The sequence below is a fragment of the Lissotriton helveticus genome, chromosome 8, assembly GCF_964261635.1.
Source record: "Lissotriton helveticus chromosome 8, aLisHel1.1, whole genome shotgun sequence".
In the NCBI taxonomy this organism is placed as follows: Eukaryota; Metazoa; Chordata; class Amphibia; order Caudata; family Salamandridae; genus Lissotriton; species Lissotriton helveticus.
Genome location: NC_136069.1, coordinates 729,077,788 through 729,221,966, shown reverse-complemented (window position 1 = coordinate 729,221,966; position 144,179 = coordinate 729,077,788).

The following is a 144,179-nucleotide window of genomic DNA, read 5'->3' as shown; positions in this document are numbered from 1 at the left end:
CGAGCGGTGATGGCTCAACAGCCGGTCCCACAACCTTCCCCTTGACTGGGGCCTTCAGCGGCACGGAGCAGACTGCCGGGCCTCCAAAAGCTTTCGGGAATGCTCCCGCAATAACTTCTGCTTCAGGGCCCGGCAGTCGGAGCACAAATTTGGGTCGCTGTTGTGCTCCAGGCACCCGAGGTGTGGATAAGTGACCGACATCAACTTGTGACAGGAGTCACACAGGGCTTGAAACCAGGCCGATGGCTGGACATCCCTTATGCACCAGGAGTCGAAGACTCCAAAGACATCGGCAAAAAGTCAGAAAAAGTCAGTCAAAAAGCAACTAAGGGGCAAGCTCTCTCAGGATCTGGACTGGCTGGCACGGAAAAAGAAAGAACTGACGTCAGTGAGCAGGGGCGGCATCTAAGTAGAAACTAGGACGTCATCCCGGTGACCACAACGCCGCCAACAGAAGTGGATTTGACCATGCCACCTACAGAAGCACAGAGGTACTGCTAAGAAAAAAGATCTCCGGATCCAGTCTGACGTATGCCCAGACATGGGTCCCTTCCTCCTTTTGCCACTGGATTCAAGCTAGCTTGGCTGATGATGGGTGTTACCCAGAAACCGGTCCCAGGATGCTTGTTTCCGGTCCAGGGAAGACATGACTTGGCAGTTCAGGCTGGACTGTTCCCATGAGGCACAGGGTCAAGACTGATTTGCATATAGCTATGTCTGAACTGGGGTGACCAAGTGAGCTAAAGAATGATGATGGATTCATCCCAGATCTATGACTGGGGGTGAGTGTCTGAAAAGTTTCAGCGCTCCGTCCATCCTTTCCTTGTGTTTGCTTTTTGGGAGTAATTCTAAGGCAAGGAATCTATAACTAATAGTCTCTTTCAGACAGGTGAGATTTGCGTGCATTGGTAACAGCAATGTCTGAACCCTACCACCAAACACTGCCATTACATGGTAAGGTTGGTAGGCACTATAAGACAGTCTCTTGCCTATATAGAGCGAAACAGGAGTATACACTACAGCCACTGAAGACTTTGACGCCTCACTGGGAGGAGGACCTGGGGATCCCCATTAAAGAAACAGTTTGGAGTAATATTTTAGCAAGAGTACCAAAAGTCTCCAGAAATGCACGATTTAAATTGATTAGCAACATTTCCCTACACAGACAATACATGTTACAAGGCCATATCAACAAATATTTCCACACATTGGAGGTGGCCTGCCTGACATGCAGACAGTGGGAGTGGTGTTCAAACACATGATCTGAGAATGCCCAACATTGGTATCTTATTGGGAAGACCTCACAGCAGTAGTAGCGAGTACAATTTCCAGGTCGGTCCCTTTATTTTATATTATTTAATGCTATTTTATCTAGCGCAAACTTTACCCGAAGGTGTCAGAGTGCTTTATATAAGAACCAGGTTCAATACATATGGACTTAGGATTACGTGCGTTACATAAAAGATACAAGCAGAAAAAATTGCAAATGTACTAGTTGTAAAGTCACACAAGGAAGAGAGTCACTCAAGGAAGCGATACAAATGGATAAATTCTAAGCGTCACATAGGAATGGTAGAGAGTACAAAGGTCTACAGCATATACTAGTGATTAGAGTTATCTCTATATATATATATATATCAAATAGTAGAATTGGGTGGAAGTAGGGAGGGTGGGAGGGATACTGGGGTATGGAAAAAAGGCAAATCAGAAACATATGAGCATCTTCAAGGGGGAAACGAGGGAGAAGGGTAAAGGCAGAGGTAATGGACAAGATGGTGGGCCAGGGTCAGGAGAAAGGAGCGGCCGAGAGCAGCAGCAAAATGGCAGCGAGGATAAAAGAAAAAAAAGTAAAGAAGTCCATGAACAAAGGAGCAGAGAAGAGGGGGCAGCCACAGGAGCAAGGAGGGAAAGGGATTGGGGACCACCGAAACCAAGATGAGTCAGTAAGATGGGCAAGCGCTCAGGGGCCACTGGGCAGCAGAGTTGCAGAGGATGCTCAAAGGCGCAGTCTCTGGGTCACAAGGGCAGCAGTGCCTCTCAGGCTCCATACCAAATGTCTGTGGAAGTACGCGTGGGTGCCAGAGACGCAGTCCAGGAAGGCGCACAACCCCAGATTAAGACAACAATGCAAAGCCCCGGGGGCGTCACGCTGAAGTGCCGAGTTTCTCCCTGAAACTGCACCCCTGTACCTGGCAATACGGAAAGGCAACAGCAGCGGAGTGGCTGTAAGATGAAGTGTCCTCATATCGCCTCACGGTTATTTGGCATCCCTGTGCTGAGGGCAAGACGGCTGGAAGTGCAAGTAGCAGAAGGTGGACCTCAGGCGGTGTTAACATCCGGCTCTTGCGGGACCTCGGGGCCCGGGCTTCATGGAGCGAGCCCCGTGCTCCTCGGCACCCGATGCGCCTCAGCGCCAGCCACAAGGTTCTCATGGCAGCAGCCACGATCGCCGATCCCTGTCCGAGGCTGCGCCTTCATGGCCTCGTAGTGGTTGCTGCTGCGGGTGTCGCTGCTCGGTGGGTGCAGACTTGGCTTCACTGGAAGCGACGAGGCATTCCCCAGGCTCCCCGATCCCCTCACAGGCAACCGAGGATCCTCGCCACTCATGGGGTGGTGGGCGCCATCTTGGCGAGCGCCGGGGTCCGTCCGCAACCCTCCCGATTGCAGGGACACTTCAGCAGCCGCTGAAAAACTCCCAGTTTGTGCCCCGCATGTTCAGCCCTCCGATGGTGTGTTTCACGGCAGTCGAAACACGGGTCGGCCGCAGCTGGAGGCTCAGGAGCTATTATAGAATAGGGCAACCCAATCTTTCCCAAGGAAATGGGTATATGTAATTATACAAAAAATAATCCTTGAGGATTTATTCAAAACTATTTCACTGTTGTACTGTCGTCAAATTAATGATCGAATAATGCAAAAATGGAAAATGAAAATGCACCAGGTACACTGATATTTCAATACTTTAGTCAATAAAGTTTTTCTTTACAAAATCACAGTGTATATCATTCATTTGTACATATACATTGATATCCATATAATTCAACTATGGCAACCAAACTCAGGAGAGCAGTGCAAACCGGGAGCCGAGACGAGCCACGTCCATCTGGCTTGTTACTTAGCTACTCCCGGCCGCTCTGCCCATTTTTGGGGGGGCCCGGTCCCACCCGGGCCCCCGACTTTGTTGTTCTGAGGGTCCCGGTCCCACCCTGGACCCTCGCGTGTCACCAGGGTTGGAGGGCAGCCCAGGGTGCCCACCCCTGGCTGCCCCCGCCGGCACCCCGCACATCTAGCACTCTTCTGTGCTGCCTCGGGAGCCGGCCGAGCACTTCTGGCCCTTGCACAATGGGCCACTGCATAGTAAACTGTTTCCCCCACACCACCAAGGTGAAGGTAACAAGGAGATTCCAAGACTTGTTTTCATCCTAGCAAAACAAGAGATTATGAGAAATTGGAAAGCCCTGGGAGGGCCCAGAATAGCAGGGTGGCGAAAGGAGTTAGAAAAATGGGGCGATTACTTAGGGAAACCATGAGGAGCAATCGCTCCATTGAAATAGAGAGGGCTTCGGAGATACTAATGGAGTTATTGAGGGACCCAGACCGAGATATACGAGACCCCATCCCGGAGGGCTTACCAACACCAACTCCCCCTCTGTCTGGAGAGTCTTGCTTATCGCTATATTCATGATGACCCACATTGTATGTGCATCAATCTCCAACTCTGTGCGGTTCGCAGTTCGCATCAGACTAGGCGACCAGTAGTATGCTTACCCTCATTACATATCTCTTGTAAAATGGAATTGATTCATGTAGTAGGGAGTGTGGGAGAATTGGGATTATGGCAGCTGTCTATATTATAACATGTGATGAAATGTAAAGATGTCTGACTTATGAAAAGGCCTATGAGGCGACGTTGCCTCAAAATGTAGTCTGCTGTATAGTTGACAAAAGCTTCAATAAAATCTGTTTACAAAAAAAAACCAAGTGTTGCGGTCTGAACACTGGTTATGTAGCAGTCTCAGTGTAACTTAGGGGTGAACTAGCTTCTGGAGGGCTCGCGCTGGCCGCTCCATTCTCAGTAACTGCCTGATCTGTAGTGCCTTATGCTGGTGTTGACATTTACAGGGGTGGTCATATTCTAAGGAGTTTGTCTATGAAGTGGTCTTCCTCTTCACTCTCTGGTTCTGCCTTATCCTTCGGGTTTATTTTTCAAAAATGTTTTTCTTCTCAGAGTCATCGCTTTACATCAGTGAGTAAACTCCTACTGTTTCAATCACTTCCTCCATCCTCTTATGCCTCTCATCCTCTTGCATGCTTATCCACTAATAAGCCTTTTTGAGGACCTTGGATGCAAGCTTCTTCCTTTTCTTTCCGTAGGCAACCTGCTCCCAAAGGTTTAGGGCCTCAAAGTGTGAGGGTCTGGTCTGGGGGCTCACATCGTACATTCTCATTCTCATAATCTCTATTCTGCAGAAAGTTCCTGTAGAAGCTGGCTCTGTATATACTATACCAAAATGAAGTGTAGTGTGCACAAAGTCCAGTGGAACCCTAAAGGTAGGCAGAGGTAAAAGTAGATAGCACCTTAATCTCTATTTGTAGTAGGGTGGGCGAGCAGTAAGGCTTTATCAGAGGGTAGTGTTAAGCACTTGTTGTACACACTCAATGAGCAAATGATGTCACACACTCAAAGACTGAACTCAGGCCAATTTTGCTTTTATAAAAATATTATCAAGGTATTTTATTTCTAGAACCAAGCCAAGCCTGACACAGGTAAGTGAAATAAATGCTTTGCAATATAATATGCAGTGTTTACAAGTGAATGCAAGTCCAGATGAAGTTGTTTGAAATACAGGCAGGACAAGGTATTGAAATTACTGTACAGATTACTTTTTAGTTACTTTTTAGATTACTTTTTCTGCTCAGTGTGATATGCCTAGATATCACACTGGGACATTTCCTAGAGAAAAGGTAAGTAAAATCTGTTTTCCACAATTGTTATTTTCAGGTTTCCATTAAAAATCAACTCCACACTTAAAACATTTTTCAGAGAAAAACAGTCAATTGCTTCCTAAGGAGAGAAATGAAGTTAACGGTAACCAGGTAAGTAATTGGTATGTGGGGTTGAGCTTCTGGGGTTAGAACAAGGGTTCCCCCAGGGTCAAGAATGCATTCTTGTTACACCGTCAGCGGCAAAAGGGCGGCCGGGTGCAGAGTGCTAATGCCCAATATTATCCAAAGGGGGGATAGAGGGCCTCCGGTTGGTGGCTGCTTACGAGCAGGCCACTGGGTTGTGGGAGCAAAGCTCCTGGTGTCAGGCTCAGGGCAATGGGGGATCCGTTTTAGCATTACAAAGTGCACCCACAGAGGCGCAGGGGCAGCTGGGTGCAGGGTGCTGTTTTGGCGTTGGGTTCCCTGTTGTTTTAAATGGGGACATTCGGTTTTGGTCTACAGCTGCAGGCTCGTTCAGGAAGACTTCCGGGAGGAACCAACAGCTCGACAGGTAAGTTGGAGGGCTCGGGGACGTAGGTGCACCTCGGGTTCTCTTATCCAGGGCTCAGGGTGGCTGGATGCAGGGGTGCCTTTTGTTGTCGGATTTCACCTTACCAGGCCCCTCGCTGTTGTGGGGGTCTCCGTGCAGAGGCTGCAGGGGAAGTAGGGGAGTCCTAGAGGGGTCAACTCACTGTGGACGTGGGCTCTGGAGCACTGGGGGACCTCGCTGGGACCGGTGGGCCATTTGAACTTGGGCAGTAAGCGACGGATGCAGTGGTGTTTCCAGGCTCAGACTCTGTCTTGGGAGTTTTCTTTTGAACAGAGCTGCTGTTCACAGGAGATCTGGTCTTTGTTGAAGGCAGTCAGTCCTCCCAGAGTTCTGCAGTCTCCTCTGCTGGGCTTCTTCTTTTGTCCTTTTTAGGTCACGCATTTGAGACCTCTTGTATATACTTTAGTATATACTTATTATATACTTACATGTACTTTGTGAGCTCTGGAGATCAGCCCTAGAACTTGTCTGCTTCCGCTTAGGGACTTTTATTTCTGTTCAACTACCTCTATTTAACTGTCTTGATAAAAACCGACCAAGCACATGTCAGTAAAATACCAGATTTAGCAATCTCCAAATTCCAGTCCATAGAAATTGTCTTACATGAGCACACGTAGAGAATAATATTTTTTTCAATTCTTGACTTTTCAGTGATATGACCACCGAAGGCCCTGATTTTATATTAAAAACAATGCTTTGGACTATACCATTTTCCGCTGAAAGGCAATATTTCTCTCCATATGTTCCCATACCTGGCGTGTCAAACAGTTTGGTGCTTACTTTCCCTCCATGTTGAACAACAATAGATGTTTCAGCACCCAGGCTAATGTGCTGCATAGCTAAATACATATAAGGTCCCAAAGGCAAGACCCAGAGATTTAAGTGGGCCGGGTATTAATGGGTCTCTAACGGGCTCGTTTTTGTGCCCTGGCACAGGCTGTCCGTTTTTTTGCGGACTGCAGTGACAGCAGGCACAATGATGTGTGCATACTCACACTGCTCACTAGTGGAAAAGTTACGCATGACGTCATGCCAGGTGAGTGTTGTAGAGGAAGGGAAATCCTTTAAAGAGAGTCATTTTCTCTCTGGATTTACCCTCTCCTTTTGAAACTCAGGCGCAGCAACATTGTCGTGGTGTCACCAGGGCTTTAAGTGGAATCTTTTTCATTATTATATACAAGCCATAGTTGCTGCTTATTTATCTTATGCAACTAACAACCATTGACAAAGCCAATAGTCCTGACTTCTTGTAGGATTCCCCATTCTTCCCCAAAGCCTCAAGAGCTGGGGAAGAGCTACCCCAGCTCCCGAGGCCCCCCCTGGTTTCCCTGATATGACGATCAGCGCGCACGTCGAGCTGACGTCATTTCAGTGAAACCGAAACTGAAATGAGCCAAGAGGCTCATTTCAGTTTCAGTTTCTACGTGCTCAGGGGGCTATCTCAGCCCCCGGGCACGTAGAAAGAAGGGAAAGGTATCATTGGAAAGGGGAAAATCTCCCCTTTCCTATGGTACCGCTCCCCAGTGGATCCAGGCTTGGGGAGCGACCCAGGAGGTCGATCCCAAGGAGGGATCCACCCCCTAGACACCAGACCCCCCCAGGGATATTATTTAAATGCCGCATAATTTATTTGGGGGGTGCTGCCCATAAAGGGCATGTCCATGCCCCACCCACCCTCGCAAAAATGACAGCCTTTCTGCCCCCCCTGGGATGCAGATGGGGCATTAGCCCCAAATCTGCTCCCAGGGGGCAAAAAGCCCAGTGGACGTCAGGGATTTCATGGGCAAATTTTAATTAGGGTGGGAGCATTGGCATGCCAGTTTTGGGCAGCCCCCACCCCAATTAAAATTTGCCCAAAAAACTCCCTGGCGTCTAGTGGGCATTCTGCCCCCCTGGGGGGCAGATGGGGGCATCAGCCCACAATCTGCCCCACCGGGGGGGGCAAAAAGCCCACTAGATGCCAAGGATTTTTTGGGGGCAAATTTTAATTAGGGTGGGGACTCCCAAAATGGGCATGCCCATGACCCCACCCCCTCCCCCGCAAATATAACAGCCTTCCTGCCCCTCCTGGAGGGCAGATGGGGCAGTAGCCCCCAATCTGCCACCCCCTGGGGGCTAAAAGGACACTAGACGCCGTGGACTTTTTTGGCAAATATTTATTAGGGTGGAGGCTGCCCAAAACCCCCACCCATAACAATTACAGCCGTTCTGTCCCCCTGGGGAGAAGATGGGGCAGTAGCTCCCAATCTGCCCCCAGGGGGTAAAAAGCCCACTAGGCGCCAACGATTATGCTGGCTTTTTTGTGTGTAGGGGTGGGGCCTGCCAAGAATGGGCATACCAATGCCCGAACCCTCCCAAAAAACGAGCCACAGTATTTCTCCCCCGGGTGTCTAGTTTCCAGAAATGTGTGGGTTAGGTTGGTTTCCCTAGATGGCTGCCCAAGCCACGGGCCAAAATCTCATGGGACCCACCCCCTTGCACAACCAGGTTGGTTTGTCATAGGTAATTTTGATTTCGCCTCAATAGGTTTTGGGCCATTGCCTGCCGCGGGTCCTTGACCCACCCACGCAAGTGAGTTACCATTTTCATCAGGAGACCTGGGGGAACGCTGGGTGGGAGGAAATTTGTGGATCCACGCAGATTCCAGAACTTTCCACCACAGAAATGTGAGAAAAAAATGAATTTTTAGGTAAAATTTGAGGTTTGCAGGGGATTCTGGGATGGAGAATGATGGGGGACCCACGCAAGCTATACTTCGCTGGACTCCCCTGGGTGTCTAGTTTCAGGAAATGTGTGGGTTAGGTAGGTTACCCTAGATGGCCGCTGAGCCCGGCCAAAAACTCATGTGACCCCCTTGCAAAACCAGGTTGGTTTGTGACAGGTAATTTTGATGTCACCTCGATAGGTGAGGTTTTTAGCCCTTGCCTATCGCGGTTCCTTGACCCACCCATGCAAGTGAGGTACTATTTTTATCGGAAGACCTGGAGGAAGGCTGGGTGGGATCCATGCAGATTCCCTAACTTTCCACCACAGAAATGTGGGGAGAATGTGTTTTTTTTACAATTTTTTAGGCTTGCAAGGGATTCTGGGTAATAGAACCTGGTGGGAGCCAGACAAGTCACCCCAACCTGGAATTTCTCTGGGTGTCTACTTTAAAAAAATGTATGGGTTTGCTAGGTTACCTTAGGTGCTGGCAGAGCTATGGTTAAAAAACTACAGCTAGGCACTATGCAAAAAAGGGTCATTTTTCACTGCGAAATTGAGGTGTGTCCATGTTGTGTTTTGCACCGTTTCCTGTTGCGGGAACTAGGCGGACCCACAGGAGTGAGGTACCATTTTTCTCAGAAGACTTTGGGGAATGCGAGGTGGGTGGAAATTTGTGGATCCACGCAGATTCCAGAACTTTCCACCACAGAAATGTGGGGAAAATTTGTTTTTTTTTACACTTCTTTAGTTTTGCAAGGGATTCTGGGTAACAGACCTGGTGGGAGGCAGTCAAGTCACCCCATCCTGGATTCCCCTGGATGTCTAGTTTTTAGAAATGTATAGGTTTGCTAGGTTTCCCAAGGTACCAGCAGAGCTAGGGTTCAAAAACTACAGCTCGGTACTTTGCCAAAAAAGTGTCAGTTTTCATTGCGAAATTGAGGTGTGACCATGTTGCGTTTTGCGCCGTTTCTTGTCCCAGACACTAGGCTGACCCACACAAGTGATATACCATTTTTCTCGTAAGACTTTGAGGAACGCGGGGTGCATGGAAATTTGTGGATCCACGCAGATTCCAGAACTTTCCACCACAGAAATGTGGGAAAAATTAGTTTTTTTGACAATTCTTTAGGTTTGCAAGGGATTCTGGGTAACAGAACCTGGTTGGAGGTAGTCAAGTCACCCCATCCTGGATTCCCCTGGATGTCTAGTTTTAAAAAACGTATGGTTTTGATAGGTTTCCCTAGGTGCCGGCAAAGCTAGGGTTAAAAAATTACAGCTAGGCACTTTGCCAAAAAAGGGTCATTTTTCACTGCGAAATTGAGGTGTGACCACGATGCGTTTTGCACCGTTTTCTGTCGCGGGCACTAGGCCGACCCACACAAGTGAGGTACCATTTTTTCTTGGAAGACTTTGGGGAACGCGGGGTGGGTGGAAATTTGTGGATCCACGCAGATTCCAGAACTTTCCACCACAGAAATGTGGGGAAAGTGTGGTTTATTTGACAATTCTTTAGGTTTGCAGGGGATTCTGGGTAACAGAACCTGGTGGGAGGCAGTCAAGTCACCCCATCCTGGATTCCCCATGGTATATAGTTTTTAAAAATGTATAGGTTTGCTAGGTTTCCCTAGGTGCCGGCAGAGCTAGGGTTAAAAAACTACAGCTCGGCACTTTGCAAAAAAAGGGTAATTTTTCACTGTGAAATTGAGGTGTGACCACGTTGTGTTTTGCGCCGTTTCCTGTCGTGGGCACTAGGCCGACCCACACAAGTGAGGTACCATTTTTCTCAGGAGACTTTGGGGAATGCGAGGAGGGTGATAATGTGTGGATCCACGTAGATTCCAGAACTTTCCACCACAGAAATGCGGGGAAAATTTGTTTTTTTTTTACAATTTTGTAGGTTTGCAAGGGATTCTGGGTAACAGAATCTGGTGGGAGGCAGTCAAGTCACCCATCCTGGATCCCCCGGGTGTCTAGTTTTGAAAAATGTATGGGTTTGCTAGGTTTCCCTAGGTGCCGGCAGAGCTAGGGTTAAAAAACTACAGCTCTACACTTTGCAAAAAAAGGGTCATTTTTCACTGCGAAATTGAGGTGTGACCATGTGTTTTGCGCCGTTTCCTGTCGCGGGCACTAGGCCGACCCACAAAAGTGAGGTACCGTTTTTCTCAGACCACTTTGGGGAACGCCAGGTGGGTGGAAATTTGTGGATCCAAACAGATTCCAGAACTCTCCATCACAGAAATGTGGGGCAAATGTGTTTCTTTTGACAATTTTGTAGGTTTGCAAAGGATTCTGGGTAACAGAACCTGGTGGGAGGCAGTCAAGTCACCAATCCCGGATCCCCCCGGGTGTCTAGTTTTGAAAAATGTATGGGTTTGCTAGGTTTCCCTAGGTGCTGGCAGAGCTAGGGTTCAAAAACTACAGCTAGGCACTTTGCCAAAAAAGGGTCTTTTTTCACTGCGAAATTGAGGTGTGACCACGTTGTGTTTTACGCCGTTTCCTGTCGCGGGCACTAGGCCGACCCACACAAGTGAGGTACCATTTTTCTCGTAAGACTTTGGGGAACGCGGGGTGTGTGGAAAATTGTGGATCCACACAGATTCCAGAACATTCCACCACAGAAAAGTTGGGAAAATGCGTTTTTTTTTACAATATTTTAGGTTTGCAAGGGATTCTGGGTAACAGAACTTGGTAGGAGGCAGTCAAGTCACCCCATCCTGGATTTCCTTGCGTGTCTAGTTTTCAAAAATGTATAGTTTTGCTAGGTTTCCCTTGGTGCCGACAGAGCTAGGGTTAAAAAACTACAGCTAGGCACTTTGCAAAAAAAGGGTCATTTTTCACTGCGAATTCGAAGTGTGACCACTTTGCGTTTTGCGCCGTTTCCTGTCGCGGGCACTAGGCCGACCCACACAAGTGAGTTACCATTTTTCTCGAAAGACTTTGGGGAATGCGGGGAGCGTGGAAATTTGTGGATCCACGCAGATTCCAGAACTTTCCACAACAGAATTGTGGGGAAAATTAGGTTTTTCAGACAACTGTTTAGGTTTGCAAGGAATTCTGGGTAACAGAACCTGGTGGGAGGCAGTCAAGTCACCCCATCCTGGATTTCCTTGCGTGTCTAGTTTTAAAAAATGTATAGGTTTGCTAGGTTTCCCTATGTGCCGACAGAGCTAGGGTTAAAAAACTACAGCTAGGCACTTTGCAAAAAAAGGGACATTTTTCACTGCAAAATTGAGGTGTGACCACGTTGAGTTTGGCTCCGTTTCCTGTCGCAGGCATTAGGCGACCCATACAAATGATTACCATTTTTCTCGTATGACTTGGAAGAACGCGGGGTGGATGGAAATTTGTGGATCCACGCAGATTCCAGGACTTTCCACCACAGAAATGTGGGGAAAATGTGGGTTTTTTGACAATTTCTTAGGTTTGCAAAGGATTCTGCATAACAGAACCTGGTGGGAGGCAGTCAAGTCACCTCATACTGGATTTCCCTGGGTGTCTAGTTTTTAAAAATGTATAGGTTTGCTAGGTTTCCCTTGGTGCCGGCAGAGCTAGTGTTTAAAAACTACAGCTACACACTTCGCAAAAAAGGGTAAATTTTCATTGTGAAAATGTGGTGTGTTCACGTTGGGTTTTGAGCCATTTCCTGTTGTGGGGTCGCTATGCCTACCACACACAAGTGAGGTACTATTTTTATCGAGAGACTCGGGGTAATTCATATTTGTAAAGCAACTGTTATTACCTTTTGATTTTTGATGCATTTCTGCCTTCCAAATGAAAGACATTGTGAAAAAAAGAAGTCATTTTGAAAAATGACCGATAATTCTCATGCTAGTATGAGTATTCCCAATTTTGAAAATGTGCAAATATGTACTGTTGCTAAACTCTATAATTTTTTCCCATTTCAGAAATACATAGGTGTCTTTCATACCGATTTTTCCATGTATACATTTTCCCACAATAATTGCTATATACTCGGTACATAATAAAAAGCCATTGCAAATTGATGCTCAGTTTTTTACTCTGGGTTCGTCTGGTTCTGGGTGAACCTACAAGTCCTATATATCCCCACAACCAGGAAGGTCCAGCGGATGTAACGATATATTACTTTCAAAGAGCTATCATAATTACAACAAGTTACAGGTGAAAATGTTGACCCAAAAGGCTGTTTTTTCCAACTAATTTTTAATATAACAAAATATTTAACTCTTAGTTTCTATAAAGAAACCTTGAAGGATCTACACAAATGACCCCTTGCTGAATTCAAAATTGTGTCTACTTTTCTAAAATGTATAGCTTTTCAGGATCCATTACTGCTTTCATACTCAGTTTTACCATTAACTGGAAGGAGGTTGAAAGCACATAAAATAGCAAAAATAGGCTATGTCCCAGAAAAATGCCAAAACTGTGTAAAAATGTTTGTATTTCTGACAAAAGTCTGTCATTCCCTAAAAGCTGGGAAAATGTTGACTTCAGCCCCACAAACACTTTTTTGATAATATTTGCAGAGAAAAATCTAGCCGCTTTCATTTGTAGCCAGTTTTTACCATTTTTCTGAAAAAACCCAAAATGTTGCTGTATTTTGGCTAATTTCTGAGACCCCTCCAGGGGAATCCACAAAACCTGGGTACCTTCAGAATCCACATGATATTGGAAGACAAGGACGCAAATTCTGACTACCTTATGTGGTCAAAAAGTAACAGGGGCCTAAGCGCGCACTATCCCAAATAGCCAAAAAAAGGCTTAGCACAGGGGGGGGAAGGCCTAGCAGTGAAGGGGTTAAGCCACACCCTTAATTACATTGGCCACGCCCCTTTATGAGACCCTCCTAATTTTTTCATCCAACTTAAAGCCCTGGCGAGACCGATTGCATTGCAAATGCTTGTGTTATACTGTTGCTTCTTTATTTTGTCATTTTTAGGTCGAGCCTATAGCGGCAGCAAGCATGTGCTGCTCGCTTTGCGAGGCATGGAGTTTGGAGTGGAAGCTCTGCCCACTTCCACGCCCATCTTTTACATTGGCTTGTGTCTTTGTGCTTTCTAAATGCTGCCTTAAGATTGGTTTATAGGCTGTTAGTCCCTCCTCATGACGGCCATGTCCTCCTTTATATCCTTCCATGACTACTGGTCCCTTTACTTTGTGTGTTAAATGATATGTGTTATTTAGATTGTGAGAACATATTCTTTCCATGCTCTCCCCTCCTACTGCAGTCCATTCCTTCTTGCTCCCCTGCCCCCCCGCACACACTCCCGCTGGCCGTGCCTTCCCGCCCCCCTGCCTCCCCCCACTCCTGTTTGCAATGCAATAGGTCGCGGGTAAATGCGGGTCCTATTGCATTGCAAATGCTTGTTCTTCTTAGGTTGCGGGAATCTGCCTTCTTGGTTAGTGAAAAAGGGATCTTAGATCATTATAAATATTCTTCAGTTAACTTTTTTTTTAGCTGTGCAACTTTCATGTAGTCCAAGCAACCTATAGTGACACACAGGAAAGTTAATTTTGGTTAACTTCATGAACATGCCGTGGGGTGTGGCCGAACAGCCACGATGGCGGACGGCGCTTGCTAGAGATTCGGGCCCGTCCGAGAGCTAGATCCTGCAGAAGCGGAGCTGTGGGCACTGTCCGAAGCTCAAACGAACCGGCGGCTGCGGTCAGAGCTGGGCTGCTACTTTGGGCTGAGATCCGAGTGTAGTTGAGCTCCCTTTCGCCCGGGGGCGGAGGAGGCCTCCCTGACGGCGGACAGCACCGGAGCCGGGGAGTGGCGTGGTGGCGGCGCCCGGCTGGCCTGCAGCGAGGCTGGGAGAGGTGTTCGAGGACCGGCCGTGAGAGAGCCAGGGAGAGTCCGTTGGCCTCCAGCGGGGACGGAAAATATTGTCGGAGCTCCCGCCCGCCTGGGACTCGGCCCGCACCCAGGGCACAGCGGACGAGCTGCCGCGGGAGAGACGCGCTGGGCGCGGCCGCCTGGGAAGGCGAGTGAGGACCCCGGTTGGCGCCATTTCCTCTGTGTGGCGGACGGCAGCGAATCAGACCTGCCGGCGGAGGTGGTGAGTGCGGGGGCCGGCGCCTTCCCGTGGCACGAGTCTCCGATCAGGTTGTGGGGGCAAGGAGCGGAAGACCGGCAAAGGCACGCCGTGGGGCTGGAGCCCGTGCTGGAGGATGTCCAAGAATCCCCATCGGCGCCATTTTGGACGATTGGTGGACAGCCAGGGACGAGGACCCGGCAACGCTTTTGGAGGAACAAGGAGCAGGCCTGAGGTGGCGGGACATCTTTCCCACCCCTGTGTCCCCCCTCCCTCCTACTAATGGCCCTGACTGACGAGTGGAGGAAGGCCTATTGATCCGAGGTGGGGGCACGGGGACAGTGGGGTGCCTGGCGAATGTGAGGAGGATACCACGGGAGGCGGCTGGTGAAGGGGAATCACTGGCGTGGGAGAGACACTGGGCCCGGGGCGGAGCACGTCCCCCTGATTTCACTGGCCGTGAGGCGGGGTGGTGGTGCCCGGGGCCGCTGTTGACCTGAGGGCAAACCTCGACGGATCGTGGGACGAGTGGGCCTCGAAGGAGGGGGCCTCGGCACGGGGGAGACAGCAGATGGGGTGCGGGCGCTGGGCGCTGGGCTTTGGGTTCGGCCTGGTTCTGAACACTCTGGGGGATAGACACCCACGAGTTCTGGAACGTGCCACCCATCCCACGAGTGCAGATTCGGCACTGAGACCGTGCCCTAACCCAGGGCGGCCCGGTACTTGGCGGATATTGTGCGCAGAGGCCCGAAACAGGCCGAGGGTCAGGGAGATCCTGAAGGGCCCCACCTGCAGACTGGGGCGGGAGAAGGTAGAAGCTGTTCGGGGACTGGGGAGCCTGCACAACCAGGTGCACAACATGTGGACAACTTGACCTTATCCTGCAGGAAATTAGAGACTCTAGGCTGGCGATGGAACAACAATTGGGGACCCTCACCACTAACTTTTCTCTTCTAAAGGCAGACCACGCCAAACTAGCGGAGAGGGTCAAGGATCAGGGACTGCAGGTTGCAGACATTACACCAACTGTGGCAGAACACACTACCTCTATACGGGAGCTGCAGACCCAGGTTACCTCCCTACTGGATAGGGTGGAGGACGCAGAAGGGTGGAATTGCTGCAACAATATAAGGGTGATTGGCCTACTGGAAAAATGCGATGGGACGAGGGCAGCGGAATTCATGGAAAACTGGTTCCGCGACCAGATTACGACTGACGGTCTATCCCCAAACTTCTGCGTGGAACGTGCGCACAGGATCCCAACTGGTCAGCATAGACCGGGACGCCCGCCGCGCCCCCTGATAGTCTGTATCCTGATCTACCGGGATAGAGACATCCTGCTACGGAGAGCCAGAGAGAAGTCCACCATCCATTTCGAGAACCAGAGGGTGTCCCTCTACCCGGACTATACCAACATGGTGCAGAAACGGCGGGTGTCGTACCTGGAGGTTAAAAAGAAACGTAGGAAGGCACAGTTGAAATATGCCCTCCTCTTTCCCGCCCGCCTGAAAGTAATATATGGGCGGAAAACACATTTCTTTGAAAGCCCCTCAGACGCTGATGAATGGCTGGAAGTGATGGGCATCGATGGCAGCCAGGAAAGTGCTCAAATGGCTATTACTGGAAATTCAAAGGGGGACTCGGACCGTGACAGCCGAGGATCCCTGGGAGATGGGAAGGAAAGGAACCGACAGGGCCCGTCACGGGCACAGCAGCAGAGGGACCAGATCGAGGCGCTATCGATGGCCGGTAACTTCACAGAAGATGCGGCAAAAATAACTACGGACTCTGTGGACGGCACAATACAATCAGACTCGGAGAACAGTGTGGTCCTCTTTCCCACAATCACTCCCGAGCTGTGGATGAGCTGATGGATAATTGACTGGACGGCTGAGACACCCTGAGACTGTTCCCTCGCATGCACTTCACTGTATCCTTTTTCTTACACTGCACAGCGCAGACCCTGTAAGAGCTCTGGGGGACCCAATGATTGCAAGGCGGGATGTGGGCCAGGGCTCTGGCGATCGCCAGGTAGTTCCACTATGAATTAAGCTTGTGTGTGGAGGAGGTATACAGGGGATAATCCTACGAGGTGCGGAGGCGGTCCCATTGAGTACCCCGTGGCAACGTTTCAACTTACGCTTGCTAATCTTTGTACAATCAACTCTCTGGCTGGGCTACCGTAGAGCCGGTAGAGCCGGCAGCGCCAGATGACGGCAACATCATGAACGTGAGTGTGCTAGGCCGCCCCCCCAATGGCGAATGCACAAGATTTTGGATTGTTGTGTTACAATGGTTTATGTTGGGCTCAGTTGGGTTGTACAGCTGTGCCGAGTTGGTTCTGTTATTGTTAGATATTTTGGGGTGTGTCTTCTCCTGGGCGCCTTTACGTTGGGATCCTTGCAAACTAATGTTACTGATGGACCTGTTGATGAAAGATCATGGCTGAGCGGGTTGGATTGTACAAATGTATTACTTGGAATGTGCAGGGTCTGGGAGCGGTGCAGAAACGTCACAGGGTCCATTCCTTTCTCCTCAGACAGCAGACACGAATAGCTTTTCTACAAGAATCGCACCTTATGACGTCGGAAGTGCACAAGTTGAAAAAAAAGTGGAGGGGCACTATCTACTCCACGTCATACTCTGCTTTCTCTAGAGGGGCAACTATCTGGGTTCACCACGGGACACCCTTCGAAGAACTGGAGAGGAGGACGGACGATCAGGGCAGGTACATACTAGTTAAGGGCACCCTCGATGGCACACTGATAATCCTGGGCAGTATATACGCCCCGAATTATGGACAAGACAAATTCCTGCATAAGGTGGGTTTGGCACTATCAGACTGGGCTGACATTCTCTGGATACTCGGGGGGGACTGGAATGCTGTGTTGGATCTGGACTTAGACAGGTCGCACCCCTCCCTCCAGGAGTCCGGTGCCGCGAGGCTGACTGATACATTTGTTACATGGGCGGACGGTTGGGGACTGTCGGATTGCTGGCGTACACTGCACCCCCCCTATAAAAAATACTCTTTTTATTCCCCGGTGCAGGACTTACACACTCGCATAAGCCGCTTCCTGTGTTCCCGCACGCTGGTTACGTCGGTTGGCCCCTCGGAGTATCTGGCAAAAACCTTTTCGGACCATAGGCCCCTGGCGCTCATTCTCCACTGAGGCAGAGTGCCGACCCCGGTGCCAACCTGGAGCCTAAACCCACAGCTCCTGGAAGACGGACCGTTTCGGGCGACCCTGTCGGATGCCCTAACACACTACTTGGAGGACAACTGGGACACCGCTTCCTCTAACCTGGTGGTATGGGACGCGATGAAAGTGGTGGTGCAGGGGATAGCGATAGGTCAACTAGTGGGGGCCAGACAAGAAATTCACAAGAAATTGGGTGAAGTGGAGGAAAGACTAAAGGGGCATGAGCGAGAGGTGAGTGTAGATCTAGAGAGAAAGAAAGACCTACAAGAAGCATACATTGACCACGCAGAAACGTTAGAATCCCTGCGCAATGTAGATTTTAAGGCATATCTGCGGAGACAACACACTGAAGCTGACTGTTCTGGGGCCCTCCTGGCGCGTTTGGTGCGGGATAGGCCGGACCCACCAACAATTACACAAATACGTAACTCGGCGGGCACCCTAGTACAGACTCAATCCGCCATTAACCGGGCATTCCATGACCACCTGAAGGCACTCTACGCTCCTACAGGCCTAGACGATTCTACGCAGATAGCTGAGTTTATGCGCGATCTCCCCTTCCCGACCTTAGCCGCAGACATACAAAAAGCGATCGAGGGACCTGTTACGCAACATGAGATACGCGCCGCGATTAAACACTTAAATAGAAATAAGACACCGGGTATGGATGGGCTCCCGGTGGAGTTCTACTCGGCCTATGCTGAGATTCTGGTGCCGGTACTGGAAAGAATCTACAGAACGGCGTTTGAGGAGGGACACTTACTGAAGTCAACCATCCAAGCCCTGGTAATCGCCATACCTAAGCCAGACAGGGATGTCTTAGAATTGACGAACTATAGACCTCTATCGATGTTGTCTACAGAATACAAAATATTGATTAAAGCTATTGCCCTGTGGATCCAACCTCACCTGCCCGCTCTTATACACCGAGATCAGTGCGGATTCCTCCCAGGGCGCAACACCTCTCTGAATACGAGACGCCTACACGCATTGATGGCTGCCTCATCAACGGCACTGACCCGAGCGGGGTGCATCGCACTTGACCTGAAGCAGGCCTTTGACTCCCTCTCCTGGCCCTTCATGTTCGAAACTTTAAAACGTTTTGGTTTCCCTGCTTCTCTATTGCAATGGATCAAGCTGCTATACACTGACCCCACCGCCCGGGCACGAACGGGACGACATGTCTCGGCGGAATACCCAGTGCATAGGGGTACCCGGCAGGGCTGCCCCCTGGCCCCAATGCTGTTTGTTCTGGCGCTTGAGCCCCTAGCCATTGCCCTCCGCATGCGCACCGAACAGTTGGGTATTCCAGTGGCAGGGACAACCCACTTACTATCCGTTCATGCGGATGACATGTTGCTCTACCTATGGGATTTGGAAAAGGACCATGCGCAATTGTATGACACATTCCACAGGTTCGGAAGAATGTCGGGATTGGTCATAAACCCAGACAAATCGGTAGGCTTTAATTTCTGGGACGCACTTCACCCTCCTTCCATACCCTTCGGGGCTTATCAGGTTCCGGTGGCGCAATCCACCTTTAAATACCTGGGGATTCGAATATATAGGAAAATGGAGGACCAGATTGATGGTAACATCTCCAGGGCCATTACCGATCTTCGCAGCAGCATTGGGTCCTGGACCTCATTACCTTTGTCTGTCATGGGTCGCGTTGCGATAGCCAAAATGGTCATGCTCCCTCGTCTGCTGTATTTCTTTGTTAACTTGCCGGTATGTCTCCCACAACGGGTCTTTAACACGATAGACACCCTGCTGATTATTCTTATATGGGGGACGGGCAGACGGAGGATAAGTCTCCGTAAACTCCAGCTCGGTACCAGACTGGGAGGCCTGGGAGTCCCGGACTTCCGAGGTTATTATTACGCCAGTCAGCTCCAGTGGTTGTCATTCTGGCTGGCAGGTAGAAACCTCCATGAGATTGGCCTTGCGACGGACCGATTAGATCGGGGAGACTTACATAGTCTACTGTTGCCAAAAAGCAGGATCCCACAGATGTGTCACCCATTACTTCGCACGGCCCTCACTTGCTGGAAGAAGGTGCTAGCGTACACTGCGTCAGTAACACCCTATGCAGGGAACATCCCACTATTGGGTATTCCAACACCACAGGGGAGACTCACGAGGCAGACACTGCGCCACTGGGCGGAGAGTGGGGTGGAGGAGATAGGGAGTTTTTTCGGAGATGACACACTTCTGGATCACGACACCTTTGTACATGTTACGGGGACCTCTGACAGACAGTATTTATTGTATGCCACTGTGTCTCACTATATTCGAACGACATGGGCGCCACAACGAACTCAACCACCTAGACACGAACTCGTACAGCTGATGTACCACATGGGGACGGGAGGTCATTTGGTGCGTTGGTTATATACCGGGATTAGAGCACACGCAGCGATGTCCCTCACCACATTACGGGACACTTGGGCACAGGATACGGGGGAGGAAATACCTGAGAATATGTGGTGAATTGTACTCGAACACCCTAGGAGAGTTTCTCGGAATGTAAAATTTAAATTCATTCAGTCTATGGTCCTTCATAGGGCGTACCTAACCCCGGAAAGGATCCATAGGATGTTCCCGGACTCTCCCCACTGCTGCCCTAGGTGTAGAGCGGATGAGGCGGGCTTTCTCCATATGCTATGGACATGCCCATCACTGAAGAGATATTGGGGGGAGGTATGTCAGACACTGAGAGAGGTAACACACATGCAGATACTGGAGACAGCTGAGTATTGCCTAATGGGAGCCCGCCACCGCCCCAAAACACTAAAAGTCAAACTGAGATTTATAGATTAGGCGCTCCTCTTGGCCATCAGGGTAATCACCATGAGATGGAAATCCCCCTGGGTGCCCTGTGCGGAGACATGGAGGAGAGATGTTGTAAAGTGCGTCACCCTTAAGAGAGAGGAGGACACTGGGAGACGGAAAACCCCCATAGCTATGGAGTGGGAGGTCATGCTACTGGATTTAGATAGACGGGACCCTGCACTATCCCAGGGAGATAGATCACAGGCCACACATTGAGTAGAGAGGTTTGAAGACGCTCATACCAGGGCCAGATTTGGAGTTTAGGTTTCTGTAAGAACATAGTATGGATATAGTCGGTACTGTAGATCGGAGATTCACACCAATTAGAGACTCTTGTGCCCAGGAGACGGGGGGTTGGGGGAGGGAAAGTTGGGGGGGAGCGGGAGGGAAGGGGTTTTCTTCTTCAGACACATGTAAGGATAGGGGAGTTCTCCGTCAACCTTCCCGAGGATAGGTGTGCAATGTCACACGCCGAGGGGCCATTTTGCAAATGTAGAAGCTACGTGGATTTGTACCTATTGAAGGGGATTACTGCTGTGTGATCTACTGTTGGGGTGAAAATAGAAAACTGTGAATGTTAGACATGCGATATTTACAGATGCGTTGTACCATGTATGTGCATTCACGAATAAAGAATTTAAATTAAACAAAAAAAACTTCATGAACATGCCTAGATGGTCTAGCTTTAGAACTCCCCTAAAAGCTGGGTGTTTAGCCTGCCACTAAAAGAAATATCCCTGTCAAGGTAGAGATGGAACGATGGTGACTGGTACCTATTGTGGATCTACATAAAGCCCTCTCTTCCTTATCCTGTTCCATCAGCTGTATTCTTATCCATTAGCAACTGGAAACCTAACAAGGAACTCTCCATCCATGTTCCCAGTAAAAGAATATTACACAAATGAAGTAAATGCCCCTGACAAACCAAATCTGTCTGGTGTAGAAATCACAGGAAAACAACTCTCTGTTCATTCTGGGGCATGGTATACACAAAGGCATTTTTATTATCAAATATTATTTTGAAAGAGATTCTTTTTATACTTTCTGGGATTCCAATCCAAAGACAAAACTATGCTGTATGGAAGAAAGAAACATTCTAATATATTAAAACGTTCTAAGACACATTTACCTCCTCTTTGTTTCACACCCTTATGCTAAATCCTTTAGCACCTCACATGTTCACATAATTTAGCTTTCCTCCAATGGCTGATGGTGGGAAGTGCTGCTTTTTGTGCCACTGAAGACAAGCAACATCTTGGCTTCCAGAATAGAACAGTGTTTGCCTTGCTACCATCTTTCTCTCAGAATGTGATATCATTGGTTCTTGAGAGAGTGAGATGGCTTTGTGACATCAAAGTATCTTCAGGGTCGCTAAGGTGCTGGGGTGTCAACGTTTGCAGCTGTAGTAAAGACTGTGCTGCCATCTTTGTCAAAGTTGTTACATCCTACAGAATTTGTTTCTGGTTGACAGATTTTGTCAGACCTCAACCTACGTCATTATAATATTTCTTCACTGTTACATCTTTGTGACATGACAGGTAAGGGATTCCTCATTTTATGTTTTAAATGGCTCATTTATTCTCATACATACGGCTAGATTAGATTAAAGTACGGACTTGTTAGCAGAGCATTGCAGTGATAAAGTAACTTGATGTTAATGTCTCATTTTGCCCCTTCATGTTGTGTCCTTCATCATCAGTAGCAAAGACATATCAAGAACCAATAGCCAAACATCACAATCTTTGATATGTTCCTCCTCATTCAAGCCTTATCTTAGTACTTGTAGCTCTGTTAGCACTTTAGCACTGAAGACTTTCTACCTTCACTTGACATGTAAACACAACGAAGCTAGAAAGCCTAGAGAATCGCGGGAAAAATCCTCATCTCTGTCCATACTGTGTTTCCAATAATTAACACATGTTGTAAAGCTAAGGGCTACGTTTTTAGGACATCAATAGCACTAAACTCTTCATTGACATAACTGCCAGGCCAATAGAATGAGAAATGAGAGTGAGATACTAAATTGAGAACCAAAGACAGACATAAGAAATGAGGAAGATTTAGTAATTAAACACTCTCTTAATCTGATCAGCTTAGGGACATTGTAAACCACAGATCGATATAAGCCAGAGATGCCTTTCCCCTCTATAGCTACAACTGTAAACCTGGCTCTAGGGGGCTATACTACGGAAGCGCCCTGTCTGGCAGCTTTTATTTGTCTAGTGCATGTCGAAGTTGTAGATAAAAGAAAAATTGTGATTTTTGCAAATCATATTCGGCCATTAGTTGTTCGTACAGGGTCATGTGGTTAGACACCCAGACATTCTCCAGTTCAGAAATTCATGGCATGTACCACCTCTTTCTTCTACCACAATTCTCAAATATTTTCCAGCTCGCTCCCTTCCCTAATATTCTCAATGAATTCTCTCACTTGCATCTTTAATCCCTTCAACTTTACAGCTTTAACTCCTTTTCCCCATTAACATCCTGACATTCTTTCTCAACAACCTACTCTGTGTTAGAACAAATCCGCAATATTCTGACACTTTCTATTTTCTATATGCCTCGTGTACTACCCTTGCAGCTTCCTTCCTCATGTAAAGCAATTTGCTCTCATTGTTAGCCCCTAAGAAGTCCATCCCTACATTGTATTTCATGATTTCCTCAAACTCTGCTAAAATTTAGCAACAAGTAGGGGGGCGTGGCCAAGACTCCTATGGAGTAGGAAGCACCTCGCGGTGTCTCCCTCCTCCAGCGGGTGACCCGAAGAAACTAGCAGCAGTGGGGCCTTGGGGGCACAAACGGGCCCCTTCCTAAACTTCACCAACCCATCTACCCCGTATCTGCAACCCGCTTTGTCTTCCGGCCCTGAGCTGGGGGCTGGTACATCGTGGGTGAACGGGGAGAACGGCTTCGCCCACCCTCTTGGGCCAGGGCCTCGTGGAAGAGTTCAGACCAGTGGCGAACTAGGACCCCGATGTGGGGGCACTGGTCAACAAATATTGGTGACCGGGGAGTGGTGCCTAAATTCTGAGGGCGCGGACGGGCCTCCAACGCCTGCCTAGAGGAGTCCCCGCCAGCATGGATATTCAGAGAGAAAGACGCCGGCCCTCATCAGAGGCCCTGATGTCCATCGAGCTGAGTCTGGAGACTGGAGTGAATCTGCGCTATGCACAGACTGAGCTGATGCGACCGGCTGTGCATTCGGCCTGTGGGCCCGTTCCCATCCATCTGCCCTCCAGTCTTTGACCTTCAGTGGCCAGTGAAGCAGGGCTGGATTCTTTGCCTTTAATCTGTCCAGGCCTTGGGGTGACCGACCTGGTAGGGGCCACCACGCTATGGGGTTGCAATTGTTTGAACTAAGTGGGCTCCGGGACACCGGCTTTGCAGTGGGACAGCGAGCCTGACCCCTATCCTGTGCCCTACGTGTTTGGCCTCTGGTGAGACCCTGACTTGAGGGTTGGGGGCTTATTTGATTGCCCTTAGCCTAACTCAGCCATGCAGTTATCGACCGGTGCTCCGTCTCGTCACCTTTTCTGCATTCCCTGCCATCAAGCAGACCCTGCAGAGAAGAGAGGGGTTGGAATTTATCTGTAGGGGTGGCCTCCCCCCTACCTGGAGTCTTGGTAGTGGGTTGGCTGCCTCTTTAAGTGCGGGGAGAGCGCTCCCCATCAGTTTGCCCCGGGGGCCACAAACTGAATCTAACTGACTTCCGGGTGGCCTTTGGCAATAGCGGGCTCCTGTGACATTGAACTGGTGCTTCTAGAATGGGGGACCTCAGAGGTGAACCTGCTGCCCCTCCTAGATTGGCAACCTGGGATTGGGCCCCTGGAGAGGGATACATTGAAAAAGGGGAATTGCTGCAGAACCATGCCTTGCACTAAGGCGTGAAAAGACACCAACCTGGGTTCCCCTAAAGAAGCAATTGTAACATTATTGTGTTCGAAGCAACCCTCTGCTATAGTGACCCAACAGGTCCCCGCGATGGCGACATCCCCCAAGAATTCCAAGGTGAGCCCCCTCACACAGTCCTTTATGACCAACTTTCTTCAAGAGATAAAGCCGGAAATTGGCTAACTCAAAACTGAGTTTAAGACAGGTCTACAAGATATTCGTTGCAATGTGACTGAAATTAGGGCCAGAGTCGACGATTTTGAGTGAATACTCGATACGCAAACCGAGGACGAGGAGGAACACTGGTGCCACATGACAGCACTTGAAGAGCAGTACATAGAACTGCAAACCAAACAGGAGGACCTGGAAAACAGGAGTCGTAGGAACACCTCCACATCAGAGGGGTCCCTCGGCAACGAAGGGTCAGGACATAATGACTAACACCGCAGAACTCTTTCAGGCGATCAGAGATGACGATGATGCCTCCCCTCCGGCACTGGAAAGGGCACACCGAATAGCAGTCCTCCGTGGAAAAACAAACCTGGTCCCTGATACTCTGACCCGGGTGCATTTCTTCACTCAGAAGGAGGCAATCCTCCCAACAAGACCCAACCCCGGAGCGCCCACCAATACCTACTCCTCCTCTGCCGAGAGAGTCTTGCTTATCACTATATTCTTTATGATCCACATTGTATGTGCATCTCTCTTCAACCGTGTGCGATTTGTGGTTCGCATCTGACTAGGCGACCAGTAGTATGCTTACCCTCATAACATATCTCTTGTAAAATGGAACCGACTTATATAGTGGGAAGTGTGGGAGAATTGGGATTAGGGCATTTGTCTATATTGTAATATGTGATGAAATGTAAAGATGTTTGACTTATAAAAAGGCCTATGAGGTGACGTTGCCTCAAAAAGTAGTCTGCTGTATTGTTGACAACAGCCTCAATAAAATCTGTTCACAAAAAAAAACTAGTGTTGAGGTCTGAACACGGGGTAAAGTAGCAGTCTCAGTGTAACTTAGGGGTGAACTAGCTTCTGGAGGGCTCGCCTTGGCCACTCCATTCTCAGTAACTGCCTGATCTGTAGTGCCTTGTGCTGGTGCTGCCTTATACAGGAGTGTATTTACAACAAGGGGTGGTGATGGACAGAGTCTCTGAATTAAGCAGAATACTCTCACCCAGTCAAGAGATCAGGGCTAGATCCAACACCGTTTTTTAGCTCATTGCACCATCCCAGTTTCAGAACCTGGCTGTATGCAAATTAGTCTGTCCCTGGCCCAGTGCATCATGGGAACAGGGCAGACCAGACTACAAAAGCCAATTCTTACACTGGGAAGGAAACAAGCTTCCGGGGACCGGTTTCTGGCATTTCAGCCGTCTTCGGCCCGGCTTGCTTGAATCCTGATGGTGCAATGAGCAAGGGACTCACATCTGAGTATACCCTTCCACGCTTAGGGTGGACAAAAATATTTACAACAAGGGGTGGTGATGGACAGAGTCTCTGAATTAAGCAGAATACTCTCACCCAGTCAAGAGATCAGGGCTAGATCCAACACCGTTTTTTAACTCATTGCACCATGCCAGTTTCAGAACCTGGCTGTATGCAAATTAGTCTGTCCCTGGCCCAGTGCATCATGGGAACAGGGCAGACCAGACTACAAAAGCCAATTCTTACACTGGGAAGGAAACAAGCTTCCGGGGACTGGTTTCTGGCATTTCAGCCGTCTTCGGCCCGGCTTGCTTGAATCCTGATGGTGCAATGAGCAAGGGACTCACATCTGAGTATACCCTTCCACGCTTAGGGTGGACAAAAATATTTACAACAAGGGGTGGTGATGGACAGAGTCTCTGAATTAAGCAGAATACTCTCACCCAGTCAAGAGATCAGGGCTAGATCCAACACCGTTTTTTAGCTCATTGCACCATCCCTGTTTCAGAACCTGGCTGTATGCAAATTAGTCTGTCCCTGGCCCAGTGCATCATGGGAACAGGGCAGACCAGACTACAAAAGCCAATTCTTACACTGGGATGGAAACAAGCTTCCGGGGACCGGTTTCTGGCATTTCAGCCGTCTTCGACCCGGCTTGCTTGAATCCTGATGGTGCAATGAGCAAGGGACTCACATCTGAGTATACCCTTCCACGCTTAGGGTGGACAAAAATATTTACAACAAGGGGTGGTGATGGACAGAGTCTCTGAATTAAGCAGAATACTCTCCCCCAGTCAAGAGATCAGGGCTAGATCCAACACCGTTTTTTAGCTCATTGCACCATCCCAGTTTCAGAACCTGGCTGTATGCAAATTAGTCTGTCCCTGGCCCAGTGCATCATGGGAACAGGGCAGACCAGACTACAAAAGCCAATTCTTACACTGGGAAGGAAACAAGCTTCCGGGGACCGTTTTCTGGCATTTCAGCCGTCTTCGGCCCGGCTTGCTTGAATCCTGATGGTGCAATGAGCAAGGGACTCACATCTGAGTATACCCTTCCACGCTTAGGGTGGACAAAAATATTTACAACAAGGGGTGGTGATGGACAGAGTCTCTGAATTAAGCAGAATACTCTCACCCAGTCAAGAGATCAGGGCTAGATCCAACACCGTTTTTTAGCTCATTGCACCATCCCAGTTTCAGAACCTGGCTGTATGCAAATTAGTCTGTCCCTGGCCCAGTGCATCATGGGAACAGGGCAGACCAGACTACAAAATCCAATTCTTACACTGGGAAGGAAACAAGCTTCCGGGGACCGGTTTCTGGCATTTCAGCCGTCTTCGGCCCGGCTTGCTTGAATCCTGATGGTGCAATGAGCAAGGGACTCACATCTGAGTATACCCTTCCACGCTTAGGGTGGACAAAAATATTTACAACAAGGGGTGGTGATGGACAGAGTCTCTGAATTAAGCAGAATACTCTCACCCAGTCAAGAGATCAGGGCTAGATCCAACACCGTTTTTTAACTCATTGCACCATCCCAGTTTCAGAACCTGGCTGTATGCAAATTAGTTTGTCCCTGGCCCAGTGCATCATGGGAACAGGGCAGACCAGACTACAAAAGCCAATTCTTACACTGGGAAGGAAACAAGCTTCCGGGGACCGGTTTCTGGCATTTCAGCCGTCTTCGGCCCGGCTTGCTTGAATCCTGATGGTGCAATGAGCAAGGGACTCACATCTGAGTATACCCTTCCACGCTTAGGTGGACAAAAATATTTACAACAAGGGGTGGTGATGGACAGAGTCTCTGAATTAAGCAGAATACTCTCACCCAGTCAAGAGATCAGGGCTAGATCCAACACCGTTTTTAGCTCATTGCACCATCCCAGTTTCAGAACCTGGCTGTATGCAAATTAGTTTGTCCCTGGCCCAGTGCATCATGGGAACAGGGCAGACCAGACTACAAAAGCCAATTCTTACACTGGGAAGGAAACAAGCTTCCGGGGACCGGTTTCTGGCATTTCAACCATCTTCGGCCCGGCTTGCTTGAATCCTGATGGTGCAATGAGCAAGGGACTCACATCTGAGTATACCCTTCCACGCTTAGGGTGGACAAAAATATATACAACAAGGGGTGGTGATGGACAGAGTCTCTGAATTAAGCAGAATACTCTCACCCAGTCAAGAGATCAGGGCTAGATCCAACACCGTTTTTTAGCTCATTGCACCATCCCAGTTTCAGAACCTGGCTGTATGCAAATTAGTCTGTCCCTGGCCCAGTGCATCATGGGAACAGGGCAGACCAGACTACAAAAGCCAATTCTTACACTGGGAAGGAAACAAGCTTCCGGGGACCGGTTTCTGGCATTTCAGCCGTCTTCGGCCCGGCTTGCTTGAATCCTGATGGTGCAATGAGCAAGGGACTCACATCTGAGTATACCCTTCCACGCTTAGGGTGGACAAAAATATTTACAACAAGGGGTGGTGATGGACAGAGTCTCTGAATTAAGCAGAATACTCTCACCCAGTCAAGAGATCAGGGCTAGATCCAACACCGTTTTTTAGCTCATTGCACCATCCCAGTTTCAGAACCTGGCTGTATGCAAATTAGTCTGTCCCTGGCCCAGTGCATCATGGGAACAGGGCAGACCAGACTACAAAAGCCAATTCTTACACTGGGAAGGAAACAAGCTTCCGGGGACCGGTTTCTGGCATTTCAGCCGTCTTCGGCCCGGCTTGCTTGAATCCTGATGGTGCAATGAGCAAGGGACTCACATCTGAGTATACCCTTCCACGCTTAGGGTGGACAAAAATATTTACAACAAGGGGTGGTGATGGACAGAGTCTCTGAATTAAGCAGAATACTCTCACCCAGTCAAGAGATCAGGGCTAGATCCAACACCGTTTTTTAGCTCATTGCACCATCCCAGTTTCAGAACCTGGCTGTATGCAAATTAGTCTGTCCCTGGCCCAGTGCATCATGGGAACAGGGCAGACCAGACTACAAAAGCCAATTCTTACACTGGGAAGGAAACAAGCTTCCGGGGACCGGTTTCTGGCATTTCAGCCGTCTTCGGCCCGGCTTGCTTGAATCCTGATGGTGCAATGAGCAAGGGACTCACATCTGAGTATACCCTTCCACGCTTAGGGTGGACAAAAATATTTACAACAAGGGGTGGTGATGGACAGAGTCTCTGAATTAAGCAGAATACTCTCACCCAGTCAAGAGATCAGGGCTAGATCCAACACCGTTTTTTAGCTCATTGCACCATCCCAGTTTCAGAACCTGGCTGTATGCAAATTAGTCTGTCCCTGGCCCAGTGCATCATGGGAACAGGAGTGGTCATATTCTAGGAGTTTGTCTACGAAGACGTCTTCCTCTTCACGCTCTCCTTCTGCCTTATCCTTCTGTTTCTTTTAGTACAATGGTTTTTCTTCGCAGTGTCATCGCTTTATATCAGTGAGTAAGCTTCTATTGTTTCAATCACTTCCTCCCTCCTTCTCTTCTGCCTCTCATCATCTTGCATGCTTATCCACTAATAAGCCTTATTGGGGACCTTGGATGCAAGTTTCTTCCTTTTCTTTTTGCAAGCAACCTGCTCCCAAAGATTTAGGGCCTCAAAGTGTGAGGGTCCGACCTGGGGTCTAAAATCATACATTCTCATTCTCAAATTCTTTATCCTGCAGAAAGTACCTGTAGGAAGCCGGCTCTGTATATACTATACCAAAATGAAGTGTAGGGTGCACAGAGTCCAGTGGAACCCCAAAGGTAGGCAGAGGTAAAAGTAGATAGCACCTTACTCTCTATTTGTGATAGTGTGGGCGAGCTTTAAGGCTTAATCAGAGGGTAGTGTTAAGCATTTGCTGTACACACTCAATCAGCAAATTATGTCATATACACAAAGACTGACCACATAGTTTTTGGAGGAAGATGGAGGCCGGCTAAGAGGTCCGGTCGGGAGCTCCGTGCTCGCCCCACTCATCATGATCTAAAACAAAGGAAATCACCTACCTTGACAGCAATCTTTACCTTCCTGAGATTTGGAGTCTTAACTGGTGTTCTGGGTTTCGACTGCTGGCTCTGGGGACTTGGGGATGCGAGTTCAATTTCCCCGGGCTGACGCTGTGACTGGCGGCGTTCTCGCGGCGTATTCCGGGCTGTGGGCAGCGGCTTCTGGAGCAAGCAGAGGCTGCCGGAGCACGATTGGGATGATCTCTTTCCTTTTCCGGGGCATAAGCGGCAGCACAGACATCACAGCTGCACTACACACAGCGCGCTTCTGGGTGAAGAGTGGAAGCGCTGCCAAACTGAGTCGGACTGAAGCAGCCGCAGCGAGCTGTGAAGGGGATTGCAGGCTAGCGGAGTCAGAAAGGGAGAAACACGAGGTGGAAGCGCTCTCTACACAGCAAGCGAGACGACTGGATTCCATGAGAAAGGTACAGGTGGGGGAGGTGGAGAGGGTGTTATTGCATTAGATCTGCTTGCTGGATGTAGGGGAGACAAGCAAGTGAGGAGGGACAGGAGCGAAAGAGAAGGGGGGGTGGAAGAAGAAATAACAACTATTACAAATGTTACAACCGCAACAATAGAAACGGTAACCTCACAAGCAGGCCTAGAGACTAGGGGCAGAGAGCAAACCCCAGCAGGAGAAGAGGACGGAGGAGGGAATAGGACAAGATCCAGCTACTGCCTTAGGAATAGGCAATTTTCCAAGCAAAGCTTCCTCCCCCCGATCAAACAAACTGTGATACCCAGAAATACAAAAAAGAAGCAAAAAGGGTCCTCTAACCCCGACTCACTGCAGAAAAAGGGTAAAACAGCAAAGGGGAAAGATCAAACAGAACAGAAAATTAAAGTAACCCCCTCTCTTAGATCCTTTTTCAAAGTACAGCAATTGGCCCAAGCAAGGGGTAATTATCCCAATCCACAGGACAAAACTAATTCTCCAGATATAAACGGAGGTTCAAACACAGGTTTAAACACAATGTCCGCCCTAACAACAAACCCCTGCACAAGAGTGGATCTGAGCAATATAGAATCCCGGAATATGAGCAAAGATACAATTACTCCCACAGGTCCGCAAATGGAGGCATCAGGAGGCTCCAACACGACAACCCGGCTGAGTCGCTGGCAATGGACCCGGAGGGTCCTCACTCTGTGCTAGAACAAACGGGGCAGCTCATGGAAAAATTCATGGATAAAATGCGAAGGGAAATGAGAGAAAAATTCTCAGTCTCAGAGGCCAACCAAAACAAGATACAGGAGGTATGTGAGACTTTGGAAAAAAAATTGAACGCACTTGGAGATAGAGTGACTGCAGTCGAGTCAGCTGGAGAAGTTCTTAGTAAGAAAGTTGATACCAACCAGAAGGAAATAAGGAAGCTTAGAGACAACGATAAAAGCATGAAAAAAAAACTCGAATTGCTAGAGAACCAAGCGAGAAGGAACAATCTGAGGATCTTGAATGTTCCAGAGAACCTGGAAGGAACGGACATCAAAAAGTTCACCATCTCTCTTTGGGAGGCCCAGAAACCCACGCTACGCGGGGTAGATATTTCCTGGTGCGCTGCGGCCCGGAGGGAGAGACGGAAGGACTTAGTGAGGCGGGAGGCGGAAATGGAGGCATTGGAGCGCAGGGGTTTGGAGGAGGGTGGAGGCCCAGCCAGGCGACAACTGGTACTCGCACAACAGCAGTATACCATGGTGTTGATGGATGAGGCACGGCAGGCCTGGTTAGCAACACGCAGTCAAATATACCAGTGGGGCGACAAGTCCTGTAAGATGCTGCATCGCCTGTGTCAGGGCACCATGCATGCCCAGCCGCTACCTAAGCTCGTAGACCCTGAGGGTGCGCCAATTCTTGAGCCTCCGGCCATCACCGAGAGCTTTGCGGAGTACTATGAGGGGCTGTATGCTCCTCAGGAGTGTCTGGAGGCTGAAGTTATCCAGCGTTTTATAGACGATCTCCCGTCAAGGGCGGTTTTGGACAAGGTGCAGGACCTGTTAGACCGGCCCCTGTCGGACAACGAATTAGCGGCGGCACTAGGCGAGCTCAACCCGGGCAAGGCTCCGGGCCGCAACGGCTTCCCTAGTGAATTTATTTGGCGGTTCTTAGTCCAGTTGGGTCCCCATTTCCGACCGGTGGTGGAGGAGGCGTGTGAGAGCGGGTCGCTCCCCCTGGACTGGCGGCACGCGGAGGTGGTGGTATTTCTAAAACATGGGAGACCCCGGAGTGCCACGTGTCGTATCGTCCCATTTCCCTCTTAAACACGGAGGCCAAGATCCTAGCTAAGGCCTTGGCCACCAGGCTCAAGCCGTACATTATGGACCCAGTCCACCCAGACCAGGCCGGGTTCATGCCACAGAGGTCCACTCGACACAATAAAGGAGGGCCCAGGTCGTAATATCAGCCTGGAGGTGCTTGGGGGAGCAGGCAGCGCTATTCCTGGCTGAAATGGACAGGGCGTTCGACTCCCTGAGCTGGACATATTTGTTTGCCCTCTTGGGACGTCTTAATCTCGGTCCGTGCTTTCTGGCGTACATTCGGTTGCTCTACACAGACCTCACAGCCTCGGTGCGCGTGGGTGGGGCGGTCTCTCGTTCGTTTCCAGTCCGGCGGGGGACGCGACAGGGCTGCCCTCTTTCCCCGTACTTATTTGCGCTTGCTATGGAGCCTCTCGCTGCGTGGGTACGTATGGACGCCCAACTCAAAGGTGTCAGGTGGACGGCGGGTATTACAGATAAAATTTCGCTGTACGCCGATGACGTGCTGTTCTTTCTTACGGATTTGCCTCGCTCCGGCCCGCGACTCCTGCGTATTTTGCAGATCTTTGGTGAAACCTCAGGTCTGTACATGAACCCGGGCAAATCCACGTTGTGGCCGCTCGGTGGTCCGCAGAGAGTGGGGGATTGGGTGTCTGGCCTCCAGCTGACTACTGAGGGGGTGAAATACTTAGGAGTCTTCCTATCCGAGGATGCTGCTGTCTCCCATGAGCGCAACCTTACTCCGGTGTGGGACCGCACTCGGGAGGACATGAAGGGGTGGGCCAAGATGCCCTTGTCTATTCAGGGCCGGTCTGTCATTTTTAAAATGGTGGCCCACCGCGCCTGGTATACCAATTACAGAACCACCCGCACGTGATCTCACCCTGCTGGTTTCGGCGCCTTAACTCGGCCCTGAGTGGGTTCTTGTGGGAAGGGGGCATGGCGGGGGTAGCCCTGCGGACATGCTTTCTCTCAACGTACACTAGGGGACTGTAAACCAAAGCGCACAGCAGCTGACCAGGGTTTCGCACATCAACTTTGCCTGTTTCAAAGATGTTTAGTGGTGCTGCTACTCTCACCATCCGCTGCCAAGGATGTGTATCAAAGCAATAGAGAAAAAGAGTAGAGAGGCGCACTCAATGAAGTCAGTAACACAAAGAGTCCATTAAATATGTAGATCTTCTGTTGTTTTCTTAAATATATTCTTTATTTTCTTTCACATACAACGGCACAGCCAACGCGTTTCATTCCCAATTGTGCCTAGGGAATTTCATCAGGGCTCCTCCTCATGGATTTTCCATTAATCCATGAGGAGGAGCGGCGGAGAACGGGGACCATATCAGAGGTACCGTTCCGCAATAACGCGAAGACAAAGTACTATACACGCCGGTTATTTCCCGGAGCGCGCTGAACGTCCCCCGCCTTGCAGTTCCCTTAAGGGGTCCAGGATCAACATACACCTTGACTTTCCAAAGCTGCACTTTTCAACGAACTCGGGGGATACGAACTACCATTCCACTCGGACCTGAGCGGCAAGCGTTTCTCAGGAACACGCTGTGATCTACTGCGATCATTCTTCACAACAGCTCTCTAAGAGCTACCTCATCTAGGACTACCGTATCAACCTGACTGTTTAGTATATGCCCTGATGAAATTCCCTAGGCACAATTGGGAATGAAACGCGTTGGCTGTGCCGTTGTATGTGAAAGAAAATAAAGAATATATTTAAGAAAACAACAGAAGATCTACATATTTAATGGACGCTTTGTGTTACTGACTTCATTGAGTGCGCCTCTCTACTCTTTTTCTCTACACTAGGGGACTGGCCACATCGGACGTCCTCTCGTATTACCAAGCGGCGCACCTCCTAGTATTGAACGACTGGTGGTACAGTAGTAGAGGGGATCCGGCTTATGCGGTGGAACGGTACATGATGGGCTCGGCGTCCTTGCATATGCTCTTGTATTGGGCACCGCTTCGGAGGTCCCTCCCCCCGGCCACGCAGGTGGTCTTTCAGGTGTGGAGGCAGACCCTGCGTAGAATGGGCTGGTGGAATGTCCTTACGCAGGAAACCCCGCTGTGGCGCAACGGTCGTCTACCTCAGATGGATGCATTGACGGGCTTTCGGGGATGGGATGCCATTGGCATCTCTACCTTGGGCGATTTCATGTCAGGGTGTGTTCTCAAATCGTTTGAAAATTTACAGAGGGACTTCGGCATGCCCCGCACCCTGTTTTTAAAATTTCTCCAATTTCGCCACACATTAACACCCTACCTGGCGGTTCTGGAGCAGCTCCCTGAATTAAGTCCGCTGGATGCTAAAATATTTATGGGGGAACTGCCTGACAAGAAGCTGTCACGCATATACCAGACGCTCGTGCGACATTGCTCCTCTGATCTGACACGACTTAGGGCCACATGGGAACAGGACGTCGGTGATCTAGATGAGGAGGACTGGGTGGAGGCCTTAGAGAGTCCTAGGGGTGCGGCAATCTCTACCCGCCTGCGACTTATTCAATTCAGATATCTGCACCGCAAATACTTCACCAGACAGCGCCTGTGGAGGGCGGGTATGGTGGCATCTCCTGACTGTCTTTGGTGTGGGTCGGAGGCGGGCACGCTGCTACACACGGTTTGGGAGTGCTTGGCGCTACGGAGATTCTGGGATGGGGTGTTCCGATGCCTGAATGAGGTCTTGGCCTGGGAGCTCCAGAGGGATCCTAAGCTTGTCCTACTGCATGTACTAGCAGGGGTTGGGGGCAACAGGTATAAGCGTCATCGCCTGCTGCTCGGCTTAACGCTGGCGAAACAAGACATTGCAAAGGCGTGGAAGGCGCCTCAGGCCCCATGATTGGCTGCCTGTAAGAATGGGATGGACTTCTGTATGGGCCTAGAGAAACCTGTCTTACTGGCAAGGGGCTATCCCCGAAAGCACTACAAAATTTGGAAGCGGTGGGCAGACTACCGTGGGCTAGACTTGGATCCCCCGCCTGAAGAAGGTGCCCTCCTGTCTCCCTGAAGTGTTGGACTGTATGGTACCACGGTTGGTGGCTAGAGTACATGGCATGCTGTTTATATGGTCGTTAAGCTGTGTATAGAGTGAGTAGCGGTGCATGGGGGGTGGGATTGGGTGGGGGGGTGTTGTGTCTATTATTTAGTTTCCTTCCTTTCATCGAGTTGTATATCAATGCATGCGAACACTGTTGAAGCTGTACTGATAAATTGATGATGGCAGTAGGCTCTGGATGACAGAGCATTGCATAATATGTGTGTTCAGTCAATAAAATCTGTTTTAAAAAAAAAAAGTTCACCATCTCACTCCTTGAAGAGTACTTTCCATGGGCCAAAGAAGCTAACCTTACAGAGGACAAACAGAGAGTACACCGGGATCCTTTCGGAAAAAACAAAGAGAAGAAGACACCAAGAAAAATCTTTATAAATTTTAAATCCTACACACTGTGAAAGAAAGAAATTTAAGCGAAGGCTTAAAATGTGGCACCCTAAATAAGGACAACTGGTCCTTTAGGATCCGCTCAGACATGTCCAAAGCCACCCATGACAGACAGTGGGAGTTAGGGCAATTTATGCAAGAACTAAAATCCCTTGGCGCCACTGTTCAGATGAAATTCCCTGCTGCTCTGAGGATCATGTGGAGAAACAAAATGTATAAAATCAAGGGTCCCAGAGAGGTAGAAATCTTTGTAGGACAAATAAAAGATCAACTGCGGTCCGAAACAGAAAGTCAAGCAAGGTGAAAATTGTAAAACTAGGCGAAGCAAAGAGCTCAAAGTGGGCAAATAATACCGCCCAAAAAGAAGAAGGGAGGCTTCCTCAGGGTGGGAAACAATGAACCTCACAAAAAAGCACAAATACTACACAAAAAGAAAGCACGGGTGGGGAGCAAATTAGGGAAAAAAATAGAAAAAATGTCCTCAGTAATTATAGTAAAAGGAGTACACGGGACCCATAAACATGAAATAAGTATAGCTACTCCCCAACATAACGAAAGAAATGACGACAATTTCTAAACAATTCAGAGTTCTCTCTTGGAACGTCAATGGACTTAGAACAGCCAGTAGAAGGAGAAGGATTCTCGAATACCTGAAGGAGGTAGATAGCGAGATAATCATACTACAGGAGACGCACCTACTAAGTGCAGAATGGGACCAAATAATGAAAAATCTTAGGTTGGTCGATGCCTATGTTTGCACCAACCAGGACTGTAACATCAAAGGCATAGCAATAATCCTCAAAAAATCACTCAAAGCCAAAATTGAACACAAGGTAGTAGATAACAAAGGAAGATGGACTATAATCAAAGTAAGAATATATGATAACACATTCACAGTAGCAGGCTATTACGGTCCAAACTTAGATGACCCAATTCCTCTTCAAAAACTTTACACAGAACTATTATCAACAACTGCACCGATAATTTTAGGGGGCGATTATAACATTTTACTTGACCCCAATCTGGATAGATCCCCCTCAGGAAGACAAGCAAACTTACCTAAAATGAGGGAGTGGCTAGGTAATTACAAAAATGACTTGGGACTGTTGGACATGTGGAAAGAAAAAGGCAACAAAAAATACCCCTTTACCTTTCATAATAAAAAACTGGGCCACAGATCTAGAATCGACTACTTCTTGATAAATACGAACCTATGAGGTAACGTCAGGAGTATAGAACATCTACCAGCGCATTTGTCTGACCACTCGGCAGTCCAATTAACCCTACAAATAACAAAGAGCAATACACAACCGAGGTGAACGGTCGACCGTACCATACTATTAGATCCTCAGGCATTAGAAGAACTAGAGATTGCTACAGCAAATTTCTTTGAGGATAATCAAATTGGCACATCAAAACAAAACACCTGGGATACATATAAAGCTGTTATCAGGTGAAAACTACTAAGTATGAGAGCATACAGATCCAGACTTACAAAGCAAGAAGTTGGAGGCATGGAAAAAGATATAAAAACACTTGATTTACAAATTGTGGCAGAGAATGCTTCAGATATCAAAGTTACACTAGAGAAGGAAAGGCTACAACTAAAGGAGAAACTAGTTGACCTCCTTGAGAATAAAGTGAGGAAAAGGTGGGAAGCCAGTAAACTATCAAACCATGAATATGGAGAAGGATGCGGTAAAATGCTGTCATGGAAAACGAAGAAAGATCAAACCAGAAATAAAATAGCCAGTATTCAACAAAACAACCAAAATGAACCAAGCTCTGAGGATTCTGTAATAATGCAGGAGTTCATGAACTTCTTCTCCAACCTATACAAGGAGGACAGAAATCCTATAGAGGAACAGATTGGGAACTACCTAGATCTCCTACCCCTCCCTTTACTAACGGAAATGGAAAAAGAGGAGCTGAACGCTGAAATCACAATCGATGAAGTAAGAACCGTTATAAAATGTCTGAAAAAAGGGAAAGCAGCCGGCCCAGACGCAATACCCAACGAGCTCTACATAACCTTGAGAGACACCTTGGCCCCGCCAATAACAGAGCTACTAAATCTAATTTATAAAGAACAAGATAAAATTCCCGACTCCTAGAACGATGCGACCATCAGTATAATCTTAAAACCAGGAAAAAACCCAGCAATATGCGAATCGTACAGACCCATTTCACTACTGAATTGTGACTATAAAATCTTTATGCAGGTCATGGCAAAGAGACTAGCCTCGGTAATGACAAAACTAATTAACCCTGATCAAAAGGGTTTTGTAAAAAGAAGACAAATACAAGAGGTAACCCATGAGCTCTTTGCTGCAATAGACATAGCCACCTGCGAAAAAATCCCTTTGACCATAATCACCTTCGATGCTGCCAAAGCATTTGACAGGGTCAACTGCACATTCCTGAATAAAGCCATTAGCAAATTCAACTTAGGGGAGAGTTTTAGCCTCATGGTGGCAGAAATATACAAAAGACCAAGAGCGAAGATACTAGTCAACGGGGGCCTCACCAGTAATATCGTAATACAAAGAGGAACAAGGCAAGGATGCCCATTATCACCCCTACTTTTTAATCTATATATTGAGCCGCTGGCATGCTCTCTCAGAAACCACATCTCAATAATGCCCTTTAAACATCATGAGTGGTCCAAAAAGGTGGCCCTATATGCAGATGATCTCATGATTTTCACGAACAACTATCAGAGTTGCACAAAAGTGACCCCGCACCCTTCAAATGTTAATACAATATCAATGCAGTTTCAGCAATGCTATTCACAAAATTCAATTATTCTTCTAGTCGTTCTCCCAAGAATTCCAAAGTCAAGTTTCTTCAGCAAAAAAGATTCTTTATTCACAAATGATGATTAAAATCATCATTTGCATTGATATTGTATTAACTTTGTTCTGCACCAAAACACGCAGCCTGCAAAGGCAGTGTGTGAGTGTAAATGTACAGGGTCTCTAAGGATGACACAATAAGTGCTGCAGCCCTTAGAGACCTTCCCTGGTCACAGTGCCCGGGGTGCTTGGGGTAATATTTACCAGGGGCTGACCTGTGGCCAGGGTGCCAAATGGGTTTGGTACAGTTTTGGAGAAAGAACACAAGTCCTGGGAACCTGATTGGCAGGGACCCAGGGCACATCAAGTCAAAGTGCATCACTAAATCTGGCAACCAGTGGGGGGGTTACTGCAACAGAAATCCAGCTTCTCACAGTACCGCTCAGTGGGAAGCACAGACCTTTCTGGAGTCCCAACACTCTTTCCAGAAAACATATGTTCAAAAACCTCGTAGTGAAAAAGGGATCTTAGATCTTTATAAATATTCTTCCGTTAACATTTTTCTTAGCTCTGCAACTTTCATGAAGTCCAAAAAACCTATTGTGACAGACAGAAAAGTTAATTTCGGTTAACTTCCTGAAAATGCCTAGATGGTTCAGCTTTAGAACTCCCCTAAGAGCTGGGTGTTAAGCCTGCCACTAAAAGAAATATCCCTGTCAAGGTAGAGATGGAACGGTGGTGACTGATGCCTATTGTGGATCAACATAGAGCACTCTCTTCCTTACCCTGTTCCCTTAGCTGTATTCTTATCCACCAGCAACTGGAAACCTAACAAGGAACTCATCATCCATGATCCCACTGAAAGAATATTACTCAAATGCAGTAAATGCCTCTGTGGTAGTTCACAGAAAAAAAAATCTCTGTCCATTCTGCGGCATGGGATAGACAAAGGCTTCTTTATCATCAAATATTATTTTCAAAGGGGATTAGTTTTGTACTTTCTGGGATACCAATCCAAAGACAAAACTATGCTGTATGGAAGAAAGAAACATTATAATATAATAAAACGTTCTAAGCCACATTTGTCTCCTCTGTGTTTCACACCCTTATGCTAAATCATTTAGCACCTCACATGTTCACATAATTTAGCTTTCCTCCAATGGCTGATGGTGGGAAGTGCTGCGTTTTGTGCCACTGCAGACTAGCAACATCTTAGCTTCCTGAATAGAACGGTGAGCTTAATAGACATGGAGGTGATCCCGTCGCAAGATAGCGATCATAACCCCCTATGCATGAAAATTAGGGGGGAAAATCGGGAGAAGTACCTAAACCCCCGATGCTGAAAACAAAAGAGGTTGTCCCTTCCAACTGTAACCGCAGATTAAAATGGCAGAAGGTGGTTTGTCAGGAAGAAACGCTGTCTGGTATCAAAGAACTAGTATTAGCGACGAGCAGGGATCTGACCATACTTAATTTGCCTCAAGATACTACGCAGGGACCTGGCCTAAGAGATCTATATAGCAATCTGGTAGAGAAATTAGGCTCCTTCTTCACCACAAAGGTAATTAGAAGTAATAAGAACAATATCCCCAAGTGTAGTAACTTGTGGTACACGGCCAGGTGTAGGGATAAAAGAAAGTCTATAACCCTCGCACTTCATAGCAAAGATCCCGTGGCAATTAGGGATGCCAGAAAGGAATATAGTAACACGGTGTATCTGGCAAAACGGGAGTGGGAGGAGGACCACTGGCAACAGCTTAAAGTAGCTGCCCAGCTAAAAGATTCTACCCTATTCTGGGAGATAATAAACAAACTTAACAGAAGGGGAGAAGAACCCGTCCCAAACCACATAACGGACCAGCAATGGTTCTTACAAACTATATTCTGGCGAGATGGCACAAGATCAAAGTCAAGGGCCACCGAGAGAGATGTCGCAAGATACCACTGAGCCATCTGATCCCTTCACCATCAATGAGGTTGAATTGGCTATAAAGAGTGTAACCCCGGGAAAGGCAGCAGGGCCGGACGACCTCCCCGGTGATTTATTTCTACACGATCCCCCATTGTGGGCCAAATTCATCACCCTTCTTATAAACTTAATTGCACAGGGACACCCGGTCCCTGAGTCGTGGAAGGGAGCTGAGGTTGTAACCATATTCAAGAAAGGCGCCAGGGAGGACCCTGCAAACTACAGGCCGATTAGTTTAATTGACGCAGTTCAAAAAGTAGTGGGCAGGGTTATTGTCTCTAGAATAGGGTCTTGGCTTGATGAGGGGAACATTCTGACACACTTCCAGGCGGGTTTCAGGGAAAGGGTGAGTACGATGGACCAGGTTTTCAGATTCTTTGCGGTTTACTGGAAAATTGTTACCATCGAGAAAGGAAGTTTATACCTGGCCTTCATTGACCTGAAAACCGCCTTCGACTTGGTGCCCCGTGCAAGGCTATGGCAGGTTCTAAATGACATGGGTTTCCCACGTCATCTTCTTGAGTTCGTTAAAAAGCTCCATGAGGAGAATTTTGCAAAAATCAGATGGGGGAGCCAAGGACAACTGACTGGCAGGGTTCCTGTGAACAGGGGGGTCCGCCAGGGCTGTGTGATGGCACCGACTTTGTTCTCTCTTTTTATAAATGGGTTGGTAGCCCATTTAAGAGAGAGCCCGGCATATGCCCTGGTCCTGGCGGGAGAGAAAACACCCACCCTCCTTTTCGCAGATGATACCCTGCTGATGGCTAAAACCCCTATGGGACTACAGAAACTGCTGGATAGTTTTAAACTGTTTTGTGATTCCCTGGGTTTGCTTATTAATACCTCCAAATCCAAGCTGATGGTATTGTCAACATCTAGAAAACCAAGGAGGATTAATATCACCCTAGATGGATCTCCACTAGAGGTAGTGGAGTCGTTTGACTATCTAGGTATCAGGGTGAATAACCGAATGAAGTGGGACTCTCATGTGTTCAAAATGCTCCTTAATCTTAAAAGAGCGTCAGGGGCAATTCTGAGAAAACAACAAATCTCAATTAGTAAACCTATAGCCCCGGCTCTCGTGGTATACGAAGGGAAAGCGCTAGCCTCCGCAGTGTATGGCTCAGAAATGTGGGGGTTTGAAAATACCACGGAACTGGTTAAAGCAGAGAACACGTTTATGAGGGATCTGGTGTCCCTCCCCCTTTCAACACCCTTAAAACCCCTCTTCCATGACCTGGGAAAACGTTCAATTAAGGATATAGTTCGTCTTCGTCCATTATTGTTCTGGGTGCGCCTAAGGAGGACTCCCGAACTGGCGAACTATGCTTTAGTGTTGGACGAATTAATTAAATTGAACAGCTCTAAGAAAATCAAGTGGTTGAATAATCTAAGGAAGCTGCTCATAGACCTGGGTCTGGAAGATGTTTGGTTGGCCCAAACACTCCCTCCCAAAGGAATTATGAAACAAACCTACTGGGAGTGGGTCCAGGGAGAGGAATTACATAGTACTAAGTGGGGGGCCCTAACTAATACATTTTTAGAGCATAAGCCCATCAGGAAGTTGGAACCTTTCTTGGACTTTATACAAGTACCAAAAGATAGATCTCTCTTTTTAAAAATGAGATATGGGACACTCCCATTAAATGATTTTACAGAGAGATGGAAGAGGTCTGGGGTAGAGCTAACTACCTGTCCGGGCTGCTCTTGCCCTAGCGAGTCCCTATCACATTTTCTGTTTGCCTGTAAAGCATATAGGGATGTTAGAAGAAAATGGCTAAAACCAGTTTGTAAAGAGCTCGGAGTAAGACAATGTAAAACGGCCCTACGTATTCTCACATCTGATACATCATCTCTGCCCCTGATCTGTGGGGATGTAAAGTTCCTGGGTAGGGCATGGCTGATATGTACCACTATTTTAAAAAATAAATCTGCCAGCTGAGTGTGGTTAGCCCGATGAAATTGAATTGTTTATATTCATCGATGTATTTTAAAACTGCCTTGTATTTTTTATTGTAAATTAGTTTTTTTAAAGTTTTTAGCTGTCACATTTTAGCTTATGTATCTCATTGTTGTAATAGTTAGGACATGTACCTACTTTTATGATAAATCTATCGAATAAAGTATTACAACAAGAATATAACGGTGTTACCTTGCTACCATCTTTTACTCAGATTGTGATATCATTGGCTCTTACCAGAGTGAGATTGCTTTGTGACATCAAAGAATCTTCAGGGTCGCTAAGGCGCTGGTGTGTCAACATTGGCAGCTGTAGTCAAGACTGTGCCGCCATCTTTGTCAAAGTTGTTACATGCTACAGAATTTTTTTCAGACCTCAACCTACATCATTATAATATTTCTTCACAGTTACATCTTTGTGACATGACAGGTAAGGAATTCCTCATTTTATATTTTAAATTGCTCATTTATTCCCATACATATGATATGGCTAGATTAAAGTCTGGACATGTTGGCAGAGCATTGTGATAAAGTAACTTGATATTAAAGTCTGATTCTGCCCCTACATTTTTTATCCTTCATCATCAGTAGCAAAGTCATATCAAGAACCAATAGCCAAACATCAGAGTCTTTGATATGTTCCTCCTCATTTACACCTTAACTCAGTACTTGTAGCTCTGTTAGCACTTTAGCACTGAAGACTTTCTACCTTGACTTGACATGTACACACAACGTAGCTAAAGAGAGCCTGGATAATCGCTGGAAAACTCCTCATCTCTCTCCATACTGTGTTTTCAGTGAATAACACATGTTGTAAAGCTAAGGGCTACGTTTTAAGACATCAATACCTCTAAACTCTTTATTGCCATAACTGCCAGGCCAATAGAATAAGAAATGAGGGTGAGATGCTAAAATGAGTATTAAAGACAGAAATAAGAAATGAGGAAGATTTAGTAATTAAACTCTCTCTTAATCTGATCAGCGGCTTAGGGACAGTGTAAACCACAGATCTATATAAGCCAGAGATGCCTTTCCCCTCTATAGCTACAATTGGAAGCCTGGCTCTAGGGGGCTATACTACGGAAGCTCCTTGACTGGCAGCTTTTTATTTTCCATCTCGCTTCCATCCCTAATATTCTCAATCAATTCTCTCACATGCATCTTTAATCTCTTCAACTTTAACAGCTTTAACTCCTTGTCCCCAATAACATCCTGACATTCTTTCTCAACTACCTACTCTGTGTTAGAACAAATCCGCATTAATCTGACACTTTGTATTTTTGCATATGCCTCGTGTACTATCCTTGTAGCTTCCTTGCTCATGTAAAGCAATTGGCTCTCATTGTTATGCCCTAAGAAGTCCAACCCTACATTGTCTTTCATGATTTACTCAAACTCTGTTAAAATTGAGCAACAAGTGGGGTGTGGCCAAGACTCCGATAGAGTAGGACGCACCTGGCGGTGTCTTCTCTTCCAGCAGCCGACCCGAAGAAACTAGCAGCAGTGGTGCCTTAGGGGCACAAACGGGCCCCTTCCAAAACTCCACCAACCCATCTACCCCATATGTGAAACCTGCTTTGACTTCCGGGCCCGAGGTGGGGGCTGATACATAGTGGGCGACCGGGTAGAGCAGCTTCGCCCACCATCTTGGGCCCGGGATTTGTGGAAGAACCAAGACCGGTAGAGGCCTGGGACTCCACTCTGGGGGCCTTGGCCAACGATTATTGGTGACCGGGGAGTAGTGCCTGACATCCGAGGACATGGCGGGCCTCTGACGCCCCAATTGAGGAGGCTTGATTGCCAGACCCGGCTGGAGCCAAGCAGATCGCGGGACTGGTGGCGGGTTGTACGGACGGGCCTCGCCTGCTGGCTGCCTGGCGCTTCCCACCTTTTTGGATCTCTTTGGGACCCAATCCACGTGGTAGCAGCAGCGGGGACTGTTACCTAGTGAGGCCTGCGTCATCTGAGACCGGCGACACCATCATTGGGCGGACATCTTGAGATTTCCTCCCCGGAACTAACCGGGTGAGGAGAGGAGAAACCGTCCAGCCTGTGCTGCCTGAGTCGAACCGTGGCATCCCCCAGCGGGGAAAGAGGGGTGATCCTGCTGCTCCTCGTAGCGGAGGTGCTCCATTCTGCAAGTTCCTGCCTCGGGGAGTCCCTGCAAGTGCGGTATCAGAGAGAAAGACGCTGGCTCTCATCCGAGGCCCTGATGTCCATCAAGCTGAGTCTGGAGACCGGAGTGAATCTGCGCCATGCACAAACTGAGGCGACCGGCTGTGCATTCGGCCAGCGAGCCAGGCCCCATCCATCTGCCCTCCGGTCTTCGACCTTCAGTGGCCTGTGAGGCGGGGCTGGATCCTTTGCCTTTAATCTGTCCAGGCCTTGGGGTGACCGACCTGGTAGGGGCCACCACACAATAGGGGTTGCAATTGCTTGAACTAAGGGGGCTCCAGGAGACCGTCTGTGCAGTCGTACAGCGAGCCTGACCCCTATCCTGTGCCACCTGTGTTTGGCCTCCGTTAAGACCCTGACTTGAGGGTTGAGGGGTTATTGGATTGCCCTTTGCCTAACTCATCCCTGCAGTGATCAACCTGGGCTCCGTCCCGTCACCTTTTCTGCATTCCCTGCCGTCAAGCAGACCCTGCCGATAAGAGAGGGGTCAGGAGTTATCCGTAGGGGTGACCTCCCCCACTACCTGGAGTTTTGCTGGTGGGTTTGGCTGCCTTTCGGCGGCGGGAGTACGTGCCCCATCAGTTTGCCCCAGAGGCCAAGAAATTAATCTAACTGACTTCCGGGTGGCCCTTGGCTCTAGCGGGCTCCTGGGATATTGAACTGGTGTAAGAAACTGGCTCTATATATACTGCCACAAAGTAAGGTACATTAGGCCAGATGTAGGTAATCCCACATTACCGATTCTTAAATACCGAATCATACCGATTCGGTATTAAAGAACTGGCAATCGGGATGTATGTATTTTCACCGATTTAATTACCGAATCGGTATGATTCGGTAATTACCGAATCGGTATTTACTGATTCGGTAATTGCCATTCATTCCTATGGGCCTGGAGGCCCATAGGAATGAATGTCAATTACCGAATCGGTAAATACGGATTTGGTAATTGGGGGAAACATTGAAGGGTGGCAGGGTGTCACTTTGACACCCTGTTGCACCTCTCAATTGTGCATGGGTGCTCATGTTGCAGACATACATGCCCTTAGGGCATGTATGTCTGCAACATGGCACTGTTTAAAAAGCAAAAGAAATGCTTTTTAATGGGTTTTCATAATTTACCACCAACTTCTATTTGGTGGTAAATTAAGAATTCTTAAACCCCTTTAGCACTGATTACAGTGCTACCTACATGTCAAAATACAGATTCGGTAATTATACCGATTCGGTATTTTACCAATTCGGTAAATTACCGAATCTGTATTTTAACATGCCCCTACATCCCAAACTCCAAATACCAGTCGGTAACGGCCGAAATCGGCCGTTACCGACTGGTATTTGCCTACCTACATCTGGCCCATTGTGTATAGAGTCCAAAGGTCTCCAGAGGTTTGGAAGAGGTTAAAGTTAGATAGAACCTTACTCTCTAAAGTGGTAGCTTTGTCGAGCAGTAAGGCAGTATCAGAGGACAGTGTAAAGCATTTGATGTACACACTTAGTCAGCAAAAGGTTTCATACACTTAAGTACTGAACTCTAGGCTAATTGTTTGTATAAAAAATATATATTGTTGTTTTATTTTAGAACCACAGGTTTGCATAAAATACTTTCTCAAAATAAGAGTCTGTTGTTGAATACTTTCAATGAACAAAATGGACTTTGAATGCAATAAGGTACAGGGGTTGCAATAGGGAACACAATACTTTGTAAATCTATAACATTGAGCTCAATGGGATTTTCAGGTAAATTGTAATAGAATTACTTTACAAACGTTTTTCTTACTCAGGGATGGATCCGGATTCAGCCCTGGTGCATTTCCTGTAAACAGTTGAGAGAAATAGTTTTTGTTAAACAGGCGATTTTTAAGGAATATTTGTATGTTGCAAAAATCGACACTTGAAAGAATTTCTGGTAAAAACCAGACAATGTTATCCCCACTGAGGGAAATTAGGTTATTGGAAAATCACAGTTGTAATAACTTTTTCTGGTCAGTGCTGGGCACCTAGGTCCAGCACTGGAGTCTCTCCTGAGAACAGGTGAGTAATTTTGTTAATCGGACTTTTTTTTAGTGAATATTTCAACGTTTCAAAACTCAACACTTAGAAGAATTTCCAAGTGAAAACCAGTCAATGTTACCCTATGGAGAAAAGGTAAGTTGTTGGCTTTTGGGTAAGTACTCAACTGGCGGAGTTAAGGTTCTGGGGCAAGACTCAGGGGTCTCCCAGGTTCAGGATTGTACTGTTGTTACACCCTCAGCGTCACAGGGGCGGCCGGGTGCAGAGAGTGTAGGCCCACTGTTAGCTTATGGCGGATAGGGGCCTTTGGTTGGTGGTTGCTAGCAGGCAGGCCTCACGGCCGTGGGAGCAAAGCTCCTGGTCACTTACGAAGGGCAAGTGGGGAAGTTGAACAGGGTAGTTGGTGCACACTCAGCGGCACTGGGGCAGCCGGATGCAGTGGGCTTTTGGGCCGTCTGGCGCCCAATGGATTTCAATGGGAAAGTTGCAAGACGAACAAAAGCTGCAAACTCGTGGGATGGTGATTCTTCAGGTGTGACCACCACTTCGAGAGGTAAGTTGGGAAGCTGTAGGTTGGGTAGACACCCAGGAGTTGGGCACAGGGGTCCGTGGGGTGGCGGGTGCAGGGGTGTCTTTAGGCATCGGAAAATCTTACCCTCTGCTGGTCGCGGTTGGAGGGGTCCCTGTTGTTGTGGCTGCATGCGTCGTCAGGAGCATCGCGGTAAGTCCTTGGGTGCTGGATTCTTGGTCACAGTCGCCAGGGGGACGTCCTCGTGGTCTTTGTCAACTTTAGCTCGGGCCGGGCTCGGCGGTTGCATAGTGGGCAGGATCTGCGGTTTCAGGCCAGGGCCTGGGTTGCAGATGTTTGAGCAGAGCCACTGCTCGTGGGAGTCCCAGTCTTTAGTTGAGCAAGGTTTTCAGGTCCCCCGGGGTTTTTGAGGATCTTGACCACTGGAGATGCCGGGGTTTAGCAGGAGCAGGTTCGAGGGTCGACAGGAAGGTAGGGCTGGGGCTAATTCAGTTGGTATCCTCCTCTTGTTAGCAGCTGCCTGAGTGGTCTTCTTTCTTCTTGTTCTTCTTGTAGTTTCTGGATCTGAGGAAGGAAGGTTAAGGGTGCCCTAAATACTAAATTTAGGGGCGCTACAGGTAGTTAAAGGGCAGGGACCAATGGGTCCCTTCACTGGGGTGGGTACACCCCCTATTCTGCCACTCTCCAGTGGGAGGGGGGCAGGAGCCTGTCCCTGGTTGGCTGGGTCCCCCCATCCTCAAGATGGTGGGGACTCGAGGTTGTGCCCCACCTCGCCTCCTCCACCCTAGGGGTGGAGTTGGCAGAGGTGGGCACATCTCTCTTCCCCATTTTGTTTTTCTCGCCAGGTCTCCATCCCAAAGGGGGGGGTTTGAACCAGTGTGGACCAGTTGCTGAGTACAGCAAGTGGTCTGGAGAGGCTCACAAAGGCGGTATGCCTTTGAAGCCTTCGTGAACCCTGCCCATCCTGGGGAAGGAGATCCCAGGATGTGCATTGATTCAGGCCCCCGAGAGCGGCAAGCTCTTGACACAGGGTCCAGAAACATGTCTGGGTTGGCAGCCTCGGAAGCCTCTCAGTCGGGTACTGGGAGTTGGTAGAGTTTCAGAGGGCATCTCTCTAAGATGCCCTCTGTCGTGCATTTTACATTGTATCCCGCACTGGCATCAGAGTGGGTTTAATGTGCTGAGACGTTTGATACTAAACTTCTCAGTCTTCAGTGTAGCCATTATGGTGCTGTGGAGTTCATAATGACAACCTCCCAGCACCATATACTCTTAATGGCAGCACTGCACTTACAGTGCCCAGGAATGGACCTGGGTACTGTAGGGGTACAGGGCTCATGCACCTGTACCCGCACCACTGGCATAGGGCACCCAGCTAGAGGGGTGACTGATGTATGCCAGGGCAGTGTTTTGTGGGCATGGCACACAGGGATGTATGAATGCAGTATGAGAGTGGTAGGATGCACACCTATGTTCATCAACGTACTCAAAAATGTTTGTTTCTTTTTCGTGTCTTTTGTCCACGCTTGCGTGCTGACTGGACCCGTGCCTCACCTCAATGCACGTTTTACGTATTCAAAACATTTGCAGCGTTGTTACGCTTCATTCCAATCGCACAGCTTCAAGCAATAATTGCAAAATTCCTCTTGTCTTTTAATCCATGTTTATTCCCATTTTTTATCCTTATTTGATCAGACTTTGTTGCACAATACATGGTTAGACTGATGAAAGTCCCAATCTTTTCAAATGAAACAATTATGCCAATCCAGGCCTTTTACTGTTCCACGTGGGTACAAACAATTCACATTAAGCAGCTCTGAGTTTTTAAACATCCAATGCATTTCGGGCCTTTTTTCGCCCTTCGTCAGGGATAGCTGTCAATTTAAAACAAAGAACCTCTGTTAATGTTTTTTATGCTTACAGCCTAAATAAATTCACAAAAAATCTCTACTTTCGGACAATCATATTTAAATGTTGAAATCATATTCTGGGAATAAACATGGATTAAAAGACAAGAGGAATTTTGCAATTATTGCTTGAAGCTGTGCGATTGGAATGAAGCGTCACAACGCTGCAAATGTTTTGAACACAGGGATGTGTGCCATGTCGACTCTTTGTTTTGTTCTGCACCAAGACATGCAGCCTGCCAGGGCAGTGTGTGTGTGTCAGAGCACAGGGCCTCTAAGGGTGGCACAATAAGTGCTGCAGCCTTTAGGGGCCTTCTCTGGTCACAGTGCCCTGGGTACCTAGGGAACCATTTATCAGGGGATGACATGTGGCCAGAGATGCCAATTGGGTTTATGCTTCAATGCAGGTTTAGGAAAGGAACACCCTGGGTACCTGATTGGCAGGAGCCCAGGGCACACTCAGTCAAAGCACATCAGCAATTCAGAAAAAAGTGAGGGCATACCATGCAAGAAAGAGGGCACTTTCTCACAACTGACACTTCTGGACTAGGGGACCTCAGAGATGAACCAACTGCCCTTCCTAGACTGGCAACCTGGGATTGGGCCCCCGGAGAGGGATACATTGAAAAAGGGGAATTGCTGGAGAACCATGCCCTGCACTAAGGCGGGAAAAGACACCGCCCTGGATTCCCCTTAAGAAGCAATGGTAACATTATTGTGTATTGTGGTCGAAGCCACCCTCTGCAGCAGTGACCCAACAGGTCCCCGCGTTGGCGACGTTCCCCAAGAATCCCGATGCGAGTTCCCGCATACAGGCCTTTATGACCAACTTTCTTCAAGAGATAAAGGTCGGAAATTGGCTCACTTAAAACTGAGTTCAAGTCATGTCTACAAGATATCCAGAGCAATGTGACTGAAATTGGGGCCAGAGTCGAGGATTTTGAGCAATACTCGATACGCAAACGGAGGACCAGGAGGAACCCTTGTGCTGCATGACAGCACTAGAAGAGCAGCACAAACAGGAGGACCTGGAAAATAGGAGTCGGAGGAACAACCTCTACATCAGAGGGGTCCCTCAGCAACGGAGGGTCAGGAGATAATGAAAAACACAGCAGAACTCCTTAAGGCAATCAGAGGTGATGATGATGCCTCCACTTCGGCACTGGACAGGGCACACCGAGTAGCAGTCCCCCGGTGAAATACAAACCTGGTCCCTGATATCCTAGCACGGGTGCATTTCTTCACTGAGGCAATCCTTTGTGTGTCCGGGGAAAAGGCCGACTTGACCTATGGAGGACCACACATTCAAATTTTCCTGGATCTCGCTATTGTTACCTTGAGACGGCGAAGAGAATTTAAGCCGGTCACTGACAAACTGAGGGACCTGAAAATTAAATATAAGTGGAGTCATCCTTGTGCCTTAATTTTCATATGGGAGGATAGTGCAGATAGCTAAGATCCTGGAGGGAAGCTCAACAGCTACTCCAGCTCAAACCAGTCTCACCCCCTCCCAGCCCGAACTCTGGGACCACCTAGTCTAGAGCTCCTCTTTGACCGGAATGGTCCACTGTGCCTCATCCTGCCAACCGGGATCGAAGGCCAAGTGACCTGTCGCAGCAGGCCAAGCAGGACATTATACAACATCTTAAGTCCATGGACGGTGCACAGTCTCGAGGACACTCCCAGCCAGACACCAACCCCCCCTTCCCCACTGCATCTTGAACACAGGAGCCTGGTCTTTTGTGTGCTCTGGGGTCTCGGATATGGTGTGGTCCACACCTAGAATCCTACTTTTAATGATCCCATTGCTTGCTTATAGACCATGTACTTATAGCGGGCCGGCCGGGGAAGCCCTCGTCCCCTAGCCCCCTCCGCCTCAAGATTTGGCTTTGTAGCAAGGAACTTTATCCCCCTGCTTGCATCTATAGATTGGACCGGCCCCTGGGCGGAGTGACGGCGGTTAACAACACAATCTTGATGGCACCCCCACCATTTATCTGGTCCCCATGAGGAGTGAATGCCTCAGAGTCACCCTGGCCTCAGGGCTACTCACGTGGAAAATCGTTCTACCTAGTGCGTTGGCGGAATCCAGCCCACACCGGATGGTGAAATTTGCTGCGCCTCGACCCTCAGCAACAGCGTGGATGAGCACGGCCCGGGCCTCCTCTGGGCACTGCGGCAGTACTTGCGCAAGGATGTATGACGTTACAACGCATACTTTTACCACGCATACCTTTACAACGCGGTTTTTACCACGCATACCATTACAATGCATAGCGCTTAGAGGTGCTGGATAGTGGTAAGTATAATTTTCTATTCCAACTCCAGTCCCCGTGGACACTAGGGAAGGTGTTGGATAGAAAATTAAACTTATTCCCTACCCTAGAGCGCCCCCCAGCGCAATGCGTTGTAATGGTATGCGTGGTAATGCCTGCGTTGTAATGGTAGTGCGTTGTAAAAATTTTGTTGTAAACGTTACATACCCTTGCGCAACTGTATCCCATACTGTTTGTGTGTAGCAGCCCAAGAGACATGCGGTGTTCACCGACTGCAGTTCTAAGCTGGCGGAAGAAAACATCTTCTTCCCAAGATAGTCCAGAATCTTGGAATCCCTATCTGGTGGAGCAGTTGGGAATACGCCTCTTGAGGACGAACCTTGGACCACCAAGCTCTAAGGGGTAGGGTGTTGCCAGAGGAAAAGGAGGTCACCCGGGCCAGGCAGTGGCGTCGGTCAATCTTTCTGTCCACAGGAGCACCTGTGCTGGTCTTGGACCAAGTACCCGAAAGATGTCAATGAGAACCTCATCAAAGGCAGCAGGAGCTCCAAAGAGGCTGCTGCTGGCTGAAGCAACGCAGAGGCTGCTTCTGGCTGAAGCACCTCAGTCATAGGGTTAATCCTGACAGCCACCATAGGAAGCTCAAGGCCCCGGGACTCAGCCGCCCTTCTCAACACCACAGCGTAGGAGGCTCCCTACTCCATAGCCACAGTCAGGGAAGAAAGCATACCAAGGTCTGGGGATGTATCCAGACCACTGGCATCACCCAACTCCTTTCTCCAGTCTGACCCCTCAAGTTGGTCTGCTAGAGGGTCAATAGACCCCTTCCAGTCCTCCTCACCCTCCTCTGGCATCCACTCCGGGAGGGGTAGGTACCATGAGGTGGACAGGCACCAATCTGGAACTAGGCCTGGATCCTTGGGACCCGGCGGCGCCAGAACCGCTGGCGTCGAAGGCTCAGGGCCCCAGCCAAGTCCATAGGGCCCAAATCCATGCCTGCGGAGTCGGGCTGCCCAAAGATGCTGTGCAGCGCTTCGTAAAATTGATGAAGCTGGGCAGGGGATACTCCGGGAAAGGGAGGGAAGCGTGCAGCCGCCCCAGCAAGCTCCGAGATAGGAGCCAGAAAGCGACGCCTCCCCGGGTCGCGTCGGCCGATGGACGGGGAGAAGGCGAAGATTGCCTATGCTTTGACGTAACCAAGGTTGCGAAGACTTAGATGGCGATTGGTGATGGCTCAACAACCGGTCCCGCAACCTTCCCCTTGACTGGGGCCTCGAGTGGCATGGAGCAGACTGCCGGGCCTCCAAAAGCTTTCGGAACCGCTCCTGCAAAGACTTCGGGTTCAGTGCCCTGCAGTCGGAGCACGACTTGGGTCGTGGTCACGCTCCAGGCACCAACGGCACACGAGGTGTGGATCGGTGACCGACATCAACTTGTGACAGGAGTCACACAGGGCTTGAAACCGGGCCGACTGCTGGACATGCCTTATGCACCAGGATTCGAAGACTCTAAAGACGTCGACAAAAAGTTGAAAAAAGTTAGTCAAAAAGCAACTATGGGGCAAGCTCTCTCTGGATCTGCGATGGCTGGCATGGAAAAAGAAAGAACTAGGGTCAGTGCACAGGGGCGACGTCTTAGTAGAAACTGCGACGTCATCCCGGTGACCACGCCGCCGCCGACGGATGCGGACTTGACCAACGCCACCTACAGAGGCGCAGAGGTACTGCTAACAAAAAAGTTCTCCGGATCCAGTCTGATGCCTGGGGGTAATTCTAAGTCGAGGAATCTATAGCTAATAGTCTCTTTCAGATAGGTGTAATTTGCATGCATTGGAAAACAGGAATGTCTGAGCCATACCAACAAACACTGCCATTACATGGTGGGGTTGGTGGGAAGCTATAAAGACAGACTCTTGCCTGAATAGAGCGATACAGGAGTATACACTACAGCCACTGAAGACTATAAAGTCTTGCTGGGAGGAGGACTTGGGGATCCCCATTACAGAAACAGTTTGAGGTAATATTTTAGCAAGAGTATCAAAAGTCTCCAGAAGTGCTCGACATAAATTGATTAGCTACATTTCCCTACACAGACAATACATGGTACTAGGCCATATCAACAAATATTTCCACACATTGGAGGCGGCCGGCCCGAAATGCGGAACAGTGGGAGTGGAGTTCAAACACATGATCTGAGAATGCCCAACATTGTTATCTCATTGGGAAGACATCACAGCAGTAGGAGTGAATACAATTTCCAGGGAGATCCCCTGCACAATAGGCCACTGCATACTTATCTAGTTTCCCCACACCACCACGGCGAAGGTAACAAGCAGATTCCAAGATTTGGTTTTCATCCTGTAAAGCGAGAGATTACGAGAAATTGGAGAGCCCAGGGAGGGCCCGGAATAGCAAGGTGGCGAAAGTAGCTAGAGAAATGGGGCGGTTACTTAGGGAGGTCAAGAGGAGCATTCATTCCATTGAAATAGAGTGGGTTTGGGAGATACTAATGGAGTTATTGAGAGACCCAGACCGGGATACACGAGACCTACCCAGGAGGGATCACCAACACCAACTCCCCCTCTGCCTGGAGAGTCTTGCTAATCATTATATTCTTGATGACCCACATTGTATGTGCATCTCTCTCCAACTGTGTGCAATTCGTGATTTGCATCAGACTAGGTGACCAGTAGTATGCTTGCCCTCATCACATATCTCTTGTAAGATGGAACTGACTTGCGTAGTGGGGAGTGTGGGAGTATTGGGATTATGGCAGTTGTCTATGTTATAATATGTGATGAAGTGTAAAGATGTTTGACTTATGAAAAGGCCTAGGAGGCGACTTTGCCTCAAAAAGTAGTCTGCTGTATTATTGACATCAGCTTCAATAAAATCTGTTTACAAAAAAACCAAGTGTTGAGGTCTGAACACAGGGTTAAGTAGTACTCGCAGTGTAACTTAGGGGTGAACTAGCTTCTTGAGTGCTCGCGTTGGCCGCTCCATTCTCAGTAAATGCCTGATCTGTAGGTCGTTTTGCTGGTGTTGCCTTATACAGGGGTGGTCATATTCTAAGGAGTTTGTCTATGAAGGCGTCTTCCTCTTCACTCTCTGCTTCTGCCTTATCCTTCAGTTTCTGAACTAAGACCAATTTTGTTTGTATAAATATATTATTACGTTATTTTATTTCTAGAACCAAGCCAAGCATGGCACAGGTAAGTGAAATAAATGATTTGCAATATATTATGCAGTATTTACAAGTGAATGCAAGTCCAAATGCAGTTGTTTAAAATACAGGTAAGTCAAGGTATTAAAATTACTGTACAGATTAATTTTTAGATTACTTTTTCTGCTCAGTGTGAAATGCCTAGATATCACACTGGGACATTACCTAGAGAAAAGGTAAGTAAAATCTGTTTTGCACAATTGTTATTTTTCAGGTTTCCATACAAATACATTTTTCTTAGCTCTGCAACTTTCATGAAGTCCAAAAAACCTATTGTGACAGACAGAAAAGTTAATTTCGGTTAACTTCATGAAATGCCTAGATGGTTCAGCTTTAGAACTCCCCTAAAAGCTGGGTGTTAAGCCTGCCACTAAAAGAAATATCCCTCTCAAGGTAGAGCTGGAACGATGGTGACTGATGCCTATTGTGGATCAACATAGGGCACTCTCTTCCTTACCTTGTTCCATCAGCTGTATTCTTATCCACTAGCAACCGTAAACCTAACAAGGAACTCACCATCAAATGCAGTAAATGCCCCTGACAAACCAAATCTGTCTGGTGTATTAATTCACAGAAAAACAACTCTCTGTCCATTCTGGGGCATGGGATAGACAAAGGCATCTTTATTATCAAATATTATTTAAAAACAGATTGTTTTTGTACTGTCTGAGCTATCAATCAAAATATAAATTGCTGTATTAAACAAAGAAACCTTCTAATATGTTATAACCCAAGTTTGCCTCCTCTTTGTATTCCACCCATATTCTAAATCCTTCAGCACCTGATACGTTCACATAATTTTTCTTTCCTCCAATGGCTGATGGTGGGAAGTGCTGCTTTTGGTGCCACTTCAGACCTGCAACATCTTAGCTTCCTGAATAGATCAGTGACGCATTGCTACCAGGTTTCTCTCAGGTTGTGACATCATTGGTTCTTGCCAGAGTGAGATGACTTTGTGACATCACAGAATCTTCAGGGTCGCTAAGGCGCTGTGTGTCAACATTGGCAGCTGTAACCAAGACTGTGACGCCATCTTTCTCAAAGTTTTTACATGCTACAGAATTTGTTTCTGGTTTAGAGATTTTTACAGACTTTAACTTACGTCATTACAATATTTGTTCATGGTTACATCTTTGTGACATGACAGGTAAGGAATTCTTCATTTTTTAATTTAAATGGTTCATGTATTGCCCTGCTTATAGCTATACTAGATTACAGTCATGTTGGCAGAGAACTGCAGTGATAATGTAACTTGATATTAGGGTCTCTTTTTGCCCCTTCATTTTGTAACCTTTTCCATCAGTAGCAATGACATATCAAGAATCAATATCAAAACATCTGAGGGTCTTTGATATATTACTCCTCCTTTCAACCCTATCTCAGTGCTCGTAGCTCAGTAAGCACTTCAGCAATGAAGACTTTCTACCTTGACTTGACATGGAAACACAATGTAGCTAGCCAGCATAGCAAATCACTGGGAACATCCCTACCTCTGTCCATACTGTGTTTCCAATGATTAACACACATTGTAAAGCTATGGGCTAAGCCTTTTTGGACATCAATAACTCTAAACTCTTCATTGACATAACTGCCTGGCCAACAGAATCAGAAATGAGATTGAGATACTGAAGAGAGTACCAAAGACATGAATAAAAGTGTGTCAGGCACGTTGCATACCTTGGAGCTATATTAGCCAGAGATGCATTTCCCCTCTATATCCGCCATTGTAAATCTGACCTCTAGGGGGCTATACTATGGGAGTGTTATGGCTGCAGCTTGTGTTTGTCTAGCACATACCAAAGTTTCAGATAAAGCAAAAATTGTGATTTATGCAAACCATATTCAGCCACTGGTTGTTCGTCGGATATCGTGTGATCAGACTGCCAAATATCCCTGAGCCTGGAAATTCCTAGTGTATCCCATTTTTGGAAACCTTGGAGCCCAGCGGATTTGGAAAACCACTTGTCCATTCCTAATGATGCCTATCTGGTGAGCACTCCATTCCCTGTACAGCCAGGGGCTTTCCCGGTTAGGTTCGAGTCTTGTGGTTGGGTCACCCAGTCTCCAAATATCCAGTTATTAATCAAAAACAACTGAGCCGCCCAATAATATAGGTTCAGTTCTACCGCCCCTCAAATGTAGGTGGCAGCAACTTGAGGATCTGTTGGTATTTAGGGCATGTCACCCCTCTCAGGTCTTTCATTAGTAATTGCAAAAAGTGTCCCCTTAATTTCGTATAATGTTGTCCCTTCCCCTCCACACTGAGTGACACGCGCTCCATAGCTAGGAGTTGCCACAAGCGATGAACCCAAGTCATTACCTCAGGCGCCGTAGTCCCCCCCCACAGAGCTAGGACGACTTGTCAGGCTGCCAGCAGCGCTAATGCTATCTGCCTACCTCGGAGGGACCTCAGCGGGTAGGCTTTAGGGTGGGAGAGGCCTAGTAGTGTGTATTCTGGGGAGCGGGGCAGTGAAATCTGAAACGCAGCATCAATATCGTCAAGAACCGCTGTCCAGTAGCGATTCAGTTTCGGACAGTGCCATGGAAGGTGAGCTAAAGTTCCAGTTAACCCGCAACCCCTCCAACAGAGATCAGTTTTCCTCTTGTCCCAGTAGTCTATGCAGGCAGGGGTGTAGTACCAATACATAACTACTTTAAAAGCTCCACCCCAGCTGTGTAATGTGCACTATGGAATGCCCTGTATAGAATGTGCTTCCATTTCTTAGGGGTTAAGGGCCTACCTAATTCCGTTTCCGAGTGCACCTGAGCTCATGTACAGTGTCCAGAGGGGTGTGTCATAAGCATGGAATATAGTTCGGAGATAAGCCGGCATTCATCCGTCTTGCACACTAACTACCTTTCGAACAAAGTGAGGGGTCTGGACAAGCGGGCATAATTGACGGGCCTAGTAACCCAGTGAAAGATCTGACTATAGGGAAATGCGTCCATTCCTAGGAGATAATAATCCTTCCGTAATTGGACGAAGGGTATCAACCCCTCCGTATCAAAAAGGGACCCAACCCTCTTGCAGCCTTCCTCCCGCCACCCTGAAACACTGTCAATGCCTGTCCCGGTGGAAAATCAGGGTTGTCTACAATGGGGGACATAGGCGATGGGAACGACGTCCACTCTTTCGATAAGGCTACTCTATGCCACACCTTGAGGGTAGGCGAAGTAACAGGGGAGGAGTATAGCCCCCATGCTCTATGTTTGCGGGGTAACCACAGTTCCCTCCAAATGTTCACACCAGCGACTGATTGATCCATAAAATTCCAGGGTCTACTGGACAGAGGCCTATTCCATTCCACTAGGTAGCGAAGGCACGATACTTGGTAGTAGTCGCCTATTAGAGGGAGACCTAATCCACCCTGAGACTTCGTGCATGTCATTTGAGCGGGAGAGAGAGACATGGCTTCCCCCCCAAACCTATTATTCAGGTACTGTAGTTTCTTGAGCGTTCCAGGCGGTGGGGTCATCGGGAGCATCTGGAAAATATACAGGATGCACGGGAGAGCCATCATTTTCGCCACTGCTATCCTCCCGAACCAGGGCAAACAAAGACGCGACCCGGTTCATCATAGGTTCGCCTGAGGCTGTGTAAGAGAGAGGATCACATCGCCTGCATACAGACTAATTTTATAGACGTCTGCCCCGAACTTGAGACCAACGACACTATGGTTCGCTCGGATTCGCTGGGCAAAAAGGCACCATATACAGCGCAAATAAAAGCGGGGACAGGGTGCAACCCTGGCGTGTCCCCCGGGCGTGGAAAAAAATGTTGACTTGCATCCATTAACCCACACGAACACCTTAGGCGCACGATATATGCACCTAATGCATTGCAAGAAGTTATCACCGAGCTCATAGCTGCGCAGCACTGCGAATAAATAGCCCCAACCTACGCGATCAAAGGCCTTTTTGGCGTCTATTGATAAGAGAAAAGCCTGTTTTCGGGACCACTGTATGCTATTGATGAGGTGTAAAAGCCTTTTGGCATTGTCTCCCCCTTGCCTAGTGGGGATAAAACCCGATTGGTCTGGCTCTATAATGTCGGCCATAAGGGGATTAAGGTGCGCCGCTAAAATTCCCGTAAAGAGCTTCGTATCAATGTTAAGAAGCGAAATAGGTCTGTAGGACCTGCGTTCTCATGAGTCTTTACCAGGTTTCAAAATAACGGAGATCACCGCTTCAGACATAGAAGGCGTCACTTCCCCTGTTTCAAGAAAGGAATTAAACAGTCTAGTTAAAAAGGGAGCCAGCTCCGCACAAAACGTTTTATAAAATGAGACCGGGAATCCATCCAGACCCAGCAATTTGGCCAATTCAATCTAGAGATGGCCAAAATCACTTCCTCGATGCAGATTTCAGAATCAAGCTCCTCTGTCATGGCTCTGGTAATAGGTTTTATCCCACACTTGCTCAGATATGTGATTGGGTCTTGCGGTGGTGGGTCTTGCTCTTGGTAAAGAAGGTTATAAAAACTACGGAAGGCTTCAACAATCTGCTTGTTGGCTCACTATTCTACACCGGAGTGATCCCACACCACCTAGTTAAGGACGTCTGCGTCTTAGCTCGAAAACTATGGGCCAACATCTTCCTGCACTTATCACTGCTGAGGTAAAATTTGTGTCGCAGCCGCAGGAGGGCATGTTCCGCTCTGTCCAGATCGAAGTGTTTTAGCATACGTCTGCGATTTTCTAGCTCCAGCCACACTCTCAGAGTCCCTGTGCGCTTATAGATCGCCTCTAGCTCTCCTAACTCCCTCTCCAACTCAGCGCGTTTTTCCGTGCATAGCGCGTTATAAGTTGCCGCAATGGCGATGTACTCCCCTCGCGCTACTAGCTTCAGGGCCTCCCATACCGCTGACAGTGAAGTGGGCCCTACATCAATAGCATGGGAATAGTGTACTATAGTGTCTCGCATGTGCTTAACCACATCTTCAGAGTGAAATAGATTCTCTCTAAGCTGCCACCCAGGAGGGAATGCTTGTGTGCATTGCATAGGCAAAAGGACGGAAATTAGGGCGTGATCAGAAAGAGAGCGGGGGTAATTGCGGCTGAATGAAGGCTAGACATGAGTGAAGTAGAGGCCAGAAAGTTATCAAGCCGCGCATACTTTTTATGCGAGGCAGACTAATAATGTATAGTCTCGCTCTGTGGGGTGCTGAACCTGCCACACATGGTGCAATCCACTATCTTCCAGCCATCCCCTCCCCGTCGATGAGAGTGCCCCAGATTGGTGCGTATGCTGCCCCGACCTATCCAGCCCTGCGTCTATCACGAGATTCAAATCTAACCCAACCAGAATCGCGGCATCCGGGGAACAGAGAACCTCCGCCAAGGCTGAGAGAAGGAAAGGTTCCTGTTTCTCATTGGGGGCGTAAAGCGACCCAATAGTATGGTGTGTCTCCCCCATTGTACCCTTATGGCCAACTGTTGCCCCTTTATTTCTGCCACAGTCGATATTACCTTGCACGGGCAACGGGCTCCCCGTAAGTTAGCCACCCCATTTTTCTTGGACGGCCCAGCGGACCAGACCTGATGTAGGAAGCCCCTATCGCGCATTCGCATAATATCTTTGGAGAGCAGATGTGTCTCCTGGAGGAGGCAAATGTCACTCTCAGCATTTTCAAGGAGGGAAAGCACTGCAGCACATTTTACAGGGTTATTTAGCCCACAAACATTTAGGCTCACTACCTTAAGATCCCTACCCATGTACTTTCCAGAATATATGCAATGAAAGGTGCTAGCCCATTGTCTGATCAACAGCTGATCACCAACATAGACCCTAACTCGCCCATCAATAGGCCGCCCTGGCACTTGAACTGGTCCGGAGATCCCCAACTGCAACCCTGAAGAACCCCATCCCCCAAAAAAGGGAAACATTAAAACATCTATAAAAAAGGAATTCAAAAAGAAGAACATGACCAAAATCCGTCACAGAAGGTAAAGCCCAGGGGATTGTGGCTGAGACTACTGTCCAGCCCATGAAGGGATTGACAAGTGTCCACTTTGATGCAGAAGAACAGCCAGGAAAATTAACCGGACATTCCCTTCTGTCCCCCCGGCGCCCCTCTGTGAGCCGACTCCAGGGCCATCAACTGCATACCTCACGGGGTGGCAGGGTGTTCCAATTCTTCCAATAGGGTGGAAAACACCACCTCTCTTTCTCTATCCCTCATGGCCTGGTCAGATTTCTTGACTGGTGTTGTCTTGCCCACTCGCTGCCATCCCGTAGCGCAGCATGCATGCTGTGAGCTGGGCCATTCAGCGCCCTCCGTCGAATTGGTATTTTCGAGACCAAGGATCACCAGCACTTCCTCCAGCGATCTGATTTGCAGCAGCTTGCCCTGATGTGGGAGTATAAGGCGGAAGGGGTCGCCCCATTAGTAAGGAACATTGTTCTCACGCAGGTGAGTGGTCACCACTTTAAATACCCGTCTCTTGATGAGTGTAGAAGCCACCAAATCCTGGAATATGGCTGGTTGGTGTCGGCAAAATTGTATGGGTTGGGCCTCCCGCGGTTTCTGACTAATGCGTTCCTTCAATTGAAATTCGTGCACACACACGAGAATGTCATTGAGAGGCGCTTTGTTACCTCGTGGGAGGCCCACTTGATGGACACAGTCAATTTGAATGGCTGATACCTCATCGTTCCCAAGGATTTGCGGGAATAGTGCACTGACATATGCCCTGAGATCGTCCCCTTCCTCCTTCCATGAAACGCCCCTGATTCTCACATTGTTCTACATGGAACCGTTCTCCAGGTCTTCTGTATGAGCCTGGAGATCGATGTTCTGCTCTCTGAGGCGTAGCACGTCTTGCTGCAGGTGATGGAGTTCCTCATCTCTGCTGACGTCATGTTCCTCGAGGGTCGCCACTATCTCCTGGATTTCATCCACATCACGACGCACCTCTTTAGAGTCCAATGCCAGTTGGGACCTGTGTTCCTGAATGTCATCCTTTATGGCCGTGAAGAGCTCCACCATGAATGCTTTAGTCGCTGGGTACTCGTCGCACTCCATTGTGCTTGCCGCCTTCTCACCCTGGGTCACGGACTGCCTGGGTTGTTTGAGGAGGAGCAACTTTAGTGACTTCTCCATCCCAGCGCACGCTGCTGCCATGTTGTGCACCTTCCTTCGCAAGCACGATGGGTCCCAGCTACTAATGTAGGTGTAGGCAACCCCAACTATGCGAACCCCTTTATCGCTGGAGTCTCGTGTGCCCCTCTGTATGATACCTCTCCGAAACAGACCGTCCGCCGATCTGCAGACCGCTAAGGCCCCACACCAGGTCCACCTATCCACCTCTTGTCCGATGGCCACTCTCCGCCTGCTCGGCCCACTGCCCAGGTGCCTTCCGCGCCTCCCTCCCTGCGTGCAGTCCTTCCAGCGCCATCAAATTGTACTCTCCAAAGACAGGGTTGGTAGCGCTGTGCTCCTCAATCACGCCGGATCTCCAGAGTTTGCTGACTGTTAGGGCCACACTCGAGCTGTACCTCGTCCGCCGATCCGCGGACCGCTGAGACCCAGTCTAGTCTTGATTTCTTCACCGTATCCCCAGCACCGTCCGCCGATCTGCAGACCGCTAAGCTCCCACACCAGGCCCACTCTCTCCGCCGCCGGTCTGAGGGCAGCACAAAAGGCTGAATTGGCAGCTCACCGCCCGCTCAGCCCTATGCCCAGGTGTCTTCCGCACTTCTTACCCGCTTGCGCCGTTAAAACAAATCCTCCATAGGCAGGGTCGATAGTGCTGTGCCCTTGGCGCTGCACCCCTCAGACACGACGGTGCTCAACTACATACCGGGCAGGTCTCCAGAGTTCAGTGGTTGTTAGGGCAGTGCTCAAGTTGTGCTCCGTCCACCGATCTGCGGACCGCTTAGGCCCAGTCCAGGCCCGGCCTCTTTACCGTGCTCATAGTCCTCCTATTCACTAAGCCAGGGCTATGCCACCAGGGGTTCTAACCAGAGGAATTAGGATCCCCACCACAACCTGTCAGTAAAGTCAGAAATCTGGGAGTGATATTCGACAACAAGCTCCTTTTCCATCATCATGCGAATTCGGTAGTGTCATCCTCCTTTAACATCCTAAGGAAGATAAAGAAACTACTACCGTATCTTCCCACAGCTATGGGAAAAACACTCATATCCACACTGGTGTTTTCTCGCATCGATTACTGCAACTCCCTTTTCCTCAATGCTCAAAAAAAGGTTATCTCCAAATTGCAACTAATACAAAACGCCTCTGCTAGAGTCCTACTAGGTATTCCTAAATACAGCTCTGTCTCTAGACATCTTGACCAACTGCACTGGCTTCCAGCCAGAAGTCGCACGAAGTTCAAGACCCTTTGTATTGTCTACAAGGCAATAAATAACATGGGACCTAGATTTCTGAGAAGTTCTTTTAAACCTCTGCCAACCCCTAGAACGTTGCGTTCCAACACGGCTCACATGCTTCAGATTCCCAGAACAAGGAAAGTGACCTGGGGAGACAGACGTTTCACCATAGCAGCGGCGAAATTGTGGAACTCTCTTCCGCTCAATATAAAGACCAGTCCATCTTTGATTGTCTTTAGAAAGCAGCTAAAGACATGGCTGTTTTCTCAATGACACTCTTGTGGATCACTTTAGTCACTGTTTCTCTGTTTACTATCTGGTTAGTGTCTTTTAGCTGTTAGCGCCGAGACACCCACGGGTATTTGCAGCGCTTTAAAAATTGCCAAAAATAAATAAATAAATAAATAAACCAGGATGAATTGAAGTGGGAAGCAGGACAACCCTGCCAAGTACCCCTGGTGATGTGAACTGTTAAGACATGGAGCCATTAACACGGACTCTTGCCCATGAGTCAGTGTATAACAGCTACACATAAGCGTGGAAAGTCCAATTGTATGACTGCTGTTGGGTCGAGATGGAGTCCAGGGGCTGTATTACACTAAAGGTGCATTTTCATTGTTTACGCAAGGTGCACCTTTTAAAAGGTGCACCCTGAACAAACAATCAATCAATCAATCAGAGTACTTGTAAAGCGCGCTACTTACCCGTGAGGGTCTAAACGCGCTGAGGGGAGGGGCGGGGGGGCGGGGAGGGTGCTGCTACTGTTCAAAGAGCCAGGTCTTGAGGAGTTTTCTGAAGGCGAGTAGGTCTTGGGTCTGCCGTATGTGGGTGGGGAGGGTGTTCCAGGTCTTGGCAGCAAGGTAGGAGAAGGATCTGTCACACGTTGGATGCGGGGGACAGCTGCGAGGGTGAGGCTGGCGGAGCGGAGCTGGCGGGTGGAGGTTTGGAAGCTGAGTCTGCTGTTCAGGCAGGCTGGTCTGCAGTTGTGGAGTGCTTTGTGTGAGTGGGTGAGGAGCTTGAAGGTGATCCTCTTGTCGACGGGGAGCCAGTGTAGATTTCTCAGGTGGGGGGTGATGTGGCTGCTGCGGGGGTGTCGACGATCAGTCGGGCGGAGACGTTTTAGAAGCGTTGTAGTCGTCGTAGGTGTTTGGCTGGAATTCCTGCGTAGAGAACGTTGCCGTAGTCCAGTCTGCTGCTGACGAGGGCATGTGTCACCGTTCTTCGTGTTTTGGTCGGGATCCACTTGTAGATCCTGCGGAGTATCCGGAGGGTGTTGTAGCAGGAGGAGGAGACGGCGTTGACCTGTTTGGACATGGAGAGGGAGGAGTCGAGGATGAATCCTAGGTTGCGTGCATGGTAGGTGGGTGTTGGTGCTGTTCCCAGCTTGGTCGGGACCCAGGAGTCGTCCCAGGCTGAGGGGGTGGGTCCTAGGATGAGGACCTCCGTCTTGACCGAGTTCAGCTTCAGACGGTGACGGCCTTCATTCCCATGTGGAGGTTGGTTTTAGTGGTGTGTGGGTCCTTGGTGAGGGAGAGGATTAGCTGGGTGTCGTCGGCGTAGGAGATGATGTTGAGGTCGTGATGGCGGGCCACTTGTGCGAGGGGGGCCATGCAGATGTTGAACAGCGTCAGGCTGAGGGATGAACCCTGAGGGATGCCGCAGATGTTGTCGGTGGCTTTGGATCGGAAGGGTGGGAGGCGGACTCTCTGGGTTCTGCCTGAGAGGAAGGGCGTGGTCCAGTCAAGGGCCTTCTCTTGGATTCCGGCTTCTAGGAGGCGTGTCTTTAGAGTGCAATGGCATACCGTGTCGAAGGCGGCTGACGGGTCCAGGAGGAGGAGGGCTGATGTTTTGCCGTTGTCTAGTTGGCGCCTGATGTCGCCTGTGGCGGTGATGAGGGCTGTTTCGGTGCTGTGGTTGCGTCTGAATACGGACTGAGACGGGTCCAAGATGTTGTTGTCTTCCAGGTGGCGGGCCAGTTGCATGTTGATGATTTTCTCGATGACCTTTGCCGGGAATGGGAGATGGGCTGGAAGTTCTTGAGGTACTTGGGGTCCGCTTTGGGCTTTTTGAGGAGGGCGTTGATTTCGGCGTGCTTCCAGCTTTCCGGGTATGTCGCTGTTTCGAAGGAGATGTTGATGACCTTCCGTAGTTGGGGTGCGATGGCTGTGTCTGCTTTGTTGAATACATGGTGTGGGCATGGGTCTGACGGAGATCCTGAGTGGATGGAGTTCATGATCTTGCATGTCCCGTCGTCGTTGACGTTGGACCAGGAAGTCAGGCGGTTGGCGCTGATGTTGTTCACAGGGGAGGTGGCTTCTGGGGTAGTTGGGTGGTCGTGGTGTTGAAGCTGTCGTGGATGTCAGCAATCTTGCAGTGGAAGAAGATGGCTAGTGAGTTGCACAGTTCTTTTGAGGGCGGGATGTCGTTGGTGTTGGCACTGGGGTTGGAGAGTTCCTTTACGATGCTGAAGAGCTCTTTGCTGTTGTGTGCGTTGTTGTCCAGGCTGTTCTTGAAGGAGGATCTCTTGGCTAGTCTGATGAGGTGGTGATGTCTGCAGGTGGCGTCCTTGTGGGCTGCGTGGTTGTCCGGTGTGTGTTCGTGGAGCCATGTCTTCTCCAGTTTCCAGCATGCGCATTTGGAGGTCTGGAGCTCGTCGGTGAACCAGGTGGCTCTCTTGCTGGCGTGGTTGTTGGGGTGTTTCTTGAGCGGGGCAAGAGTGTTGGCGCAGTCATTGATCCACTGTCTGAGGTTGCGGGCTGCGGCGTCTGGGTTGGTGGGGTCGGTGGGTGGGTTCTGGGCGAGGGTGGTGATCAGCTGGTCTTCGTTGACTTTGCTCCAGCAGCGGCGAGGTAGCTGTTGGGTGCGGTGGTGTGTGGTTGGTTTCTTGAAGGTGAAATTGATGCAGCGGTTGTCGGTCCAGTGGAGTTCGGTGGTGTTGTCGAAGGTGACGTGGGAGCCTGTGGAGAAGACAGGGTCCAGCGTGTGGCCGGCAGCGTGGGTGGGTGCGGTGACGAGTTGTCTGAGGCCGAGATTGGCGAGGTTGTCGATCAGGGTGGCGGAGTTGGCGTCGTTGTTGTTCTCGAGGTGGAAGTTCAGGTCCCCGTGGAGGATGTAGTCCGTGGAGGCGAGTGCGTGGGTGCTGGCAAGGTCGGCGAGGGAGTCGCTGAACTGAACCCAGGGTCCGGGGGTCTGTAGATGAGTGTTCCTCTGAGGCTGGTGTTGGGGTCGGTGTGGATCCGGAAGTGCAGGTGTTTGGCGGTGTGGAGGGTGTCCTCTGCGTGGGTGGCGACCTTGAGGGTGGACTTGTGGACGATGGCTATTCCTCCTCCGGCTCCATTGGCGCGATCCCTGCGGGTGATCTTGTAGCCGTCCGGGATGGCTATGGCGATGTCGGGCGCCGAGGAGTTGTTCGAGGAGGGTGCTGCAAATGCACCGTATTGCTATGAATACCCTGCCCCCAGGGCCTCTGTGAACTCCCGCTACCCTGGGGGAAGTTCATTCCTGTGAAAAACAGAGCGGCTGATTAAAGACGCTCTGTTTTTTCACAGTGCAGGATGGCAACCCGCCTAGCCTTTGAAGGGGAATTAGGGATTCCTTTGCAGGCGGCTGCAGTCAGACACTGCATTTGCCTGCAAAGTGATGTCTGGGGGGTACATAGGACCTCCTTTCCTCCCTCCAGAAGGCTGCTCTCAGGGGGCACACTGACAGTGCACCACCTTTTAGGTGGCGCCCTGTCAGTGTGCCTCCTGAGAGTGTCTTTGCTCTGCGTTCGCGTCTGTAATATTGCGCATGCGCAGAGGCAAAGGGATTCCCTCATTTGCATGGGCCATGCCCTCATACAAATGAGAGTACACCCTCGGAACTTAGGGCTGGCGTTTTAAGTGCACCAGAACTATTGTTATTACAGAAGGGGCCTCACAAGCATCTGCAGCCCCTTCTGCAATACCAAAGTGCCTAGGGGGTGCAAAAAGCAGGAGAAAACACCCATTGTTGACCGGGGCACTTTCATAATACATCCCCAGGTGGGATAATATCATCTTCAGCCTCTTAGGGCAGTGCCAGGTGCCGCTGGTAGGCATAACGCTGTTGTGATTGTAGTCAAACAAGGACCATATCTGTGGGACCAGGCGGTTTGTAAGGGCCTTTACCAGCACTTAGCCTCCACGTTAATCTCGAAAATCGGTCTGTAGGATGCAGGTTCCGTAAGCGGCCTGTCCGGCTTCGGGAGGACCAACACTGTGGAATCACAGACATTGGCTGAGAGTTGAGCCCCTTTCCGGCACCTATTAACAAGGCATGAAGGAGCAGAATCACAGTAGATTCAAACCTTTTCAGGAATTCCACACGAAAGCCTGTCGGGCCCAGTAAGCTTTCCCAGGTTTCATATCCTATAGGATGGCTAGGAGTTCTTCTGCTGTTAAAAGCCTATTAAGGTCTACCCTGCCCTCCAAGGCGAGCAGTGGGACTACTGCATCTACTACTTTTGGGGTCTGTAATTTAGCCTGGTTCTGCAGGATTGCTTGAAACATAGGCTCATAGTATTGCACAAAGGTTTCAGCTATTTCGGATACATCCTGAGTTGTCCTGCATGCCTGTGTGCACAAATGAGGGAAAAGCCTGTCTTCCAGAGATTTTGTTGCAAGTCTGTGGATCAGCTGTCCGGTTTTGTCCTCAAATTCATACAATCTATATTACATTTCTTTTAGGGCCACTTTATCTACTCCCAGGACTTTCTGTGTAAGGCAGTGATAGTCATCTTCCAGCCTCATCTGGACATAAAGTCTTTCCATCTATCTGAGTTTACCTACAATGCCCAAATTTCCTCTTCCTTTTACCTTTTTCTGCCAGCTATAAATGCCAGTCAATAACTTTATTTCGGCCATTACAACCATAAAAGTGCACATGCATACAATAAAATAAAGACATGATAAAACAATCAGGTTTAAAATAACAATCTGTAGCGACTAATAGATTGTTCCTTTTATAGTCCAGACCTCACAATACTCTAAGGGATATAAAAAATCCACAAAAGGGCAAATGCGTAGAAGGTGAAAGATTACTAACCATCATACGAGAACAGGTGTCTAGAATTCATTCGATCAGCCAAGTCCCCAGAGAGCAAACCAAAACCTTAAAAAGTGCAAGTGTCTAAACTGCTGAGAGAACTGAATTTGATTACAAATTTTTAAAGGCTAGTTCACCTCATACTAACTTGTGCAAATAAGAGAGCAGGCTTAAAAGGGCAGTAAAAACAACTAAACGTATATCTTAGATCTATAATTGCAAAAGTCTATACCGTAACATTAAGCGGCATGACACGTCATGTAGGTACATTCTAGAATTAATTCAGATCTGAACTAATAAATGTATACATAAGTAAAAACATTTAAAAGTATAAAATACAAGGGAGTTATATCTGTTACATGGTCAGACCCTACCGGCTACTAATCCATATTTTTACCAGACATTTAGCAACAGCACAGACAATTAGCATGCTAGAATTACATTTTTTTAAAATACGTAGCGCATCGCTGTGACAGGTGGTGACAAGCCGCAGAAGAACCGGAGCTATCCATCTAGATCGAAACTGGTGGTACCTAGGACATGCAAAAAGAATGTGACTGATGGACTCTGCTGCTAGGGAGCAGCCAGGTGAGAGCTGGGATGTGGAAGAGGACTGGTGTCAGGAGGCAACAAAGGTGTAAACAGGAAGGGAACCAAATCTAAATTGCATATAGAGTTTACTGTCCTGGGAATTTGTAATGACCTCCAAATATTGCTCAAAAGCGCCTTCCATTTAAACTCCATGAAATCAAAAGTCAACCGACCCCCCAATGGATGGGAAATACTGCTCCATCGAGTCCTAATAATATTTCTTAACCTGAGCTTTAGTTGGAAGAAAATCTGGAGTGTCAGTGTCCCATATGCCTTCCATTCCTAGGGTGTACATCAAAGATTTCACCCTGGTCAACCAGCCAACTTTCCTATGCTGGTCTAGCGCTTAGACCTCGCCCATAGTAGCAGCATATGGGTGTAGCTCAGGGGTGGCTTTTAGACGTAGCCAAAATAGCAGAGGGCATAGCTGTGCTTTTTGTACAATCGAGAATTTACCCATATCTAGTCTCAACGGTTACAGGGGGGTACTCTGTGAGAGAGAGCAAAGTGATCTCAGGAATTTATTTTTGTTCACTAAAAGTGCATCCAATTTTTCGAACCCCCAGAGTTCCTCCCCATAAAGAGCTGCCCCCACTGCTTTATAATCGTAAATGCAAAGGGGGCGGCTATTGGCTTGCTTAATGAGATTTTGTGCTCCTTACTCAGTGCCCCTGAGATACACCTTAGCTGGAGGTTCTGCCTCTTAACATGATGTCTCCAGGAAGAGAGTGATTCCCAGATAATCAAAGGTATTCACTCTCTCAAGTGGTTTCCCCTCTAGGAATAGCTTCCCCTTAAACGATCTGTGAGGATTGATCATTAGGAGTTTGGTCTTTGCGGTGTTTATCTCAAGACCTCTTAGTGCACAAAAACACTCAAAGCGTTTTAAAACGGATTGCAGGCCACGGTGGGTCTTGAAGACTATCAGAGTGTTGTCTGCAAAGAGTAAGGTCATCACCTTGACCCCCCCAGAGTCGGCGCATCTGCTGGGCTCTCAGCAAGAAACTGAACACCATTGATGAAGCGTGAGAACAGAGTGGGGGCCATTACACATACCTGTCGGACCCCTCTACCAACCTTGATCGGGTCAGATAATTGACCTTGGTTACCCCTGAGAACCCTCGCATAGTCGTTCTAATGTAGGTGAATAGTAAATACAAAAATTTCAGATGGGATGCCCATTTCCTTAAAGACGCACCACAGCCTATGTCTCGGAATGAGGTCAATGCAGAGCATAGATCAATAAAAACTACGTATAAGCTTCCCTCAGAGATTGTCACTGTCTTCCATGCTAATAATAGGAAGCAGAAAACCTAATCGACAATGCTGACTTTTTGTCTAAACCCGGCTTGAAAAGGGGACAGAATGTTGTTGTTGCCTATCCAAATTTGAATTTTCATAAGAAGTGCACGGACGAAGACCTTTTGGGCACTGTCGATCAGGCTAATTCGTCTGTAATTTGAAGGCAGTGAGCGATCACCCTTCTTAAACTCTGGAATCACCTCAGCTCCATGAGGATGGAATTGCAGAGTCAGAAGCTATTCTGTTGGCCAGGGCCAGAAAATACAATGACCAATTGTCGACGTTACTGAGAAATACGTCGTTAGGAATGGCACCCGGACTGGGGGCTTTAGATCTAATAATTGCGTTAATACTGGATCTTAATTCAGCTAAGGAGAAGAACCCATCAATCTGAGAACAATCATAAGCGACTGTTTGGTCTTCATTAGCATGGTCAGGTTCTCCAGTGTATAGTGATGAGAAGTGGCGATGTCATGCCTCAACAGCAATAATATTGTCAGGAGACTGGGGCCAATTTCCATCACCCCTTGTCACAAGAAGCTATAAACGTTGTGTATCATTTTTTACATAAACTTCGCTGATCAAAGACCAATGCTCCATTTCACAATCTTTTTTAGCCATGAGAATCGCTTTCTTATAGGAATGCCTAGTTTCCCTCACTTGATTCACATTAAATGATTGAATTGCAGTTGCCAGTTGGGTTCTAAAGTTCCTACACTCCTGTGTAAACCAAGCAAACTGTGTGCTTCTAGCTTTTTGTCCCACCCAGTAAGCTTTGTTGTATTTTAAAATAAGAAGCCAAGAAGTTAAAAAAGTTAGAATGACAGTCCGCAATCTTGGTAAGATCACCCTGGAGTTGTAGCAGACTAAGCATCTGACTAATGCTAGCCTCCAAGTTGGTTCTGATTAAGTCTAACTTCTCAAGGTGCTACACATGCCCATTTAGGACGCCTATTATCGTTGGTGGAATATACCACTCTGGTGCCGAGAGTAATATCTGTGGAATTTAATCGTCTGACCCAAGGAGAGATTAGAATTATCTGAAGGGGATTATGATCACTGTCCGTAGTAGACCCTACAACCATATAAATAACTTTGGAACATGATCTCAGGTCCAGCAAAAAGTAATCAATTTGGCTCATGTTAGTTGTCCGGTTAAAAGTACTTGCTCTTAGCTTATCAGAGTTGGTTCGCCCATAAGTGGCCCTCAAGCCAAATTCGAGGGTTAATGCATTAAGCTGCAGTGCCATTTGGGAACATTTTTTAGTAGGAGTAAGGTCCAAAGGGGGAATACGCCATAACTCCTCCTCCTCCCTACTTCCACATTAGTCCTCCTGCCCAAGTGGTTCGAAAGTGACATTGAAGTCACCTGCGACTTTTAATGGTAATTGTATATTTCTAGCATCTAAGAGGTTCTCCAACTCCTGGAGGATGCATGATGTGCTACCCGCTTTCGTCCCTTTGCCATACACTTTAAAAAGAACCAGTCCCAACCCATACTCTGCCCTTATCTGGACTGCTAGTATATCTGGACTGTTGATCTTGAGTTCTTCGACAGAACAATGAAGATCGCTTTTTTTTAATTTTTAACTTTTATTTATGTAAGTGTGAAAGGCATAATCATCAATTCTTTGCTTATAACAAATATAATAGATACAGTCCATACAGTTTACATTCTTTGTTAACTTCTAAGTACATTGTAAGAGCGTTTGCATTTTGTCGCGTGCATAGATAGCGTTACAAATTAGTGCCATTTGCATTTTGTTATTCCAATACTTGAGTCATTAGAGGCAATTTGCAGATATCCCCTCTATATGTGTTCCAGCCTCCCCATTATTTATCTATTTTTTGGGACAGGCTCTGTGAATGTATACGGTCTTTTCAGCTACCATGGCCGTGTCCATATCCCTGCACCACTCTGTGAGTGTGGGGGTGGTTGCCACACCCCACCGCATAGCAATATTACTCTGGGCTAGCATAATACCTAGGGTAGCTCAGGTCTGTAATGTCGAATTGAGGTCCTTCACTTCCCAAACATTAAGTAAACAGCATTTGGGCTCTGCATGGGCTAGATTCCCACTCACCCTTGTGATAAGGGACGTAACTGATTCCCAGTATGACGCTATTGCAGGGCATGCCCATATAGTATGAAAGAATGTACCGACCTCCCCACATTGCCGCATACAGAGCCTGGTGTCAACTTTTCCAATCTTGTAGCGAGTAGTTCTAGTGTAGTAGATCCTATTGAAGATCTTGACTTGTACTAGGAGTAATTTAGATACGATCCCCACTTCTCTAGGGGATGCTAGTGCCTGCTGCCAATCCGTATCATCTAACTCTCCCAGGTCTGCTTGCCACTTGTCTTTGAGCTTCTGCACAGGATCTGGCATGTTGTTGATAATGTTCCGATAGGTCACAGAGATTGCTTTCTTTTCCATGCAATACATCAGTAGCCTGTCCTCTAGCGGGGAAGCCTCAGGCAGGGTGGTGTTGGGGTGAGATTGCCGCTTCAAGGGCGTGTTTAATTTGTCGGTAGCGGAAGTGTTCTTTTGGCGCCAACTCATACTGCGTCTGGAGCTGTGTAAATGGGATCCCATGTCCCCTTACCCAAAGATCACCCACAATGGCAGCGACTGTCCGTGCTTGGTGTCTCTTTGCAACCATTTCAAAGGGGCTTGAAGATTCAGAGTCATAAATATTTCCAGGTCATGGGTGATGGGAATCCCCAAATATTTAAAGTATCTTCGACAATTGTTACATTGCACCAGCCGGGAGAAGTGGCGGGGGGCCTTTCAAGACATAAAAGTACTGATTTTGTCCAATTAATCGTGTACCCTGAATAACGTCCATATGAGCCACAGATATCTAACAGGCAGGACAGGGAGCGTCTGGGAGAGGCCATATATAGCAGGATATTGTCTGCATACAAGGATATCCAATCCTCACATCCCACAAGCCATCAAAGCCCTCGGATGACCGGGTCCTGTCTCTCCAAGGCCGCCAGAGGCTCCAGCACTAGGGCGAAGAGATGCGGCGACTGTAGGCAGCCCTGTCTATCGCCTTGGTGCAATAGAAACTCTCTGGATCTATGCCCATTGGCCACTACGTGGGCCAGGGGAGCAGTGTATAGTAACCTAAACGAGAAGCAGAATTTCGGTCCGAACCCCAATTTCACGAGAATGGCGAAGAGAAAGGGCCATTCAACTGTGTCGAAGGCCATGCGCGCGTCTAAGGACAGAACAGCGGCTTCTTGTTGAATGGTATGCTTCCGGCCCAGCACATTGTGGAGGCGTCTCAGATTTATGGCTGTATTCCTCCCAGGCATAAACCCGGATTGATCTAGATGTATCAACGTTGCTGGGTGTGGCATAAGTCTGTTGGCCAGGGTTTTGGCCAGTATCTTGGCCTCAGCGTTGATCACAGATATGGGTCTGTAGGAGGAACACTCCTGCACGGGTTTGCCGGGTTTGTGAATGGCCACTATTGTTGCCGTTCTTTGATCTCGGAGTAGTTCCTCCCTGTCCAAGCTGGCTTTATACATAGCTACGAGATACGGTGTGAGTGTTGTTGCGTTACGTTTGTACCACTCTATGGGAATACCGTTTGGGCCCAATGCCTTTCCTGACTGGAGTTTACCGATTGCTGTTGCAATTTCCTCAGTGGAGAATTCTGCCTTTAATAATTCAATTCAATAAGCATCTTTATTCGATTCACAGAATCATCAAAGCAACATAAATACAAAACATTATCAATACAAATAAATATATACAAATCATTAATCCTCGTTTCAGTTGCGATACAGTACTTAAGATATAATTTTACAGTTTTGGCAGCATATACATAGAAAATATAAAGTGCAGAGTGCCTGAAAACCTCATATTAATTTCAATATCTTACATACTATGCGATTTTCACAACTTGCGAATATTCGAACAGTCTTCTGATAGCTAGACGGGAGAAATAACCATCAATAAGACAATTAACACTTGAGTTTCGCTGTTAGTCATAAGTGTTGATATTAACAGTCAGCGACGAAATATTAATTTAATAAAGTGCAAGTGCACGTGCAAATGTATCATAAGCGTTGGTTTTAACAGTCAGCGACGGAAGATTAATTTCATAAAGTGCAAGTGCTAAGTGCAAATATATCTAACCCACTGTAGCATCACAAAAATCAAATGACAATTTCCCCTTTTTCTCCTTTTATTTAAAACTTTAGCCCTCGCTTTATCCTAATAAGATTAACTGCCAGTAAAAATCTACTAGTGCCAAATACAGTTAGCTTGGAGCTATCAGACATTAAAATACGCAACATTTCAGTGTATTTTGTAATGCACAAGTTCCTGCCCAGGGGTTTTATCCATTTCTTTCTGGGGATTTCATATACCGGACAAAAAAATAGCACATGTGCAATATCCTCTTCACTTCCTAAATATCACTGGGTACATTTGGAATAAATTCCCTCAACCTCCTTTTTCCCCCACCTGGATGTGAACGACTTAATTTGAAATGTACCGTATCTGAATTTCAGATGCAATACTTTAGTAAGTAAGGGTTCGATCTCATCTAAAAATGATTTGAAGCAGGGGGTTATTTTAAACATCAAAAACTGGGTTGTGAGTGTACCGGATCTACAATTTAGGGCAGCACTATGCTCGATAAAGTTCCAGTAAATGGTTTTGAATTCCCGTTTAGATTCAGGAGTTAACAAGTTTGGTTGTGCCCAGTACCTGCTCAAACCCAAGTCCAAGAACCATTTACGGGTGTGAACCAACCATTGAAAAGTAACGTGAGTATCAAGAACCATCAATTCACTCAGTGCTTGTCTATAGGTTTGCAATTCCTCAGTGGTCCATATTCTTATCCAGTACGCCAGGGTCATCCAGATCGCCCTTTGTTCGATTTGCTTAATTCCCAAATCGAGCATTAGGGGGAATCACAGGTGTATTTTGTGGTAGGGAAGTAAACCTCCTCAACATCTTATTTTCCCCCATAGTTAGATGTAAGAGTACCCCCCCCCCCACACACACAGCTCTGAGCAATATAAGGCTGCCGTTTGGGCCCTGAATTTGTAAACTTCAAGGGTTGGCGTAAAAGCATTTGTCGTGGTAGAAAAGAGTTTTTTTATAACTGGTGCTGCGTTTTGTATTAAAATTGATCTAGATTTCATTATCTGGGGGTTCCATTAAAGTTTAGAATCGATGGTTACTCCAAGATAAACAAAGTTAGAAACACGCTCCAAGGTTACTCCATTCAACTTCACATTATTCTTAAAACATTGATGAGGCCTAATGGTCATATATTTAGTTTTTAATGGATTAGCAGGATGGTATCATCAGCAAATGTTAGTGCACAAATATGTTCCCCTTCTAATTTCGGGGAGTCATGATTGGCTTTTTGGAAAAACTCAATCATATAATTAACAAACAAGAGAAACAGAGTTGGCGCCAGGACACAGCCCTGGCGCACACCTCTCCTAAAAGGTATCTCTTCTTTCAATTCACCCCCTTTTCCCCAGCGCACTTTAGCAAATGTATTCTCATGAAGCCTAACCAACTGGACTATAATATTTTTGGGCACCCCTTGCTGTAATAGGTTTAACCATAATAAATATCCAGGGATTGTATCAAATGCGGCCTTTAAATCTATAAAGGCCACATATAAATGGCTAGATCTCAATCTCAATCTTGTGTATTTCCATGCTATGATTATCAACCTGAAGACCTGGTCTATGGTACTTATTCTCTTCCTAAAGCCCGCCTGGCATGGGGAAAGTACATCATTATCAAGAATCGAATCATTTAACATATCTAGGATCTGCTTTGCGTAAACCTTTTGTAATATATCTAACAAACTGATAGGTCTATAATTAGCGGGGTCATCCCTGCAACCTTTCTTATAAATCGGGACGATCTTCGCTCCTTTCCATGATTCGGGAATGGGCTGGCCTCTGGCGATTGCATTACATAGGAGGTTGATGTATGGAGCCCACACCTCTGCCGCATTTTTGAAAAGGGATCTTATAAGGGCCAGGAGCTTTAGATGTCTTCCACACTAAATTGTAGTGGTGTGATTTAATTTGATGATAAAAGGACTTCAATGCTACATGAGTAATCTCTTATCAGTGGGGCCGGAGGGGCAAATAAATGGGCAAAATGATCATGCCAAGACCTAGGGTCCAAATTATAGTCATGGGCCGGGGTATTTGCTTTGGTACCATTTGCAATAATCTGCCAAAACAGAAATTGGTCACCCCTCTTTGAAGCTGTTATCAGTTCTTCCCAGCTTTCAGCTTCCCACCTCCTGCGGGCTACTTTCTGGACTTTGTTATACGTGTTCCCTAATTGCCTGATCAAAATAATGTCCTTGGCTTCCAAGGCCTTAACTAAGCTTTGTTTAGCTAGTACGCATTCTTTATCAAACCATGGACTAGACTGCCCGATCTTAGTATTATATTTAGTGTTCCCAGTCACTGACTGAGTTAAATAAGGTTTTATACTTTCCGTCAACTTTTGATGGATCTGGGTTATGGTTAGGCGTCTAGAACACTCTTTTATCTAATAATTGAGACTCCGTCTCCGTAAGTCGGCAAGTTTGATACCACAGATGAACTCCTCTGCATCCGTTTGTGTTATTGTTAGTGTGGAAGTATAAACCTGTTCGTAGTAATGTGCTAGGAGGTCTACTATGCATTGGGGATTCCGTGTGGTGTCACCCGTAGGAAGTTGGAGTTTTGCGATCCACCTATCTGCCTTTTCCCGCTTAACAAGCCAGGCCAATAGCCTGCCGGCCTTATCACCGCTTTCATATATGGTGCGCTGGGTATTGGAGAGTCATGTTTTTGCTGCCTCCCAAAGATGGTCTTTATACTCCTGCTTTTTAAGATGCAATAAGTGAGTGTTCGTATCGGAGGGGTCCTGACTGTGGGTTCTCTCTAGGCCATCTACCGCCTGTTCAAGGGTCACTACTGTCCTAACTTTCTCTCTTTTTTTTAATGGGTTTTGAGTGAGACTGCCTGCCCACAAAGCACTGTCTTGTACGCCTTCCAGAGGATGAGTGAAGAGGCACTGGAATGTCTAGAGGCCCTAGGTCGACTCTTAAATCCTGCCTCCCTCGTCTAGGCTGTGGGACTCACCAAGCCCCACCCCCACTACCACCGGGGGCTAATGCATGGGCTGGAGTGGGAGAGACCTATTAGAGAGGGTAAGATCGGTTATTAGATTAGTACCAGCTGAAGAGGTGCCTAGAGCCTTAGCAGAGAGGTCAGAACTCATCACCCCCTTTACCTCTTCTGCACCATTATTTGAAGTGCAAGAGACTAATGAATGGTTGGGAGAACAGTTTCTTGCACTGCATGTTTTAAGTTTTCTAAACATAGATGGAATGCGTTTTCGCTGATAAGACTTTGCGCTATTAGACTGATTTATTGGGCAAGGGATCACAGATAGGTCGGCTGACGGTGTTAGAATATCTTCACATTCAACAAGATCGTCTATTCGATCAAGGACGCAGTTACCTCCTGCCGACTTGTGTGCTTTATTAGTTTTGTTAGAATTCGGTTTTGGTTGTACCCCTCCATCCCCAGTTCAGAATTTCATGAATTTTCTTTTCCCCATGGTTATTTGTTGGGCTTTATATATTACAAATCTAAAATATTGCTAAAGTTAAATTCCCAAATCCTTTCTTGCTGGAGATTGAAATTAATAAACCCAGCATACAACCTAGAGATCGCATCTCCAATAACCAATGAGAACTACTGCGACTGTGTTTCGGTACAACCTTCAATAAAATTACAGTTCTGTACTGTTTCTGTAATAAAACATAGGTGTAGGTAGATAAGCAATCATCAGGCAAACATCAAACAACCCAAAGAACCCATGGAGCCCAAAAACAACCCAAGAAGCAATTAGGTCAGGACCAAATGCTCAACTAGAAATGGCAGCCAGGGTGGACCAAGGGTAAAGTCAAAGTCAGAGTCAGAGTTAAGATGGTTTGTATCTCACAGTTTAAAAGCCCACGGATCAAAAGGGAAGGCCCTGCCCTGCCTCTTCCTGGTAAGGATGGGCCCTCCCTTCGCCCGGGCACCGCCTCTGCCCCCCTGTTTGTCCTGCACTGCGGGACCCCTGCCACGAATTTGAGCACCTCCTGGTGCTGTCTGATGACATGGTTGGCCCACAAAGGATGCGGAGCAGTGTAGTCCTGGCCCCGGAAGTGCGGGAAGCAGTGGCAGCAGGGATCTGCAGAATTGGGTGTCCCACCCTGCGGGAACCCTGCTGCGAATTTGAGCACCTCCTGGTGCCCTCTGGTGACGTAATTTGCCACCAAAGTTTGCTGGGCACTGTAGTCCTGGCCCGAGAAGTAGGGAAGCGGTGGCTGCAAGGATCTGCAGAATCGGCGTACAATTATTCCCCCCTGAGAACCACTTTCATAGCCTCCCAAATTATCACAGGATATACATTCAAGGTAGAATTAACCTTCAAGTAGAAATCTAGTTTTTCTTGCACATAGTCCTGGAACTTAGTATCCTTCAGCCACTCTGTGTGCAGGCCCAATGGGAGTTCAGCCTGCGTGTATTCAGCCCCATCTCAATTTCAATACGTGAGTGGTAGGACAATACCCTTGAGTAAATCATATCCCCTGACATCTTAAGGATATTCAAGAAAGGGAGGAAAGGTAGTCTAACCATGAATGTGATATGTGAGGTTAAGAGTAATGTGTATATTCACATGCAGCTGGGTTATGGATCTTCCATATATCGCAGAGGCAAAGAGAGTCGTCCAAAGATGCCAGGGCCATTTGTCGCCCCACTCTCGCCCCATTTTGTATGTCCACATGTGGGTGCATAACTTCATTGAATTCATCCCCAAACTTAAGCCCCCCTACAGGGGCTGCTGCAATAATCCTCTTCAGCTCCTTTATCGCGGCCACCCGCAGGGTTGGTAGACATATGGGTTGGCTTCAGTCCACAGTCTCTTAAACAGGCAGCCCCATACAAAGGTGTACCAACCCTCTGTATCCTGGATGACTTTGTTGACCACTAAAGGGGCATTTTTATGCAGCAGGGTAGAAACCCCTCTAGATCCTCAGTAAATCCAGCATGACACACCTGGTTGAAGCCATATTGGGCAAAGAAAGTACATCTGTATCTCTTGCAGCAGGAGGAGGAGCACTGGAGACAATCTATTCATGTATCTAAGAATTGCTCTCCATTTGACGATATCCAGCAGACCATTTACATTCTATGACACAATCTTACATTGTATCTAGCTCTCTAGTATGGTTGTGGCGGGTAGTCAGTCATATGTGTCTGAAACATAGCGAAAGACAGCTGTGGATATCACCTGTGTGTGACAAAATCAAAACAACCGAACCCCAAACAATCTCCCATCCATTCTTATTTCAATTGTGGAATCATCAACCAAAAAACCAGCACATCCATTGGAGACAAATACCAAAGTCTGATTTAGCAGATATAACAGGATGATGTATCAGACTCAGCCACAGGAGTCTTGGTATGTTGGTGTTTATCGGTATAAAGCTTATTAACATTCCAATATGGTCAAACTATTGGTTGTCTTGATTTTCTCCTTGTCCTTTCTCCTGGTTTTCCTAGTCTTTCATCTGGTACCTCAAGCAGGAAATATCCATCGGGAGAAAAGGACACATGTCTCAGTGGGCACAGTCTTAGGCTTTTGTCAACCTGCCACCACACCGGGTTTGTGCTTTCCCGAACTATTTTTTTCTTATTTTCTTTCTGTAATTATTACACTATCCCAGTTGAGATATAGAGCAATAGTGAAAGGTGTTGATATACATATTGGGAAGTGAGACAGACTGAACGGTATTTTCAAGACACTGGTGCAGCTAACAGAGCGTCTTGTGGTGAAGGAAGAGATTTGTAACAAAAAAGTGGGACAGGCAGTGAATACCTGGCAAAAAAACATTTGTGCAACCACCCACCAAGACCCTCCCTCCATGTCCCTGGCAACCACTTGCCGGAGTCTGTGCTCTGGTCTACAGCAGCGGCCGCCTGGTCCAGAGCTCCTCTCCCCGGGGACGACCTTCGCATCTTGCCTCCTGCCGGATACCACGCTGCCTCCTCCTCTGTGTCAGTAGGGGCTGTTTCCAATTCTTGCTGGTCCATCCTTGGAAATGGGAATCCCTGCGAATGATGTGCCAGTCTCGCAGAGGTCCTCCAGAGACCATGGCTCCCTTGCAACACCCGTTTTCTCCTCCTCACGCCAATCACCTTCACTCCCCGTTTAACACTGCAGCTCCTCTTCCGGAACGGTGCAGACATCTCCTCCGACGTCACCGTTTTAATTCTGACAGGAGGGAGAAGAGCCGGCCACTAGCACGCTGACTCATTTGTTTCCAATACTCCCGGGGCACTCAGTGGTAATTTCGTTGAAGTACCTCCCTTTCAGGCATGGACGACTGGGACATGGAGAGGCCGGAGACCGCTAAGAAAATCTGCAGTACACGGCAACTTGCCCGGTAGCTGACAGGTTTGGAACGAAAAGGGTTGAATAGCTAAAAACAAGCATTTACAATGCAACGGTTTCGCCTTTGGAAAAGTTAGAGCTATTGGCATTGTAAATGACAACTTGACTTCCTTCCCTTTGCGTGCATTTCTCTGCCCTCATTTGTACCCCCTTATCATTACGATCTCCTAACCTGTCACGTTTTTAATGTTTTTGCCTTTTCTCTCCTTGCTCCCTGCCCTACCTTTCTCTGTTGCACTCTTATTTCTTGGCCATCTGTTCTCCCCACATGACTTCTGCTCTGACGATCCCTTCCAGTCTTCAAGCGCCCCCTTACCTCTTTCTGCTCTCATTTGACCTCCATGAGCTCCCCAACATACTTTCTTCTAGAAACTGGTGCTTTGTGTGCCTTCCTATATACCTTTAGTCTCACAATTGTTGATTGGGTAAGTGTTCCATGCACCTGGGGATTCTCTCCTCCTCTCTGTGTCTGTTTATAGCTCGTTGCTTGTGCTTGCTGTCCTGCCCCCTCGTTCGTTGTGCTTGCTCTTCTGCCCTGCTATTGGCATTGTAGATGACAATGCCATTTATTTATGTTTAAAAAAACAAACATAAATAAAAATAATGTCATGAGCAATGCCAATAGCTCTAACTTTAAAAATGCAGAGACCATTGCATTGTAAATGCTTGTTTTTTTTCTTTTTGGCAAATCCACTAGTTCTCCTTTGGTGACCGAGTTATAGTTTGCATGACTATTTTGCAATTTATGGATTGTTAATGTCAGTGGGATTTTTAGGCTTTAATTCACAATCATAACTGCACCGTGCGTGTTTTTGTGCGTTTCCAGTTTTTTTTTATCAAAACAGTTTTTGGTGCGATAACCTAACCATAACTTCACTTCAATAATTTTCATGAAACTTTACCAAAAATAATTCATGTAACTAAAGTTAATCAAAAAAAAGGCTCATGCAAATTGATGAATACATATTGAAGGGGAGAGAAGGAATTCTAGAGCTGAGAAATAGGTTGTATTTGCCCTTCATATTCCCATAAGAGTATTTTGCCACACCATAGCTAAAAAACGCTTAAGTGAATGATTCCAAATTAGCACAGGCGCTAATTTTTTGTGTTCCTATATACATGAATAATTGGTTACCTCAATGAATATTCAGAATCGCTGGCCTTTGACCTACAGAGATTGTCGGGTATCGAATGTGAGATACAGTCTACTCTTCCACTGTCACTAACGACAGTTGCTGACCTCCATGTGCTTTTTCTCATATGTAGCAAATAAAAAAAGATGCTGACCGTTGATACCATTTAGGCTGTAATCTTTAAGCTCTTTCATATATATATAATACCTTAGCAACCAGCCCGCCTCTCTGATGGATTTTTGTTGGGGAAAGCTAATAAAATCCCCAGATTCAAATTTAGTTTTGTACTACTTTTGTCAATGCCAATCCGTCAGCTCGCCTTGAAGGCTTGGAAATAATGGATGGGAACTGAATGTTGTTACACCAGGATGTTTAGTGATGTCATCTGATGCCTCTTCCGGCATCGATACAAAGCCAGCGTACCACTAACAGCAGTCTGAAAGCTTTGAAGTTTCCGTATCCAGTGTGATCCTTGGGATTATTCTACAGGTAAGAAATCTGCAGGTAGACCGAGCATCCACCAGATAGGTCGTTACCACAGGCATGTAACTTTTTCTTCACATACTCACAATACACATGTTATAGGGGGAGTCTAGGGTAACCGCTGTGCACCTTACAAAGTATATTGAGAATAGTACTCCTAAATTGACAACAAATGTTTATACTGAACAAAATAGAACACATGTTGCAATGATTCCCATTTGCAACAAGAGTAAGAGGCCGAGTCTGCGAAGCTACTGACACTGCAGTGAGCCAGGCAGAGGAATAGGGAAGGAGCTGGGGCTGTCATGAGCCATACATAAATCGGGGGATCCAAACGACTGAAGTGCGCAGACCGCAGGCCTATGGTGTATGTGTTGGAGGGTGGAATCAAAATGTGAATAATGCAGAAACAGACCAATGGATGAAAGGAGCTATCCCAAAGGTCTTATAAGTACATTAAATATGAGAGGGTAGAGAAAGCACACGGACTACGGAGGGTAGGCAGAGCACATGGACAAGGAAGGGTGGGCAGGAGAGGGTAAAGAAAGCACACGGGCAACAGAGGGTGGGCAGAAGAGGGTAGGGAGAGCACGTGGACAACGGAGGGTGGGCAGGAGATGGAGGGGAGAGCCCATGGACAACGAAGGGTGGGCAGGAGAGGGTAAAGAAAGCACACTGGCAAACAGGGTGGGCAGAAGAGGGCAGGGAGAGCACAAGGACAACGGAGGGTGGGCAGGGGAGGGTAAAGAAAGCACACTGGCAACAGAGGGTGGGCAGGAGAGGGTAAGGAGAGCACATGGACAACGAAGGGTGGGCAGGAGAGGGTGAGGATAGCACATGGAAAATGAAGAGTGGGCAGGAGAGGGTAAAGAAAGCACACTGGCAACAGAGGGTTGGCATGAGAGGGTAGGGAGAGCACATGGACAACGGAGGGTGGGCAGGAGAGGGTAAAGAAAGCACACGGGCAACAGAGGGTTGGCATGAGAGGGCGGGGAGAGCACACGGAAAATGGAGGGTGGGCAGGAGAGGGTAGGGAGAGCACAGGTCAACAGAGGGTGGGCAGGAGAGGGTATGGAGAGCACATGGACAATGGAGGGTGGGCAGGAGAGGGTAAAGAAAGCACACGGGCAATAGAGGGTGGTCAGGAGAGAGTGGGGAGAGCACACGGACATCGGAGGGTGGGCAGGAGAGGGTAAAAAAGCACACGTCAACAGAGGGTGGGCAGGAGAGGGTGGGGAGAGCACACGGACATCGGAGGGTGGGCAGGAGAGGGTAAAGAAAGCACACGGGCAATAGAGGGTGGGCAGGAGAGGGTGGGGAGAACACACGGACATCGGAGGGTGGGCAGGAGAGGGTAAAGAAAGCACACAGGCAATAGAGGGTGGGCAGGAGAGGGTGGGGAGAGCACACGGACATCGGAGGGTGGGCAGGAGAGGGTAAAGAAAGCACACGTCAACAAAGGGTGGGCAGGAGAGGGTATGGAGAGCACATGGACAATGGAGGGTGGGCAGGAGAGGGTAAAGAAAGCACACGGGCAATAGAGGGTGGTCAGGAGAGAGTGGGGAGAGCACACGGACATCGGAGGGTGGGCAGGAGAGGGTAAAAAAAGCACACGTCAACAGAGGGTGGGCAGGAGAGGGTGGGAAGAGCACGCGGACATCGGAGGGTGGGCAGGAGAGGGTAAAGAAAGCACACGGGCAATAGAGGGTGGGCAGGAGAGGGTGGGGAGAGCACACGGACATCGGAGGGTGGGCAGGAGAGGGTAAAGAAAGCACACGTCAACAAAGGGTGGGCAGGAGAGGGTATGGAGAGCACATGGACAATGGAGGATGGGCAGGAGAGGGTAGGGAGAGCACACTGACAACGAAGGATGGGTAGGAGATGCTGGGTCAAGCAAAATGACAAAGGATGAAAGGCAGGAACAGAATGAGTGAGAAACACAGAGGGGGAGAAGTACACAAGGGAGTCAGCTGGAGGAAACACGCACTCTCATAAAGTGGTGCTTAAATAAAAAGAAAAAAGTACCACCTGAAATAGTGAGCCGTGGATGGACAGCAGTGTGTCCATAACGTAAAGAAGAAAAAAAAACAAAGAAATAAAGTAGAGGGAGGAAAACCTACCGAAGCTAAGAATTCCAAGCAAGCAAAGGAGAGTGACAATGAACCGAAGTAGAAATGGGCGGGCGCTAAGTCCACTGTAAAGTACCAAAACGTCTGGCAACAGACAGAGGTGAGACATACGGTAATAAAAATAAAATGATGTACACAGTGGGCTTTGGATCCAGTCAGAGGAGTATTGGTCACTCACCTCCTGGTACAGGACAGCGAGGGGGGGGGGGCGGGAACGGGGCACAGGACAGCGAGGGGGGAGGGCGGGAACGGGGCACAGGACAGGGCACACGGTGTTCAATTATTCTCCTGGCGATGTGATTACTGCCAAAAGAGTCCACTTCAACATAAGAAATTCAAGGCATAGTGCATTTAATCAAAAGTTTGCTAATCCTCTTAATAGCACCATGCCCTGCTCCCAATTAGATAAAAGCCATACAGAAGAAACCATTTAAACCTTTGCGTTTTCAGTGGCAATGTAAACCGAGTGCATTCCAGATGATTTCTTGTTAACTGCAGTCAAATAGTAAGCCTAAACTTGCTCTAAATAGTATGGCAACCACGTGCTTGGGCGATACAAGTTTGAATGCAACCCCCTGGGCACCAAAAACAAACAAGCAACGGAGAGTGAAAGGGGAGGGGGGGCGGAACGGACAGCGGGAGGGGGCGGGAACGGGGCACAGGACAGCGAGGGGGGGAGGGCGGGAACGGGGCACAGGACAGCGAGGGGGGGAGGGCGGGAACGGGGCACAGGACAGCGAGGGGGGGGAGGGCGGGAACGGGGCACAAGACAGCGAGGGGGGGAGGGCGGGAACGGGGCACAGGACAGCGAGGGGGGGGCGGGAACAGCACACGGTCAGCGGGAGGGGGGGGCGGGAAGGCAAGGAAAAGGAAAAACAAGCACTCACCCACCTGGACTTCCTCCAACGTCGGTCGGCCGCAGAATGAGAGCAACATGGCGCCGAAAAAAACAAAAACAACTCCGCCCACCGCCGCATGACTACACAGAGGGAACGCCCAGGGAAAAAATCGAGGGAACGCCCCCGAATCTGGTCCGGCCTTGACGGACAGATCCGGCACCCAATGGCTAGCCTCCATTAATGGAGCTAGCCAATGAGAGCCGGGGGACGTTCCCGAAGTCCTTATTGTCAACAAAGGATTTCACCTGCGCCGAAAAGCTGCGCAGAGCGCAGCCTTCGGCAGGCGAAACCCAACCAGCAGAGTACACTTGCATTAGTGTTCTTGTTCCTAGCAAGCGAGACAAGAGGAGCATATTCAGTTAACAACCTGAAAGTTCTACCCAGCAAATAGTATTGTAGGGCTTCCATAGCTCAGTTAACTGCCAAGCACTCCTTCTCAATTGTGGGTAATGTTTCTCGCTGAGTAGAAGTTTTCTACTGACGTACACGATGGGGCACAAGCTACCATCCACATCAGGCTGAGAAGAACAGCTCCAAGTCCCCTATCAGAGGCGTCCGTTTGAAAAACAAACAGGCAGCTGAAATCTGGACACCTCAACACCAGATCATCACAAAGGGCCCTCTTGAGTGCCTCAAAACTCTCTTGGTGTACCTCAGACTACTCTGTTATCTTGTTGGGACTTGCTTTGAGCAATAGATCGGTTAATGGTGCTGCCAATACTGCAAACCTTGGCACGAATCGCTGACAATATCCAACCAAACCCAAGAAGGACAAAACACCCTTTTTATCATGAGCAGGCTTCGAAAAATCCTAAAAATGCTACTAGACCTGTGGGTCTAGTGACTTAAATAATCAACTCGGCCTAGCTATAATGCTCTTGACTCACAAATGTATTTAAAATTATGTGATCCTGGACAAGAATTTCAATTCACTGAGACGCAATTTTCTTCTTGATCACATATGAGAGCACCTTCAAATACACGAGTTCATCATGTCTCCTTTACAGAAAACTCATTTGTTTGATTTAATAGACTGAACTTATGCTGCATATATAATACAAATCTAGCCACATGTAGGATAAACATGACCGTTGACTTGCCTCAGTTTATTAACCGCATTGTCATCAGCGAGGGGGCAGGAATGTTTCTCAAATCATGTTTAAAAACTGTCACTTTTATTAAAAACATAACTAAAGTATAAACTAGCTACACACTGTCATTTGGAACCAGCAGATTTTACATTGAAATGGCCACAGAATGTCCTAATCACATGTGGTTTTAAAACTATCTACTATACAATGTCTGGAAATAGAGTTTCTGCAAATATTTGTCATTTGCACATCACCAAGTAAAGTGTGCTGATTTGTTTTGCTCCAATTTAAATCTTCGTCTGCATCACATTTCTGTATTACGAAAAAAATAGTTGTTTAATAGTTCCGGCTATATTTTGAAATTCTTGTACTAATTATTTACAAGCTGTTTAAATGTTGTGTTAGAAAAAACACATTACATTTTGCAGCCTTTTTTCACAATTATTGTCAGATAACTCACTTAACAAATAACACTAACTATAATAAGAGAAAGAAAATTAAACACAGGTTTCCAGGAACAGATAAGCAACAATTAGTAAAGACAAACTGACATTTGGCCTCTGCCCTTGAACAGGCTGCAAATGTGTTACAACAAAAACAAGATTTAAAGGTGTCTTTAATGCCCATTCACTTTCTGAAAGAACAGAAAACCTTTTCAGATTAAGTTAATTCGCCAAGCACTGACTAGCAAATTCTAAAAATAGCACTACCTGATAAAATCTCACTCGCTATCGCGAGTGGGTGACTGGATTTTTTCGAGGCCTGATGAGGTCTTGGTAGATCTCTGATGGCCTGTACTTTGTCTCCCTGGGGACAGATAACACCCTTCTGCTACGGTAACCCAAGTATCAGATGGAGCTCTTGGCCATTGTACCCTTTTCAGGGTTTGTAGTCAGACCTGCTTCCCTAAGAGACTGAAAGACGGCCTCCAAATGTCATAGGTGTTGTTCCCAGGTGCAGCTCTGTATTACAATATTGTCCAAATAGGCTTTCCACACCCTTCATGGGGACAAAGGATCATATCCATAAGTCTTTGAAAGGTAGCTGGTGCCCCATGGAGTCCAAATGACAAATCCTTAAAGTGAAACAAACAGCTAAAGGTTGAAAAGGCGTTTCTTACTCTGGCCCCTGAATGGAGTGGGACTTGCTAATATTCTTTTGTCAAATCAAGGGTGGTAAGATACAAGATTGACCCCAGAATCTCAATTAACTTATCCATCTGAGGCATAGGTTATGTATCAAATTTGTATCTACTTTTTCAGTTGGCGGAAGTTAAAACCAATCTGATAGAGCTGGTGGGTTTTGGTACTAATAATAGCAGGGAGCACCAAGCGCTGGTGGAGGGTTCAATGATTCCACATTAAAGCGTCTCAAGTATCTCTCTTTCTACTGCATGTCTGAGTGCTTCATGGATCCGATAGGGACATTGACTCACTACCCTTTTACCCTCAGTTACAATATTGTATGTGATAAGGGAGGTGTGTCCTGGAGAGGTGGAACACACATCAGAATAGTGACCTATCAGGTTGTGTATTTGATATTTTTGGGTAGTCTCTGAGGTTTCACCTGGACAAACAGAATTCCCCTCAAGATCCCTGGTTTGTGGGGGAAGATGATAACTAGTGGCTGGGAATTGGTTACTAACACATTGATTGGTAGCACTCTCCCGACATTGTTCGCTGTTAGTTTCCTACTTCTTGAGCAGATTGATATGGTATATCTGTTCTGCTTTTGTTTTATGGGGCATGGGTATCTTGTAGGTAACCGGTGCGAATTTTGCGATCACTTTGTAAGGACCATGCCACCTGGCCAGGAGTTTGTTAGGTTTGGTAGGAGTACCAAGACCTACCGCTAGATCCCTGACTTAGCTGTTTTGATCAAATACTTGTTTTTGTTTAGACTGCACGCTTTTTATCTCAACCCTCACTTTCTTCCATGGACTGTGGACGTTTTCTTTGAGGTCTGAAGCATATTCGAAAAATCCCAACCCTTCATCTTCTTCTTCCTCTCCTTCCCACCTCTCCGGCACCATATCTAACAGCATACGGCGTTGTCTCACAAAAACAATCTGAAAAGGAGTAAAGCCTGTGGATGTCTGGACATGGTTGCAGATTGCAGATAAGACAAGGGGAAGCTTCCGTACCCAGTCTCTCCGGGTGTCAAACACTAGTTTCTTCAAAATGGTTTTAATGGCTCTGTTATAGCGTTGCAAGAGGCTATCTATTTGTGGATGATATACTGATGTTCTCATTTACGTTTCAGAAAAGGGGGTGGTGATGAACAGAGTGTCTGAATTAAGCAGACCACTCTTACCCAGTCCAAAGATCAGGGCTTGATCCATCACCGTTATTTAGCTCACTGCCCCATCCCAGCTCAGAATCTGGCTATATGCAAATTAGTCTGTCCCTGGCCCAGTGCATCATGGGAACAGGGCAGACCAAACTACCAAGCCAATTCTTCACCAGAAAGGAGATAAGCTTCCGGGGACCGGTTTCTGGCATTTCAGCTGTCGTTGGCCCGGCTTGCTTGAATCCTGATGGAGCAGTGAGCAAGGGACTCATGTCTGAGTATACCCTGCCACACCTATAGTGGCCAAAAACGATTCAGAAAATGGGGTGGTGGTGATGAACAGAGTGTCTGAATTAAGCAGACCACTCTTACCCAGTCCAAAGATCAGGGCTTGATCCATCACCGTTATTTAGCTCACTGCCCCATCCCAGCTCAGAACCTGGCTATATGCAAATTAGTCTGTCCCTGGCCCAGTGCATCATGGGAACAGGGCAGACCAAACTACCAAGCCAATTCTTCACCAGAAAGGAGACAAGCTTCCGGGGACCGGTTTCTGGCATTTCAGCCGTCGTCAGCCCGGCTTGCTTGAATCCTGATGGAGCAGTGAGCAAGGGACTCATGTCTGAGTATACCCTGCCACACCTATAGTGACCAAAAACTATTCAGAAAAGGGGGTGGTGATGAACAGAGTGTCTGAATTAAGCAGACCACTCTTACCCAGTCCAAAGATCAGGGCTTGATCCATCACCGTTATTTAGCTCACTGCCCCATCCCAGCTCAGAACCTGGCTATATGCAAATTAGTCTGTCCCTGGCCCAGTGCATCATGGGAACAGGGCAGACCAAACTACCAAGCCAATTCTTCACCAGAAAGGAGACAAGCTTCCGGGGACCGGTTTCTGGCATTTCAGCCGTCGTCGGCCCGGCTTGCTTGAATCCTGATGGAGCAGTGAGCAAGGGACTCATGTCTGCGTATACCCTGCCACACCTATAGTGGCCAAAAACGATTCAGAAAAGGGGGTGGTGATGAACAGAGTGTCTGAATTAAGCAGACCACTCTTACCCAGTCCAAAGATCAGGGCTTGATCCAGCACCGTTATTTAGCTCACTGCCCCATCCCAGCTCAGAACCTGGCTATATGCAAAGTAGTCTGTCCCTGGCCCAGTGCATCATGGGAACAGGGCAGACCAAACTACCAAGCCAATTCTTCACCAGAAAGGAGACAAGCTTCCGGGGGACCGGTTTCTGGCATTTCAGGCGTCGTCGGCCCGGCTTGCTTGAATCCTGATGGAGCAGTGAGCAAGGGACTCATGTCTGAGTATACCCTGCCACACCTATAGTGGCCAAAAACGATTCAGAAAAGGGGGTGGTGATGAACAGAGTGTCTGAATTAAGCAGACCACTCTTACCCAGTCCAAAGATCAGGGCTTGATCCATCACCGTTATTTAGCTCACTGCCCCATCCCAGCTCAGAACCTGGCTATATGCAAATTAGTCCGTCCCTGGCCCAGTGCATCATGGGAACAGGGCAGACCAAACTACCAAGCCAATTCTTCACCAGAAAGGAGACAAGCTTCCGGGGACCGGTTTCTGGCATTTCAGCCGTCGTCGGCCCGGCTTGCTTGAATCCTGATGGAGCAGTGAGCAAGGGACTCATGTCTGAGTATACCCTGCCACACCTATAGTGGCCAAAAACGATTCAGAAAAGGGGGTGGTGATGAACAGAGTGTCTGAATTAAGCAGACCACTCTTACCCAGTCCAAAGATCAGGGCTTGATCCATCACCGTTATTTAGCTCACTGCCCCATCCCAGCTCAGAACCTGGCTATATGCAAATTAGTCTGTCCCTGGCCCAGTGCATCATGGGAACAGGGCAGACCAAACTACCAAGCCAATTCTTCACCAGAAAGGAGACAAGCTTCCGGGGACCGGTTTCTGGCATTTCAGCCGTCGTCGGCCCGGCTTGCTTGAATCCCGATGGAGCAGTGAGCAGTAAAGAATTGGCTTGGTAGTTTGGTCTGCCCTGTTCCCATGATGCACTGGGCCAGGGTCAGACTAATTTGCATGTAGCCAGGTTCTGAGCTGGGATGGTGCAGTGAGCTAAAAAACGGTGATGGATCAAGCCCTGATCTTTTGACATGGGTAGGAGTGTTCTGCTTAATTCAGATACTCTGTCCATCTCCACCCCCTTTTATGAATCGATGTTCTCATTTAAGTAATGTCAAAAAGGCGGGGTTTGGTACCAGGAGCCGTTATTTTAATAGGTCCTGTATACAAGAATCCTAGTTACTTGTGCTAGAAAAGGTATGCAGTTCCTAGGGGGACAGGGAAGACAAGTCTTTCTTCGGAATGCCCTCACACACCCCGAAGGATGTTATGCTTCACCATTGGGCTTTGCTCCTCGTCGGGCTGGCGCTGCAATGCCCAACGGGCTCACCGTAATCAGGGCTCTTTGGCGGAGATCTTTTTGAAGAAGCCGTGGGGTGCGTACGGGTAAGAGGGCAATGGTAGTGCACGGGTGGTGTGTGTTTAAAAATAAGACTGGAGCAGTCCTAGCCAAAGATTTAATGTTAAGGTAGTTCCAGCTTGATTAAAAGTATGTGGATGCCATGTGTGGATGTAATGTTCCTAAGGGACTATCGCTGTGAGATGGGTTGACATGTTTCGTGCCTCTATTGCTCCTAACGAGTCATGTGGCACTTCTTCAGGACCTAAGTGAATAACGTGGTGCACTACTAGAAGTCTGGTTCCAAAATTATTTGGTGTTGGCCAGACCACATAGAGTGGCGCCCTAGTAGACCTATACTGGGCGGCAGAGAAAGACCCTCAGTTTAGAGGTCTACAGCTTGACGGGGGAGTCACAGAGTAGTAGTTGCTCTGACAGACTGGGTAGACGGCAACTAGCCGTTATCCTACACTTGCTCTGGGCCCCATCAGGCATTGCAGCGCCGGCCCAATGAGGAGCAAAGCCCAATGATGAAGCATGACATCCTTCGGGGTGTGTGAGGGCATCACGAAGAAAGACTTGTCTTCTCCGTACCCCTAGGAACTGCAAACCACTTATTTAAGTAATCCCTAGCAATACACAAACCTGTTTCATAAGGTTTGACATGAATGGAGTGCCCTGGTCTGTGAGCAGTTCCCATGGAATTCCCACCCTTAGGAAAAATTTGATCACAGCGTCTGCAACAGTAGTTGTTGTCATGGTGGACAAGGGAATAGCTTCTGGATAACGAGTCGCGTAATCAACCAACACGAGGATGTATTGGTATCCCTGGACAGAAGTCACCAATGGACGAACCAAGTCCATCCCTACTCGAGTAAATGGGGCAGCAATGACTGGCAAAGGCCGCAAATGGGCTCGGGTTATATGAGGGGGATTGGTTTGTTGACACGGCTCACAGGCAGCACAGAATCTCCGTATGTCGGAATACACCCCAGGCCAATTGAACTTCCTCAACAGATATTCCACCATTGTCCCTCAACCGTAATGTCCTGTTCCTACTTGGCTATGGGCCAAATGTAACACTTGTTGCTGGAAGAGAAGGTGTTCAAACAACTGTCTCAATAGTGTGTCTCCTTTTTTCAGTAATCTGTACAGTAAACCATTGGTAATAAAAAGGTAAGGCTTACCTGACCAGTGGTATCAGTAACGGCTTGTCCCCAGCCTTGGCTGAAATTAGGGCCCTCTTTTTGCGCTTCCCTGAAGCTACATGTTGTATTTCCATTCTCAGCTGTAGAGGAAGAAGTAGAAGCAGAATCAGAAGAGGAAGAAGTAAAGGCAGAATCAGAATCACCAGCCAAGTCTATTGTGTTGTTGTTTCTCTCTTTTTGTAATATTCTAATGTTTCTTACCCGCCTCTATCCCCACGTCGTGGAAAGGGGTCTCCCTTAACCAGGATGTATTCTTTGATAATTCCACCATAGAGGAGAGCAAAAAGGAACACTCTACATAATCAGTCCCAATGATAATTTTTTCTACCAACTGGGGTATTATCCCCATCCTAAGACCTTCTGGATGTCCTCTCCTCATAATAGTGACTTTGGAAACTGAATAGGATTTACTGCTGCCATGCACACGGTTACCACTTTTTCTCCAGGGACCACTGATCAGGATATACCATTTCTTGACTGATCCTATACAGTACCTACACCCTGAATCAGTTAATACCATGAGTTTCTTCCCGTTCACCTCCATAGGTCTGCAATATTTACCTGGGCTACCTCCTGCACAGAGGACTCTCCCGCAGGAATACCCAATCTCCAAGGGTTCCGCCTTGGTCGATTTCTGGGGACAATTACGAGCGATATGTCCCTATTTGCCATAATGGAAGCATTGGGTCCCTGGTTTAGCTCCTACCCTGGTGTTCTTATGGGAAATCTAAGCTTGGGCATGGGTCACGTAAAACTTTTAGGTGGGGGATGTCTCCAACTACTGTCAACAGAAGAAATAACCCTTGGGTGTGACACCCTGAAATCCGGGGATCTGTGAAAGGCGCAGGGTAGCTCAACTGCGGAGGTAACTGTAATGTTAGGGTGTTGTTTGATCCAAACCCTTGTTGACCCTGGAAGGACATTCAGGAATTGTTCCAAATAGATCTTATCTAGAACATCTTCAAGAGTGGCCAGCTGGGGTTAAAGCCACCTCGTCCCTAAATTCTGGATAAGATAAAAAAGGGCCCTTGAATTGTCTTGAGGATTCCATTTTATCTTTTATATTCTGTACGATAATATTCTGTGTCAAAACCTCGACGTTCTAGAATGGCTCTTGACCTCTACATATGGAGTGTCTCAGGATGGATTTGCTGCCTGATAGGCAGTTTGCAACTCCCCAGCTAAGAGAGTGACAACATACTGGAAGAAGAAGTCTGGTCTTGTCCTGGCTGATATTTTTGTAACACGGAGCTGGGTACATTAGGGTGAACTTTTGTGCTTTTTAATGTTTCTGCCAAGCGTTGGATGGCTGTGTCCTGCACCTGCTGATTAGTAGCATTCACGGTTGCTTGTGTTGTTGGGGCTGTATGAAGATCCACTAGCTCTTGCTGAGCTGCCATTGTTTGTTGTTCTAGGACTAGTTGCAAATGTCGTTGACCGTCTGCCAAATGCTTCACCATGACCTCCACGTTATAGATGTGCCAATACCAATCTCCTGTTGTATTGTCAGTGAAATCTCACTATTGACACCACTGCAACAGGATGATGGATTCAACTGAGCCACAGAGTCTTATTGGTGTATTGGTGTTTACTGTTATAATGCTTCTTAACATACCAATATGGCTGAACTATCGGCTGTCTGGAATTTCTCCCTGTCCTTTCTTGATATATATTTGTAAGTGAGACAGACTGACAGATATGTCCAAGACAGTGGTACATTTAACAGAGTGTCTTGTGAAGAAGTAAGAGGTTTGTAACAAGAAAGCGGGACATGATGTGAATGGATTAAAACCCAGTAAAAAACATTTGTGCAACCACCCACGAAGACCCTCCCTCGGCGCCCCTTGTTACCACTTGCCTGAGACCACAGCTCCGGTCTAGAGCCGAGGCCGCCTGGCCCAGAACACCTCTCCCAGGGAAAGAACTTTGCTCCTCGCCTTCTGCTGTATACCATGCAATCTCCTCCAATGATTCGGTAGGGGATTCCCCTTCCAAGGACTCTGGTCCGTCCTTGGAAGGGGAATCCCTGCGAATGATGTGCCGGTCCTGCAGAGAACCTTCAGAGCTTGCGGCTCCCTTGTGACGGCCGTCTTCTCTTCCTCACTCCTCGTTCCATGCTGCAGCTCCTCTTCCAGGTCTGTGCCGTCTCCTCCAACGTCATTGCTAGTATTCTGATTGGAGGAAGCGAAGCCGGCCACTGGCATGCTAACTCCTTTATTCCCTATACCCTAGAGGCACTGAGTGTCAAGGCTTTCAGGGGGCTCAGCCGTCGTTTCGTTATAGCGAGGTTAGCTGTTCCCATGCCGGCCACTTGTTGCAGGAGGAATGGAGCTCCAGACAGCCATCCTAAAAACTATAATGGTGGGGGAGTCAGCTCTCTGTCCTTGGTAGGATCCATCTGATGAGGTCGTCTCTCACCACTACTCTGCCGAACTTCTCTCCTGGGGTGATTCGTCCACTCTCAGAGCATCAGTAGTTTCGCCTGCATTCTTCGCAATAGCTTCCTCTCAGCTGCCTAGTCCCAAGCTGGGATGGGACTTTCAAAGAATAGTGGACGGTAGGAGCAGACGGATGTGCTTTTCCGGTGGAGTAATACACACGCACAGGGTTGCCGACTCATTATGCTCGCACCCTGTATCTTTTGCAATTTGCTAAACAGTTGCAGCAGATTTTAAGGACAACGTTTTTGGAGATTCAACAATACATGACTACTACACTATCCACAGCATACATACAACTTGTGGGGCGACACTCCTGCAGTGGGCAGCTGATATATTGAAACTCTAAATCGCTGACATCATGCACTACAATGCATTCTTCTGCTTTTTTTTGGCCACCAGGTACAGTGCGTATCCTTGCTTGGGCTGGCGAACATGCTTCCAGACGTGCCTCGTGAACAAACTCACATTGGAGTTTGTTGTTCCTCATTCCCAACATTGCCTTGAAAAAGTCTGAGTACAGACAAAACACGTGTCGGCTGAATCGTGTGCTGGGAACTCTTAAGAAATAATAAAATAATTTTCTACTAATGACTCGTGTGGACCATCTGAATGCTCTTCCTATTACTTATCTCATTGTATTATCCTCATATGTCTAGTACAATTTTGACATAATTTGTAACTAATAATTGTCCAAAACTAATTTGGAATGATTTACATGGTAAAGGGTGTGCTGCAACAAGCCTCTTTTCTTGTATATCTATATGCATGTTGTTTATAACGTGTTGATAGCTCCTACAGGTAGTAGGTGTTTGAGGTTTCATAGGCGCCCTGCTGTACTGACAGCCACTAATAATAACTATCCACGCTGATTACTGTTAGTTATAGATACAATATTTGTTTGATTTCCCTTTTAGGGAAGACTACTACCTACCTATTATATATTCAAAAAATAGTGCTTTGCCTTAGAACAGCACTTTGAGTTTAGCTGAGTAGATAAGCGCATAATTAAATGTTTAAGGCCCTGCTTCCTTTTCACTCCAATGAGTATTTACACATGAGCTCCACCTTGGCGGTGTACTCTGGAGAAAAACAAAAACTTGAAGAGTCTGCACAGTGAATATCTTGTTGGCAGTGGTCCTGCCGCAGTATAGCATCACTATCCACATAGATTAGTACATACATGATGATGGGTCAAGGCGGGGCACCAGGCGGCAGTCTACGAGCGAGTACTCTGTGAGCCCTCTCTAGTATGGCAGGAGGACAGCGCCCTGTACAGGATCCATGCTTTAAATTAATCTCTAAAGAATTTCTATGGTTGCTGTCCCTCTGTGGCCCACAGAAGACCTACTAAATGCAGGTTATTTTTGCGTGATCGTCCATCCGCATACTCCATTCGATGTTCAAGAAGTGCAGTCAATTTCTTCAGAATTTGGATCTTCTTGCCGGTGGTGGCCACCACATCTTCCAGACAAGAATTGTGCCCCTCCACCTCAATAGTCCTTGCTGAAAAAAGTTTGTAAGTCCTGGAATAAGAGGGAGACCTCCAACCATACCCCACCAATTTTGTCATTGACATCTTTTTGGGGTTCCTTAATCGCTTGTACTATAGTGGCCAGTGAAACTGTGTCTTCCTGCTCCTGGGGAGGCAGTTCCTGTGCCCTGTCCCCTGCCATCCTAAGAGGAGCGTTTCTACACTTAGGTGGTAAAAGTTCCTTTAAAGTAAAAAGAAAGGTAAACCAAATTATGGTTTGTAAAGAAGAGAGGTCAGAGAGAAAGAGAAAATGCTTGTTAGTCACACTCTTGGTTGGTTGGTGTTAAGAAGTGTAGTAGGGAAGTTCATCCTTTTGTCTATAGTGCCCTCAGACACCCTGGGCAAGTGTCAATTATCATCATAGGGCTTTGCTCCTCGTGTGGGTGGCGCTGCAGTCCCTCACGGGCCCTGCAAGAGGGCTCTTTGGCGGAGATCTTTTAAGGAGATGCCGCAGTTGCGCTTGTGGGTGTGAGGGCCTAAGGAAATTAAGTGAATTAAAATGACCAAACGGTGCCCAGAACCTCTATTTATTAAAAGGGTGTGGGTCCTGGAGATTCCCTATGAAAACAAATGAAAGGGGTGGTTGTGTAACTAGCCGCTGCTCACAGGACGGGTGATCTGGTGAAAAAAGTGTAATGAAATTAGGTCAACATGTTTCGCGCTCACTAGTGGTCCCTAACGGATCCGTTGGCACTTCATCAGGACCAGAATAAACGTGAATATTAATATAGTTAAGATAATGAAAAATTGAAAAGTAACAGGAGCCAGGCCTAGAGCCCGTGAACCTGTGGTACCTTATTCTTCAAGGTGTAGAGCGTCTTAGCGCTGATGGATACCCATACTCTAGGTACTCATCCCCAACCTAATAAAACAAAAATAGTGAGAAAGAAACAAGCATTTAAAAGCATTCATTGTCTGTGCAGGTTGACCCGGCGATATTACAAGGGCACATTTTCTGTTAAGCCTCAATCTGGGCCACTCGTCATGTCGGAGTTGGGATAGCGTTGGTTCACTTCACAGTCAGTGTGTGTTACGCGTGACACGTGTGTGGGGGCTCCTCTTTTGGTGGGTCCAGTAGACACTGCTCAGTGAGTTTTTTATGCACAACACCCGATCCATCATTGGCGGTATATACCATGACTGCTCCTTCCACTTGCAGTTAACGAGCATATGAATAATTGTATGCATTCTACTTGCATGTTATGTACATAGATAGAGCACTAACCTCTACCTCACAATACCATCATTTGGTTATTACGCCCTTTTTTCTTGCGTTCTCGACAGGATACCAGGTTGAGCGCATGTTATTGAGAGGGCCCATTACTTGAGAGACATGAGATGAGAGAAAAACCTGCACAGACTATGAATGCTTTTAAATGCTTGTTTCTTTCTCACTATTTTTGTTTTATTAGGTTGGGGAAGAGTACCTAGAGTATGGGTACCCATCAGCGCTAAGACGCTCTACACCTTGAAGAATAAGGTACCACAGGTTCACGGGCTCTAGGCCTGGCACCTGTTACTTTTCAATGTTTGATTATCTTAACTATATTAATATTCACGTATATTCTGGTCCTGACAAAGCGCCAATGGATCCGTTAGGGACCACTAGTGACCGCGAAATATGTTGACCTAATTTCATTACACTTTTTTCACCAGATCACCCGTTCTGTGAGCAGCGGCTAGTTACACAACCTACTCTTTTATTTGTTTTTAGAGGGAATCTCCAGGACCCACACCCTTTTAATTCATCATTCGGACCCTTGAATAAATAGAGGTTCTGGGCACCATTTGGTCATTTTAATTCACTCAACTTCCTTAGGCCTTCACACCCACAAGCACAACTGCGGCATCTCCTTAAAAGATCTCCGCCAAAGAGCCCTCTTGCGGGGCCCGTGAGGGACTGCAGCGCCACCCACACGAGGAACAACGCCCTATGATGATACATGACACTCACGAGTGTGTCTGAGGGCACCATAGACAAAAGGAGGAACTTCCCTACTACACTTCTTAACACAAACCAACCAAGAGTGTGACTAACAAGCATTTTCTCTTTCTCTCAGACCTCTCTTACTTACAAACATAATTTGGTTTACCTTTCTTCTTACTTCAGAGGAACTTTTACCACCTAAGTGTAGACAAGTTTATCTGTGGGAGCTCTGGTACTGGACCTCGATTTTTCTAATTTAGCTCCCTGTCCCCCATTTTTTTTGTGTTAGGATCCTAAGAGGAGCCAGTGATTTGCCAAACTTGTCTATTCAGTCTTGGCTCATCGCCTTGTTTTTCACCATTCTGGTGGTCCAGCCGGAGTATTTCTTCATCATTGTGTCTCTAGGGCATGGAGGCAGTGTTATCACAGAGCAGGGCCGGGTCAACAGACTAGAAGGGGGAAGTCCATTATGTTTGGGTGTCTCCCCCAGGGGACAGTCTAAAAGCCTCAGATTTAACGCCCCACTGTGATCCCCTGCAGTCTTCCTACAGGGCTTAGTTCTCATTAAAGATGGGTAGTGGGTGTGGGTAGTGGGAGGGCCCATACCCCCGGTCTCACCTCTTCATGCAACACCACATTGTCCCAGGATCCTCCACCGCCACAGGGCCTCTCTCCGTGCCCACAACTGCATCAGACCTCCTCTTGTGGCACCTTGTCTGTACTGCAGTTCCCTTCGATGGCTCCCGGTCCTGCCCCATCTCATTGTAACACCTGAATCCCCTTTGGTTAGCAGCTGTCACAGCCGGACGAGCCCAGTGAGTGTCCACTGAGGGGAAGGTTCTAACAGCAGGTCAAGAATCAGCTCCTTGAACCCACTCGGGCCCCCGGCACCTGCCGCTGCAGCCACAGCTGAAACCTGATCATGTTGGTGGCATACCCACCCCGCCCCGAGTGACCTCAAGGGACCTTAAAGTAATCTGCTTGTAATGTCAGCGCTCTAGCTGACGCACGTCGCGTGATGACGCGACACGCCCCCCGGCCATTTTGTGGATGCGCGCGCATCCACAATTTAGAGGTGCGAGTGCCGGAGCCCGGACATACCGCCTCGGTGCTCACTGAGCAGAGAAGATACCTAATAAACCTCCTTAACTGCCACGCTCTGTCTTGTCATTGATGGGGAGCAAAGGGATCATTACAATGGCGACGAGGTCAGGATAAAGAAAAAAACCGGAAACAACACCGGAAACATCGAGCACCGAACTCAGGCAGGAGCAATCATCAGACCAGCACCACGTGCCTGAAAGAGCCACAGCCAAACAGCAAAGGAGGGACATCAGAGAGCGCGGCAGAGCCCACAACCCACATAGGAGCCACACAGGGCACCGAGAAAGACGAAAAGGGCACGCAAGGGGGTAAGACTGCAAGGAGCACACCCCACAGTACAACATACCCCAAGGGCAGGAGCACTGGCGACCTCAGGGAAAAGTGAAGGGGTAGAGACTAAAAGTCCCCAGCTGCAGCCTAAGAAGCAGGAGGAAGATGACGCACCGGGCATCCCCAAGAGCCAAAGTGGGACCTCGCCCCCGGGAAGGCGCGAAACCATGTGCGCACAGGCATCTTCCGCAACGGCCCCCGTGCCATTCCTACCCAAGCCAGGTGAACCCCTGATGAGGTGGGAAGACTGGAGAGACTACATTGTCAACTTTATTGAAGTACTAGAGGATGAAAATGAGGAGAAATTCACAAGTAAAAGGAAGAAACGGATACTGTTACATAACCTAGGCCTGGTGGGGCTCAGAGTATTCAAAAACCTGGTACCCAAACAACGTGCGAGTACCGATGATGATGTCTATGCCCACGCAATTGAAGAATTGAATGAACACTACAGACCTGCAGTTTGCGTCTCAATTGATAGATACAATTTTCAACAGAGAAAGCAAGAAGCGGGGGAATCAGTAGAAGAATATGTGGCGGCATTGAGGAAGCTAGCATCCACGTGCAAATACGATACATTCCAAGATGAGTTAATTAAAGATCAAATAGTAATGCACACTACAAGTAAGGCCGTGCAAGATAAGTTATGGGCAAGTGGGGATGCCACGCTGAAGGAAGTCATGGTAATAGTTAAGAAAGTGGAATTGGCACGACGTTGTGCAGAGGCGGCAAAGAAAGAGACATTGACCAGACAGATGGCGAACAGAATAGAAGAAGAGGAGCCCCGAAGAGACAGTAAGAACAAGGGGACCGCACAGAAAGGACCGAACAGATGGCAGGGAAATCCAGGCCCACCGTGAAAACGAATGGGAAGTAGCAAGAAGGCCTGTTACCGATGTGGAAGTATGGCACACGAGACCTACGACAGGAAATGTCCGGCGTTTCGCGCCAAATGCATGTTCTGCGGGATCGTAGGGCATTACGAGAAGGTGTGCCATAGGAAGTCTGCCAGGAGTATGGTAAAATATGTAGACCAAGGACAAGAAGACCCAGAGGAGAATAATCATGACGAGGAGGACACCGTGCTTTGCGTTCATGACCAAGTACTCTGCGTGGATACCAAGAGATCGACCAAGCCGGTGCTGGAAATGACGATCGGTGGAGTACCAATAAGCATAGTGGCAGACACGGGTTCACCCTACACTATAGTACAGAGGGCGGTGTGGAATGAGACATTTAAACCACACTTGGGCCCAGAGCTAGAGCGGCTGGATATAAGGCCCGTCACGTACAATGGAGACCGCATACCCATGGTAGGGTTCAGGCCATTGAAGTTCGAATTCAGAGAACACCGTGCCAACTGCAAACTCTACGGCTTAGAAAAAGGACCATCGGTTTTTGGGGTGGTTAGACCAGGGTGACCTGGGCATCAAACTAGACCTGGGAGGAAAAGTTCAGATCTTACTTACCGAACCAGAAGGATGGCTGGACCTGGACAGATGGAAGAGGGAGTAACCCAAGGTGTTTGGAGGCACAGTGGGAAAACTAGAGAAGTTTGCGCACAAGATTGTACTCAAAGCAGGAGCAGAACCAGTGTCCCACAAGGTGAGGAATGTGCCCCTCACCGTAAGAGAGGCGGTACAGGAAGAACTGCAAGAGTTGGAGAAAAAGGGCATAATCGAACCAATCACGTGCGCCGAATGGTTGGCACCACGGGTGGTGGTGATGAAACCCAGTGGAAAGGTCAGACTAGGCGTAGACCTACGCGAACTAAACAAGAACATTGTAGTGGAGAAGTTCCCCTTACCACTGATTGAAGATATGTTAGCCAAAACAAGAGGAATAAAGTGGTACTCCACCATTGACTTAACCTCTGCATACCACCAGATCACGTTACACCCAGAGAGTAGGAGGTTGACGTCATTCATCACTCCCTTCGGATGCTACCAGTTCCGGCGCATGCCGTTTGAACTGGCATCAGCGGCAGCGGTGTTTCAAAAACTGATGCACCAATTGTTTAAGAACATGGATTGCATCCAGTACTTTCAGGACGATATCCTAGTGATGAGGCGAGACAGGATAGACCACGACGCGAAACTAACCAAAGTACTGAGGGTGCTGGAAGAAAAAGGCCTAACTGCAGAGTGGAAAAAGTGCCGCCTAGGTATGGAATCAGTGACCTACTTAGGACACGAAATAGGAGTGCAAGGAATCACGCCTAAGACTGAGAACGTGAAAGCGATTTGTGATGCACCACCCCCCACCAGCAAGGAAGATGTAAGGTCCTTTTTAGGCATGGCAGAATACTATAGTAAATTTGTTCAGCATTTCGCAACAAAAAGCCACCACATGAGACAATTAAAGAGAGAAAAGACAACGTTCAGCTGGACGGAGGAAGCACAAAGGGCGTTTGAAAACCGTTGCCGTTGTAACAAGCTTTATTTCGATATCATGTATCTTAAAAAGCAGTACAAAGTTGGATAAAAACAGTAAAAGGTTCAGTGCATAATTATTAACATACATTTCATAATAAACAAGGATATATTTTGCACATGAAGACAGACTAAGATATATACTTAGATAAGGTACAGGAACCTAGAAGATCTAAGACGCCAAGCCCAACCTAAAAATTTGGCCAGGCCACATGCAAACAGGGGGCGAGGATCAGATCTTAGGATTCGTAATGCTTCTTCGTGTGATCTAGTACCAAGACTCCTACAGAGTGGTTTCAGCCATTTGGCAGGTGGGGCTGCATAGGCTGGGCATTCAAATAGTAGGTGGGGGACTGACTCAGTCCTGTTCACACAGAAGGGGCAATACAAAGTCGTCTGTGCAGGGACCTTCCAACTGGCAGTTAATTTACCCACTGGAAGTAGACCCACCCTGAATTGAAAGTATAACGCCCTTTCCCAAGATTTTGAAATTGTATCCATGTATGGTTCGCATAGGGGCACCTCCTTAACCATCAGAAATTCCACACTTGTTTTGCAAAGATTGACCTTACTATTTCTGCCATTAGTCACCCAGGTCCAGTATAGTTTCTTCAGGATTGACTTGGGCGGGGCAGATCTACTGAGCCAGGCTTCTTCGAGACCCAGGTCACAAAAAAGGCGCTTGACTTCCTTTAGCCAGCGGACCTTGGCCCAACCTGGTAAAGAAAGGAGATCATTAAGTCCCTCTGCATAACTGGACAATTCTGGAACCCTCCAAATTCGTGCCCACAAAAGAAGGGGGCGCAGTCTCGCCAGATCACTGATGGGCCGAGTACCTGCATCTAAGAGGAGTGGGAGGGATGGTGTACTATGCGGGAGACCCATAAGGTCTTTGTGGAATTTATTTTCAGATCTGGATAGGGAGTCTACATTCTGCGTGCCCCACAGCTCTGCCCCATACAAAGCTGCGCTCACCGCTCTGGCCCTATAGATGTCGAGTACTGGAGCAATGGGTTTTAGAGACGAAGCGCGTTGTTCCTTGAGGAGGGTCCCCGCCACCCTCTAGTGAGTCAGCAGCATTTTTTGGTGGTGGGGTTTCCAACTCATGGAATCACAAAGGCGAATCTCTAAGTAATCGAACTCCTTAACCCTCTCAAGTGGGACAGAGTCCAAGGAGGGTGGGTTAATAGACTTCTTTGGCGGGTTTAGGACCAAGAATTTAGTTTTCTCTGCGTTAATAACAAGTCCCCGTAGGTCGCAAAAGGCCTTAAAATTGGTTAGAAGACTTTGTAGGCCTACTGGGCTTTTGGAGATCAGGAGGGTATCATCTGCAAATAGTAGGGTGGGGATCTTCCTGCCCGCCAGGGAGGGTGCATCTGCTGGATGTTTTAACAGGTGCTCCACCACTCCGTTAACATATAAAGAGAACAGAGTGGGGGCTAGCACACAACCCTGGCGGACACCCCTATTTACAGGAATACGTGGCGTTTTTTGGCCCTGGTTGCCCCACCTGATCTGCGCGAAGTTGTCATCGTGGAACTTTATAAGAAGATTAAGTAAATAACGAGAAATGCCCAGGGCATCAAGAACACTCCAAAGTTGGGTACGTGGGACCAGGTCAAAGGCAGTCCGCAAGTCTATAAAAGCAAGGTACAGACTGCCCTTGCCCAGTACAACCACTTTCCAATAAATCATCAGTAGCCAGAAAGACTGTTCAATGGTCCCCGTGTCGGATCTGAAACCAGCCTGAAAGTCTGAGAGAATTTGCTTCTCCTCTATCCACTGTGTAACCCTTCCTAAAACTACCTTACCGGCCACCTTCTGGGTAGAATCTAGAAGACTTATAGGGCGATAATTAGCAGGGTCGTCCCGACTTCCTTTCTTGAAAATCGGAACGACTTCTGCGCCCTTCCATGAGTCCGGGAGGTTACCCCCATTCAGGCCATTGTTCAAGAGGGAAGCAATAAGTGACCCCCACTCAGCTGGATTAACCCGAAGCAAATCACCTGGGATGCCGTCAGGTCCCGCGGCCTTATTTGAGACCAGGCGCTTGATTGCTCCGATTACTTCCTTAGGCGAGAAGAGGTTAACCTCATTGGATTCTGTATGGTCGGCAGGGGGCTGTGACAGCATGCTATTAGTCGGGCCCATTGATTGAGAATAGAGCCCGGAAAAATGGTTAAAAACCATACTTCACCAGGTATATTACAAGTTAGCAAAGAGTCTATGGGTTTATCCCTTGCTCTCAGCAAGTCCCAAAAACCTTTGGGATTTTTCCGAGAGCTAGCCAACTTTAGGTCATTCCAAAACTGTGTATCGTGATCGCCCCTTGCCTTCAGTATAACCCTTCTGTAGTTTTTTCTCGCTCTCAGCAAGTCCCAAAAACCTTTGGGATTTTTCCTAGAGCTAGCCAACTTTAGGTCATTCCAAAACTGTGTATCGTGATCGCCCCTTGCCTTCAGTATAACCCTTCTGTAGTTTTTTCTCGCTAGTCTAATTCGGCCAGGATCCTTAGCTTTCACTGCATTAATTAAATCCCGTTTAGAAGAACGGCAAGCAGATGAGAACCATCCTGCATTGCCCGTAGGCCCTGCTCTTATGTTACCCCTCGAGCGTGCTGAGCGAACCATGAACAATTCACCCAGTGTGCCTATAGTTTCAGAAAACAAGGTTGGAACATCAAGCTTGCTATGGCCCTGAGAGTCTGGCTTCAACAAAGCATTTGACATTATGGATTTTATTTCAGAGATCTTTCCCTCGTCGAGAGCAACTTTGTTCCATTTCAGCCGCCTACCACAGTTGGAAGGGCGTACTTCATGCGTTGTTTTCCAAGCATGAAGGGTGGGAGCTGGAGCCTTAACATTCCAAGGTGTAGCCAGGGACAATGCTAGGGGATTATGGTCACTGTCAATAGTTGGCAAGACCACCATATCAATCAAGTAAGCCCAAAGACTGAAATTCAGGAGTATGTAATCAATGCGTGAAGAGTGGCCCACTCTGTTAAAAGTGTGTGCCCCAAGAGGATCAGACTGAGATCTACCGTTGGTTGCCCTAAGGCCGTGTTCCAAACAAAGGGCATTAAGGTCTATGGCACTTTGGGACCAGCACCTGATAGGTGCAAGGGTAAGGGGGGTAATACCTCTCCTAGCATCATCTTCCCCGGTGCCCAATATATCCTCACCAGCAAGTGGCTCAAATGAGCAGTTAAGATCCCCTGCGAGTAAAACAAGGGAATCAGCTTTACAGGATCCAAGTTCCTCATCGATTCCTGTAAGTGGAAGCGTGGATGAGCCACCCCTAGCTCCTCTAACATAAATATTGAAGACTTCTAGCTTCCTGCCTCCGGGCCCTTTAATTGAAATTCTCTGAAGGTCAGGAGATTTAGTGGGTATAGTCCTGATGTTCAGACCCAGGGAAATACTAGCCCAAATTAGCAAGCCGCCAGACGGTCGGCCTTTACCCCCAAGTGAATGGACCGCGGGCACAAAGTAGGTGGAATAACCCACCCTGTGCCGCGGTTCCAGGCACCAGGTCTCCTGAAATAGGCAAATCCCGAAGGAATCGACGAAAGAATTCCATTCGGGTATATCGATGTTACGTGCAAGGCCCGCTACGTTCCAGCTGACCACCTTCAGTGCAGCACCGCCAGCGTCCCCTATTGCTGGGGCAAAGACGGCCGCTAATGGGTAAGGAGTACAACTAGAGACCCCAGCCATAGCCAAAGTTAGCGAATCCCCCTTGGTCACCGACGGGGGGGTATGGGTAATCTCAGGCCCTGGGAATGCCCTCAATGACAAATCGAGACTACCCACAGGGATGTCTTTATTACGAGTTGCAAGTTCCAATGGTACAGACAGATTAGTCTCTGGCATAGTATGTGATACATTGACCACAACTTGAGAAGGGTCAGTGGTCACATTAATAAGGAGGTTTGGGGGAGAGCTAAGGTCCAAAATGTCAGACGCTATCCTCCCTATACCTGGTCCTGGGCTTGCAGGTGGGTTGTTCTGTATGGTACACCTAGATGACATAGAATCAGTACTCAGAAAAAGTGGAATGAATTCGGGGCCATATGCGGGTGCCTTTTTCATAGAGAGTCAATCTACCTCATCTAAACAACCAAACCTGTTAAAGGTTGGTGCCACTTCCCACCAACTATTAGAGCCTAACCATCCGTCTCTTCGCCCACCCCGCACAGGGTTTCGAGCTAGTGTCCAATTCCCCCCAAGGTTTGGACTTGGCCGTGGGGGATAAAAAAAGGTAAGTGGTCTAACTACGATAGTTGAATTCTCACCACGTGCATCCCATGAGCATAGGTGTTGTGCCGTAAGAGGGTCTTCAAAAGAGACGACAATACAGTCGCCTGGGATGGATTTGGGTGAAGGACCTACCCACGGGACCCTTCGTACCATTAAGACGTTACTTCTTATGTGGTTAGGTAATTGCCTGTTTGTATTTAGCCAATGGATTACCTTGTTTTTAAGTGACCAGAATTTTTCTTGGGATTGGGTCTCCAATGCAGGCACTCCAGCTAACACCACAACATAGGGCCTTGCATCGGGGGGGAGATCTATAAAGCCCACACGGAAGTTCTGTACACTTGGAGGTCCCTGTGGGTATGTTCGGTGGGTCACGGTGTTTTTTAATCCCGGGGCAGCAACTTCTTTTGTAGGTGGCATTCGTTGTGCAGGATGTTGAGTAGGGGCTTTAACTGGGGGGTTGGTGGCTATGGGGTCGTAAGCCTTTGAGCGTGGTTTGGGTATTGGTTTAATCGGGGGCTGAACTGGTGGGGCTACAATTGGTACCTGTGCAATTTTCTCCACTCCCAGCAAGATATTAGGTTCGTTTTGCTTTAAGCTAAGACTAGCTAGCGTTACAATGGTCTTATCCATCTCAAGAAGGTGATTTTCTAGGCATGAAAGTCTGAGTTCAAGGGGGGATAAGAGCTTTTTCAGAGTCTCCCATACTATTTTTAGAAATTCTTCATCGCTTCCCTCTAGCTCGCATGCAGGTCCCCCGTTACTCCCTGCAGCGAGATGTGGACGAGTCTCCCCATCTGTTATATCTATCTCGACTTTATCTGTGCTCGAGCAGTTCTCCTCGCCACTTAAACATGGATCGGCTTGGGGTACGTCTCCACCCACCCCGCTTAGTACAGAAGGTCTTCTATTGTTAAAAATTGTGCCCTAGCAATTTTGGCCTTCTTCCTGGCATAGGCAGATCTTGCGATGCGTTTTCTTTTTTGAACAACATCCCTATGGTTTACACACGCATTCTTCTTATTCGCCTCGGGGCTTTTGGAGATACCAAAATCTAAGGCAGAAGCATTCGTCAAAGGGCTCTGGTTAGAATTAAGAGAGGCCAGCTCTGAGGTAGTGGCTTGCGCAGATGGAGTTGTGACTGTGGTGTGGTGGATATCCGCCTCTATAATTAATGGCCGAGGGCCAGTCAAGCGCTCGGGGGTTTTGGCAGATGCAATATTGCCTAGGGATGACTTTTTCGACATAGCTAGGTCCTGGGATAATCTTCTAGCTGCGTCTAGCTCTATGGAGACTCTGTGTTGCATTTTGGTGATTTCAATATCAATAGCTGTGTTTGTCCTAGTTATGAAATCATCAAGGGTCCCATTCAACATTTTCCCTCCTTTAGCAGTCTTACTGCGACTTGCGCGTGAACACATAGTCTCTCTAGGGACTGTTACTAGCAAGTGGGCAAACAAGCTATGTCACGGCAACAGGGATGGCAACAAGGGGGGAGGCCCAGTCCAGTCCTTACCGTCCTCGAACGGCCTCAAACGGCCCGCCCTTTGCCCGGGCTTCGCTCCGCGCTTCGACCCGCGCGCGTCCCGCGTGCGCGGGCTGCAAACTGCTTTTGTACTAGCGCTGTGTAGGCGGCGCTACCGGGGAGAGCGGGTCAGGTGATGACAGTTTGACCACGCAGGGGCTCCTGGACACTGGAGTCCCTGCTCTGCGCTCGCAGCCCCGTAGACTCTCCACGCCCCAAACAGATGCTGGCGAACAGTTGATGCAGGAAAGTGCTTCGGTGCAGGTTGGTGAGAAGGGTCCTTTCCCCTCACAATCTCCTCACCACAGAAAGATTCCCACCCGTTGGAGGGAGGGGGGCTGATTTAACAAAGTCCCGCGCTGTGTGGGCGGCGCTACCGGGGAGAGCGGGTCAGGTGATGACAGTTTGACCACGCAGGGGCTCCTGGACACTGGAGTCCCTGCTCTGCGCTCGCAGCCCCGTAGACTCTCCACGCCCCAAACAGATGCTGGCGAACAGTTGATGCAGGAAAGTGCTTCGGTGCAGGTTGGTGAGAAGGGTCCTTTCCCCTCACAATCTCCTCGCCACAGAAAGATTCCCACCCGTTGGAGGGAGGGGGGCTGATTTAACAAAGTCCCGCGCTGTGTGGGCGGCGCTACCGGGGAGAGCGGGTCAGGTGATGACAGTTTGACCACGCAGGGGCTCCTGGACACTGGAGTCCCTGCTCTGCGCTCGCAGCCCCGTAGACTCTCCACGCCCCAAACAGATGCTGGTGAAGGTCCGGCGAACAGTTGATGCAGGAAAGTGCTTCAGTGCAGGTTGGTGAGAAGGGTCCTTTCCCCTCACAATCTCCTCGCCACAGAAAGATTCATGAAAACATAAAGATGGACGTCGTAGGAGCTGTACCCCTGCAAGGTTACGATACCCAAGGGAGAACTGTGCTCACGACGGATGCCAGTGACAAGGGACTAGGCGCCGTGTTGATGCAGGACCGAGGACATGGAGTGGTGGAGACACTGAGTTTTGATCTCGCACACTGAGTGACATGGAAAAAAGTTCAGTGTCATAGAAAAGGAAATGTTGGCCGTAGTGTGGGCAATGACAAGGTTCCGACAATTTCTATGGGGAACTCGATTCCAGTTGAAGACTGATCATAAACCACTGGTGAAAGTACTCACCTCCAGTGGGCACGCCAGTGCCACCCCCAGGATTTCAAAAATGACTTTGAAGCTGTTGGAATATAGATATGACGTGGAATATATTCCGGGCAGTCGGAACAAAGTAGCAGATTATTTGAGTAGGGCGGCAGCCATGGAAACGGAAGAAGAAGACAAAGATGGCGTAGAGGAAATGGTAGCCCTGATGGATGACCAAGAGAGGGTCATTAGCAACCAGGAGTTGAATGAAGCCTACAAGGAAGATCAGGCCATACAGGAAGTGAAGGGGTGCATAGTGAATGGCTGGCCAGAAAAGAAACACCTTAGTGAGAATCTACGGAAGTACTACGCGGTCAGGGAAGAACTGTCAATGGATGATAAAGGAGTGTTCGTTTACAGGGGGGACAAGGTCATCCCCCCTGCAGGAATAGTCCCAAGACTACTTACGATACTCCACGAAGGACATTTGGGGATCGGAAAAACAAAATTGCTGACTAAACAAGGATACTGGTGGCCAGGCATGGACCTACAAGCTGAACGATACGTCAGGGAATGCATCCAGTGCCAAGGAGCGGACAAAACGCTCAAGCCGCTGAGACCGGCGCTGGGAAAATTTGACTCCCCAAAGAGCCCGTGGGAAGAGTTGTCCATTGATATTTTTGGCCCGATATTGGATGGACAAGGAACCCAGAAGTACGTGTGCGTCCTCATAGATAGGTACTCCAAGTGGTGTGAAGTGAAAGTGGAAGAAGTAATGGACACAGAGACAATTCTAAGGTTTCTGAATGACACGTTCGTGAGAGAAGGCATTCCCAAAGTCATCCTGAGAGACAACGGCCCTCAGTTTACCTCAGAAAAATGGACTAAATTCATGGAGAGGAATGGCATCCTCTCCAAACACACTTCCATATATCACCCGGCGGGTAACGGACTAGTAGAACGCTTTAACCGGGTGGTGATGGGATCTGTGCAAGCGGCGATAATGAGTGACAAGGACTGGGAGAAAGAAATATGGCAAATGATCTGGGCGTACAGAATCACCCCCACAGCCCCTTCCAAATACTGAGGGGCCGTGACCCCTTCACGAAGGACAACCGAGTATGGAACGAGAAAATAGTAACCAGTAAATGGTCCCCGGCGGTGGTTCAGGCAAACTTAGAGAGGGCACAAGCTGTCTACGCCAAGTACTAAAACATACGAAGGAATGTGAAAGACACTGGATTAGAGGAAGGTGAATGGGTGAGAGTCAAGTTAGCGGTAATGAAAAGGAAGGGGGACAGCAAATACAGTAGACCCCTTCAGGTCAAGGAGGTGTATGATAGAGCTGCCCTGTTAAGCGATGGAAATGTGTGGTCTCAGGACCGTATGGCGAGATGCAATAAAGTATTACAGTGGAGCCATGGTGAGCAGGAGCTGGAAGGGGCAGTGGGGCCCAATGGAGGAAACAAACTCTTCGACTTGGAGATGGACATGGGAAATGAAGAAGTAAACGAGGAGCAGGGCAGCAGAGGTATCCCTAGGACGGAGATGGAGACGAATGTAAGGAGGTCGACGGGGAGCCAGGCTGCACTGAACAATGGAGAAGGTGGCGAAGAGACTCGTGAGGGAGAAGCCACGGCTACCCCAGTAAGACATACCCGAAGGGGGAGAGCGGTGGTGAGACCGTGCAGGTTCCAGGACTATGATATGAGTGATGGACTGTAAGTTCCATGTTGTTTTCATTGGTAGAAAAAAGGGGAGATATGTAATGTCAGCGCTCTAGCTGACGCACTCCGCGTGATGACGCACGTCGCGCGATGACGTGACCCACCCCCCCGGCCATTTTGTGCATGCGCGCGCATCCACAATTTAGAGGCGCGAGTGCCGGAGCCCGGACATACCGGCTCGGCGTTCTCTGAGCAGAGAAGATACCTAATAAACCTCCTTAACTGCCACGCTGTGTCTTGTCATTGATGGGGAGCAAAGGGAACATTACACTGCTCTCATTATAATGTCCTAAGCACTTTATCCCTAAGTTGTCTTTTATTATTTCCTCAAACTCTGCTATTAAATGAGCGAAAGGTCTCTGAGGGGGTCTGCCCCTAGCCTTGTGAGGTGCTTTGTGCAGTCAAAATAGTAATGGCACGTCCTACACACGGAGTTGCAGAAGCATCTTCCTGTGGGTGGCGTGGGGCTATTGTACTGGATATTTCTGCCAGATTCAGTGAGACACTCGAAAAGGGAAAATAACTAAGGTAACTGATGAGTGTGATTTACCCAACACAACATCACATGTGTTGAAGTCTGAACAGGGGGTGAAGAAGCAGTCTCAGTGAAACTCAGGGGTGCACTAACTTCTGGAGGCCTGGCGATGGCTGCTTCATTCTTGGTACCTACCTGAGCTGTAGTGCCTTGTGCCAGGATTGACTTACGCAGAGGTGGTCTATTTCTAAGGAGTATGTCTATGAAGGGGTCATCTTTTTCAGTCTCTGCTTCTGCCTCTTCCTTTAGATTTTTTTTTTCAATTGGATTTTTCTTCCCTGTGTCATTGCTTTGTATCAGTGAGCAGTGAGCTCCAATTGTTTCATTGACTTTCTACCTCCATCTCTTTTGCCTCTCGTCATCTTGCTTGCTTATCCAGGTATGAGCCTTATTGCAGACCTTGGATACAAATGTCACCCTTTTCTTTTCACTGGCAACCTTCTCCCAAACATTAATGGCATCAAAGTGTGAGGGTCTAGGCTGGGGTCTCAAATTGTACATTTTCCCTCTGAAATTCTCTATTCTTTGTATGTAGAAAATGCAATTCAGTGGGAAGCGCAGTTCCCCATCTTTGGCTAAATTATGGTTTCCCAATTAAAAGCTTCTTTTAAGATGTAGATGTTCTATGACTTTTACTCCTTTCTGTACCGAGTTTCTCCAACCAGCATCTGACAAGGCTTCCAAATAGTTGCTATGGCTGTCTAGAAGCTGCTGGTGGATATATTTTAAGGAAATGAGCAGACTTCTACTTGGCAGAAGTGGGGGATTGTTCTGTTAATTCATTTCCATTGGAGATATATCCTAGCCATTGACAGGGCTCTTAAAATGCTTTGGTTACACAGTTTCATGCAAAAATAGCATTCTCTTCTCAATCAGACTTCTCAATCAGCTTACAGATAACTGAGGTTTTCTATCAAAACTGCAGCAGACTAATGTTCCCCATCAAGAAATTGACCACAGGTTTGGTTAGGCCTTCTAGTCATACCAATTAAAGCATGAACCAACTAGGAATGTTACCAATGACGCTGCCTTAAGCTGCTTCAGGAAGTTTTGAGCCATGACTGTGAGCCTTCAGAGAGACAGTCAAAAAAATAAGGACATTCTAAATGCAGACGTTGTAGCCATATCGCCAGTTTGTAGGCTCTGAGCATTGTGCCTTTGGGGCATACCACGTTCATTCCAGATCAGGATGAGACTTTATTTGCAGTGGTGCAGTTTTTTTTTTTTTTAAAAAGACCTTTATCGTTTGGTTATTCACATTACACAGCTTCTGGCCTACAACCCCGGGGCCGGCCGCCATCTTACTGCAGTGCATGTTGTTAGACGTGTTACACAGCCCATTAGCCGCCATCCCGGGGGCGCGGCGGCAGTTCACTGTCACCCCTGTGGGTGTGCCATTATCTCAACGCGAATCATAGAGGTCCAGTTTTTTATTTTATAACCTTCAACAAGAAAATCAAATAGAAGTTACCACTTTCGGTCTATAGTTTCCCTAGCAATGGGTACAGCTCCCCTGCTTCGGCCTTAATTATCGCTTGTATGTCATATGGACGCAGGTCCAGTGTTTCGCAGTCTGCTTTCGTCCCTCCCTCCATGGTCGGTGACCTCCCCACTTCCTCCCATGCCATGATCACATCTCCTACCTTTCCCCCTCCTTACTTCTAACGGCCCTCTCAAGTTGTGTTTCGTGTTCCCCCTTCCCTACATTCTAACTATTCTTCTTCATCTTCCTCGTCTGATGTCAGTGAGTCTTCCTCTTCCAGGGATTCACATAGGTCCCCCCTGAATGTGTTCCATGGGAGCCATATCTTGTTCCACTTATGCGGGCATGCCCTAACTGTGTAGACTGTTCTTTCTATTAGCATGACCCTGTCCATGTTCGCACAACACTGTGTTAGTGACGGGGTGGTCGCTGCCCCCCATTTCTGCGCTATGTCCCGTTTGGCGACTATCATTCCTAATGTGGACCATTGTTGTCCGTGTCTGTTGAGATCTGTGGGTTCCCATACGTTGAGTAAGCATTTTCGTGGTTCGGGAGTCAGGGACACTCCTAAAGTTTGCGAAATAGTCCGCATAACCTGTCTCCAGAACTCCTGGATGCGGGAGCATTCCCATAAGGTCTGAAACAGTGTCCCTTCCTCCCCGCACCCTCGCAGACAATATGGGTGTTGTATTCTATGTATTGCGTATAGCATCGTTCGCGTGTAATACACCCTATGCAAGATCTTAAGTTGTACAAGGCGGAATTTCGCCGATATGCCTACTTCTTTGGGTGCCGCCAACGCCTCGTTCCATTTGGACTCGTCCAAGTCCCCTACCTCCTCCACCCATTTAGCTTTTAGCGCTATGGTCGGGTCCGCTAGATTATTCACTAGTTTGCGATACGTGAGGGAGGTTGCTCGCTCCTGCATAAATTCTGTGAGTAGCCTATCTTCCATGGGCGACGCTTCTGGGATTTTCGTGCCACTGGGAATGGCGGTTAGTAAGGCATGTCTCACTTGTATATACCTATATAGTTCCGTGGGCCCCATCTCATATTGCCGTCGCAGTTGGTCGAAGGGGATCAATGTGTCCTTGTCCCACAAGTCTCCCACCGTGGACAGACCTATGTTGTCCCACAACGTGAATCCTTTACTACTCCTTAGGTTACCCAGGGCCTTCGTGTCCCAAAGAGGGGTCATTCTCGTGATTTTCCCTTTCCACCCCAGTTTCGCTTGTGCCTTATGCCACAGTGGCACAGTGAGCTTTGTGGGCCCCACGAGTGTACGTACCTTCCTCTGGTCATAGAGTGGGGTCAGGAGGGTGTTAGTACCTAATTGCATTCTGTCCGCCCGATATGCAGGGTCGTCCTGAGGTACGTGCAGCCATTGGTTAATGGATTTCAATTGGGCGGCCCAATAGTAGAGTTGCAGATTCGGTAGCGCGATCCCTCCATCATACCACCCTCTATGCAGTTTAGCCTGAGCTATCCTTGCCGGGCGGTTATTCCACATGAGGCCAGCCATTAGCGTGGATACCCTCCCGAAGTATCGAGTGTCGACTGGGTATGGGGTATTTTCCAGGATGTACAGGAACCGGGGCAGGGACATCATCTTGTAGAGTGCTGCTCTACCCAACATTGTCAGCGGTAGCACCGCCCAGAATTTGACATCCTGTTTCAGGCGTTCAAGTGGAGGTAACAGGTTCTTTTGGAAGAATTCCGCTGGGTCCTTCGTAACATGGACACCCAGGTATCGGAAGGAGGATCCCGCCATTTTGAGAGGGCATGTTTCGCCCAGCACGGGGGATGGGCCCTGCAGTACATACATTTCTGACTTGCTCCAGTTCAAAGTATATCCCGACACCCTACCCTGGTCGTCACAAAGCTTCAGCAGTGCCGGTACACTCCGCTCCGGTTCTGTCAGGTACACCAACATGTCATCTGCGTATAGAGACAGGCGGTCTTCCCATCCCTCTGTCCAGGCAATTCCTTTCAGTAGTGGGGAGGAGCGTATCTGGGCCGCTAAGGGTTCCAACGCGATTGCAAAAAGCAACGGTGAGAGCGGGCAGCCTTGACGGGTGCCTCGCCCTAATTGGAACGTCCGAGAGATATGGCCGTTTGCTACTACTTGTGCTAATGGCTCGGTGTAGAGCAGACGGATCCAGGCCACGAATTTCGGGCCGATACCCATACGCTCTAGGACTTCGAACAGGTATTCCCACTCCACCATATCAAACGCCATTTTAGCGTCTAGCGCCAGGATTACCGCCTTTTCCGATAGTGTTTCCGCTCTAGCCAGTGCGTTATGCACCCTACGTAAATTGAGGGCGGTATTCCTATGTGGCATAAAGCCTGACTGGTCTGGGTGTATAAGGTGGGGTAGGAAGGCCATTAACCGGGTGGCGAGGAGTTTAGCTAAGATTTTAATCTCGGCGTTAAGGAGGGAGATGGGGCGATATGACGCGCACTCTCCCGGCTCCTTCCCGGGCTTGGGGATTGCAACTATGGTTGCCACCCTCTGGTCCATCGGAAGTATGGCCTTTTCCAGGCTATCTTTATACATAGCCAGCAGGGGACCACTAAGTCTGTCCGCCGCTGACTGGTACCAATCTATTGGAATACCATTTGGCCCGGCCGCCTTTCCCGGTTTGACGTCGTGAATCGCCCTTTGGATTTCCTTCACCGTGATATCTGCCTCTAATTCTGCCCCTTCCTCTGGTGAGAGCATGTGTATGGGGACGTTCTCCAGTGTTGCTCTCGCCTTTTCTGCTGTCACCATAGTTTCTGGCGTATACACCCCCTCAAAATACTCAGCTAACGTCTCCACTATTTCCTCAGGGCTCGTGCTTATCTTCCCATGTTTGTCGTGGATGCGCTGTATCCCCCTAACACTACCTCCTCTCCTGTTCAGCCATGCCAACATTTTCCCTGCCTTGTCCCCTATGTCATATATTCTATGGGCCGTGTCTGTGATCTGGGACACCGTCTGCAGCTTAACATGTTCCCTGAGTAGCTGTTGGTTTAGAATTACGGTCTGAGAGGTCGCTGGCGTGGGATTTGCCTCATGTGCCACCGTCGCTGCGTGTAGTGCCAGTTCCAATTCAGACCGTTCACGGTGTTTCTCTCTTGTATGTCCCGGTATAGAGGCTATGGCCTGGCCTCGTAACACCGTCTTTTAAGCTTCCCATAGGGTAGCCGGTGAATGGACTGATTCAGTCTTTTCCCTAAAGTAGTGGGACGTCGTTGTTTTAAGTGTTTTACTAATCTTGGGAATCTTGAGGTATGATGCGTGTATTGGATATATTCTCCTATGTTTCCGTTCCTGCGTGGATAGTTCGAGTGTGATCGGGGAGTGGTCAGATATCCCCCTAGGGTGTATGTCAGCAGAGTCGATTTGTTGTAGTCCACCTCCCAGCGCCAAGAAGTAATCTATTCGTGTCAGGCTATTGTGCACCGTTGAGTGGTAGGTGTACTGCCTCGCGGCAGGGTGTGTGTAATGCCAGATGTCGATCAGTCCCAGTGCCGTCATGAATCTTTGCATCTGGGAGGGACTCCCCGTTTGCGGCAACACCGGTAACCTATCCGCAGTGGGATCAATCACTGCGTTGAAGTCTCCTCCGATTATTATGTCTCCCCCAGGTAGGTCCAACAGGAATTTACCCAACGCTGGAAGTATGGTCGAGTGTAGTGCCGGAGGGACATAGACTGATACCACATTCAGGAGTCTCCCCTCCCATTGGCCCTGAAGTGCTGCGAAACACCCTAGCGTGTCTACCTTGGTACTGAGTGTAATGAACTGTGCTGACTTCTTCATCAGTATGCCCGTGCCCCTTGAGCCCGTAGAAAACTCGGAATGCACCATCATCTTGTATCCCTTTCTGTCAAGTGCCTTCGTCGCGGACCCTGTGAGGTGCGTCTCCTGGAGGAGCACCAAGGCCGGCCCCAACCTTTTGACCGCATTCAACACCAACCCCCTTTTGATCTTGTCCCCAACCCCCTCACATTCCATGACATGAGCTGGAGTGGCGTTACCCGAGATCGCAGCATCCCCTCCTCAGCTGCAAGTGCTTGTGTGTCTTGCATTATGTATCTTGTAAGGTAGGTTGTGGTACTCGGATCCCATTCTCGGGGTGCGTCCGTGCATTGTCTGACCCAGGTTATGCATATGTACAGGTGCGTTGCTAGACCTTGCTCGTAGAACTTCAAAAACTTGTAAACAACCCCATCCCTCCACCCCCCTCCATGCCTCCCTGCTGAACGGACTTGCAACCGCCCGCCTCCCCTACATAGCAGAGTGCTTAACCCATCCCTTTAACAGTTTACTTGCGCGCTGGGGTGGAGAATCTTCCGGAGCAGGCGACATCCCTGCCCTCCTGTGAGCCCTCCAGGCCCAGTGTCCAGGCTTGTCCCCCCGTCAGAGAGTGTCTTAACGGAGAAATACGCCACTTTGGGCTATACCTAACAAACGAGACAACGCACTTCGTGTACACGTTAATTTCCAAGTTTCTAATATTCTCATGGTGTCACTAGGACTTTGACCAAGAATATGACGAAGACGTGAGTTCATTTCAGGCAATATTTATTGTCACATAACCCAATGCATTTCGGGCATCCAACCCTTCTTCGGGGGTCACTGATATCCCAACGTTAACGGCTACACTGCCTCACTGCTGAAAAAAAAAGCAGTTCACGTCTTCGTCATATTCTTGGTCAAAGTCCTAGTGACACCATTAGAATATTAGAAACTTGGAAATTAACGTGTACACGAAGTGCGTTGTCTCGTTTGTGGAAGATTTGGAATACTGATGATGAATATTGGATCACTATGGACAAATGTGGAATAAGTTAAAATGAATGTTCGTAAATAGGTATAGCCCAAAGTGGCGTTTTGCTGTGCTTTTCCGGGGACTGGAGACAGTCCCACCTCTTTTGAAGTTAGTACCTTGTGCTTAGGGCACAGCACTATGGAAAATTGCACGCACCTAAGGATTAAAATGGTTTAAAAATTATAGCTTAAAAATATTGCAAGAAGAGGTGTGCGTCCTGCCTTCATTAACATTTAACGGAGAAATAAGCGGCGCAGTCCGTAGAGTCAGCATTCCACCCCTCCTGCAGCCCCCTGACTTCCCAGCGTCGGTGAGCCACTTCCCCCATCCCTTCCAGATGACTGTGACCCTGGGGGTCTATCGTTTCGGTGGATCCGGTCCTGTCTTTTTGTGCGATGTGACTGGCTCGCGGGTCTCCAGCCCTCCAACCAGTCTCGTGCCGCCTCCGGTGTCTCAAAGAACCAGACCTTGTCTTCTGTCACCACACGAAGACGCGCCGGGAAAAGCATGGAGTAGGGCACCTCCTTTGCCCTCAACGCCTTCTTTACATCCAAGAAAGTCTTCCTCCTGCGTGCCACCTCGGCAGTGTAATCCGGAAAGAAGGCGATAGTTGAGTTCTGGATACTGATGGGTGGGGATACCCTGGCCGCCTGCAAGATGGCGTCCCGATCTCGGAAGTTGAAGAGTCTTGCTAGGATAGGCCTTGGGGCCGCCCCTGGCTTGGTCGTTCCACCAGGCACTCTGTGAGCCCTTTCCACCGAAAAGAAGTGTGAGAGGCCCTTGGGCTGCCGGTGTGTTCTGATCAAATCCTCTACATAGAGGTCCATTGCCCCTTTTCCTTCAGATTCCGGAACTCCTAGGACTCGAACGTTGTTCCTCCTCGAGCGCCCTTCCTGATCGTCCATCTTGTCTCTGAGGAATTTGTTTTCGGCCGACATCTTCTCCATTGCCACTTGTAGTTCTGAGACGTCTTCCACCAGGGATTTCGTTACCACCTCCACTTGTTTTACTCTTTCGGTCATCTTTTGGAGGTCTGCTCTAATTAGGGTGACTTCAGTTGCAGTAGAGCCCACCGTGGTCTGCACCTGCGCCAGGGCACGCATTACATCCTCCAGCATCGCCTTCTTCGTGCCGTCTCCTTCCTGGGTCTTGCCCGTAGAATTACGAGAGTCCACTTGGGGTGAGGTGTTTTTGTCGTATGCGAATTTGTCCAATCTCGCCTGTGCGGAGGTGTGTTTGGGACCCCTGCCCGCCATGGTCTTTCTTGTGTCCGTCCCACTCCTGTTTCGTGAGGTCACCGTATTTTCGGGTTCCGTCCGCCAGGTGCGGGCTTTCCGTCCCGCCCTCAACCTCCGAGAGTCCAGTTGGCCGCTATACTCTAGTGACCACCGCAGGCCAGTTCCGCTTTACGGGGTTGTCGTTAGGCTTCTAGCTTGACTCTTGTTGCCGGTGGTGCGTGTGCTAGGCTGTGCCCCTGTCACCACCGTAAGTTGCACCGCCTCTCAGATGTGGCAGTGAGGTGCGTGTTGTCCCTTCGGTAAGCCTCAGTGCGGTCCCAATTCTCTGGCTCTAAGGTTGTCGCTGTCCAGGCCCTGTTGCCACTCTCGCGTTAGCCCCAGCTCTCTCTGCAACGCAGTCAGCTACCGACTGGATGAGCCGCTCCTAACCATTGCTGACCTTCATGTGTCTGGAACAACAATGTTCCTGGGTTGTGGTGGGGGGCCAGACTAGGCGATTACCCGGAGTTGAAGGTGGCAGTGTGTGCCAGGATCAGTTGGTCCCAGCCCAGAGCAGGCCCCAGCCCTCGACTCTCGCCAGGGGGCCCCCTGTAGTTGCCGCCTTCTTGCCACCGGTCCCCGTGTGACTTGCTCGGGGGGTCGAAGCGCCGACTTTTCTTGTTACCGGAGCTCTGCCAGCCGAGTGCCCAGCTCGCACCCCTCTTACACCGGGCGCCCGGGACTCGTGGGCATCCCGGCCATAGTCCGAGGCTTCTAGTGGCTCCCAACGTGGCGCCGATACGTCCGTCGTGTCTGGTGCCGACCTTAATAGTGCCGCCGCTGCCTCCGTTTCCAGTGGCGCTCCAAGCTTCTGACCGCCGGCCACTTCCTGTGCCCGAATCCGGCCGCCTCCTCACTTCCGCCCGGGTCTCTGTCTTAGGGCAGTCCGCTGCTGTCCTTCTCGCACAGGCCTCTCCGCGCCGGATATCTCCTCTCCTGTCCCGGGTGCCCGCCGGCTCTCAAAACGCCTCTGCGGGGTTCCGCCCGGTCCTAGACCCGGTCAGCTCCACCGGAGTACAAAATTGGACGGATCAGTGCAGCGGATTTATGGGGGATATCGCCTCACTCTCGGAGCTCCTCTGCTAAGCTGCCTCCATGTTCGGCCGCTAGCCACGCCCCCCAGTGGTGCAGTTTTGACTACATCTTCACTTCCTTCTTTGAACACTTGAAACCACTGCAATTCTATATGTATTGCAAAAGCTAGGTCACATATGGACACATCATTAGTTCTTAGGAAAGAGAGAATTTTTGTGACATCGCAGATCTCCAGGGCTACTGTGGGGCTGATGTGTCAACAGTGAAAGCTCTAGCAAAGGCTTTGCCACCATCTCTGTCATACGTGGTAACTAGCTACAGGATTTGTTATTGTTTTCTGATTTTGAAAGTCTCCACATTACATACAAACTGTATTCTTTTGTTTTAACTTCTCTGTGGCTTGACGGGTAATGTATTTCTAATGATTACAACAAGGAGGGGTTGCTGGACTGTTCCTATACGTGACTAAGGGAAAGGTTATCTGGCGTGACCAAAGGTGTAAGTGTAACACCCTAGGGCATCCATTTTGTTGGATGGATTTGCCTCACACACCCAGAAGGGTGTCATGCTTCATCATCGGCGGTTGCTCCTCGTCGGGGAGGCGGTGCAATCCCCGACGGGCTCACCTCAAAGAGGGGCTCTTTGGCGGAGATCTTTTTCCAACAGCCTTATGGTGAGGTGTGGGTGTGTGGGCAGGGTGGTATGTGATAGTGAATAAGGATATTAAAATGAAGCTAAGGGTACCGGAATGAACTTTATTCTGGGGGTCCCCTGGCTGCAAATAAAAACAGGATGCTAGCTCACTAGGAGTCAACGAGTAAGGTCAGGTGAACCTAGGTGAGGCTAGTGGTGCAGGCGGTCGACATGTTTCTCGCAGTGGGCAATAGTTACCCGCGATTCATCAGGACCTACAAAAAAGGTGAATTACAACATGCTGGTGTCATGTGTGGGTTGTTGTGTGTATTACCTCTGTGGGGGTTGTCCTATGCCTAACAGTCAAGAACTACCAGCCACCAGAGGGGTCGGCGGGAAAAGGCATCAAGGATGTGTCCATGGGTCAACACTCCAGTCTCTTGTGCCTCAGCTGCATGACCTACCCTTCTCCGCCGAGCTCGAGTAGATGTATTTCTAATGTCATACTTTAAAGGACTCATTTATAGCACAGCAGAAGTTTACATTAGGTTAAAGTCTGCGCTTGTAAGCAGAACGCACAGTGATAATGTAACAGCATCTTACTGTGACATTTTGACTATTCATTTTGCACCTTCCTTGATCCAGGGCACTGATATATCATAAATCCACATCCCAATGACTGTGAGTCTTTGATATGTGTTTCCTCCTTTCAACCCTATTGAAGTCCCAGTGACTCTATAAACATTGGAACAGATACGAGAGACTTTAACTCATCACCATCATCAAATAACTTTATTTAGCATTGAAAAATGTATAAAAGTACATAAGAAGAGAAAAATGTCAGTAAATTAGAATACAAAACCATGTACCTATAGCTTTTTCTTAAAATCAAAAAACAAGCATCATATAAAATTAATTTACGTTACAAGGTACTGAGCTTGCTCTTTCTGGTCTTATTTCAAAAGGATTCAAATTGGTCTCATATTAGCTAAGCTACGAGTTTTTAAAGCTGCACATATAAAACGAGGCCATCACAAAGCATACATACAGTGTCTCTAGCTGCTGCATAACAGACAATGCTGTAATATCACTAGGCAAGCTACATTTCCTTAAAAAAGAGATAATACATATTTTTCTCTCCTTTACATAAAATTGGCAACAAAATAAAATATGTACAATCGATTGTTTTGAGGTGGTATCACAGGGGCAACATTCCAATTGATTCAGAGAAAACACATTTGCAGGATATCCCAACATTATTGTCACATAATTTAGGTGAACTCTTGTCAGGATATATCGATGGGGTTATTTACGACAAAAGTAAGATGTGAAGATTATCCGTACAACAAAGGGGTTATATTAATATATCTAATTACTGTGGCTTTTTCTTTATTTCTATTCCAACATTCTTGTGCACATTTCTCTAGGAAAATATTTTTTTGTCTCGCCTTAAGAAAGGTTTCAGAATTAGTAGGGTGGTCATAAAGGTCCCCTAGACCCAGAGACTCAAGAGCGCACCTTATACAGGGCAGCCATGATATTTTAGGCGCATGCTCCAATTTCATAATATTCTTTAAAATACATTGGTTTGGCTGGACCACCTTCCATTTCCAAATAGACAACCATAGTAGCAGAGGAGCCGGTTTAATTGTATCAGTAATATAAGGTAAACCTAGTTCTTTGTGGGCGATAACATTTGTACAAGCCTTTGGTACAGACAGTAATCTTTTACCAAACCCATCCTTCATCTTTTGGAGGCCATCCACATTGGCTATACCCCAAATTGCTGTCCCATGCGTTGCCACAGAAATTGTATTTGCCAAGTAAATTTTAACCATCACATGTATTACTTTATTACCCAGCTTCGTAGCAAACCTAAAAATTGCAGCTATACTTTTGTTCATATGTGTGGCCCATGATGTCACCATTATTTTCCAATTTAATTTAATGTCAAAAACAATGCCCAGGTATGAAAAATGATCGACACTTTTAATTTTCTTGTCCTCAATAACATAATTTACTATCTTTTTACTTCTTTTTCCAACAGACATGATAAAAGACTTTGTTTTATTAACATGTAAATCTAAATTCTTCATAAACAGTACATAATTTGTGATGCACTCTTGTAAGGATAGGGGCGTTCTTGCCAAAAGAACTGCATCATCTGCGTACAGCAAGATGGGGAATGGAGTTGCATTTGGAATATCTATAGTCTTTTTTACCAGAATCTCATCAAATGTATTAGTGTAAAGTGAGAACAAGAAGGGAGCAAGTAAACAAACCTGTCTTACTCCATTTGCAATGTTAAAGGGTCTGGTGCATTCTCCCTGCTTGCCATGGTGGACATTCGCAGTAGCTCCTTGATACAATTGGCTGATTAAACAGATTATTGCGGCATCCACCACCATTAACTCCATAATATGCCACAACTTATTGTGGTTAATGCAGTCAATAGTGGATGAAAGATCCATAAACGCCATATAGAGGTTCTCTTGCTTGGCCTGTGTGTATTTTGCTGCTAAAAGGGCCAGATTCAAACATTGGTCCACCGTTCTTTGGCCCTTTCGTAACCCATATTGTACCTCTGCAAGGATCCCCTTTTTGGTTGGACAATCTTCCTTTCTATTTAATAATAATCGTCCCATTACCTTAGCCGTACTATTGATTAAGGCAATAGGTCGATAAAATGCAGGGTCCGAGCCATCACTTTTCTTAAATATCGGTACAAATATAGATTATTTCCATGACGTGAAAGGGCCCATTATACTATTGGTGTTGAAAGCTACTGTGAGTAGAGGGACCCAGAAGGATTTGTTGTTTAAAAATATATCAACAGGGACCACCGTCTGGTCTGGCTACCTTCAGGGACGATGCTTGTGCCACAGCAAGCTCTACCTCATCCATTTTTAAAATCATAGGAGAGGTGACTCTAGGAAGTTCAGACAGCTCATCAATAGTGGCTTTCTTATGCTTTTGGAAGATGTTTTAAAAATGGTTTACCCACGTGTTTTCATCTATAAATACATCTGTAGATGGACCTCCCTCATCTTGCATGAAAGGAATGTTAACCACTTCCCAGACTGCTTTGCTATTAGCAGCTGCCCTTAATTTCTCCCATATAATTACAAAAAGGGGGTGGTGATGGACAGAGTATCTGAGTTAATCAGAACACTCCTACCCAGTCAACAGATCAGGGCTTGATCCATCACCGTTTTTTAGCTCACTGCACCATCCCAGTTCAGAACCTGGCTATATGCAAATTAGTCTGTCCCTGGCCCAGTGCATCATGGGAACAGGGCAGACCAAACTACCAAGCCAATTCTTCACTGGAAAGGAAACAAGCTTCCGGGGACCGGTTTCTGGCATTACAGCCGTCTTCGGCCCGGCTTGCTTGAATCCTGATGGTGCAATGAGCAAGGGACTCATGTCTGAGCATACCCTTCCACACTCATGGTGGCCAAAATAATTACAAAAAGGGGGTGGTGACGGACAGAGTATCTGAGTTAATCAGAACACTCCTACCCAGTCAACAGATCAGGGCTTGATCCATCACCGTTTTTTAGCTCACTGCACCATCCCAGTTCAGAACCTGGCTATATGCAAATTAGTCTGTCCCTGGCCCAGTGCATCATGGGAACAGGGCAGACCAAACTACCAAGCCAATTCTTCACTGGAAAGGAAACAAGCTTCCGGGGACCGGTTTCTGGCATTACAGCCGTCTTCGGCCCGGCTTGCTTGAATCCTGATGGTGCAATGAGCAAGGGACTCATGTCTGAGCATACCCTTCCACACTCATGGTGGCCAAAATAATTACAAAAAGGGGGTGGTGATGGACAGAGTATCTGAGTTAATCAGAACACTCCTACCCAGTCAACAGATCAGGGCTTGATCCATCACCGTTTTTTAGCTCACTGCACCATCCCAGTTCAGAACCTGGCTATATGCAAATTAGTCTGTCCCTGGCCCAGTGCATCATGGGAACAGGGCAGACCAAACTACCAAGCCAATTCTTCACTGGAAAGGAAACAAGCTTCCGGGGACCGGTTTCTGGCATTACAGCCGTCTTCGGCCCGGCTTGCTTGAATCCTGATGGTGCAATGAGCAAGGGACTCATGTCTGAGCATACCCTTCCACACTCATGGTGGCCAAAATAATTACAAAAAGGGGGTGGGGGGTGGTGATGGACAGAGTATCTGAGTTAATCAGAACACTCCTACCCAGTCAACAGATCAGGGCTTGATCCATCACCGTTTTTTTAGCTCACTGCACCATCCCAGTTCAGAACCTGGCTATATGCAAATTAGTCTGTCCCTGGCCCAGTGCATCATGGGAACAGGGCAGACCAAACTACCAAGCCAATTCTTCACTGGAAAGGAAACAAGCTTCCGGGGACCGGTTTCTGGCATTACAGCCGTCTTCGGCCCGGCTTGCTTGAATCCTGATGGTGCAATGAGCAAGGGACTCATGTCTGAGCATACCCTTCCACACTCATGGTGGCCAAAATAATTACAAAAAGGGGGTGGTGATGGACAGAGTATCTGAGTTAATCAGAACACTCCTACCCAGTCAACAGATCAGGGCTTGATCCATCACCGTTTTTTAGCTCACTGCACCATCCCAGTTCAGAACCTGGCTATATGCAAATTAGTCTGTCCCTGGCCCAGTGCATCATGGGAACAGGGCAGACCAAACTACCAAGCCAATTCTTCACTGGAAAGGAAACAAGCTTCCGGGGACCGGTTTCTGGCATTACAGCCGTCTTCGGCCCGGCTTGCTTGAATCCTGATGGTGCAATGAGCAAGGGACTCATGTCTGAGCATACCCTTCCACACTCATGGTGGCCAAAATAATTACAAAAAGGGGGTGGTGATGGACAGAGTATCTGAGTTAATCAGAACACTCCTACCCAGTCAACAGATCAGGGCTTGATCCATCACCGTTTTTCAGCTCACTGCACCATCCCAGTTCAGAACCTGGCTATATGCAAATTAGTCTGTCCCTGGCCCAGTGCATCATGGGAACAGGGCAGACCAAACTACCAAGCCAATTCTTCACTGGAAAGGAAACAAGCTTCCGGGGACCGGTTTCTGGCATTACAGCCGTCTTCGGCCCGGCTTGCTTGAATCCTGATGGTGCAATGAGCAAGGGACTCATGTCTGAGCATACCCTTCCACACTCATGGTGGCCAAAATAATTACAAAAAGGGGGTGGTGATGGACAGAGTATCTGAGTTAATCAGAACACTCCTACCCAGTCAACAGATCAGGGCTTGATCCAACACCGTTTTTTAGCTCACTGCACCATCCCAGTTCAGAACCTGGCTATATGCAAATTAGTCTGTCCCTGGCCCAGTGCATCATGGGAACAGGGCAGACCAAACTACCAAGCCAATTCTTCACTGGAAAGGAAACAAGCTTCCGGGGACCGGTTTCTGGCATTACAGCCGTCTTCGGCCCGGCTTGCTTGAATCCTGATGGTGCAATGAGCAAGGAACTCATGTCTGAGCATACCCGTCCACACTCATGGTGGCCAAAATAATTACAAAAAGGGGGTGGTGATGGACAGAGTATCTGAGTTAATCAGAACACTCCTACCCAGTCAACAGATCAGGGCTTGATCCATCACAGTTTTTTAGCTCACTGCACCATCCCAGTTCAGAACCTGGCTATATGCAAATTAGTCTGTCCCTGGCCCAGTGCATCATGGGAACAGGGCAGACCAAACTACCAAGCCAATTCTTCACTGGAAAGGAAGACGGCTGTAATGCCAGAAACCGGTCCCCGGAAGCTTGTTTCCTTCCCAGTGTAAGAATTCGCTTTTGTAGTCTGGTCTGCCCTGTTCCCATGATGCACTGGGCCAGGGACAGACTAATTTGCATACAGCCGGGTTCTGAAACTGGGATGGTGCAATGAGCTAAAAAACGGTGTTGGATCTAGCCCTGATCTCTTGACTGGGTGAGAGTACTCTGCTTAATTCAGAGACTCTGTCCATCACCACCCCTTGTTGTAAATAATTTTGTCCACCCTAAGCGTGGAAGGGTATACTCAGATGTGAGTCCCTTGCTCATTGCACCATCAGGATTCAAGCAAGCCGGGCCGAAGACGGCTGTAATGCCAGAAACCGGTCCCCGGAAGCTTGTTTCCTTCCCAGTGTAAGAATTGGCTTTTGTAGTCTGGTCTGCCCTGTTCCCATGATGCACTGGGCCAGGGACAGACTAATTTGCATACAGCCGGGTTCTGAAACTGGGATGGTGCAATGAGCTAAAAAACGGTGTTGGATCTAGCCCTGATCTCTTGACTGGGTGAGAGTACTCTGCTTAATTCAGAGACTCTGTCCATCACCACCCCTTGTTGTAAATAATTTTGTCCACCCTAAGCGTGGAAGGGTATACTCAGATGTGAGTCCCTTGCTCATTGCACCATCAGGATTCAAGCAAGCCGGGCCGAAGACGGCTGTAATGCCAGAAACCGGTCCCCGGAAGCTTGTTTCCTTCCCAGTGTAAGAATTGGCTTTTGTAGTCTGGTCTGCCCTGTTCCCATGATGCACTGGGCCAGGGACAGACTAATTTGCATACAGCCGGGTTCTGAAACTGGGATGGTGCAATGAGCTAAAAAACGGTGTTGGATCTAGCCCTGATCTCTTGACTGGGTGAGAGTACTCTGCTTAATTCAGAGACTCTGTCCATCACCACCCCTTGTTGTACTTAATTTCTCCCAGGCTTCGGATCTCAATCCTTTTTTCCGCTCTTCTATAGATGTTTTATAAATTGCTCTCAGATTTTTAATTTGTGTCTTAAGCCTTGGTTGTACCTTTAGAGCATTGCGAAGATTAGTCAAAGCTTTTGAGACGGTTTTATCAAACCAGCGATTTTGTTCCTGGTTTTGTACACTGGATGGGCGGGTTATTTTAATTGTAATATTTTCTAAAAATGTTCTAAATGATTTGACTACTTGTGGCTTGTTTGTTAGAAGATCTAAGCAAATCAGGACCTCATTGTAGTTGATCAGTATTATATGGGAAAAATGAAGCCTTTCATCAATTTTATTCCACCTTAAGGAGTATCTATTTTGTCTGGCTAAAATAGGCTTAGGAGTCGTATTGCTCTTTCTACTTATCCATCCTACGTCATCCTGATGTCTAGCTCAGTGGGAGTATTTTAGTGATTGTTAGATGTTATTATGTAATCTATTGATGAAGTAGTCCCCGCCCTACAAAAGGTGGGAATCATTTGTACATTATTATGAGCTCTCTAGATAGTAATTGCTAACTGTCAGTCCATTAGTAAATTGTTTAAAGCATTTCCATAAGTGGAATGAGTAAAAATGATCTTTTAGGTCCTCAGACTCCATGATTTGTTGGCACATAGGGTGGTCTTCATTCATACATTTGGTTATATTAAAATCGCCGGGCCCATATAAAATGAATTGGTTTTGCTTGCGTGAATATTATATCCTCCAGTACTCCTTCGAGTTCCTTTACCACATCCGATGGGTTATTGAAGTTGTTATTATAGTAGTTAATTATCATCCAGTTTGAACTGTGATTACTATTTATCAGGATAATATGGAAATATGGCAATTTATTAATAAAGCCCACCAGTTTAAAAGAAATTATATTAGCTATACACATTAATAAGCCCCCTTTTGCTCTCCCTCTAATGGATGGTGGGGCTGCGGTATGAAAGCATCGGCACCCAATAGGGCCCACTTCCCATGTCTGTTGGAGGCATAGGATTTGATGGTTTGAAACTTCATTATACCACTCATTATTATGTTTTTTATTTTTGTAATCTGCTATATTACAGGAAAGCAAGGTATGATGAGTATTACTTACTACTTATTGACTCTGTGATAACTGTCAAATCCTTTAGAAACAGCATTTCTGCAACTAGCAGTAGATGGCAGGAAGTCTGTACCAAAGCTACACTCCAGCCACTGCTTATCTTTATCTTGATCTTGGTACTGCTGCCTAATTTGTTAGCGCACTTCAGTCAGTGCCTTGAACCTTCTTTCCAAGAGGTAGCTTATATAAATGTTTAGCAAAGCATTGTGCACCAAAAGGAGAAATGGACATCTCAACCCTGCTCATTGAAGAGTACGCTGCCAAGGTACGAAGTAGTCTGCTTTTTCCTTTTTCCGATACAGGCTTTTTCTCATGAGTTGATTCTCACCCTTACCTCCCACGGTCATTAATTTATGCTTGCTGGACTGCCTTCAATTTGATAAAGTGTAAAATGCCTCTGAAGATGACCCATTTGGCACATTATCACATGTAATTTAGTCACTACATCAATTTATTTATTGCATCCACTTTCATTTGAGATTGTAGATGTTAATGTTCATCTCAATGGAAACAGAAGTCCTTTAACCTCTTATGGATCCAAAAGTGCAGTGACTCTGGAATTAGTGAATGAGTGGAAGCTTTCTGGAGCCCAAACACTCTTTACTGGGAACATAAATTCAAAAACCTTTTTGTTAAGGGATCTTAGATTATTGAAAATAGTCATCAGTTTACTTTTGTTCTTAGCAGTGCATCTTTGATGAAGTCCAAGACGTCTATTGTGACAGACTGAAAAGTTACTTTAGGTTAAGTAAATGAAACTGCCTATATTGCCCAACCTTAAAACTCCCCTAGAAGCTAGGTGTTTAGTCTGCCACTAAAAGACATTTCTCTGTCAAGGTAAAGATGGAACTGTGGCTACTGATGCCCATCGTGGATCAACATTGAACACTCTCTTCCATACCCTGTTGCATCAGCTGTATTCTTATCCACCAACATCTGGAAACCTAACAAGAAACTCATCCTCCTTGCTTCAACTAAAAGAATAATATGCAAACACAGTAAATGCCCCTGACAAACCGAATCCGTTTAGTGTAGTAATTCCCAGAAAAATAACTCTCTGTCCAATCTGGGGCATGGGATAGGCAAAGGAATCTTTATTGTCAATTTTATTTTAAAAGGGATTCTTTTAGTTCTTTCTGGGATATCAATCCAAAGATAAACTATGCTGTATGAAAGATAGAAAAGCTCCAATATATTAAAATGTTCTTAGTCACATTTGCCTCCTCTGTGTTTCTCACCCATATGCTAAATCCTTTAGCACCTCATATGTTCACATAATTTCCCTTTACTCAAAAGACTGGTGGTGAGAAGTGCAGCCTTTGGTGCCACTGCAGACCAGTAACATCTTAGCTTCCTGAATTGATCGGCGTTGCCTTACTAACACGTTTCTCTCAGGTTGTGACATCACTGGTTCTTACCAGGGTGAAATGCCATTGTGACAACGCAGACTCTTCAGGGTCGCTAAGGCGCTAGTGTGTCAACACTTATTCAGTAATTTATTTATTTTAAAGGTTTTATGAAGCAATGGCTAGACCCAGAGGTATCAGAGCGCTTTACATGAGTGTGGAGATAGTAGCGGTACAAAACAATATTTCAAAGGCGTGGAGATCCAACAGATTAATAAAGGAGAAACAGCTTACACTTACACAGGACGAATATACACTCAGATAGAATAAAAGCTATATACATATATAACATGGATATGGCAGATCGGATTTTGTAATATTACAGTATTGGCAGATCGTAAGACATTCAATTAACTAGACTTATGGCGGGACCATGTTGAACCATTTCCCCCACACTTTGTGGAACAATTCTGGAGAGCCTTGGGAATCAAACAGGGCCTCCTCTTGGGTGCCGCACCAGTCCACCCCCCTCCTACACCCCTTTACAGTAGGCACCGCGGCACGTGACCAGTACATCGCTATGTCCCTTTTTGCCACAGCCACCGCCAATCCCAATAGGCGCTTATCCATCCTGGACCCGTCCAGGCCGGATGTACGTCGTTACAACGCATGCTTTTACAACGCATGCCATTACGACGCAACTTTTACAACGCAAGTCGTTACAACGACTTGCGTTGGGGGGTGCTGGATAGTGAATAGTTTAATTTACTATTCCAACTCCAGTCCCCGTGGATAGTAGGGAAGGTGTTGGATAGTAAATTACCTATTCCCTATCCTGGAGCGCTCCCCAGCACAAGTCGTTGTAATGACTTGCGTTGTAAAAGTTGCGTCGTAATGGTAGTGCGGAGTAACAGTTGCGTTGTAAAGGATGTTTCCCGTCCAGGCCATCAAAGATCCCCAACAGCATCCGCAACGGGTCATGTGGTACCTCCCATCCCAGGGCCTGTGTGAGCTCTCGCTCCAACCCCTTCCAGAACCTCCCCAACACCGGGCAAAGTCACACCATGTGGAAGAAATCAGCGGGGGGTGAATCGCATTTCGGGCAGTCTGGGGAGGGTCGCAAGTGGGCACGGAAGAGTCGTTCAGGGGCGAGGTAGACCGCATGTAAGTAGTATATCTGCACCAGGCGAAGCCTGGAGGACGTGGTCAGAGTTCTGGGAGCCATAAGGGCATCACTCCAATCTGCCTCCTCTAGGGGGCCCACCCAACCTCCCACCGAGCGCGCAGCTTATCTAAGGACGTAGGGCCATTATTTACTAGGGAGCGATAGATGCGGGACACTCCTCCCTTACCCAGGTTCCCCATCATCACCTGGGCTTCTAGTGGGCTGAACTCCGGGAGGGTAACTGGTGAGGGGAGATGTGTGTGGAGGGCGTGGCACAACTGCAGATATCAAAAGTGTTGGGCGTGGGGTAGGGCATGACGCTGCTGCAGATCCGCAAATGCCAATACTGTCAAATCTTAAACATGAGTAACTCAACACCAAGAGCTAAACTGAGTGCGAGAAGGGACTAATTTGTCAAGAATAAATCTATTTTATTGATCACACTTTTTTTGAGGAGCAATCTGTTGGTTAGAATTCACCAAACAATTCACAATTTATCAAAAGGACGAACATTACAAAAACACTAAGCATAAAATTGACATTACAACAATCAGTGCACAATAGTGGAAAAATTAGAAAACAACCATAATTCAACAACAATCTCATACGAATCTCACTCTCTCTCACCTATCATACATACATACAGAAATATTTACAACTTTATACAAAATGAATTTTCATAAACACCAAGGACATATATTATGACCGCTCAAGCACACCATAAGGACGCTATTCATGAAATAGCCGCTCCATAATAGATTGAAATACGAATCACTTAATCAGTGTCTAACCCAGGGTGGTGTGGAGTGCAAAAAAACGATGGATTTAGGCCCAGATCCTTGTACTGGGGTGAATGTATGACATTGTTCTACATTCTGTCCATCAACTGTGTTTTTTGCAGTTTTACAAAGTCACTTAATGAAACCTTAAACTGGTGTGGATACTTCAAGAGCTCGACCGGGCCATAAATTTCATAATCTGTTTTGTCCCAAGCTACCCCACCGGGTATTGGATTGGCTGTGACATTCACTGATGATAGTTCTCTTTTCTCGATGTGAGATGACTTGTGTGGCTTTAGGACCAAGTTGATGTTCTGACTTGCTGTGTCCATTGTACTGTATTTTCCCTCAATGAATTTTCCCAAACAAAGTACCATGATGAGCCAAAGCAGGAGGGAAAGTACACCTAACAATAATCCAAAATTCAATCCATGGAGAAATCAGATAGGTTTCTTTGAGTTGATGAAAGAGTTCTGTTGCTTTGTCTTTAAAAGTTTTTGTTGTTGGCTGTTCTTCAGGCTCGCTTGGATCCTCAGAAAAGTCATCGAAATTGATGAAGTAGCCAGATGCAGTTCTGTCAATTGTTGGAATCGCTTCCAGATTTTCATTTGCTTTTGCATTTTTTGTTTCATTAGCATAGTCTGAGGCTACATCGTTGTAGACTAGTGTTTCTTGACGAACTGTTGCAATTTGGGTTTTAAGAGGCATGAGTTCCATGGCTTTGTTGCATAGTCCTTTTTGATTCACTGTAGGTTTATCAAATGTGATTAGTCTCTCAGTTTGAACCTCTTGTATTTTAGCAAACTTTGGTGTTCTGCTATTTCTTGGGAGTCCACTTGGCCTACTACTTATTATTGGCTACATGATTGTGGTTTTACCAGGTCGATGGATACAACTCGGTTCTCCTTTTTAACAGCAAGGGGCGGTAGTACAACTGATCTTGTTCCGTTGACAGCTAAGACAGGTACTGCTTTTCTGTAAGAAGGCCCAACTTCCTTCTTCACTGCGATTTTCTCTCTGACTAGATCCCCAATCTTTGGAATCCAGACAGGCCTTCCTGGGACAGGTGGTTTCTCATCAGTGGCTGTTGGCTGCTGTTTTAACTTTATGTTGCTCAGGTCTTTTCTTGTTTCATTTAAGTCCTGTAAAATAGCCAAACGACCTTTGATATCAAAGCATTTTTCTTCTACCACTGAAGTCTGACTATCAAGGTCCTGAATATGCATTCTAGTCCCGAACAATAGTTCGTACGGACTGAAACCTTTTAGAGAATTTCTTGGCAGATTGTTAAGGCTACGTTGGACACTTGTTAAATGTTTGACCCACCCATCACCCGAACCTAATACCCTTGCCGTTATAGATTGCTTTATGTCTCGGTTTTTTCTTTCCACAATCCCGTTTCCCTCAGGATGAAAGGGACAAGAATACCACAATGCAATGCCTATGCTGGTCATGGCCTCCTTATAAGCTCGAGAGCTAAAAGCAGGGCCGTGGTCAGAATGTAGCATGCCAATTGCGTATGTGCCGATATAGACTCGCAAATCTTTTATAACAGTTCTGGCGTCAGCCGAGCGCTGGGGTCTACATTTTAAGTGAATCTAGTCTTAAATAATATACATTGGGATGCATTTCTCCTGTTTGATTATGCGTATAGATCGCCTTATGCTTTCTAACAGGGGTCCTGGCACTACTGTGGCCGGTTCACTACTGCGATCTCGATTGCAGTTTGGACAATCCTTTGCAGATTTGTAATTTTGCAGGCTCATCCCTGGCCACCAGTATTCCGATTGTAATTCTTTCGGAGATTCCTTGATCGTCTGGTGTCTTAGACCCTCACCCATGTGTGCTTCTTGAATCAAGAAGATTTTCCTGTTCGTGTTTGGAATTACTCTATCCCCCACTCCAGGGATTCGAGCAAAAGGAACGGAGTTTGCATCTATTATGTATGTATAATTGAGTGGATAGTTCATGGGTAGTGCTGCACAGTCGCCTTTTGAAGACGTTCTTACCGCCAGCATGGTTTCCACGTCTATGTATTTTTCTGAACGCTTTTTTGTGGCTACGGAAGCCGGTTTAGTTGCTTCCGCTGTGGCTGTGTCAGCCAATGAATTCCCTGCAACGTGAACGCCATCACGCTGATGACTCAGTGTATGTATCACCTGAGTCTTTTGTAGTTCTTTCTGTAAAAGAACTACTTGTTCCCAAAGCGTTTTCTGCTTGATTGTGGCACCTGTGTCATCTTTGTAACCGTTTTGAACCCATTTCTGCAAGTCATTATTGTATGATTTGACGCAGGAGTGCGAATCGCACACTATTAGTGTCGGGAATGCGCGATCGACAATATCGAGCGCCATTTTTAAAGCTATTAATTCAGTTTGCTGACCTGAATTGTCTTTTACAGATTGTGACATTGTTACCAGTGGTCTCAATTTACCTCCGCGCCACCGGCATTTAACAACCTCGCACATAGAATTATAAGCTTGTTTTCCCCAAACTGAGGGTTGTGCATATCCGTCTGTATATATTAAACAGGCGTACTGTTGTAGGGGCAGAATTTCGATTGGCAGAGGATATTCTTTTTCATATGTTATATCTTTCAGTTTTTTCATGTTCGGGTCAAAATAGTATTTCACTTTATCTGTAGCAAGAGAATTTTCCCATTGTATCCATTTTGGATCTAATGCCACGGTAGTTAAATTGTGTGGGCTTGTTAATGCCTCGAAGGCTGATTCTGCTGTTAAAACAGTTATCTGTCTGCCTTGGGCTTGGGCTCTTTCTTTTGCTACAGCTGTTTGAACCGCATTTACAATGTTTTCCGCAAGACTGAATGTTTTTTCAGCTTCTGTGTACAGATGTGATTTGTAAGCTATTGGTACCGTTTCTCCCTCATTAGAGGTCAGGTACGTGAATCCGCATCTTCCTGGGATGACTCGGATTACAAGGTTGCGTGTGTTATCGCGAGTTTGCAATTTTGTTTTAGCTAACATGTCTGTTTGCAATGATCTCAAAATTTCTGTGTGTTTTTGAGTCCAATTGATTGGTTTAAAATCAGGTTTTATTAGTTCATAGAGAGGTTTAACCCTCTCTGCATAATTTAGAATGTAAGTTCTTCCAAAATTCAGGAAACCTAGTATTGATTGTAAGTTCTTCAGCGTTTTTGGTGCTTGGAGTACAGCACATTTCTCTAAGAAATTGTCTGCCAGGCTTTTGCCTTCACTTGATAATTCATATCCTAAAAACAGGACTGTTAGATGGGCAATTCGTGACTTTTTAAAGTTGAATTTGTAACCCTCTGCTGCGAACCCAAGTATTATGGTGTTCACTCTTTTCAAGTGAGTATCCAAGTCGTCATCTGTTAGATAGATGTCATCGACATAAGATAATGCCTCATCATCATACATTTGTAGTAACTCTGTTACCCTTGCTGAGAATAATCCTGGGCTATTCTTGAATCCCTGTGGGAGTCGACAGAATTTTTTCTACGAACACATTATTGAGAAAGCGGTCAAATACCTGCTTTCAGGTGCTATGTTTTGACAAAAGAATCCATTAGAAATGTCTAATGTTGTTTTGTATTTTTTGCGCACGATGTTATTCATTAGTGCTGCACTATGTGAGTTTTGTACTGCAAATGTCTTGCAACATGAGTTTAGGTGTCTGTAGTCCAAAACTAGACGGTATGAATCGTCTGGCTTGGAGACAGGAAACAAAGGATTGTTCATTTGTGAGGTGCATGTTTCAATCACCCCCTGGTATTCAAGTTGATATAAGATCTCCCTGACTTGTTTTTTAGCTTCTTGCTTAACTGGGTACTGCCTTTGTGCAGTTGGTTGACATTTTAACTGGATTTTGTGAGGAGGAGAGTCCTCATCCCATCCAACATGATTTTTATATAATGCAGGAGCTTGGGCTACCGCCCACTTTCTTGCAAGTGTATATTTTTATGAATTGGAATGTGATTTGAGAAGGCAGGCATAATCATTTCTTCGCCATGAGGGCACTCCCTGACAAATTCTGGTGGCCAATCTTTTTCAGCTAAAAGGATATCATAGCCTTTGGAAAGGTTATCCCAAAATAGACCCCTTACTTTCCTAGTCTTATCTCCCTCTATAAGTAATGTTATTTTGTATATCTTATGAGGTTTGCTAACTCTGGTATCTGCAGTTTCCACCTGAATGTATTCATTCGTGTCCACTGTCTCCAGATGATTCATCAGGATCTTGCGAGCTATGCTCACTTCTGCTGCGCTGTCTAGCATTGTCTGGGCCCACTCTCCGTTTCTCAGCTGTGTCCTCAGTATCCTTGGCATGTTTGATTACTTTAATACTGGCTACCTTCTTTTTTGGAAATTGTAATTTTTTACTTTGATGAGCAGGTTCCTTGTCTTTGGACTTGACGTGCTCTTCCCTGTGTTCTGACCGTCCTCTTCTTTCCAATTTCTGCGAGGAATTCTGAAAAGATCGAGAGGGACGTGTATCAATATCTTGATATCTATCAGGTTTCTTCAAATTATCCCTATTTCTAAGGTTGTATCTTTTCTCAGAGGACTCCCTCTGGGGAGACTTGTGTCCTTGGTCCGGAGATCTTTCTCTCCGCCGAGGAGACCTTCTCTCTGGACTGGAATCTTTTTTCTTTGGGAGTGGATTGTTTATTTCCATCCCAGTTCTTTTTAGGAGTGTTTAGATTATTTTTAATAAATTTCTTTTCAGGATTTTCAGTTAGTTGGTGTTTTACTGGTTTCCCACCCAAACTATCTCTTCCTAGTTCTTCATAGGATTTTTCTATGATTCTGGCAAGTTCAAATGGCTGTTCTGCTATATCTGTTTCTTTCAATTTCTGGAGGAAAGTTATATCCTCCGTTGCCAATTGAACTAACTCTCTATATGCCTGTGTTAATTCTTTTATTTTAACTAAGAGTTCTTCGCTTGACATTTTATTAATGTCTGGATGTGGTGTGTAGCTGGCTTGAACCGGCCACGTTGCTCCTGGTCTACCTAGTGGACCGGGCCTGGTGATGTGATTATTATGTTTTAGGGCGCCTTTAAACCAGAGCAGGTGCTCTTGGTATTTTAATGGGATGTCCACCTCCTCGAAAGGAGTGTACTCTTCCGGAGGTTCCTCTAATTTGTAATAGTGGAATTCGTGTGTGACAGCGTTTGCTGCTGGAAAGTTTATCCATGAATAGAATACCTCTGTCTGCCGATATTCATGGGCCTCAATTACGAATATGACTGTACCACCTCTCGATGTTAGTCCATTTTCTATAAGTTTAAGAGTTATAGTTTTCCTTATGTTGACCGGAATGAGTATAACATTCGGGTCGCTCTGTAGGAGACTTGTGTCCTCCTCTAGGAGTCGAGCTGCTATTCTAGCTGCCTCCATTTCGTCTTCACTTTCTGACATTTTTACTGACAGAAAGGTTTTTGTTGCAGATCAATTTTCAAGGAAACAAAGATTAGGTGCACAATATTTTGGAACACTGTATCCTTCAACGTTGACTAAAGCAAAAACTACACATAGAAATCTCTTCCTACTAAGTACCGGCGGATTTTAACCTTTTACCCACTCCAGACGTCTTTTGGAGTATTTACGGGAAAAAGGGTCTGTGTGAAAAAGCACGACTGAGTTACTCTAACGTTTTGCGTTAGATTTATCGCCTTACCAAACGTTGGGCGCCATGTAGTGTAGTTCCTATATTCCCAATAGGCTCTGCGCATTGGAATAATATATTCAGCAGTGTAGACGTAGGACTGAGGTTGACTAGGTCTCTACTGACTATATTAGACTTAAGGTTTGCCAGCTAGCTCAGAGGTCACTAGAAACTTTCTCGAATAAACGAGGAGGAGTTTAACCTCCCTGGATAGACAAAAAGGGATTAGCTTCTGACAACCATAAAACATGACAACTTTGCTCTCCCTGAATAAGATGGTATCTCTAGAGTCGTGTGAAAACAAAAGACAGCCATTTCACTCAGTCAAATGTGCGTACTTAGTTTCACCAGAATGCAGAGAAAAGCAAGACGGGCGTTTTCAATAAAAGGTGTCATTTATTGAGCAGTCTTCTTCCTCATGCAAGAGAAATGAAGTGCCACGATTGCAATACTCATAGTAAAGTTAAGTGCGTACAGTAAAAGGAGGATTATAAAATAATACTGTAAAAGCATTGATATGGTTTCTGAGCCATATGATACTTTAAAATAGATAACATATATACATACATATATACATTGACTAATCGTACTCAACTGGTGCTTCTAATTACGCCTACCCCGGTGTACCTGACCTAAGCCTAATACGTGGGAAGGAGTAAGTAAGTAGCAGTTTAAGTTAAGTTTGTTTTGCCAAGAATCTGACTCAAGAATTCTCTTTAAGGTTTTAGTCAGTTTCGTACCTGGGTAAATAGAAAGCAGGAGGTCTGGTATCTCTCTCTCAGGACTCGATATCCCAGTAACCCGCAAGGGTAGGCTGGAAACGCCGGAGCTGGATTTTCTCAGCAGAAGAAAAGACAGCGTCTTTCTCAGCGCGTCAAAAGGGAGGGGCAGGGTCCGTGGGCTCTCGCTTCAGCTGGGCTCTCGGGCAAGTAGATAGCTGCTCCAAAACCACCACCGTGTGTTTGCTTAAGGCAACGTTGGTATATTTATACCTGAAAGGTGCCGGGTTTGGCGTAAGGTTGGACATAAGACGTCAATAAAGATGTCACTAAGAACTGGCCGTTCTTACAGTGCTTTACAGGAGTTCTAGGACGAAATCAAAACAAAAGCAAGGGGGATTTGCCAGGTTGCTGGAGGCTTGGTTTTGTTTAGAGAACTCGGTGTGCTTTCTAGGGGGCCGGAGAAGTAGCCTTGCTTAATGTGACAGCATGTGCTACGACTGAATTATGGATATGGTTATTATGCCGTTATATGGATATTATTGATTATAACCGGACAAGGGCATAAAATAGAAATATCGATTCAGGTTCCTAGATAAAAACACTACATCATATCAGCACTCATCTCACTCCCCAGATTTGTACATCTCTCCTGATCCATTCCAGCAGCTGTTGGCACTTTCACAATAGCTATTAACAAAGCATGAAGGTGCGGAATCAGAGTCCATGCAACCTTTTTAGGAATTCGGTTAGGTAGCAGTTCAGACCTGGTGATTTTCCAGGTTGCATATCCTGTAGGGCGGCGAGGAGCCCTTCCGCTGTCAAAGGCTTATTCAGGTCAACCCTGCCCTCTGGGGCGAGTAGTGGCACTACAGGATCAGCTACTCTTGGAGTCTGTAATTCAGCCTGGTTCTGCGAGATTGCCTGGTAAAGATGCTCATAGTATTACGCAAACGTTTCAGCTATTTCAGATACATCCTGAGTTGCCCTGCCTGTCTGTGTGCATACCTGAGGGACAAACCTGTCTTTCATAGATTTGGTTGTAAGTCTATGGATCAGCTGTCCATGCTTTGTCCCCAAATTTGTACAATCTATTTTGCAATTCTGTAAGGGCTGCTTTAGCTCCTTGCAGCATCTTCTGTTTAAGGGCCTCTTATGCTGCCTCAAGGTGGCAGAACTAATCTTCATCCCTTCTCTGGGCACTGACTCTTTCTATCTCTTTGGGTTTACCTTCCAATTCCCAAATCTCCTCCTCCCTTTTTCTTTTTCTACCTGCTATAAATGCATTTATTTTGCCCCTGAGAACCGCTTTCATGGGCTCCCATAGCATCACAGGAAGCATATCTGAGATGGAAGCAACCTTGTAGTAGAAATCTACTTCTTCTTGTACATAGTGCTAGAACTTAGTATTCTTCAGCCACTTTGCCTGCTAGCCCAATGTGACTCCAGCCTGCATGTATTCACCCCCATCTCAATAGGTGAGAGCTTGGACAATATCTTTGGGTGAATCCTATCCCATGACACCTTAAGGATATCCAAGGAAGGGAGGAAAATAATGTAGTATAACCATGAATGTGATTTGTGAGGATAAGAGTAATGTGTATATTCCCATGCAGCTGGGTTATGGATGCTCCATTGATCGCTGAGTTAAGAGAGTCGACCCAAGATGCCAGGGTCGTGTGTCATCCCTCTCTCGCCCCATCTTCTATGTCCATATGTGGGTGCATATCATAGTGGAATTCACCCCCAACTATAAACTACCTACTACCTATGTGGGATGATGCAATATTTCTAATTTGCTCTGTCATCATGGCCACAGTCTCCAAAAGAGGGGCCCGATACCCATATGTACCTACCCACTGTATCCTGGATAGTTTTGTTCACCACTAAGGGAGGTTTTTATGAAGAAGGGTATCCACTGCTCTTGATGCTCAGTAAATACAGCATGAGACACCCGGTTGAAGCCACTTCGGGCTGAGAAGGTACATTTGGCCCCAAGAAGATGAGTCTCCTACGGTAGTACTAGAAAGCGACATACACAGTAAGATAGTGCCATGCAATGTAAATGGTCTGCTAGATATAGTCAAGTGGACGGCAATCCTAAGGTACGTTCATAGGTTGGCTCCAGCAGGCCTGCGTACAGTGTATGTCACTTAATAGTCTGTTCAGGCAATTAGGCAGTCATATGTGTCTGAAACATAGTGCTGTGTACAGCACTGATGTGTGACACAATCAAAACCAACTTAACAACCAACAAACCCATCTCCACCCTCCACCCAATACTTCAATTATGGAACATCTGTCACCGAAAAAGCAGAATATCCATTTGAAATGATAAACTAACATGAACGACAAATACTAAAGTTAGATTTTGTGGGGTTAACCTTCCCTGTGTCAGCCACTTGTTGCAGGAGCAATGGAGCCCCAGACAGCCATATCAGTAGTGAAGAAGATTGGGGTGTGGTGCGAGAGGGGGTACGGGAGCACTGGAAGAAGCATCATGACTCCCCCTGTGAGTAACTAAAGCCAGGAGGCAGGGTAGTCTGCTCTCTGGCCTTGGTAGGATCCATCTGAAGAGGTGGTCTCCCACCTCTCTTCTGCTGGCCTTTTCTTCTGGTGCGGTCCATCTGCCCTCAGAGCGTCAGTGGATTCACCTTCCTTTTTGGCAATTGCTTTCTCTCAGCTGCCCAGCCTGATGCTGTTTGTGGACTTTCAAAGAATAGTGATTTGAACTGGAACAGCACTTGGAGTTTAGCAGGGTAGATAAGCACATACTGAATGTTTATGGCCATGAGCTTCCTTTTTACCTTAGAATCTGTACAGCGAATATAATGTAGGCAGTAATTCTGCTGCAGTGCAGCATCCCTATCCGCATAGTTCAGTAACCGCATGATGATGGATCTTGGCGTGGTGCCAGGCAGCGGTCTAGGGAAGAGTGCTCTGTGAGGTGAACCCTCTCTAATATGATGCAGGAGAAAAGCACCCCATCCTTGATTCATTCTCCGCTAGAGGGAGCCAGAGCGCTAGAGAGCTGCAACCGTCAGAGAAACGCCAGAGCGCCAGAAACGGCCAGCGTGCAGGTCGCGGTCGTGGGTGCAGATTACAAAACTGCAAAAAAAAAGCCCACTGTCCGCGGTATTCCTCCCGCTTCGCCCACGAAAGGCCCCGGCAAGGCCGACGACAGCCCACGGAAGCTCAAGGAAGCCTGCATGGGAGCCTGCTGAACCTGCCGAGCGCCCCCTCACAGTTTCCCTCATCTGATCCCTTGCTGGCTCGCCAGGAGCGAGTGGACCGCAGCGGTCTAGTTGCACTTTTGGCACGGGGACAGGGATGGCGGGGGCCCCGCTGGGAGCCCGCCCGCAGGAGGAGCCACCGCGGAGCTGAGGCGGTCGCAGAGCAGAGAAAACAGTGACTGCGGCTGTTAAAGCAGGTCCAGGTGCAGGTGCGGGTGGGTGTGAGCCGGCACTGGAGAAAAGGACTGAAAAGCAGGGGCTGTGACCAGGTCGTGACCAGGGAGCTGGGAGCCGGTGGAAGCTAACACCCAACTGACCAGGTCAATCTCGCAATCTCGCAAAACGAGGATCTTTGCGGCTTCCCCAGCGTGCCACAGTGCACCAGCTGACAAGGTGAGAGGCGGTAGCGAGCTGGGTGCCGGGTGCTGGGTACGGGTGAACCGTTAAAAGGTTCCAGTCAAATTAAACCCCAGGCGTTGGTGGGATCATCATAGATCCACTATGACCGACGTTAGCCAAGTCCTCAGCTGAGACCCCACTGCCACGATCACGTAATAGAGCACCCGAGAGCACTTGAGAGGCCATAAGGAGCAGAGGACAGGCACCCCTAAATAACCATCTTCACCCTCACCATGAGATCGGGGAGACTCAGAACAGATCCAACTACTAAACCAAGTAAAAGCAAAAGACACCGGAAAAGGAGTGAGGAACTAAACGATTCATCTGACGAGGACTCAACAGAGGACATACCGGAGACGCCTGATACCATTGCCAGTGCCATCACAGTTAAAACACCACAGAAGACCGCAGGTCTTAAAAACACTAAGATCACAGATTTTTTAACTCCAGCTACATCATCTGTGTGGCAGGAGCAGAATTCAAAAACCGCCATTAGCACTAAAAGAATGCCGCAGTCAGTGACTTCCCTAACTAAAACCTTGCTGCTTCAAAAGAACACTCAGAGCAACAACTTCCAAGAAATTAAAAAGCACCCTCGGGACATTCTTCGAAAAAACTTAAACAAAACGATGAATCAATTTACAGTGAACGCCCAAATAAACAAAAGAGAGGAAGTGGGCGTCACTGACTCCGATATAGTGACAAGTGATGAGCGCTTTGAGGGTACAATGGAAACATCAAATGCACAAATGAGACCTACCATGCCAGTGACACGGCGCTCCCTAAGTTTAGGTTCATACTTCGACCATGTCCACGGGATCCCTATATGGCCGGTTCTAAGAACGGACAACAAGGCCCCATTGGATCCAATTGTTAAGCTCACTACAGAAGCAGTTAACAAGGATCAGCCTTCAAGTGAAAGCATGACACCAAATGGCCAAACACAGCAAATGGAGGGCCTGCCGGTCACAGAGGTACAAATTAAGTCAAACGTCACCCCAAAACCCTCCGCAGGCGTAGACTTGCAGGAGGATTACAACCCGATTAGCGCTCTCACCTCAACCACTAATCAAATGAGCAACCACGGAACACCAAACCCGCAGGAGGGTCACAATTCAACCAACGCCCTCATCACAATCGCTAATCAAAGGACCAATAGTAAAACACTAAATCGCCCATCTGGGCTATTCCCGCTCCACTTCAATATCTTGTCACCAAGTCCAACAACTTCACCAAAGGGCTTTAACATAAGGCACAGAACGCCCAGCCACACTTTTATCCCAGACATGGGTCCAGGAGGAGATGCACGAGTGTCACCTGACCTTCGAGATCCACGAGCTCTGGGTTCAGCAGGGGCCAAGTTAAGGGATAAAGCTCGGAGTACTCCCCAAGACCTTAGATACCAAGCAGACAATAGCCTACCAGTGCATGCACCGTTGTGGCCACTGTTCATAAATATGATGGAAACTATCTTCGCAGCCTTACTCCAACACTCAGAAAAGCTAGAGTTACAGATAGATATCTTGCAAATTTTATCCTCACACGTCGTGGGCATCGATAATAAGATTCTCGAGCTAAATTCCTTTATCGAACGAGCACAAAAAGACCCGCGCACAACGTACCATGAATGTCAGTGCTCTGAAACAATGAATCAGCTGAAAGTCTTACCGGCCATCTTAACTGACATCCTGGCAGAGGTACAAAGCAAACTAAATAATGCCCATAATTCATCTGAAATTCCAGGGATTGGAAGCTCGCCCGGAAGCTTGACAAGCTCAATTAGTAACGCTATTATACATAGGGAGGATCTGAGGGCGGACGAAATAGAAGGCAGTCTACTGCCCCGTTCCTCTGTCACACAGACTACAACCACTGAAGCCATCATACTACATCAAAAAGGTACTCCGGTCCTAGCTCATTCAGGAAAAGAAGTCCCCTGGCCATTGCAAATAAATGGGCACCAAACAAATAGATCTATGGTTGAACCGGAAAATCCGCCCAGAGAAGACCCGGGCACAACATCTAAGGGGCAAATAAAACAAAATATTCCGCTGACAAAACATGAACGCAAGAGACTAAGGAAAGCTAGACATAACAAGGCACAGGGGAAAAAAGATGCTACTAGAACCATCAAGCCAACCTTAATTATAAGAACGTCACCGCAAGTACCGAGCAGTAAGGACACGATTAACGTGGAACAGGAATAGAAAGTGGACTGTGGGCAGGCTGCCCCTCCAGTGAATCCGCATCAGGAAGTCAATGTAACAGCCGAAACAAAGAACCCAAATATTTTAAATTCAATACAAGTTCAAATAACCAGGCAATCGGTGGTCGGCTCTCCCCCACAGAAGCCGCATGTAGCACAGAAAAACATTTCTCATTATTTCCCAAAAATGGTGCCGGTACCAAAAGACTACCCCCAGCAATGGAGCAACAACAGAGACTCACTCCACAAGCCGGAAACCGAGTTGATTGACCCAAAGCAGGGCACTCGAGCCAGACCAGTAAAATCTTACAACCAAACCTGCCATTTAAACCACAATGAGAGGCAAGACGAAATCTATCCGGCGGGCTCAATCACGCATGAAATAATACCACATTACAACTCAAGGGGAAACCATGATATTTTAAATCGGAGTGCCATACTAAAACTCATCAATTTGTTCGAGACGCTAAAGCATGTGAATACAAAACACATAGAAAGCATCGAATTCAAAATAATTCCCAACTCAAACGGGAAAGAAATGACAGTGGCCACATGAAATGACCCCGAAATAGCCAAAGAAGTCTGGCGATACAGAGAAGAGTTCGCCAATTGGGGAATTGAAATAAGGCCAGTGCCGCCAGAAAGATATCCGGGCCCTTTATCAATATCTGCGAATGAAAGACCAAAACCAGAAGGCGGACTTCTCCGGGGGGCCGTCGGGGGCACAGACACGAACAAGGGGGGATGGGCCAACCTCCGCATCACACATCAAGGCCAGCTAGGGGGGTCCAAAGAGGGACGGACAATCCTAGCCCCAACACGAAACATATCAGTGGCAAGGACGGAAGAAACATGAAAAATGACTCTGAGAACCTGATCGTGGAATATCAACGGTCTGGGGGCAAAACTAATGACGTAGAATTAATGGTATTTTAAAAAGATTTTGACATCATTCTACTTAAAGAAACCTGGTTAACGGCTTCCCAGCAAATAGATGGTTTTAAGGAAGTC